Here is a 144179-nt window from a genome sequence, read left to right as displayed (position 1 = left end):
ATGCAAAGCACTCTACACCTAAGGCACATTCACAGCCCTATACTTCAGGTTTGTTGGTATGTTTCTGTCTTTTTGTTTTTTTTGTTGTCAGTTGTAGGATTTGAAGTCTGGCCCTGGGTGCTGTCCCTGAGTTCTTTCGCTCAAGTCTTGTGCCCTAACACTTTAGCCACAGAGCCATTTCAGGTTATCTGAGCCTCAATATTCTTGTCTGCATAATCATCTCAGTTGTGGAGCTCTTACAAGGACCAGATGAAAGAATGCACCCTGTGAAGGACACAGCAAATGGCACTCTGAAGGACTCAGCACACAGCAATACGTGAAATACTCAGTACACAGCACCCAATGGGTAAATCTCCAGCAGTGTGGGGGAAGGGGTAGCTCACTGTGCTGGAAGACAAGAAGGTCAGATCTGTTCCCAGGGCCTGAACTCAAGTCTTAGCACTCATATATTTTAAGTACATGATTTATATTTACATACACATGTTTACTGCATATTGCAGTTAGTGTAGATATTCATTTTGTGTTTTATTTATTATGTATATTAGTGAGTATGATTATGCATATAACGTTTTTTACATCCTATTACATAGGACATAGATATGCCTGTGTATTAGACATCATTCCTGAGACCCCGGATTTTCACCAATTAGGAAAAAAGTGGGACAATTGGCTTCTTCCACCAGAATTAAGTTTTTGGCAGTTCTGTGATTTGAACTCCGGGCCTAGAAGGCCCACTTCATGAATGGGTCAATGTTAGCACACCAGTCTGATGCAAGTGAAGTTGTTGGACAAATTTGAGGACCTGAGATCAAGCCCTAGGATTGGCCAACATATAAACACATAGATGTGTAGATGCAGTGTGTGTGTGTATTTACATATGTATATGCAGCTATAAATGTATACAGAGGCAGATAGACATTTAGGTAGATTCTAGTACATAACTATATAAAGTGATATCTATATCTGATTTTCATATATTCTATTACTACCAATTATTTGATCTAAAATTATGCCTTCATTAATTGATCACAGTAGAAGACTTAATAAAGTACTAAATTAATCAGTGACTTGAATTTATTGCGTACGATCTCATAATAGAATGACTAGCTAATTAGTAATTCAATTAGTACATTTCAAACATTCTATTAGTGTTCCTACACATAGGAACATAGGATCTTCAGAAATGTGTAGGTGCCAGTCCCAGTATCCAACTCAGGGCCTAGGTGTGTGGGTTAGGCTCAGGCTTCACTGACAGCCCACCAGCCTTCAGCCATGTTATGTCACATTCAATTTTCAAGAGGAGTCATTGAGACCCAAGATGGTCAATTGCAAAGGAAACAAAGGTAAAACGGTTGTGTAAAGCTTGCTGTTTTTTTCCCTCCTCCATTTGTGTTGGTTTGATGTGATTTGTTTTGTTTTGTTTTGTTTTTCCGCCAGTGCCAGCAGTTGAATTCTGTCCTAGGATCCCTGGATCATCTGTGGGTGTAAAAGCTGCACCCCAGACTAGGGTAATCATGGTTTAAGACACAATAAAATGCTTCCTTGAGCAAAAAGAGCTCAGGGAAAATGTGTAGGCTAACAGTTTAAGCCTCAGGATCTGCCACACAAAAAAGCCAGTAACTACATGTGTCTGTGTATGTATGCATGTATTTCTACCGATGAACATCCAGAGTTGCTATGTTGAAAGATAGCCAGATAGGAAATTTGCTTTGAATAGAATTATTTCATTGCACAGAGAATTCATTCAAGTCAGTGCTGGTTCTGGGGCTCCCCCTCACTCTTCCCAGTGTAGCCTGAGCATTTCCCCACACCCCAGGCTGCTGGAGGAAGTCTGCCTCATTGTTGGAACAGGCAGACAAAAAGATCACTCCTGTACAACTGTGTAACAAACAATTCATCCGGGGCAATTAGTGAGGATAAGTGTGGGTAGACTCTGAACGCCAGGAGAAAAAGGCCACTTTGTACCCCAAGCTCTTTCCCAGTGCTCTTTTTTGCCAAGAAGCCCTCATTTGTGCTGCCTCTCAGGTCATGCCAAATTCCCTGTACTTATCCTGTCTTTGTTAGACTATATCCCAGTGTTGAAACAAACTGCTGCAATTAATTCAAGAGTTCTTCTGGCAGACAACTGAGAGCTGAACCTAATGAAATGATTCATTATTGGCAATGGTATTTCCCTAGGTTTCCGGAAGCTTGCTAAATCTAAGCTTATGTGTAATATCAGAATGCTTCCTGTCATGTAGGGTTGGTGAAGCTCATCAGGTTTTGAAACCTTTGACCTCTCCTAGTTAGGCCCTGGGTGGCTAGGTTTCGTGATTGAAAACAGGACCCTGAGCTGAGAGCAGAAGCTCTTTGCTTTACCATTTGATATCACAGCTTCAATTCTGGTCTGTGTGTGTGTGTGTGTGTGTGTGTGTGTGTGTGTGTGTGTATGTGTGTATTTGTGTGTGCACATGTGCACACGCATGCATGCGCTCATGCACCAGTCCTGGAGCACTGTTCCTGAGTTTCACCTGTACAAGGATAACACTATACCACTTGAGCCACAGAGCCACTTCAGGCTTTTTTTCTAGTGATGTGATACTAAGGATTCAAACCCAGGGTTTCTTATATGCAAAGCACTCTTCCCCTAAGACCCATTCCCTGCATTCTACTTCAGGTTTCTTGCTTTCTTTTCTTGTAAGTTGGAGGAGTTGAAGTCTGAGCCTGGTTGCTGTCTCTGAGTTCTTGAGCTCAAGCTCTACCACTTGAGCTACAGCGCCCCTTCAGGCTATCTGGTGGTTCACTGGAGATAACCATCTCAAGGAATTTCCTGCCCAGGCTAGCTTTGGACCATTATCCCCAGCTCTCAGGCTCCTGAGTAGCTAGGATGACAGGCCCGAGTCAGTGACCCCCTGCTTCCACTTCAAGTTGCTAAGTGGTGAAAAGGATATAAGACTCTCAGGACCTTTTGTGTCTGGGATAGTTTTGAACCAGGATTGTCTGATCTGAGCTTCCTGAGTAGGCAGGATGACAGACCTCAGCTACAGACACCTAGGGTCCTTGGCTACACCTCATAGGGCACTAGCCATGAGCCTAACAGGGAAGTATCTGTGCCTAGGCCCTGAGTTCAACATTTACGACAGAGAAAAATAAACCAAAACAATTGTCTGCAGGAGACAACTCATTAGAGTTCAGTACATACATAATTTTAGCCTTAACATGGGGACATATCTGAGTCTCAACTTTCTCATCTACACAATCATCTTAGTTGTGGAGCTCTTACAAGGACCAGATGAAAGAATGCACCTTGTGAAGGACGCAGCACACAACACCTCATGAAGGACTCATCACATAGCTGTATCCCACAAGCTATCATTAGAATTAGGATGTTTTCATCAGTATCACCATTCTTTCAGAAACACGTCACAAACTGCATAAAGTTCACATCTAATTGTTTAGAGGAATGGGTTTTTTTGTGGGGGAGAGTTAGCCACGGGGATTGCACTGAAAGTTTGGGGCTACTGTGCTAAGATCTTTAGTTCAAGGCTAGAGCTCTACCACTTTGAGCCACAGCTCAGAGTTTTGCAGACTTCTTGCCAAGGCTGGGTTTTAAACCCACCAGTGTCAGATTCAGCCCCGAGTATCTTGGATGATAGGGGTGAGTGAGCCAGCAACATCTGGTTCCATGGAGCTGGGTTGCAGCGGTTTACCTCTGGCTAAGTCAGGTTAGATAGCAGCTGTCAGCATCAGACTCCCAGCTTGCTCTCTGATGAGGTTTTTGCAGTCTTATCCTTATATGGTTGCGTTCAGAACATTATATATTTATTTTTGGTGCCAGTCTTGGGTCTTGAGTAAGAGTCTAATCGTAAGCTTTTATGCTCAAAGCTAGTGTTCGATTGTATAAGGGACTGCTCAACTTCCAGATTTTCTGTGCATGTGGTAGTGAGGAATCGAACCTAGGGCTTTGTACATACTAGGGGAGCACTCTACCACTGAGCTCCAGTAGTGACAAGCGTATAAACAGATACATGCGTAGTTTGATAGATGGATAGATAAATAAATGTATATGTATAAAATAAGAAAGATGTCTGTATATTATGAAATTGCATATACAATATTATTACCAATTATTAGCAACTAAATTATTCCTTCTTTTTTAAGTATCATGACTGAATAAATAATAAAGTATTAAATGAAATTTGTCCACGAAGTATAATTGTGTATAATTTTATAATATGAAAATCATACACTAACTACTAATTTAATTGTTACTTTTATAGCATTCCATTTGTACAAATGTAATTTCAGGATGCCTTTCTTAGACCATCCCACCATTCATTAGTGGCAGTCCCAGGATTCGACCTCCAGGCCTAAGTTGCCGGTTTCGGCTATAGCTTCCCTAATAGCGTAACAAATATCAGCAATGCAAGGTAATGTGAACTTTCTGGGCCTTGTCATTTAGACTCAGGATGGGCACAATACAAAGGAAAAAAAGTAAAACTACCTTCTTGAACTTCTCAGTTTTATCCTTTTCCTTATTAGTTTTACCAGCTCCAAGATTTGAACTTGGGTCCTAGGAAACCAGGGTTGGTGTGGCAGAGGTGCCAAGACCGAAGCTCAAGCTCCATGCTTAGGAAATAAGTAAATAAATAAATAAATAAGGCCCTGGCTTGGAATTTGCATCACTGTTCTGGCAGGCCTGGGATTTTAACTCAGGGTCTGGGTAACTCTGTAGCATTGTGGGTGAAGGGGAAGCTCACTGACCTTAAAGACAAGAAATTCAGACCAGTTCCCAGGGTCTGAATTAAAGCCTCAGCATAATATTCATATATGAGATCTATTTACATACATGGGTTTAATGCATATAAGGTTTATTACCCTTATTTATTTAGCATTATACATGTAACACTTCATTTATTACATCATATCAACTAGATTATATTTGCATATGGATTATACATTGTACTGAGACCCAGGACTTTCAGAGAAAAGAAAAAAAATCTGTCAAATTGGCTTCTTACTTCATGAATAAATTTTTGGCCTTACTGGGATTTTAACTCACAGCCTAGAATGCCCAATTCATAAATGGGGTCTCAGTCTTAGCACACCAGCCTCCAGCAAACTGAACTGCGAGGAAATTCTGAGGACCTTTGATCAAGCCACAGTAGTGCCCAATATATACATTGATAGATATGTATATGTGTGTGTGTGTGTGTGTGTGTGTGTGTGTGTATATATATATATATATATATATATATATATATATATATATACAGAAAAAGAGGGAATGTGAGGATATTCAATTATGTATATTATTACCAATAATTAGTTATTGCATTATGCCACTATTTAATGAAGTATCATGGTAGAATACTTATAAAAGAATTAATTAAAAATTAGTCAATATCTTTTCATTATGGGAATCATACCATGGTGCTAGAATGGAAGACATAAATCCAATAAAATTTGTGTGGCATTCTAGAATAGAATCATGAATTAACTGAAAATTTAATTATTTATTTTATAACATTCGATTAGCATTCACAAAAATAGGAATGAGTTTGTCAGGATCTCCCTCCATTTGTGGGTAGCAGTCTTAGCATTTGAACTCCAGGACTGGGTAGTTTACTTGAATTCAAACCATTGGAATGACACCTTGAAGATTTCAGATTGTCACGATTAAAAAAAGAACAAGAAGAAAAGAAATCCAGGTGTCAGCGGCTCCTGCCTGTAATCCTACCTCAAGAGGCTGAGATGTAGAGAATGCCAATTTAAATTCAGCCACGGCAGGAAAGTCGGCAACACTCTAATTTCTAAGAGATCACAAGAAAAAAAAAACCCACCATGAATGGCTCTTTAGCTCAAGTTGCAGAGTGCATCCCTTGAGCAAAATGAGCTAAGGCACAAGGCCTAGGCTCATAGTTAAACCCCACACTTACACTCTGTGTTTGGATGGATGATGTATGGATGATGGGCATTCAACAGGTTGACCATGCCCAGCCACCCCAAACTGGGCCAGCTGGGAAAAACCCTCAGAGAGTACTAAGTCTGAGCCGGCAGCTTGAACAAAGCATCCCTCTGCCATTTATTAACTGAAGCCCCGAAGGCTTTGCCTGGGTTGGTATGTGCAATGGATGCATTATGTTCTAGCTGAGGTGTCCCATTGGGACACCTAGCAGCCAGCCACTACCTCCAGGAGTGGTCGAAAATTCTGGATCTATATTCTCTATGCCACTGTAGGATGTGAGCCTAGGCCTCTGGGGCCTGGTGGCTCTCACTCATTCATCATTCCTCATTGCTGAGTCATAGACTGGTCCCAAATCTTGGCAAAGTTATGAAATAGTCAGCGATTTCTATGCCAAATGGTAAGCCAATAAATCCCACCCATATAACTCCTGTTACAAGTCAGCCTTGGGCTGTGAATATGGCTTAGCGGTAGAGTGCTTACATACTATGCACAAAGCCCTGGGTTCAATTCCTCAGTACCACAGAAATAGAAAAAAACAAAAGTGGCCCTGTGACTAGCCTTAAGAAAAAGAAGCTAAGGAACAGGCCCAGAGCCTGAGTTCATGCCCGAACACTGGAAAAAAATAAAAGGGAGCCTGATGAGACATATTCTTCTGGGACACAGGAGGGCCAAGGTTAGAGGAAAGAGGTAGAGGGCAGGTGATTGTGCATCACCCCAGTAATTTCAGCTACTCAGGAGGCTGAGTTCTGAGTTCTGATCACAATGACAAGCGGGAAAGTCTATATGAAACACTTTTGTCTAATTAAACACCCAGAAAGCCAGAAGTAGAGTTGGGATTCAAGGAGTAGAGTGCTAGCCTTGAGCACAAAAGCTCAGAGATAGTGTCCAGGCCCTGAATTCAAACCCCAGGACTGGCACAGACACATAGACACAAACACTGACAGACACAGACAAACACACACACACACACACACACACACACACACACACACACACTAAGATAGAGCATTTGTTAGCCTTCAAAATTTCCATCTCTATAGTGAAGGAAAGACTTGCTCCAGGAGGTGATATAAGCAGTGCCAAAATTCCACAGGAGTTCTAAGGCGTGGAACAGGATAGAGAGCCTCAGGCAGAAGGTACAACATGGGTAAAGGTCCTGAGGTGTGGTGTAGAGCAGGTGGTGTGAGTGGAATGAATGTTCTGTGGCTTCAGACAAATCTGGCAGGACATTCGAGTCTGGGTCAAGGTTTGTATTTGAGTCACAGGTAGGGAAGAGGATGGGGTCCCAGAATGAGGGCCAGGGGGAAGATTAGCTTGACTTTTCACCATGGACCCCAGCCATTTCTTGTGGCTAGAAGCCTATTTTTCACAGCTCCTGACATTCAGGCATCCTTTGCATTGAGGAGTAAGGGCAAACGCAGGGAAGAACTCTTGCTTAAGAAAAGATTCTGGTCCAATGCCAACAGTGGCTCAACCCCTGAAAATCCTGGCTACTCAGGAGACTGGGTTCAGAGATCATGGGTCAAAACCAGCTCAGAGGAAGAAACTTAGTGAGACTTTTCTTTCCAGTGAACTACCCAAAGCCAGAAATTGTGCTATGACTCAAGTGGTAGAGTGCCAACCTTGAGGGAAAAAGTTAGGAGACCATAGCCCAGCCCTGAGTTCAAGGCCAGTACTGGCACAGAAAAAATAAAGAAAAGCTTTCAGGAGCTCCTTGTCCATTGTTGTGAAAGGCCAGATCACCAGGCACTGGTGGCTCATGCTTGTCCTCTTAGCTCCTCAGGAGGCTGAGATGTGAGGATCACCGTTCAAAGCCAGCCCAGGAGGATAGTCCGGGGGACTCTGAAACTCCAGAAAACTGGAAGTGGCCCTCTGGCTCAAGTGGTAAGCTGAAGCTAGGTGACAACGCCCTGGCCCACAGTTCCAGCCCGATGACCAACAGGCCTGCTTGGATCTCACTTTGTGGCTCTAAGCAGAATATTTTCCAGTGGGCCCCTGAGTTCTCCCAATGTCTAGGTATCCTACAAATCTTGAGAGCAGCCCATTTGGAGGCCTTTGCCTACAGATTGAGCCACATTATCAGAGAAGTGTCCAGCCTTGGGGCATGGAGGTCATCGTCTAGTTCATCAGAATGGAATCTGTCATGGGTACAGTGTGGGTCTGAGCAGTAAATCAATATCTCTGGGCCAGGAGGGGCAGAAGATGGCATGGCAGGTAAAGCCTACTCACATAGGTATCACAAGAGTGCAAATCTGTCGGCACACCTCGGATGGGTGTTGAGTTGGGCTCATGAAAGACTTGTGGATTCAGGAATCCACAGCCGGCTGGCTGGTGCTTGTAGCATTCACTATCCCTGGAGTTCTAGGGATCACCAGTGCTTGGGGTCATGGACCGACTACAAAAGAGCATCCATATTGTCCTTCCCCTTGGTCATGTGGCCCTGTGCACAGATGGAGCAGCAGGTTCCATGGAACTTACTGCCATGGACCAGACACAGTCAGGGGCTGCTGGGAGCTGATGTGTACTGTAGTTCAAGTGGTAGATCACAAACCTTGTGCAAACAAGCTAAAGGATACCACACAGGCTCTGAGTTCAAGCCTCGGTAAACAACAAACACACACACGCAAACACAGACGCAAATACACACACACACATGCACACACACATACACACACTCATGCACAAAAAAGCACACACAACATCCTTTGCCATTCCCAATGGCTCATACCAGCAATGTTAGCTACTTAAGATGCTGAGCTCATGGGATGACAGCTTGAAGCCAGCCCAGGAAGGAAAGTATGTAAGACTCTTCTCTCCAGTGAACTACCAAAAAAGATGAAAGGTGAGCTGTGGTTCAAGTGGTAGAGTGTTAGCTTTGAGCAAAGGAAGCTCAGGGACAGTGCCTAAGGCCTGAGTTCCAGCTCTAAGATTTTTTTTAGACACCCTTTGCCTCCACCCCACCCCCAATCAGGCCATAAATCCAAATTTTGGTCACTTCCACTCCTGCCACTTTCATAGCACTGCCACAAATGACCAGTGTGTGGCCACACTAGATTAAGAGAACTTTCAACAAGAGGGGCATAGCCAGGTCAAGGCTAATGCCCCAGAACATTGAGGTATTGGCCATACCAGTCTCTCATGCCCCAGTTCCCTGGACTTAGAATCTAAAGTCTGTGCCTCTGTATTCTGGACATCCAGAATTGTCTAGAAGGACCTGAGAGGCCAAGCTGGGGCAGGAAGATAGACTTTCCTGTGACAAGTTACATTGACATTTCCTAGACACCAATGGATACTCCAAACCACTTTGGACTCATCTCCCATGTAGCCCCGGACCCTCCTTGCTTGGGAAGCCTTCAGTCAGCTATCAAGTTCAAGTTGGCCAGAGCCACCAGAAACCCCTTTTCCTCCACTCCACTGCCAGCTTGAAGGGAGGGACGTGCAGCCAGAGGCCCAACTGAGAAAAAATCAGGATATTGCATGACTAAGGACCCCCAGAGGCAGGGGAGACCCTATGCCAGTCGGCCCTGCTGGCCCAGAATCCCCTGAAGGTGCCCAAAGATTTGGACAGGCCAGACTTTGGTCCCAAAGTAAAGCTGAAATGCAGGCCTCTGCCAATTTAGGACTCATTGTTGACCTTGACAGGGGGCTAAAAGACAAGTTCGGCATGGAGGAGAAGCACTATCCGAGGCAGAAAGAGTCAAACAGGCACCCAGGAAGTGCACAGAGAAAAAAGAGGGAAAACACACACACACACACACACACACACACACACACACACACACATAAGTAGCCCAATGCCTCAGCAGTCCCTGAGCACTCTGAACATCCCACCCCCAAGAAGATGGCACTACTATCCTCAGACCAACCGTAGACAAAACTCATGGCCTCTCACATATCTGGAATGGCTCATAACAGAGGTTGGAATTTCCTAAAAGTACACACCACTATGCAGAAAATTCATCTACCTTATTTTTGGTTGTCTGTCATGGAGTTTGAACTCTGGGCCTGTGCACAATCCCTCAGCTCTTCAGCTGAAGGTGGGCACTCTACCACTGGAGTCACAGTGCCACTTCTGGCTTTCTGGTGGTTCACTGGAGATAAAGTCTCACAGGTTGTCCTTCACAAGCTGGCTTTGAACCATGATCATCAGATCTCAGCCTCCTGAGTATCTAAGATGACACAGTGTGAGCCACCAGTGGTGCCTGGCTTCAGCCACCTTCTTAGACCCAGGGGAAACGCAACTCGTCAGGCCACAAACCACATGCAGCCCTTCACTTCAGACTTTGACACCAGCATCCAAAACCATTCTTCCATGGATGGAGATCATATAATTGACACTAACATCCCAACCCTGCTCCCATTCACCCACTCCCTGCCTGCCACAGGCCACGACCTATGGAGTTCTTGGTAAGACACTACCCACCCTACTGTGGTTTCACACTGGGACAAATCTGGGAAGTTCTTAGAAATGTCTGTACAGTGGGGCCAGCACCTGGTCTCCCAACCACAGCAACCCCACTACTTCAACATCTCTTGCAAGCAAGGAAGGGGTGTCTTTCTTTCTTCCTTCCTTTCTTTGATTTTTGGTTGTGGGGCATGAACTCAGGGCTTGGATACTGTCCTTGAATTCTAATTTTCCTTAAGGCCAGTGGTCTACCACTTGAACCACAGTACCACTGCCAGTTGCAGATTGGAGATGAGGCTCTCCTGGGACTTTCCTGCCTGGTCTGGGAAATGAGGTCCTCTGGATCTCAGCCTTCTGAGTGGCCAGGATGACAGGCGTGGGATGACAGGTGTGAGCCACCTGCACACGGCTTAAGGTGTCTCATTCTTCAGAATTTCCAGCTAGTCCTCCTCTAGATGCTACCACCTAAACACCCCTCTACCTCCCTCAGTGACAACAAAGGGAAGCTCAGAATCTGGGTGGGGCCATGGGCATTAAAGGGCCCCCTCCACATCACTAATACTCTCTAAGCTCCCATTTGCCTCCTATGGATGGCCTGGTCGTCCAGGGCATATCAGACCCACTAGGAGTTCTGGGGCCTTCCCTCTATCCCCCTGCCCAACCCAACCAGTACCTGACAATTTCTGGGGCCAGCTGTTCCATGTCCCAGTGGAAGACGTTGGGAGGGTTGCTGATAATGGGTCCAGGGGTGTCCAGGGCAGAAGGAGTGTCCATCTCCCTTCTGTCAAAGAAGGAAACACAAAGCATGGATGATCTATTAAGAACGACAGGGCATAGCCATCCACCAATCACCAAGGTCCCTTGGAGAGCTGTTTTATATTGACAGCCCTTGGGCATGGCCTTGGGCCTGGGTGGTATCCCCGAGTTTCTTTGGCTCCACGTAAGCACTTCCACCTGAGCCACGGTGCCACTTCTGACATTTTCCGTGTATGCAGGACCTAGGAATCGAACCCGGGATGTCCTGCATGCTAGGCAAGCCGTCTACCTCTAAAACACAATCCAAGCCCTACATAGGTGTTCTTCTGTGACCCATCAGGCTTGTCTCCAGACAGTCTTGCACATCTCTACCGAGTTTCTCACCAACAGTCCTGGCTGGAAATGAACACACTATGCTATGTTGTCCATCATCTGCGGCAACTTTGCTCTCTCTGCTTCCTGACAGCTCCTCCTTGTTAAGCAAGTCCCCCTTTTCAAGTGATGCCTCTAAGAAGCCCGTTCTCATCACCTTGGCAGAGCTGGAACCTCTCTGCTCTGCAGGCTTCCGGCCTTATCACGCCCTGCCTTCCATCCAGTGTGGGTTGAGAATGCACAAAGGGGAAGTCCTGGCTTACACCACCGGATTTCTGAAGGCACTGATACACCACCCAGAGACAGCTGTTGTACCACACTCTGAGATAGGGCCCTCCAAGCACAGGGCAGTCTGTGGGCAACAAGACGGGGCCATTTCTTTGTGTGGGGTTGAGCTCAAAATCCGGGAGCTGTCTCTGACTTTTCGTGCTCAATGCTGGTGCTCTAACACTTGAGCCACAGCTCCACTTCAGGCTTTTTGGTGGTTCCATGGAGAGTAGAGTCTCACAAGCTTTCCAGCTTATGGCTGGCTTTAAACTGTGATCCTCCGATCTCAGCCTCCCGAGTAGCTAGTATGACAGGTGTGAGCCTTAGCTCCAGGTGACGGGCACCAAAGGCTTTTCTTTTGTGCTCCAGTTTCAACTAGCAAGCCCAAGTTAAAATAATCAGTTACAGGGGATCAAGATCCTCTCCTAGGTCAGTTAATCCAAGGAGATAAAGTGTCTTTGGAAAAGGCTAGTCTGAGTAGGCCTAGTCGTGTGTGGGGGGGGGTGTGGGTTTGTGGGAGTGTGTCGGGGATACCTACCCCCATCTCTCTGGTACCTCATCTTTCCAGCAGGGAGTGCATCCAGGATATTCACCCCAAGGAAGGCGAATGGGGGAGGGTACCTAAGGTCACATCCAGGGGGATGATCCCAATTATGTCCTCTAACCGAACCTGGACTGATAAAGGAGAGAAAGAGAAGTTTTGAGAAACATCAAGTTAAGCCCCTTACCTTTGGCTACAAGTACCAGTGAGAAGACTGAATCCATCTTTCTTGGTCGTCAGATAAAATGTGTACACTGTTCATTTATTCTATTATTAGCTTGTGAGTCCTAGGGCTTGGATTCAGGTTATCTCTGAGCTTCTTTTGTTCAAGTCTGAGGCTCTACCACTTGAGCCACAGCACCAAATCTGGCTTTTTTGTGCGTGGGTTTTGAGGGGGAGGTGGTTCATGGGAGATAAGAATCTCATGGACTCTCCTGCCCAGGCTGGCTCTGAGTCACGACCATCAGACCTCAGCTTCCCAATAGCCAGGATGATGGTCAGGAGCCACAAGTTCCTGACCACCACCATCCATTTATAATCCGTTAGGCCCAGGGCTGAGCCACCCACACTGCACCCCATTATTGGGAGTGGGAAGCAGACATGAGTGGGTTTGATACTTTAACAGCCTACCTACCTCTGAGCATTGTTCTGGGTCAGTCTGATGGAGGCTTCCTTCTTGTCCACAGCAATGACTTGGCTCTGTCACAAGAACAAACATCCCCAGGGAGGTTTCAGGTCTAGGGTCTTTCCTCTGCACTCCGTTTCCCTAACCGAAATGACACACCCTAGCAAAGGATACTAGACACTGAATGTTTTCATTGATTTATACCAGGGTCTGGTCAGATAGGTGAGGGTGAGGGTTAGAGGCCCGAGATCATGCTGGGCAGGGGGACAATGCCTTCTAGTCCAATTTCCTTCAATGGTCTATCAGAGGGATTTGGGGAAGGACTCATGGGATGGATAATGAACAACCATCACGGTCTAGCCAGGGAACAGAGGGGCTGACCTCATGAAGCCGGTTCAACAGGCTAACCGACACACCTGCTGACCCACAGCTCACATCCAGAATGAGAAGGCCAGCTTGGGTTCCAGCCAGATAGGGATGCTGGGCCACCTCCTCCAGCACCCTTCAACCTTTTCCTGTGTGAGAGAAAGACAGAGAGAGAAAGAAGGCCAAAATTACACTTATGCCAGGTGCCAGTGGCTCAGGCCTATAATCCTAACTACACAGGAGGTTGAGATATGAAGATCATGGTTCATAGCTGGCCCAGGCAAGAATGTCTGTGAGACTCTTATCCTCAAAGAACCACCAGAAAACCGGAAGTGATGCTTTGGCTCATGTGGTAGAGCGCTATCCTTGATCTGAGGAGCTTAGGTACACTGCCCTGGCCCAGAGTTCAAACCCCATGACTGACAAGCAGTGGACTTCCCACCATAAGAAGTGGACTGCATAGCACCCACTGTCCTAGGGAGCATGGCAGAGTAGTCAGGCTGAGCTTCCAGTGTGCTGGGGGTCACGAGTAGATCACCTAGCTTCTCCATGCCTCATTTTCCCCAGCTGCAAAACTGAATAGAGTGAAGGATCCCCTTCATCATGGAGATAGGGTAATGATGAAAAAGAACCATGTTTTGTTTCATTATTCCACACTTATTGCATGATTAAGAGCAGACTCCATCTGCCACATCACCTCCTGCTGAGTCTGCCTGAGAGATCATGCCAGGCAAAGCATAAGCTTCATGGAAGCATGCCTGCAGGAAGGGGGTGTTGGTTCAAGCCTTCCTATACACTTGGCTGCACCTTTATTGCCTCTGCCTTTATTCTTACTATATTCTTCTTGACTGTACATTTGTTGCCTTTATTCTTGTTTTGGCTATTTTTCTATTGATCCACGAACAGAGCATGTTGTTTCTTTCCAGTCCAATAGAGACGGCTTCTCTAAATAATAAAGACTAGGACCAAAGTTTAGATGTGGAAAATTCCCCAATCAATATATCATCTGATGAGACGTTGCCTCCAGAAACTCCTGCAACTTCAAAAGCAGTTTTGTGGCTCCCTCACAGTAAATATAGAAATTTAAAATTTCCAGATATGTTACAATAGGCAGAATTAATGAATTAAACTAAACCAGAAGGAGTTATCCCAAAAGCACAGAGACTTATAGAAAAAGGTACCTCTGATAATAAAAGGAAAAGAAAGATTCCCACAACAGTTATGACTAAGTTTGGTCCAGCTTACATTATAAGGAATAGATGGTGGTTTCCCACCTCTTTCATTTGGAAATATGATGGCTGACTTATTAACTAGGAGAAACCATCATGCTTTATTTGTAATTAATCACCTTAATACTAATGAACAAATTCTTACACGTATGCAAAAACATTGGAGATAAATTGGATTTAAAGTTCAGCCAAAAGTTAAAAGGAAAGATTTGCTCACAGGCACATGGAAAGGGCCTGATGAATTTAATCACCTCGGGAAGAGGGTACACATGTGTGTTTCCACAGGATGCCGAGTCACCCATTTGGAATCTCAACCGACTCGTGTGCCCCTACAAAAATAAGAGAAACCCAGGGGAAAAAAAAACAGAAGATGCAAATGAAGAAAGCAATGCAAAAGCACAAAAGTCTTCACCTTTCTCCTCAAAAGGCGAAGACAACAAAAGAAGCCCAACGACCAACTTGGGAACAAATTAAGAAGCTCACCCATTCTGCAGAGGAGGTTGTGGTTTCTACAGGAAACACTGTCACTGTTGAAAATATGTTTCTTGCTATGCTTGCCATTATTGCTGTGCAGGCAGTGTCTGTTTCAGGAGAACAATATTGGGAATTGAAGAATTAGAGAAATTAGGGCTGCGTCCATTTTACAATTTACTAACTGCTGACTCAGCTTCTGTAAACTTGCTTGCTTGAGCTAACACCAACCCCCCCCCCCCCGGAAATAAGGAATTGGGTAAAGTCTCAGAGCCCAGGTGTCGTCCCAAGGACAAGGTCAGTGGTCGTAGATAAAGAACAGACAGTACGTGTTCCTCAGTTCCCATTGAGAAATTCCTCAGACAGGACCTTGAGATAATGACCACCTGGCAAGACCACAAGCTAAGCCAAATGTAAACCAATCATAGGCCTGTAACCATGTAAACCCCCTTAAACCAACCATGGGCCAGTCATTTTACAAAGAGTGTTATAAAATTTCCCGTGTGGCAAAGTGATTGTTGGTGTATATGATGACCTTTAAATGGACCAATCATGGGATGCTTTGTGTTATGCATTAATCTTGTGGTTTTTGCCTTTAAAAGAAGGCTTGTAACTGCTGCTCAGGGCTCCCTGTCTGCTCGGGACAGAGAGTCCGTTTGCGCAAACGTCAAATAAACTCCTCTTGCTTATTGCATCTCCTGGCCTGGAGTCTGAGTTTTCTGGGGCGCCCTCCCATTGACGAAAGTATCCTAGGGGACTAGGGTCTTTCATTTGGTGCATTGGCCGGGAACCAGGCGCCCCAAACCCCAGATTCCAGGACCGGCAGGAGGTAAGATAGAGCTTTTGTCTTTTGTGTTTGTTGTGTTCGTTTTATGTTTTGGAGATCCAAAACATAAAGGACATGTGTGGTGGACCAGAGGGAAAAGCAGACGTGCCCACTACCCTGGTCCCGCCCAGGGGTCCCACCCCAGGGTCGTGTGAATTCATGGTGGACTAGAGGGAAAAGCAGACGTGACCACTACCCTAGTCCCGCCCTGGAGTCCTAATCCAGGGTCGTGTGGCGGGGGGACGAGATCCAAGTGTCTCTGTGTTCGGGGGAGTTAAGGCACGGCCGGCCTCTCCCTTCTGAAGTTTCCCTCCTCATTTGTGCTCACTCGGGGACCGCGCGGCATTTGTCTACTCTTGTCTGTGTCTGTCTGACGTTAATTGTCTTTGGTGTTTGTTTTGTGACTTTCAAGAAAATGGGTCAACAAGTGAGTCCACTCCTAGGACACCTGAGACCTTGTCCTAGTCAGTTTAAAAACAAAAACCGCTGGTTCTGCGTTTATAACTTGCTTGTTTTTCAATTATGAAGCTGCCACTGACCATCTGCAAGTGGCCCCAGTTAGATCTCAGCATTGGGCCGTGGCTCAGGTGGTCTGAGCGTGGGGGAGAACCTGTCAGTCTGAGGGGACGGCAGCTAGGGACTTCTTTCCCTTGCCCCAAGATGACTGGAAATTCTCCTCTGCCTTGGAAGGCCCCTGGGTCAACGTCTGCAGGAATCTAAGAGAAAAATCCTCCGGAGGTGAGTAGGGGTGTTGAGTCCCCTGGTAAGTGAATGGTGGTGAGATGTCGCCCCATTCACTGAGACTTGATTTTGTCTTTGTGGCCACTTGTTTGCCTTGTTTACTTTAGTGTGTGTGTTTGTTTTATGTTTTCTGGGGTAGGGAAGTTCTGGGTGAGTGTGGCAGGCTCACTCAGCAGACTCTGGATTCAGCTTGCTGAGTGAGAACAGCACAGAGTTCCGGTAGGGATAAACAGGGGCCCATTAGTCCCCAACTCAGCCTTCAGTTCTTGTCTAGTTCTGTTTTAGAATTGGTACCAGTTTTAAATGTGGATCCTTGGTTTTTGTGTTTATCTGTGTTTTTGTTATTTATTTGAACATCTCTGGGGGAATAAAAGTTCCAGCTGGGCTCGGTCACAGACCTGCTATTCCCCCCCTCCCCGTGAGGCATGGAAGGTTACTGGGCTAGTTTGGTTCCCTTCAAGCCTCAGGTTGCATTTTCTTCCTGTGGAGGCTGCCGGCAGGGAGGGTGTAGAAGGTTGTGTGCCTAGTTTGGACTTTTTCAGCTAGTCCTGACAATGTAACAATTTGTAAAGTGCTCTTGTCTAAAATTGGATTAAAAAAATCTGGCTAGTTTAGTTTTAGGTGACCCCATCCCCCAGCCCTCCTCCAACAGAAGGGATTCAAAGAGACTAATTAGTGAATTGCCTTGCTAGATAAGCAAGGTCTGGAAAAATAAAGCCCAACAAAGGTACCTAGTTTAAAAGAAATACTGTCTTAAATTTTTGTTTAAAAACTTTAAAACATGTACGTATGACTGATTTTGATTTTTGGGTGCTTTAAGACCTGTGTGAGTGTTTTGTGTGTGTGTGTGTGTAAACGAGTTCAAAGATAAAAATTGTCAGCATGCTGTAACAATTGGGTGAGTTTAAATTTAAAATTCAAAATGTTATGAGGTTTGCACATTACCAAAAATTCTAAAAAAATCTTCACATTGTTTTAAATGGCTTTTTAAAGATTATTTTTTAACTTGCAAATTAGAAAATCTGGTATTTTAAAAAAAACTAATATTTTAAATGCATAAGACTGTTTATACTGTAATCAAGTTATCTGGCTTAACAAAATGCATTGGCTGTTTGGGAACTGGTTCCCTTGGCTAAAATTTGGGATAAATATTAAAAATTTAAATGTAAAGGTTAGTTTAACACTGTCAAAGATGTTACCTGTTCTGTCTGTCTAAAAACTGTGTATTTCATTCAAGAACCAAGAAAAGAGACAGGGGAAAACTTAGAAGCCAACAGAAGAACTATCTTTAGGGATAAGGGGTAAGCAAGCAGAAGTGCAGTTCAGCTGGTCATGCATGGTGGGACAGGCCTTAGGAGGAGTCCACACAGGGTAAAAGAGGGCAAGCTGGCACAAACGCAGTTCATCTAACCCTAAAGAGTCGGATTGGGTGTGTACCCATTCCATAGAAGTTGCTGAGTGGCCCATCTTTGTTCTTTCTTTTCCCTGCAGATAGACACTAAAAACATGATGGTTAAAATGAGTGATGTAATGATCTGATTAGTATTGCTAAAACTTCCCCTTGGATGTGTTAACATTAAAATTAAAAAGGCCTTAAAAAGAGGGTTAAAAGTTAATTATATAATGTGACTTGCTTTTAATGTTTTACAATTAGGATGTTTTTAAAAGTCATAAAGACACTAAGTCTAGCTTTTTGGTTCAGTTATGATGATTGTTATTTTCGCATTAAGAAAAAATTTTCATTTGAGTTTAAAAATCTTAATGTGTGTCTGTTTTAAAACAAGCAACTAAGAGGCAATGAGTGACACTTGGCCTCAAGATTTCAAGGGATCTTTTCAAAATGCAAATAAGAGGTTTTAAAAAAAATTAAAAATGGATTTTTGGATATAAAGTTTAAATGTAAAATTGTTCTTGACATTGGCCTCAATGTGCACAAAAGAAAAAAATTAGGATTATCAAAATGATTGCTATTCTAGTTTGCTCTTATAGGTTTTTTTAAGTTTCCAGCAAGCCCAGAGCAAAGCACAGAGGATTCTTAAAAGTTTGTCAGATGTAACTTTGGCTCTTAGCAAGTTTCAGGTAAGAGCATGCTTAAAAGCTACTTCTATGTTGACCGCCTTGTTGCTTTTAATTGATCTACAAACTGGTTCAAAGCCAGCCCGGGCACAAAAAGGTTCCTCTGAGACTGTCACCTCTCTTCAGCCAGCAGAGTACTAGCCCTGGACTAAAGAGTCAGGGGACAGTACTCAAGCCCCACGCTCGAGACTCACAGTGGCAGAGTACTAGCCCTGGACTGAAGAGTTAGGGGACAGCATTCAAGCCCCGAGTCTGGGACTCAAAGTGGCAGAGTGCTAGCCTTGAGCTGTAGAGCTGAGGGACAGTGCTCAGGCCCCGAGTTCAAGTCCAGTGACCAGCTAAAGGGAAATGACAATGAGGCATTTATCCAAATGTGGAGAAGACACTCCTGGGACAAAAGCAATGGAGGAGCATCCAGAGGCAGTAAGCCACTGCTTGGATGGCAGAAATGTCAGATCCTAGAGTCATTTGTGCGTGGCCTTTCAAAACTGGTCAGAGCCGGGAGGTCATAGGAAGATATTTGAAAGCATGCCTAATGTTCATGACTACCTTGTAAGGGACAGGAACTTGCCAGTCCTCTTTGATAATAAAAAGCTAATGTTATAAAATGTGGGGGATAGTTTAAATCTCAACCCCTTTATGTGTCAAAAGCTCTAATTGGCAGCTCTAATTGAGCTGACACCAGTTACATGAAATTCATCTGCTCAGGAAAAAGTTTGTAAACCTGAGAGAGTGTTTCTATTGATATCTGTCTAAAGGCCTGCAAAGGTAACTTAGGCATTATTTGGGATCACTAGAGATCACATTCCTAAGCCATCTAGAAAGATGCTTTTGCAAACCAGAGTGCTAAACAAGCTACACTGTTGTAGCCGGAAAAAAGGTCTGTGCAGTTGTCAAAAGTTAAATATTGTTCTTAATGACATCTAACCCTGATAGCCTCTTTGTAAAATAGGCTAAGGTTATAGGTTCCTGGCTAGGTAAGATCAATGCCCCTGAAGTCAGCTTGAAGAAATTACAGAAGATGGACCTTCGCCCTTCTACCTCTTTTTTTAAGATCAAGGGTCCAGAGTCAGAAATTTTGGAAAAATGAGGCAAAAAAGGCATAAAAAACAGTGTTAACAGTTGTCGGTGTGCAAGGTGTGGAGACTGCATCTGTACTAAGCCTTCTGAGCCTTCTGTGTCTATTTACAAAAATATCTGGTTAGTAAAAAAAAGTTGTGATTTTGGTAAATTGTCCCGGACTATTGTTTGAAGATCTTAAAATCCAGCAGGATCAAAGCCTGCCAAGCCTATGCAATGTATCTTTAACCAGTCTTTGTAGGAATTTACAGCCCAGCATGAGGTGTGACAGTCCCTTGGAGCCACTGAGAGATCCTGCTGCTGCTGCTGCTGCTGCTTCATACCCTAATGGGTAAAGTTCAAAGACGGCCTGACAGCCACCTGGAGAAACTCTTGTCTGATTCCATCACCTGAGTCTGATTCCTGGTTGACTGCTGCTAAATCTAAGATCTTGTGGGACATTCTTTTGGGTAATATCCAGAAACCCTCTCTTCCCACAGTGGATATTGAAGACAAGGATCTCACTGGCTTAGGCACCTCAGTGCATAGTGACTGAAAATCCACTCTATGGTCACAGCCTAATTTGGCTCTGGTATTTTAATAACCTGAGTATGTTATCAATAAAAATTGTAAAGGAGAGGGGGGTAGTAAAGAAAGCCTTAGGAAAGGAATTGTACAGGAGAGGGGGATAATAAAGAAAGCCTTGGGAAGGGAACTGGGGAAAAATTGGTATCCCCTTTAGATAAGAAAGGATTTAAAAAGTAAGGATTGTCTTTAATTGTTTAAAAAAAAAAGAAAAAGAAGACACACCTCAGAAAGTTTAAGTATGTTGCAAATGGTATGAGTATGTCGCAAATGGTACGAGTATGTTGCAAATGGTGTAACTATGTCTTAAAATTGGAGTTTACAAGTACAGTTAACTGTGATACACGGAGGCAGGACTGGTAAAAAAAATGTAAGGGGCTCTGGTACTGTTACTTTTGTTACAATCGGACCTTGTATACTCAACAGACTGATGTCTTTTGTAAAAGAACAAAAATCAGCGCAGTCCATCTATTAGTTCTGAGGTCTCAATACCAAGCACTGAGAACAACTGACACCCCACAAAATAATACAGAGACACCCTAAATTTTAAGATTAAAATTACTCCAGAGAAGAAGTGGGGAATGAAGAATTACAAAAATTAGGGCTGCGTCCATTTTACAATTTACTAACTGCTGACTCAGCTTCTGTAAACTTGCTTGCTTGAGCTAACACCAACCCCCCCCCCCCCGGAAATAAGGAATTGGGTAAAGTCTCAGAGCCCAGGTGTCGTCCCAAGGACAAGGTCAGTGGTCGTAGATAAAGAACAGACAATACGTGTTCCTCAGTTCCCATTGAGAAATTCCTCAGACAGGACCTTGAGATAACGACCACCTGGCAAGACCACAAGCTAAGCCAAATGTAAACCAATCATAGGCCTGTAACCATGTAAACCCCCCTTAAACCAACCATGGGCCAGTCATTTTACAAAGAGTGTTACAAAATTTCCTGCGTGGCAAAGTGATTGTTGGTGTATATGGTCCTTTAAATGGACCAATCATGGGATGCTTTGTGTTATGCATTAATCTTGTGGTTTTTGCCTTTAAAAGAAGGCTTGTAACTGCTGCTCAGGGCTCCCTGTCTGCTCAGGACAGAGAGTCCGTTTGCACAAACGTCAAATAAACTCCTCTTGCTTATTGCATCTCCTGGCCTGGAGTCTGAGTTTTCTGGGGCGCCCTCCCGTTGACGAAAGTATCCTAGGAGACTAGGGTCTTTCAGGAATATGTTCCTAATACTCCTCTTCTACATCCCGTGGGATGGGTGGGATGAAGATATTATACAACTAATGTCAAACAATAGTGACCCGCTAGGGGATTTGGAGGACTATTCTAATTCTCATATGACTTCTCAAACAATTAATTATGAAGGAATGACAGATACCACTCTAATTTGCATAACGCTATCAGGAGAAAATCTCCCTGGGTGTTTGCCTATAAACTATAGAACTTTTTTGACTGATGCCCTTGATCAATCCAATGATAAAAAGTTCTAAAAAAAAGATTGATGTGGGAAATTGGCATGATGACATTAGGCTTTCATACTTATAATGAATCCGTTTTTCATTCCCAAGAGGAATATACATTTAGATAACTGTCTACAAAAATATCATGAAAAGAATCAGTTTGGGGATTCATTAATTACCTCACCAAAATGGTGGGAACGTGGATTTCCAAAGGCCTCTTTTTTACAACCCTATGGGGCACCAGATGGTATTTTTGATGTTTTCCATTGCTAACCCTGATTATGATTATGCCTCCTACTTAAAACATAATTCATGAAAGTTTAATGGCTATGCTCCTGATACGCATGGGGAACCCCTGAAAAGATGGCTCACTCCAGGGTGGGTGGCTTCCATTTTGGTGAGTCACTCTCCCTCTCACAATAAAACTGGCATTCAGCTGGATTTGTTCAGACTTTTTGCAGCAACAAACATGATTTTACTGAAAAAGCCCAAAGAAACTAAGAGTACTGCAATTGGAGTAAGAGCATGTGTGGGTTATCCTATGGGAATTTTAGCTGGAAAACTAGATAATTTAATCTTTATTAATCAAGGAAAATCTTATTATATTAGCGGTAAGGATTGTATTTTTACTAATTGTCTTACTTCTTCTCTGGATAAAACATATTCTGTAATTTTAATTTTAAAAAGACCTTCGTATGTAATGTTATGTGTAGATCTATAAAATGACCCTTGGTTTAAAAATTCTGCTTTACAAATGCTGAAAACATCGGATATTATGTTGCAGCCAAAACGCTTTGTTGCGGCCTTGATTTTAGGAATAAGTGCTTTAATAACAATAATTAGCTATTTAGCGATCTCTACAGCAGCCTTAGTAAATGAAGTAAACACTGCTCATTCTGTTACTGATTTAAGCAAAAATGTTTCATTAGCCCTAGCAAAAAAATAAATAATAGATCAAAAGTTAGAAATGAAAATAAATGTCCTGGAGGAAGTGGTTCTGGCTATAATAGGTCAGGAAGTTCAAAATTTCAAAACACAATTCTCAGTTAAATGTCATGCTAATTTTAAATATACCTGTGTTACTGCTCTAAAATATAACTTTTCTTTTAATTGGAATACCACCAGAAATCATTTGTTAGGAGTGTGGAGAGATAAAGATATCTCTCATGTTATGGAGGTTTTACAAGAAAGAATTACAGCAGTTAGTAAAGCTCATTTAGATGTAAAAAACAATTACAATCTTTTTTTTTAATTGTATTTTATTTTATTTGAGAACATACTGTATAGAGGGGCTACAATTACATGGGCAGGATAATGCATACATTTCTTACCAAGCATTGCAGCCTCCTCCTTTGTTTACCCTTCACTTCCCTACCCCGCCTCCCCCCTCCCCCCACCCAATTTTACCCCCCTCCCCCCCACACCGACATTGTAAAGCTGGTTTTGACATGACATTTTGTACTTCTCATTGTTGCCACAGGTCCACCTGAATCCTTAAACGACTTGTTTGTCCCTATCTGCTCCACATGTTATACTGACATCAAATATAGTGAAAGCGGGGGTTACACTGTGGGGGAGGGACATACAAAGCAACAAAGAAATAATCTTATAAATGCGTTAGAAACACATGCATGAAAGAAACGAAAACATTAAAATACATATTTAAGGGTTCATTTTCCTAACATCACATTATCTGACCTTTTCCGCTTGACTCATACCTATACTAGATATTGCAAATAAGGGAAACCATGGGACCTATGCTTCTTTGGGCCTGGCTTACTTCACTTAATATAATTTTTTCCAAACCTTTCCATTTCCTAACAAGTGGGGAAATGTCATTCTTTCTGATGGAGGCATAGAATTCCATTGTGTATATATACCACATTTTCTTGAACCATTCATCTACTGAGGGGCAGCTGGGTTGGTTCCATATCTTAGCTATGGTAAATAATGCTGCAATAAACATAGTTGTGCTGATAGCTTTAGTGTGGTCTTGTTTGTAAACATTTGGGTAAATGCCCAAAAGTGGGATTGCTGGATCATAGGGGAGATCTATGTGAAGTCTTTTGAGGAACCTCCATACTGCTTTCCAAAGTGGTTGAACAAGTTTACATTCCCACCAACAATGAAGTAAGGTTCTTTCTGTCCACATCCCCTCCAGCATCTGTTGTTGTTAGAGTTCTTGATTTTTGCTGTTCTAACTGGAGTGAGGTGATATCTCAATGTTGTTTTGATTTGCATTTCTTTTATGGCTAGGGATGTTGAACATTTCTTCATGTGTCTATTGGCCATCCTTCTGTCTTCTTCAGAGAAGCTTCTCTTTAAGTCTTTCGCCCACTTATTTATTGGGCAGTTGTTTCTTTGAGGATTTGTTGTTGGGTGGTTTAATTTTTTGAGTTCCAACTATATTTTAGATATGAGACCCTTGTCCGTTGTATGGCTAGTAAAGATCTTCTCCCAATCGGTGGGCTTTCTATTGATCTTGCCAGCTATGTCATTTGCCCTGCAGAAGCTCTGCAACTTCATGTAATCCCATTTGTCCAACCTTTCTTTGATTTGTTGGGTTTCCGGGTCTCTATTCAGAAAATTTCGGCCTGAGCCAAGGAGACGTAGGGTTTCTCCTATTCCATCCTGTAATGTTTTCAGAGTGTCTGCTTTGAGTTCAAGGTCTTTGATCCATTTGGAGTTGATTCTGGTGCAGGGTGATATATAAGGATCTAGCTTTAGTTTTCTACATGTAGTTAACCAATTTTGCCAGCACCATTTACTGAAGAGGCTGTCTTTCTTCCATTCTATTGTTTTAGCTTCCTTATCGAAGATTAGATGGCTATAGGTCTGTAGGTTCATTTCTGGGTTTTCAATTCTATTCCATTGGTCCTGAGGTCTGTTCTTATGCCAATACCAAGCTGTTTTGATTACTAGGGCTTTATAGTAGAGTTTGAAATTTGGTATTGATATTCCTCCAGCAGTGTTCTTTCTGTTGAGGAGGGTTTTTGCTATTCGAGGTCTTTTATTGTTCCATATGAATTTTTGGATTGCCTCCTCTATTTCCTTGAAGAATGAGGGTGGAATTTTGATAGGTATCGCGTTGAGTTTGTAGATAGCCTTGGGAAGTATTGCCATTTTCACGATGTTAATCTTGCCAATCCAGGAGCATGGGAGGTTTTGCCATTTTTTAAGTTCTGTGTTGATTTCCTTTTTCAAGATTTTAAAGTTTTCATCATAGAGGTCCTTCACTTCTTTGGTTAAGTTAATTCCTAGGTATTTTATTTTTTGTGGGGCTATTACAAATGGAGTTGCTTTCCTAATTTCAGCCACACTTTTCTCATTGTTGGCATATAGAAAAGCCATTGATTTTTGGGGGTTAATTTTATAACCTGCTACTTTCCCAAAGTTTTGAATCAGCTTGAGTAATTTGGGAGTGGAGTCTATGGGATTCTTTAAATACAAGATCATGTCATCTGCAAAGAGGGAGAGTTTTATTTCTTCTTTCCCTATTTGGATCCCCTTTATGTCTGCATCTTGTCTTATTGCTGTAGCTAGCCATTCTAATACTAGATTGAAGAGAATTGGAGAGAGTGGGCATCCTTGTCTTGTTCCTGAGTTAAGAGGAAATGGCTTTAGTTTTTCATCATTGAGTATAATGCTGACTGTAGGTTTGTCATATACAGCCTTTATTGTATTGAGGAATGTTCCATGGATTCCTAATTTTTCCAGAACCTTCATCATAAAGGGGTGTTGGATCTTGTCAAATGCTTTTTCTGCATCTATTGAGATAAACATGTGGTTCTTATTCTTGCTCCTGTTGATGTGATGAATAATATTAATTGATTTGCGTATATTGAACCAGCTTTGCATCCCTGAAATGAATCCTGTTTGATCATGGTGTATGATTTTTTGAATGAATTGTTGAAGTCGATTGGCCAAAATTTTGTTGAGAAGTTTTGCATCAATGTTCATCAAAGAAATGGGTCTATAGTTGTCTTTCTTTGATGAGTCCTTGCCTGGTTTTGGGATGAGGGTTATGATGGCTTCATAGAATGTGTTCGGTAGTGAGCTTTCTCTTTCAATTTCATTGAAGAGTTGGAGGAGTATTGGTGTGAGCTCTGCTTTGAAGGCCTTGTAAAATTCCGCTGTAAAACCATCTGGTCCTGGACTTTTCTTAGCTGGGAGGTCTCTTATTGCTGTTTCTATTTCAATGCTTGATATGGGCCTGTTAAGCTGGTTTAACTCATCTTGGTTTAGTTTTGGCATGTCAATATTTGCTAGGAAAAGGTCCATTTCTGTCAAGTTCTCAAACTTATTAGCGTAAAGTTTTGAGAAGTATTCCCTTATAATGTTCTGAATCTTGGTTGTTTCCGTGGTGATGTTTTCATTCTCATCTCTGAGTTTATTAATTTGGGTGTATTCTCTCCTTTTTCTGATAAGGTTTGCTAAGGGTCTGTCAATTTTGTTAAGTTTTTCGAAGAACCAACTCTTTGTTTTGTTGATTCTTTCTATAGTTTTTTTGGATTCTAATTAATTTAATTCTGATTTAATTTTGATTATTTCTTTCTGTCTACTTCATTGGGGTTTATCTTGCTGCTCCTTTTCAAGGAGGTTTAGATGTGTCATTAAATTGTTAGTTTCCGATCTCTCCAATTTGTTGATGTAGGAGCTCAGAGCTATAAACTTGCCTCTGAGTACTGCCTTTGCTGTGTCCCAGAGGAGCTGGTAATTTTTGTGTTCATTTTTGTTGAATAGCATGAACATTTGAATTTCCTTTCTAATCTCTTCCATGACCCACTCATGATTCAGCAGTGTGTTTTTCAGCCTCCATGTGATACCGGACTTTCTTTGGTGGCTTTTGGTGTTGAGTTCTAATTTTATTCCCTTGTGGTCAGAGAGAATGCCAGGTATAACTTCAATGTTTCTGAATTTAGACAAGTTTGCTCTGTGGCCTAAAATGTGGTCTATTTTAGAAAAAGTTCTATGTGCTGCTGAGAAGAACGTGTATTCTGATGCTGCTGGGTGAAATGTTCGGTAAATGTCGGTTAAGTCTAGTTGATCTATGCAGCTGTTTAGATCTGCGGTTTCTCTGTTGAGTTTTTGCCCAGTTGATCTATCTAGTGTGGAGAGTGGTGTGTTAAAATCCCCAACAATTAATGTCTTCGGCTCTATATGGGATTTGAGGGAAAGTAGTGTTTCTTTGATAAATTTGGGTGCTCCATTGTTTGGCGAATAGATATTTAGAATTGTAATATCCTCCTGAAGGAGAGATCCTTTAATCAGTATGTAGCGACCTTCTTTATCTCTTCTCACAAATTTTAGTTTCAATTCTATTTTATCTGATATTAGGATTGCAACTCCCGCCTGTTTATGAGGGCAGTTTGCTTGGTAGATTTTGTTCCAGCCTTTAACCTTGAAAATATGTTTGTTTTTACGGGCAAGATGTGACTCCTGCAGGCAGCAGATAGAAGGGTCTTGTTTTTTAATCCAACTTGACAGTCTATGTCGCTTAATTGGAGAGTTCAGTCCGTTAACGTTAAGAGATAGGACTGAGAGGTATTTGGGAGTTCCTGCCATGTTATCCACCTTCTTGGGGGCTGTGAAAACTGGGTTCTTCCTATGGTTCTTGGATTCTCAGTTTGGGTGCAGTTTCTTGGCCTTTGTTGCGTTCTTGTTGGTTTTCTATGTGTAGGACATCTTTAAGAATCTTTTGCAGGGCTGGTTTGGTGGAGATGTATTGTTTCAATTTTTCTTTGCTATGGAAGGTTTTTATTTGGCCCTCAGTTATGAAGGAGAGTTTATCTGGGTACAGTATTCTTGGTTGATAGTTGTTTGTTTTTAGGGCATGGCATACGTCATTCCAGGCTCTTCTTACTTTGATTGTCTCTGCTGAGAAATCTGAGGTGATTCTAATTGATTTCCCTTTATAGGTGATTAACCTTTTCTCCTTGACAGCTTTAAGGATCTTTCCCTTGGTCTGGGTTGATCCTGTGTGGATTATAATGTGACGGTGGGATGTCCTATTCTGGTCTGGTCTATTTGGGGTTCTAAAAGCTTCTTGTATCTATATAGGCCTATCTTTTTGTATGTTTGGGAAGTTCTCTGCTAGGATCCTGTTAAACAAATTTCCTAGACCATTAACTTCTGTTTCTAGGTGCTCCTCTACACCCATTATCCTTAGATTGGGCCTTCTGATGGTGTCTTCCAGGTGTTGGATAGACCTATCATATTTCTTGGACTTGTCTTGGATGGTTGTATGTTCTTTCTCTATAATATCTAGGCTGTCTTCAATCCCTGAGATTCGATCTTCTGCATGGTCTACCCTGCTGTCAAGACTCTCTACTTTGTTTTTTATCTCTTTTCCTTCTAATTGGTCAGCTTTGATGGCTTCAAGTTCTTTGTTGAAGCTCTGTTTTAGGTCTTGTATGAATTTCTTTACTTCCTTAATTTGGTGTTCAGTGTTTGTTCTCAAATCACTTAGTTGATTGGTTATGGTTTCTTTGGACTCCCATTCCTTCTGTTGGGTTCCATTCAGCATTCCCTTTGTGGTCTCCCTGACTTCCTTCAGCTCTTTGTTAATGGCTTCCATGAATGCCTTTAGTGATCTTTGTGTATTCTCTACCTGGTCTCTTAATTCGTGAATTACTCTTTGATTAGTTTCCTCCCTTCTGTGGGATTCCTGCAGTTCTCTTTGAGTTTTCTCTGCCTGCTCACGCCATTCCTCCCATTCTCTTTGAGTATTCTAAAATTGTTCACGCAAATCCTGTATCAGTTTTTGAGAAGCTTCCTCACGCTTATGATATTCTTGTATAAACTTCTGGGATGCCTCCTCTCTCTCCCTATCACGCTCATACAGAGTCCTTTGTACATTGTCAAACTTCTCATTTATCATGTTTGCTATTAGCGTTTGTAGAGCTATTTGGGAACTCTCCTCTGGATTATTCTTTATCTGTTCTAATCCCTGATTATCAAGGTTGGAAATTGAGATACCCGAATTTGACATTTGTCTTGTGTTTTTCCGGCTTACTCGGACCATTTGAGATAAAGATTGCACCAGTTTTGTGCTAGAACACTATCTTAAGGCAACCATCAACCAAAGTTTGCCTTTGTACAGTCAATAGTCTACAGATACAATCTAGTTCAACAGATACATCTATTCAACATCAAACGACTATATGTTAAAGGACTTCGAACCGCAGAAAAGAATTTGGAAAACCAGAAATTATTAGGATTAGGGAGAGATGTGGGTAAAAAATAGGAATAGATTGGTGTGGGGAGGCACAGGGAGAGTTATCTATGTCCTAATCACAGTGCAGTAAATGGGTTGGGTAGGATGCAAGTAGAGAGAGAGAGAAAAAGAAGAGACGGAAAGGGGAATAAAGAGAGACCAGAAAAAGAATAGAAACGTAAAAATTAATGTTATTATAGAGGTTAAAAGACCGTCTATTTAGAGAGGAATGTGAATATGTTCAGAGAAGGGGAGGGACATAGAGGAGATGTGAAAAACTTTAAGGATGGGAAAGGGAGAAGAAAAGATCAGAAGTTCAGTAGAGCTAGATAAAAAACAAAAAGATAATTAAGAAAGAAAGAAAAAGAGAAAGAAGACAAGAAAAGAAAGGAAAACTCTCATTCACGTATTCCTAAAATAAAAATTATAAGATGAGAAAAAAAAAAGTTACTGGAAAACAATTATTTTTTCAGAAGAGGCAAAAATTAAAGATTAATAAAAGTTTTAGAAGGGAAAAAATTTATATATATATATATATATATATGGTAACAAAAAACAAAAAACAAGCAAAAAAAAAAGAAAAGAAGAAGAAGGAAAAAAAAAAGTCTTTTGATTTTTTTTTTTGGGGGGGGGAGGAGTGGGAAGAATCCTGTATCTCCCTTTTGTCTGCAACCAGTCTCTTGTTGGAGTCTCTGGTCAGCTTGTGGTCCTGTGGCTTGATTGGTTTCTTAAGTCGGTTGGTTGGAAGAGGCAGAAAAATGCTCTGCTTTACCCAAGATTTTGAGATCCCCCTCCCAGGTTAGTTTTCTGGGAGGGTGGTCTGCTTTGAGAGTCACAAAAGAGGGGGATGTGGTGATGAGGCTAGGTTCTGGGTAGAGTTGAGGCCTTTCAACAAACAGTAGCTTTTCCCTGGGGCTATTTTGTGATAAAGCTCACAGCGCCCAGCCTGGAGCCATTCTCAGGGTTTCTGTTTTTCAATTGATTGTGGTGGCTGCTAGAGGGAGGGGCAGCCTCTGGCTCTGGTTACCCAGTTAGGCAAGGCATTCTGATGGCTGGCGCCTGAGCTGGGTGACTTTTCCCTGGATGGAGCTGAGTCTGGCAGGTCACTTCACCGTTAAGTTCTTGTGACCTGCTAAATGACTCATTTTATTCCAAGGCCTGAGCTGGAGCTAGCAGCTCCTCCGAGCTTTGTCGGTATCCAAGATGGAGATCACCGGTGCTGGGGGGGGAGGGGTGGCCTTCCCTCCTCTGCTCCCTGAGGAGTGAGGACGTCGGGCTTGTACTCACGCCGAGTCTTGGATCCTGGGTCGTCTCTGGTCTGCAAACAGCAGGATGAAGATGTTCGCTCCTTGTCTGTTCTTGTTGGTGTTGAGTAGAATCCGCTCGTCCGCTGCGTCTGGCTCCTTCGTCCCGGACTCTCTGTGTCTCAGGTATAACAATTACAATCTTTGGCAGCATTATTTAAGCATAAATTGGAGGCCCTCAATCCTCTGGATTGGATTTATGCAATAATTATAATTGCCATTGTCAGATCAATTCTCCCAATTCTTATTATTATATTTCCAGTCATTTTCCAGATGATCTTTAGATTTTTCTCTTCTGTGCACCAAGACATTCATGAGCTTCAATTAAAAAATAAAAAAGGAAGAAATTCCATGACATCTCCTGCTGAATCTGCGTAAGAGATCGCGCCAGACAAAGCATAAGCTTCATGGAAGTATGCCTGCAGGAAGGGGGTGTTGGTTTAAGGCTTCCTATATACTTTGGTGCACCTTTATTTCCTCTACCTTTATTCTAACTATATTCTTCTTGGCTGTACATTTGTTGCCTTTATTCTCATTTTGTCTGTTTTTCTATTGATCCATGAACAGAGCATGTGAAGCCACTTCCCCTAGTGCCTGTCCTCGCTCCTCTCTGCTCTCTCTCTCAACCTCCACTTCTCTCGCGGGCCGCCTCACACCCCCTGTGCATGCACACATGCCCCTCTGAGACCCTGGCCACTGCTGCCTCCACAGTGAGGCCCCTGGGCCCTGCCTCCTCCAGCCCTCGGCCCAGTCCCCTCTTCCCCTTGGCTCGACCCCTACCCTTGCCCACAAGAACAACTCTGACTGGGCCCTAAGGCTTCCAGGCCATGGGAATTACAGCTTCACCTCAGCTCAACACTCCCCGCCAACCCTAGCCCTTGCTCAGGGGATCAAATCTCCCCTCAGCCTCACCACTAGAGGAGACTCTCCTCCAAGCCTCTCCACTCCACATATCAAGCACGTGCACAGTGACCCAGTGAGAGAAAGAGAGAGAGAGAGAGAGAAAGAGAGAAAGAGAGAGAGAGAGACTGAGAGACTGAGATACTGAGAGACTGACAGACTGACAGACTGACAGACTGAGAGAAATTGTTGGGGAAAACTACCTCTCAAGGACTCAGAATGTAGCACCCTTTGGGATGACTCAGCACAAAGCATACTTCAAAAAACAGCAAAAAGCACCCTGAGTAAAAGACTCAGCACTGCCCTTTGAAGGACTTAGCATATAATAGCCTTTGGGATGACTCAGCACACAACACCCTTTGAAAGAGGGAGTCCACAGCATGCAGTATATAGGACTCAGTGCATGGCACGCTTTGAAAAACTCAGCATGTAGTACTCTTTTCCAGGACTCAGCACATAGCACCCTGTGTTAAGACTCCATACACACCACCCTTTGAAGGGCTGAGTATGTAGCACCCTGTGTAAAACACTCAGAACACAGCACCCTTTGAAAAACTCAGCACATAGCAGATTTGAAGGACTCAGCACATACCACCTTGAGGAAGAACTCAGCACACACCACTATATGAAAGACAGTTCAGAGCACATTGTCTACAGGACTCTGTACACAGAACTCACTTCATCCCTCTCTTCTCAAGGATGCAGCACATTGCACCCATTGGAATAACTCAGCACACAGCCCTCTTGAAGCACTCAGCACAAGTTCCCTGTGTAAGGGACTGGGCCCACAGCACCCATTGAAAAACTCACCTGTCCCTCCCTTCTCAAGGAGTCAGCACATAGCACCATTTGGGATGAATTAGCATACCACACTTTTGAAGGACTCAGCATAAAGTACATTGTGTGATGGACTCAGCACACAGCACCCTTTGAAAAACCCAGCACAGCCTACTCTTCTCAAGGACTCTTAACATTTCACCCTTTGGCATGACTCAGCCCACAGCATGGTTCGTGAAGACTCAGAAAAAACACCCTATGTGGGAAGGACCCAGAAAACAGCACCCTGTGAAGGACTCAGCACATTCCTGTATGTCACAAGTTCAGGCGTCATTAGAATTAGGGTGCTTTGTTCAGTATCATCATTCTTCAGAAACACTTCACAAATCCTACTAGTTCACATTTAGCTAATGTGTGTTTTATGGGGGAAGGTCAGCTGGGGGTCTTGAACTCAAAGCTTGTGGCCCCTGTCCCTGAGCTCTTTGGTTCAATGCTAGAACGCTACCACTTTGATTCACAGCTCCAATTTTGGTTTGTTTTTTTGGCGTTGTTCTTTGACAGGCCTTATGGTGATCAGGAAGGCCAAGTTGGGGTGTCCATGGGCAAAGGCTCTTAGCTGGGCCTGGAGCTGACTTCTCACTTCCTTGTGCCCCTGGGATCAGGGCCTCCTGGAGCTCTCTTGGCCTAGGGTGGAACAGATCTACTCTGGAATCATCACTCAGGGTGAGCAAAAGTCAGGTTGGCCCCGGTCACTTCCCCAAATTGAACTCTAGAGGACTATAGTCCCCATGATGGCACAGGGACGCATGTTCCACCTCTGGCCACCAGGAGGCAGGAGTTGTCCACCATAAGGATTGTATTGAGTTGTGTTTACTCTTGTTTTCCTGGGGCTCCCATCATGCTTTGAAGCCACCATGGACAGGAAAGTCCTTGAGACTTCCCTACAAATAACCATCGAAAAGCAAGTGGGGCTGTGGTTCAAGTGGCAGAACACTAGCCTTGAGCAAGAAAACTCAGGGATAGAGCCTTGGCCCTGAGTTCTCTCTCTCTCTCTCTCTCTCTCTCTCTCTCTCTCTCTCTCTCTCTCTCTCTCTCTCTCTCTCTCTCTCTCTCTCTCTCTCTCTCTCTCTCACACACACACACACACACACACACACACCCCACATGCATGCAAAATCAAAGAATTCTACACTGCAATCTTTGGGTATTCTTTACCTTTTCCCCACTGAGTCTGGTGGCTGTTGGCCTAGATGTTTGATGCATCCAACACCACCTGGCATCTTTAATTTTGGGGAACAGAATGGCTAGAAAGTCAGCCTTTCCCCATACCAGCTCCTTGATTGGTTCAAGGTCTATCCAGGCCCTTTAGGTCTCATTTTAAAGACTCGCCAAGATGCCTTCAAAAGGTATCAAATGCTGGGCACTGGTGGCTCATGCCTGTCATCCTAGCTACTCTGGAAGCTGAGATCTGGAGGGTCATGGTTCAAAGCCAGCCTGGGAAGGAAAGTGTGTGAGACTCTTATCATTGATGAACCATCAGCAAACAAGAAGTGGCCCTGTGGTAGAGTGCTAGCCATGAAAGAAAGAGCCCCAGGACTGGAAGAACAAATCTTTATTGGGCTTATTTTCCCTTTGAAAACAATTTATTCTTTGTGATAAGCATAACATGGGTCTCTTCCCTGGCCACCAATAGGCCATTAGATGTCCCTTGAATATGGGCCACCTTTGCCCTAACCGACCCGCAGTTTACCCTTCCCATGACCAGCAGATGGAGGCCTGAGAGAAGGCCACCTGGCCACCTACTTATGGTGGCTGCTGAGGCTTTGGAGAGTCATTATGTCACAAAGCCATCATCTGCATCAGTCTAGAGAAGAAAAGGAGCGCTCCTCACCTGAGCCCGTGAGTTGTGGGTGGCTCTGGATGTAGGGCAGCTGTGGCAGGATGTGCTTTGTGGGGGAGGCCTCTATGGGGTTGGGAATCTCGATCTCTCCTCTGGCAGTTTCCACACTGCGTTGAAGTGGCAATTCTTCAAAACCTTTCTGCTCCTCCCTCATTGCTCCCTCCCTGGAGCCTGGAGGCATCCAAAGCGGCAGCAGTGACAGGAGGCTCAGCCTGTGCTGGCATCTGGAGCCCGTTGTCCATTTCTTCCCCTGTGAGGAGTGACAGCGGCTCCCGCAGCTCTCTCCTCTTCTCCCTCTTCTCCTAGGACAGCTGGTACACACGCTCAGGTTTCTTCTGACACAGCTCAGCCAGAATGAACATCTGCTCTTTACATGCCATGAGGGAATCCTCAACAGTGCGATGTGTGCCGACAGCTGGGTGCATCTATGTTGAAGATCACCCGCTGTACTATGGAAGTCCATCTCATCAGGCAGTTCATGGACATAGTATATTTTCTTCTCGGACGCCCACATGTCCTGATTCCCATCCCCACACAGGCTGTGGTGCCAGCTCATGGGATGGAGGGCCTTTGACTCAAGCTTTCTCTGGCACTGAGCTGCCAGGTGAACTGGGTGCCCGCATCAGGCCTGCCACTCCTGTTGCAGGAGTTTCCTTCTGTGGATTTCATCCACTAAGAGTGCTCACAAATCCACGTCCTTCTCAGTTTGGGGAATGTCTCCATCCTCTGAAATGGTCATGTGTAGGGGGGAGAGTCAACTCCTCACCTTTTGCTTCTCCGGGGTTTTCGACTTCCCCTTCCCCAGGGAAAGTCAGGAAGGTCAGCTGGGCCTGCAGCCGCTCTTCCTGTGGTCTGATTGCTTTCAGGCACTTGAGAGTGTCCTGCCACTTTGGGAGCACCACCTGGTCTCCCCAGTTGGTTGGGCCATGCACTTGCTTCAGCTACTCCAGGAGTTGGGTCTGCCTCTCCAGGTGCTGCTGCAGGGCCTCCTTCTTGGAGCTCAGCCACTAATTGGAGGTGATGTGCTGCTCACAGGTGGCTCTGAGCTCCTGTGGCTGGGCCAGGGACTGCTCCTGCTGGTCTTGAGATGCTTGGCTTTCTTTCTATGTCAGCCACTTCTTTCCATTCCTCTATCTTCGCCTCTGTGTGGACCAGCTGTTCCCACAGGTGTTTCTTCACCTGCTGCTCTGTGTCTAGGATGCTGGAGAGCTCCTCCTTCTCACCGCTCACCATGTGGAGCGCGTCCCAAAGCAGGGCCAGATGCTCCTCCAGCTGTCCTTCACACACATATGCGCATCATGGGGTCTCAGGGATCTCCTGCCAATCTTGGCCTTCTACTCCAGTCTCCAACATTGCTCCTGCTTCTCCGGGTTCTGGAGATGTAGCCTCTTTTTTTCCTGGACCTGGATGTGAAGTTATTCCTTCCGGTTTTTCAACACTATCTGTGTGCAGTACGTCTGGGCCTGGAACTGCCACTTGGCCTGAGATGGGCCATGGTTCCTCCAGCCTGTTCTCTAGGCTGTTCTCTTGCCCCTTGGTCCTTCTCCTCTGTCAGTTGGTTCACCCAACTGACAGCTGCCGGGCCTCCTCCTTTCCTGTGGACCTCTCAATGCTCAGGTCTTCTGTGAAGGTATCTCTCTCTAGATTCGCTGTGTTCACTAGTCAGCTCACATTGTCCAGTAGTCTCTTCAGTAATTCATGCCCCACCAGTGCTTGTTGGAACTTGCAGATTCCTCTCTTCCTGTTGTCCAGAGCACTTCAAGCTTCTCCTATAACTTTGAGTTCACTTGCTCCAGGTCATCGAAGCTTCTGGCCATTTCCTTGAGCAGAAGGGTCACATCATGCAGCTGTTCAAAGAACATTTCAGTCGCATTCAGTGATCAGTGACCACAGAAGCTGACATCTCCAGCTCGGCCATGCACTGCTCTGTGGCCTGCCGGCAACTGGTGAGAGCTTCGTGCTCCCTTTCTGTATCATCGGCCGCCTGCTGCATGCAGGCGGGATTGTAAATTGCTTTCTGCCAAAACCAACCTCTGTATAGGTGCCTTGTGGCTCTCTAGCTCTATTTTAAGTGCTGCATGCACCTGTGCTATCTTCTCCCTCTCTTTCTCCCGTTGATCCTGAAGGTCTGTCTTTTCCTGCTTCAGTGATTGGATCTTGGCATAGAGTGCCTGGTTTCTTCTTTTCTGGGGTCCAGGGTGGGCACCACGTGTCGGTAGCACCTCTGCAGATCCTTGGTGGTATCAGGACCATTGACACTCTAGAACCTCATGGCTGTGACTGTGTCCAAAGGCATTCGAAGCCCATGGAGGGCATCACTTTTGGCCGGACCCTCCATTGAATCACGCTCCCCTGTGGTGTGTCTTGGGGATCCTTCCCTTTTTCATGTTCTTTGTTTTCTTGAATGATACAGGTCTGTCAGGAGGATTCTTCTACCGGTGTTCTGGCGGCAGTTTCATGCCCGTAGCTTTCTCATGGAGTCTTGTTGTTTCAGACATCTGAGCGCTGAGATGGGAAAGATGGGCTGGCCATGTTCCCAGGCTCTGGGAAATCCTCTCTTCTCCGACTCACTGATTAGAACGTCAATTTCGTACTCTATTCCAAAGTCGCATGGAGTCTCTTGATCACCACTTAGCCACCACTACCTTCCTCAACTGCTGGTAGTGGTGTCAACCAACAGAGGGAATCCTGGTGCTTCCGGGCAGCATGGAATGTGGGTGTGGCCGCCATTCTTGTATCCCATTGGTCAGAAAGAACCGTGAAAGAATGGAGGTGTGACCAGAATACTGTGATGCAGGCAGAATGGGCGGAGTCAAGATGAGAACAGCCACTTTCCCAGGAAACTGTCCAATCCAGTTGGGGACAAGAAGGTGACCTGCTTTAGCTGGATGGCTGCACAGATTGTTCTGTATGTCTGTTTGTTGCCAGTCCCAGACCTTTAACTCAGGATCTGGGCACAGTCCGTGAGTTGCTTTTGCTCAAGGCTAGCCCTCAACCTCTGGAGCCACACGGCTCTACTTCTGGCTTTGTTGGCACTGAAGTTGGACAGAGGTCTCAAGGATTTTCCTGCCTAAGGTGACTTTGACCATGATCCTCCTATCACAGACTTGTAAGTATTAAGGAGGACTGCTGAGAGCCACTGGTGCCTGCCTAATCATTGGTCTTGCTGATGTTTTTGGACAGACCTGTGAGTTCCCTATCCTGGGGATTAAAAGGTGGAAGCTGGAGCCCAGAGTTTGAATCCTGTTCCTGCCACCTCCAAATGGCAGGAGATTCTAAGAAACTCATTCTTATCCATATGAATACCAATGGAATGTGATATATGTCATGATTGAATGGGCACTTCTTGAATGATTCTAGGATAAAATTATACACAATTATATCCTAGGACTCTGATCAATTTTAACTAACATTTCATGAAACTACTGCTTGAGTCACAGTGCTACTTCCGGGTTTCTAGTGGTTTATTGGAGATAAGATTCTCACGGACTTTCCTGCCTGGGCTGGTTTTCAACTGAGATCTTCAGATCTCAGCCTCCTGTGTAGCTTGGATTACAGTTGTGAGCCACAGGTGCCTGGCTTTGCCACTTTTTTTATGTGCATATTTTTCCCACTTGCAAGGCTTGGGGATCTAGGATCCCAGGATTGGCTGTGGCTCCAGTGGCTGCACCCCAGCCTAAGACAATGGAAGCTGAGGCAGAGTTGTCATGACCTGAGTTCAAGAAATTGCTTCGCAAAAAAAAAAAAAAATAAAAAAAATTGCTCCCTGGCTTGCAATTCACGCTGTTTTTTTTTTTTCTACCAGGCTTTGGATTTGAACTCAGGGTCTGGGTAACTCTGTAGCACTGTGGACGAAGGGGAAGCTCACCATGCTTGAAGACAAGAAAGTCCCGCCTGGTCACTAGGCCTGAATTCAAAAGCCCCAGCCCTGGAAACCATACTATTTATATTCATTGTAAAGATAGAATTTGTATTTACCTATAGATGTTCAGTCCATATCCTGTTTGTTGTGGTTATTGATTGTATTTTTGTTTTATTCAATTATTTACCATTTATTGACTGTGATGATATGCATTCCATTTATTATACTGATGACATCCCATCACATAGTATCTAAATTTGTAGACATGATGTCCATCATGTCTGACACCCAGGACTCTCAGAGAAAAGGAAAACAGGTGTCACACTTGGCTTCTTATTCCACAATCCAATTGTTTGCAGTGAACTCAGGGCCTAGCAGACCCAATTCATGAATGAATGTGTCAACACGGCAACCTCTAGCCAAGGAAGCTGCCAGGCAGTTCCCAGACCCTGACATTGAGCCACAGGGGTGGACAAAATAACCATACATGGATAGGCAGGTGGTAGTATACCAATAAATATATATTTGTATAGAATTCCACAGACATCTACTTAGGATTCAATGACATCAACTACATTCCTACCAACTCTTAGGTATTTATTATGCTGCTATTGAAGGAATAGTATTGTTTTCATGCTTAATAAACCATTCATTAAGATCAATCAGCGTCCTAGGATCATTGCATCCCATTTTAGATTAGACCGATGCCCGCAGAAACTTATTCAGTCATGAGTTTCCAAACATTCCATCATTATTCCCGTGCATAGGAACAAGTCTCTTGGGAAGTCTCCCCACTGATAGGTGTCAGGACCAGGATTCAGTATCAGGGCCTTCGATGACATATGGGCCTGTGGCTTCTGCGATAGCCCTCTAGCCTTGGCCAATGCAAAGTGAAGTAAACTTGTATCCATGTCATTCAGATCCAGGTTGGTCACCATGCAAAGGAATAAAATGTAAAAAATCCATAAGGTGGCTATTTCTCAGTGAGGGTTTTTTTTTTTTCTCCTGCAAGGCTTCAGGGTCTAGGATCACAGGATCGGCTATGTGCCCATGGCAACTCTGCCTCAGCTTCTGCCTCAAATCTCTTGGTTGGAAAAAAATATAATAAAATAAAAAATAATAAACCACCCTAGCTCAGAATTTGCACCATTTTTTCTGCCATAGCTGGGATTCCAACTCAGATCTGGATAACACTATAGCACTGTGGGTGAAGGGGAAGATCACCGTCCTTGAAAACTACAAGGTCAGGTCTGCTCCCAGGGCCTGAATGGAAGCCCCCACACTGGCAAAAATCATATGCCCACCTATTTCAAACACAGGATCTCTATTTAAATACATGTGTGGAATGCATCATGTGTTTAATGTAGTTATTCTTTTTATTGTGTCTTAGTAAGGGATACATTTTGTATTTTATTGATTATGATGACAGATATAACTGTGCTGGCAGGGATGAGAACTAAATCCCATGTCTATAGCATTGCTTGAGCCTTCTCCATCCTAGCTGAGACTCAATTTTCACAGGGCAGTAAAACAAGTGGACATCTTAGATTCTCACATCTGCATTCCTCTTTTGGCAGTGTTGGGGTTGGAACTTAGATCTTAGCAAACCCAACAGGAGAAAGGGTCAAGGTGAGGATACCATGCTGAGAGCTAATAAGGAACTAAGCTGTTCCCAGGACCTGAGATTGAGCCCCGGAAGTGAAAGGGGGAGAGCACAATACTCATCTATTCATAAGCTGAAGGTAGTCTGCATATTTGTATACAGTAGGAGAGATGGCGACCTGTGATGGAATCCAATTTACCCCATGACTACCGATTCTTGGAGCTTTCCCGATGCCTCCATTTCATGACTGTGATGATTATGGTCAAGCTTCATCAACTCGTCATTGAAAATAATCGATACACAATGAGTCTTGCCTATCATTTCCTACGTGCATCTTGCAGGATGTACTCAAAGATGAGATTGATCGAATTCCACGACCCTTCCAAGTGCCGGAAAAGAGTATCTCAGGATTGCCCGCCATTCCCTCATTGGATGGTGTCTGACCTGGATTCGACCTTGAGGTCTCTGATATCCCGAGGCCCTTGGGCTTCCGCGAGAGCCAGCAGACCTTAAGTCAGTCCAGGTCACCTTCACTCTGTAGGCCGCCAAGTTCGGACCCAGCATGGTCACCAGGCAAAGGAAAATGAACATAAAAGCGCTAGGTGGAACTTCCTGCAACTTTTTTTCCCCTTCACGGCTATTTCTTTTTTCCTGCAAGCCCTGGGGTCCTAGGATCCGATGATGGATTGTAGGTCCAGAGGCTACAGCCTAAGATTATCGGAACTAAAGCAGAGTTACCAAGACTTGAGTTCAACCTCTGACTCTGTTGAAAAAAAAATATGAAGGAATTTGCCTAGCTCCGAATACGCCCCATATTACTGCCAGAGCTGGGATTTGAACTCAGGTCTGGGTAACTCTGTTGCACTGTGGGAGAAGGGGAAGATCACCATACTTGAAGACTACATGTTCAGGCCTGCTCCCAGTGCTTGAATTGAAGCCCAACACTGGCAAAAATCATATGCCCACCTATTTTACACATAGGATCTCTATTTACATACATATGTGGAATTCATCACGCTTTCAGTTTAGTTATTAATTTTATTGTGTCTTAGTCAGAGATGCATTTTGTATTTTATTGAATATGATGATAGATATAAATGTGCTGACATGCATGACAACCTATTCCTATGTCTATAGAGTTCCCTATGCCTTGTCCATCTTAGATGAGACCCAGGACTTTCACGGGACTGGAAAGCAGGTGAACTGATGTACTGCTCACATGAGGATTCATGTTTCGACAGTGTTGTGATTTGAATTCAGAACCTAGCAGGGCCAATTGGTTAAAGGGTCAAGGTGAGTACACTGGCCTGTGAGCAACTGAGGAGCTAGACCATTTCCAGGACCTGACATTGAGCACCAGGGAGGGCCAGGATGGGCATAAATTCATAATTTAAACATAGGATCTCTATTGATATACATGTGTGGACAGCATCTTTCATTCAGTACACTTCTCCTTAATTTGTGTCTAATTCATGGAAATATTGTGTATTTTACTGAATATGGTGACAGGTATAACTGTGCTGACATGGATGTCAACCTGTTCCCATGGCTATAGAGTTGCCTATATAGCATGTACCATTCCTAGCTGAGAAGCAGGACTTTCACAGTACAGGAAAAGAGGAGCATCACTTGGCTTCTCACATCAGTATTCATCTTTTAACAGTGCTGGGATTTGAACTCAAGGCCTAGCAAACCCAAGTGATGAATAGTTCGTGGTGAGTACACCAGCCTGTGAGCCAAAAGAGGGTTAGGTCCATCCCGGGACCTAAGATCGAGCCCTGCCCGGGCTGGCTTTGAACCGTGATCCTCAGATCTCAGCCTCCCGAGTAGATAGGATTACAGGTATGAGCCACTGGCCCCCAGCACTAATATGATTTCTGTGTACTCCTTTTTATGCGCCTGACACAAGTCTGTTTCATGTACTCATCACTGGTCACCTAGTCTTAAATACCTTTTTACAAAGTATGTTTTTTCCCCATAGTGTTTTCATATTGGTCCTCTCCATCAACAAATTACTGTTCCTTGTAAGTGTGCAGAGGGAAGAGCTCAGACACAAATTCTAGTATCATTATTTACTCACTACATTTACTTTTGGCTTTACATTTCTCATCTATAAATGGATGTAATCTACCAGAAATATTGAAGAATACTTTGCTTACTCCTAGAGCAATTAAAAATAAAAGTGCAGAGTCCTTACATTTCCACCTTAGCTTACAAATAAGGATAGAGTCAAATTCAGATTGTTGGTATAAAGTCACAAATTGCTTCATGCAAAAATAAAAATAAAGTTTACCTCCTGGCTCTAAGGGTTGTGTCCTTTTAAGGCAACTACAGATATGTAAGTGGTATTATGTAAATTGGGTCATGTGTCCACATTTGTATTTAAGAACATACTCAACATATCATTGGAAAACATTGGTTATTGAATAGTATCTATATGAGAATGTTACTTGAACTAATGACACTAAGTTGAAAACTAATCTTTTTCCATCAAAATTTTCTTATTGCTTTATGTGCTGCCAAGTGTTCTTCATAAATTTATACATAGATTTTCTTCAGTGAACTGGATAGAAACTAAAACTGACTAAGGATTTCTGCCTACTGAGTGAAGCAGGCTTGAGGCTTGTGTTGTTACCTTCTAGGTATATATAACTAAGCTACTGGCTATGTCGGTGGTGAAAGGCTTTCTCCTAAGTTCCCAAGACTAGAACAAACAAGATCATTTGATAACAAAGCACAAATCTTATTATATTTTATCTATGTGGGATAATAAACATGTGAAAATAAACGATTTTATTTATAAGAAAACAATACCACCAAGAAAAGTGAGGATACATTAGAGAGACTGCAAGAACATTAGGGATTTACTGTCTCACCTGATTATGTGATTGTTATTTCTTGATATTGAAACTCTCCTTTTGTTATTCTTATTGTATGTAATCCAACACTGTTTATTATTATGTATTCAATGTGGGAAATCTAAATTCAAAGATGTCTAAAAATTTTTCTTTTTCAATCCTAACATTGCCATTATCAAGGTCACTCTGGTCATCATCATCTTCAAAAAATTACTATTAGCATCATAAATGCTAATTATTGAAAGTCTGGTATGTGTCTATGATTTTGTATTATTTGTATTTTGATTAATAATTTTAATATTATGACTGTGCATGCATCCGTGTTAAATTTTTGAATAAATAAACAAAAAAACTAAACCATAACAGGTAGCTTGATTATGTGATTATAACAAACTATTGAACAGATTTTTGAAGCATTGCCCATTTCTAACCAGTATGAATTAACTTCCCCTCTCTCTGTCATTACACACAAATATTAAAGGGTTTGAACAGAATTTTTTCAAGTAATATACTATAAATATTACTACTACATCATGTGTATATCTAAAATTAGTTTGAAAATAATATATTCTACTTTCAATTGAAATATTAGTCATTTTACTCTAGGAAACTTTTGGAAAAATAGACTATATCTTTGAAATGAAAAGCATAAAAGTTTTAGAGGGAATGTATATATTCAGAAATATATATATGTGCGTGTATAAATTTTATATGTAGAAGTCATACATTTTTAGAGGGAATTTGTCGTCATATATATATATATATGCATAGAATTATGTGCATTATAGTGAAACAAACATCTTAAAACGTAATTAAAATAAAAAAAAATCATCAAACCAAGTGCCGGTAACTCACACCTATAATTCTAGATCCTCTGGTGGCTGAGATCTAACAATTGTTTTCACATCTAGCCCAAACAGAAAAGTACATGTTAGAATCTTATTCTCCAATTAACCATTCAAAAACAGAAACTAGCCTTGTGCTTCAAGTTGTGCAGTGCTGGCCTTGAACACAAAAAAAGCTTAGGGACAATGCCCAGGACTTGTAAACAACAACAACAACAACAACAACAACAACAACAACAACAACCTGTCTCACATTAATTTCACAAAAGCATTTTTTAACTGCTGTGATCATTTCTTAGAAACATGAATATACGCCCTTGGAAATTTTTAAGTAAAAAGTATAGAATATTTATGTCTATGTTAAAAACATGACTATTTAGATTGTGTAAGATATTTAGGTAATGATTAGGAATTAAGTATAATGATAGGTAGGTAATAATTGGGACTGGTCTTTTATTCTATTTTATGATAGTGATAAAATGATACCTGTAATGATTATATAAAATTACTCTTGCTTGGTATTTGAATTATAATAAGTGATAAACATTTTCTGAAGTTTTTTATTGTGAAAATATTGTACCAAGGGGTTACGATTACATGGGCAAGGTAATGAGTATATTTCTTTTCAAGCATTGTTGTCTCCTCCTTTGTTTCCTCTTCCCATCCTTTTCACTCCCCCCCCCCACTGATCCCCACGCCCTCCCTCCCCCATTCCCAGGCCAAAGTTGTAACATTCGTTTTTTAGACATAACAAAAAATAACTCCAGTTTTCACTGTGTTTTATGTTGGTATAATTTGTCGAGGGTTAGGGAAAAAACAAATCATTTAAATACGAATACAGGTGGAACCACTGCAACAATGAAATGTACAAGTCGTTATGTTGAAAAATGAACTTTACAACTTTGGTGGGGGGGGAGAGGATTGGGTAAAGGGAGTCTGGGAAGTGATGGGATGCGGAAACAAAGGAGGAGTCAACAATGCTTGATAAGAAATGTACTCATTATCTTGTCTATGTAATTGTAAACCAACTGTACTGCATTTTCACAATAAAAAAATACCTCTCAGTCCTATCTCTCAACATCACAGGATTTAATTCTCCAATTAAGAGACATAGACTGTCTAGTTGGATTAAAAAGCAAAATCCTTCTATCTGCTGCCTTCATGAGTCACATCTTGCCCATAAAAACAAACACATTTTGAAAGTGAAATACTGGAACAAAATCTACCAAGTAAATGACCCCCATAAACAGGTGGGAGTTGCAATCCTAATATCAGATAAAATAGACTTCAAATTAAAATTCGTGAGAAGAGAAAAAGAATGTCGCTACATACTAATTAAGGGATCATGCCCTCAGGAAAATATTACAATTCTAAATATCTATTTGTCAAACAATGGAGCACGCAAATTTATCCTAGAAACACTACTTTCCCTCAAAGCTCACATAGATCCAAAGACATTAATTGTTGGGGACTCTAACACACCACTATCCCCACTAGATAGATCAACTCGGCAAAAACTCAATAAACTGCAGATCTAAACAACTGCAATCATAAACTAGATTTAACAGACATCTAACGAATATTTCACCCAGCAGTATCAGAATACACCTTTGTCTCAGCAGACTATAGAACATTTTCAAAAACTGACCACATTTTAGGTTACAAAACAAAAGTCCAAATTCAGAAACATTGAAGTTATACCTTGCATTCTCTCAGACCACAGGAAATAAAATTAGAATTCAGCGCCAAAAGCCACCAAAGAAATCCTGTAATGCATGGATGCTGAACAACACACTGTTGAATCAGGAGTAAGTCATGTAAGAGATTAGAAAGGAAATTAAAGTGTTCATGATATTCAACAAAAATGAGCACACAAATTACCAGTTCATCTGGGACACAGAAAAGTCAGTACTCGTGGCAAGTTGGAGATATATGAAACCAACAATTTAATAAGATATCTGCACCTCCTTGAAAAAGAGCAGGAAGATAAACACCAACCCAGTAGATGGAAAGAAATAATTAAAATTAAATAAGAATTAAATGAATTAGATTCCAAAAAAAACATAGAAAGAATCAACAAAACAAGGAGTTGGTTCTTTGAAAACATTAAAAAAAATTGACAGATCCTTAACAAATCTTATCAGAAAAAGAAATAAATAAACTCAGAGATGAGAATGGAAACATCACCAGAGAAACAACCAAGATTCAGAACTTTATAAGGGAATATTTCTCAAAACTATGCTAATAAGTTTGAGAACTTGGCAAAAATGGACCTTTTCATAGCAAATATCGACATGCAGCTGAAACTAAACCAAGATGAGTTAAACGATTTTAACAGGCCCATATCAAGCATTAAGATAGAAAAGCAATAAGAGAAGTCCTATATAAAAAAGCCCAAAACCAGATAGATTTACATCAAAATTCTACAAGGCCTTCAACACAGAGCTCACACCAATACTACTCCAACTCTTCAATGAAATTGAAAGAGAAAGTTCACTACAGAACTTACTCAATGAGGCCATCAAAACCCTCATCCATAAACCAGGCAGCGACTCATCAAAAAAGAGAAGTTTAAACACATTTCTTTGATGAACATTGATGCAAAACTTCTCAAAAAAAATTTGGTCAATTGACTTCAACAATTCATCCAAAAAATAATACACCATGATCAAACAAGATTCATTTCAGGGATGCAAAGTTGGGTCAATATATGCAAATTAATTAATATAATACATTGCAACAAGAGCAAGGATAAGAACCACATGGTTATCTCCATTGCTTGAGAAAAAGCATTTGACAACATACAACAATCCCTTTATGATGAAGGCTCTCGAAAAATTAGGAATCCAGGGAACATTCCCCAATAGAATAAAGGCTGTAAATGACAAACCTACAGCCAGAGTTATACTTAATGGAGAAAAACTAAAGTCATTTCCTCTTAAATCAAGAAGGGGACAACGGATTGCTGGGTCATAGGGAAGCTCTATGTGGAGTCTTTTGAGGAACCTGCATACTACTTTCCAAAGTGGTTGAAAAAATTTACACTCCCACCAACAATGCAGTAAGGTTCCCTTCTTTCCACATCCCCATCCAACATCTGTTGTTATTAGAGTTCTTGATTTTAGCCATTCTAACTGGAGTGAGGTGGTATCTCAATGTCGTTTTGATTTGCATTTTTTTTATGGCTAGGGAGGTTGAGCATTTATTAATGTAACTATTGGCCATCCTTCGTTCCTCTTCAGAGAAGTTTCTCTTTAAGGCTTTAGCCCAATTATTTATTGGGCGGTTATTTCTTTGAAGATTTGTTGTTGGGGGATATAATTTTTTGATTTCCAGGTATATTTTAAATATGAGACCATTGTCCATTGTATGGCTAGTGAAGATCTTCTCCCAATCCGTGGGCTTTCTATGGATCTTGCTATGACCTTTGCCATGCACAAGCTCTGCAATTTCATGCAATCCCATTTGTCCAACCTTTCTTTGATTTGTCGTGTTTCTGGGTCTCCATTAAGAAAATTTTGGCCTGTGCGTCATTTACCCAAATGTTCACAAACAAGAACACACTGAAGCTACCAACAAGACTATGTTTATTGTAGCATTATTTACTATAGCTAAGATAAGGAAACAACCCAGATGCCCCTCAGTAGATGAATTGATCAAGAAAATGTTGTATATATACACAATGGAATTCTATGCCTCCATCGGAAAGAATGACATTGTCCCATTTGTTAGGAAATGGAAAGGCTTGGAAAAAATTATATTAAGTGAAGTAAGCCAGGCCAAAAGAAACATATGTCCCAGTATCTGGTATATGACTGTGTCAAGCGGAAAAGGTCAGATAATTTGATGTTAGGGAAATGAACCCTAAATATTTATTCAAATGTTATTTTTTCCTTCATGCGATTGTTTCTAACACAATTGTAAAATTATTTCTTTGTTGCTTTGTATGTCCCTCCCTCACAGTATAACCCCTGCTTTCACTGTATTTGATGTCGGTATAATTTGTAGAGGGGAAGGGAAAAACACATCGTTTAAATACGGATACAGGTGGACCCATTGCAACAATGAGATGTACAAGTCGTTATGTCGAAAACGAACTTTACAACTTTGGTGAGGGGGGGATTGGGTGGGGGCCTGGGGAGGATGTGAAGGGATGGGAAGGGGAAACAAAGGAGGAGATTACAAAACTTGATAAGGAATGTATTCATTATCGTGCCCACGTAATTGTAACCCCTCTGTAAATATTTTTACAATAAAAAACAAAAGAAAGGGACAAGGATGTCCACTCTCTCCAGTTTTTTTCAATTTAGTATTAGAATGCCAAGCTACAACAATAAGACATGGTGCAAACATAAAATGTATCCAAATAGGGAAAGATTAAGTAAAACTAGCCCTCTTTGTAGATGGCATGATCGTGTATTTAAAGAATCCCATGGAATCCACTCCCAAATTAGTCATAGTGATTCAAAACATTGGCAAAGTTGCCGGTTATAAAATTAAACCTCAAAGACAATGGCTTTTCTCTAATCCAACAATGACAAAAGTGTGGCTGAAACCAGGAAAAAATTCCATTTATAATAGCCCCCCCAAAAAATAAAACACCTAGGAATTAATCAAAAATGAAGGACCCTTATGATGGAAACATTTTTGTTTTTGTCAGTCATGGGTCTTGAACTCTGGGCCCTGGTGCTGTCCCACAGGTCTTCAGCTCAAGGAGAGCTCTCTATCACTTGAGGCACAGCACCACTTCCGGTTTTCTAGTTGTTTATTGGAGATTAGAGTCTCACAGACTTAACTTCCCTGGCTAGCTTTGAACCATGATCGTCAGATCTCAGCCTCCTGAGTAGCTAGGATTACAGGCATAAGCCACCAGTGCCCGGCTGATGAAAACTTTAAAAACATAAAAAAGAAAATCAAAACAGTACTTAGAAAGTGGAAAAACCTCCCATGCTCCTGGATTGGAAGGATCCACATTGTGAAAATGGCAATACTTGCCAAGGCTATCTGTAGTGACCGTCCACTCGACCAGCGAGGAAAAACGACCACCACACCAGGAGTCTTCTCAGATCACACTTTATTGGAGAGCCTTTTAGTTGTAGGAGAGCTTGGGCGCGAGAGAGCGTGCACCCGAAACACAGCCGCTTATATAGGAGAATCGGAACGCGGGTCTTTCTATTGTTGGTCGCCTGCCTTTCACCATCACCAGGTGTCATGGGATTGGCTGGGGGCTCTACCTGGCTCGTGCACGCGCACAGCCCAGGCCTCCCACCAAGCACCGTCTGGGGTGGAAACCTCAAAGCTGCAAGGGAGTGGGCGGAGTCTCGCCTCGGCTCCCTACAGCTATCTACAAATTCAATGCGATACCTATCAATATTCCAACCTTATTCTTCAAGGAAGTAGAAGAGGCAATCCAAAAATTCATACAGAACAATAAAAGACCCCGAATAGGAAAAATGATCAAAAACAGAAAGAAAAGTGCTGGAGGAATATCCATACCAAATTTCAAACTCTATTACACCATTGTAATCAAAACACCTTGATACTGACACAAGAACAGATTGAAAATCCAAAAATGAACCTACAGACCTATAGCCATCTAATCTTCGATAATGGAGCTAAAAATTAGAATGGAAGAAAGTCAGCCTCTTCAGTAAATGGTGCTGGCAAAATTGGTTAATCACTTGTAGAAAACTAAAGCTAGATTCTTATATATCACCCTGCACCAGAATCAACTCCAAATGGATGAAAGCCTCCGGAGTCAAAGCAGACACTCTGAAAACATTACAGGATGGAATAGGAGAAACCCTAGGTCTCCTTGGCGCAGGCCGAAATTTTCTTAATAGAGACCCAGAAATAAAAGAAATCAAAGAAAGGTTGGACAAATGGGAATGCATGAAGTTGCAGAGCTTCTGCATGGCAAAGGACATAGCTAGCAAGAACAATAGAAAGCCCACGGATTGGGAGAAGATCTTCACTAGCCATACAATGGACAAGGGTCTCATATCTAAATTATACCTGGAAATCAAAAAATTAAATCCTCCAACAACAAATCTTCACACAAACAACTGCCCAATAAATAAGTGGGCTAAAGCCTTAAAGAGAAACTTTTCTGAAGAGGAAATAAAGATGGCCAGTAGATACATGAAGGAATGCTCAACCTCCCTAACTATAAAATAAATGCAAATCAAAACAACATTTAGATTCCACCTCACTCCTCTTAATATGGCTATAATCAAGAACCCTAACCACAGATTCTGGATGGTATGTGGACAGAAGGGAACCCTACTTCATTGTTGTATGGCTTGTAAACTTGTTCAACCATTTTGGAATGTAGTATGGAGATTCCTCAAAAGATTATACATAGAGCTGCCCTATTTCCCCGCAATCCCACTTTTGAGCATTTATCCAAATGATACAAACATGATTATTTTAAAGCTGCCAACACGACTGTGTTTATTGCAGCATTATTTACCATAGATATAGATATAGAACCAACCCAGATGCCCTTCAGTAGATGAATGGATTAAGGAACTGTGGTATATATGCACAATGGAATTCTATGCCTCTATCAGAAAGAATGACATTGCCCCATTTCTTAGGAAATAGAAAGACTTGGAAAAAAATTAATTAAGTGAAGTAAGCCAGGCCCAATGAAACACAGGCCCCATGGTTTCCCTTATTTGCAATTATGTATATATGTGAGAGAAGCAGAAACGGTCAGATAAGTTGATATGAGGTGAAATGAACCCAAACATAAGTATTCAAATTTTTTTCTTTCTTGTGATTGTTTCTAACGTTTATAAGATGATTTCTTTGTTGCTTTGTATGTCCCTCCCACACAGTATAACCCCTGTTTTCAGTGTATTTGATGTTGGTATAATTTGTGGAGGGGAAGGGAAAAAAACAAATAGTTTAAATAGGGATACAGATGGACCCATTGCAACAATGAGCTATACAAGTCGTTATGTTGAAAAATGAACTTTACAACTTTGGCCTTGGTGGGGGAGTTAGGGAGCACATGGTGGGGGGATGAGAATGATGTGAAAGGGAAACAGAGGAGGAGGCAACAATGCTTGATAAGAAATGTACTCATTATTTTGCTGATGTAATTGAAACCCCTCTGTACAGTATTTTCACAATTGAAAAAGAAATATACTATTCAGGAAAAAATATATAGAATTAGGGGCTGGGAAGGTGGCTCAGTTGTAGAGCACTTGTGTTGCATATGCTTGAGGCCCTGGGTCCAATTCCTCGGCACCACATAAGCAAAAAGAAAAAATCAGCAAGTGGCGCTGTGGCTCAAATGGTAGAGCACTAGCCTTGAGCTGAAGAGCTGAAGGACAGCGCCCAGGCCCAGAGTTCAAGCCCCATGAGAGGACCCCGAAAAATATATATCAGAGAGAATTATAAGATATAAAAATACTTAAGACTCAGGATCATTGTAGCATTAATATTGTAGCATTAACAAATATATGTCCTTTATCTGTTGCATGTATTTTCACTTCTGTTATAGTGTCCTTTGAATTATGAAAATTTATCATTTGATATTATCCGATTGATTCTTGCTTTTCTTTAGCCACGAATGAGCGTCCTGAGCATGTTGGATTACAGGCATAACATATTGGTGCATGTTTGTCTTTCAATATTTTAAGGGTTGTCTTCTTTCCTTTGAATTCAAACATTGTCCTGTCAGTAAATCTGCAAATTCTCCAACTGCTGTTCTCAAAATGATAAGCATCTGTTCGATGGGTAATTGTCCTGTTCATTGTGTTTGACATAGTTCTCATTTTTTCTATTGATTTGCCCTTCCTAATTATTTCATATGATGATTAGAATATTTAATATATAGACTTCGGTTTTGCCTCTATGGAGATTGTCAAAAGAATGTGTTAAAAGATTCTTATAGAGACAGAATTGTGAACTTTATACATAAAAACGAAAAAAACTTTTAGTTGGTCATTGTTCCTATGAAGAAATTTTAAAAATAGGATTTAAATTATATAGTAATTATTTTTAAATGCCATATGAACCAAAAATATGATAATCAGCACAATTTTCCCTAGGTGACTGTCCCATTTATTCCCCCACCCCACTTTTCCCTGTTCTGGAGCCTAGAAAGGAAAAGGAAAATTTGTGTTGATTATTAAACATTGTGAAATTCTCAAACTAGCTTTTTAGAAGCTGTAGAGGGTTGGGATGTAGAACTGTGTTAGAGACCAAGCCTTTTATATTCAACCCCCTGCGCTGGATCTTCAGCACTGAGAAAAGAGGAGGAGGAAGAAGAAGAGCAGAAGGAGGAGGAGGAAGAGGAGGAGGAGGAGGAGGAGGAGGAGGAGGAGGAGGAGGAGGAGGAGGAGGAGGAGGAGGAGGAGGAGGAGGAGGAGGAGGAGGAAGAGGAGAAGGAGGAGGAGGAGAAGAAGAAGAAGAAGAAGGAGGAGGAGGAGGAGGAGGAGGAGGAGGAGGAGGAGGAGGAGGAGGAGGAGGAGGAGGAGGAGAAGAAGAAGAAGGATGTCTGGGAAGATGGCTCAGTGGTAAAGTGCTTGCCTTGCATGCTCAAGGCCCTGGGTTCGATTCCTCAGCACCACATAAGCAAAAATAAAAAAGCCGGAAGTGGTGCTGTGGCTCAAGTGGTAGAGCACTAGCCTTTAGCTGAAGAGCTGAGGAACAGCACCCAGGCCCAGAGTTCAGGACCATGACCGGACCAAAAAAAAGAAAAAAGAAAAAGAAGAAGAGGAGGAGGAGGAGGAGGAGGAGGAGGAGGAGAAGGAGGAGGAAGAGGTACAGAATCAAATTTATCCACATTTTATTTAATGAATATTTATGGCAAAATAACAGGTTCAAGTTTCATTTTGATCTTTACAGTAGTTCCTATTTAGCCTTTGGATATACATTTCAAGTGGATACCTGAAATCCATGAAGTACTTTATATAGTTAACCCTCAGTATCCAGAATTTCCACATCTAGGTGTTCAATCAACCAGAAATTTAAAATATTCAGGAAAAAAATGATCCCCAAAGATTCAATATAGCAACTATTTACATACTGTTACATAACCTTGATGTAATTTAATGTGTAACTTACTTTGTATGATATACTATGCTATTTTTTATATGGGACTGGAACCTATCCTGATTTTAGTGTACTCAATCAGTTCTGGAAGCAACACTGTAAATACCGAGATGACCATTTTATGCTTTTACCCAACAAATATAATTACAATAAAGCTCCAGGTATAAATTAGGTACAGTAAGACAATTATAACAGTAACTAATAAAAATAGAAAAATTATAACAATATACTGTAAAAAAAAAAAGTAATGTGAAATGTATGTGGAAGTGCGTACCTGTAATTCCAGGAAACAGAAGCCTAGGGAGGAAAATAATCAAAGATATATACAGTGAAACTTTAGCTCCAAAAGAACCCAAAAAAACAAAATAAAGGTATTATGTGAATGTTGTCTCTTTCAAATTATGAGATGATTTTCCATTAATCTTTTCAGAGCACAGTTGAGCACAGGTAACTTTTTGGGTCTTTGTCCATCCCAGGAAACAAGAAAGACAGAGGGGTCTGAGGAAAGGTAAGTGCGGTGCTGGCCCATTCTCCAGCCTCCCTCAGCCCGGGAGACAATCAGATACAGCGAGGAGCCAAGTCAAGTAGGAAGAAAACACATTTATTAACAGAGAGCAGCCCTTTTTAAAGCCAAAAAATCGGGTGGCATGGCAGGCAGGGAAGAGGAACCAATCACTGTCAAGGTCACACCCTATCATGCACCTAAGCTTTCACGGGCTGGTTAAGCACTGAACATAAGGTAAATTCGGCTCTGCCAACTCAACTCCCTCTCAGCGCCATCTTTGCTGCCCATGTGCTCTGCAGTAACTAACTACAGAAGGGGAAATTACAGTGAAGGGGACTACTGTATAATTGTTTTGTGAAGAGGAAAACTTATCTTATTAAAAGGTTATTTTCTGAGAAGAAAAAATATGCACAATTCTTTTGCCTTTTTCTGAAACTCTAAGACATTTCACCTCTCCCAACTAACCATCTTCCCACCTGGGTGCTGGAAAGGACAAGCACTCCCAAACTAGCTTAGCTCTGCCATCAAGTTTTTCCATAGCAACAATGTTTGATAAGAAATGTATTCATTACCTTTCTCAGGTAATTGTAACCTCTCTGTACGGTATTTTCACAATGAAAAAGAAAAAGCAGAAGTACAAACATGATTTATTCCTGAGCAATCAAGCTTCCTGTAGACTGTTTCACTCTTCCTATTTTGCTCCCAGATGCCCGGGAGACCTTGGTTTGAAGACATATTCCGTATAGTCAGGTGTGTGAGATAAATGACTTCCTTAGAAGAAAATGTGAGTTTGAGGATTGAAATTGAGAAGGGAAATCAAACTCTTCCATCATTTTTACTAATGACCAGAAAACAATGATAATGTGCTTACTTGGTGAGAGTAAGCAACTTTTGCCACCTGTGGTAATGAATTTAATTTTGATGCTGTTGTGAAATGTATCGGACATGTGTCTTGAAACCTAATTCCTTATTTTCTGAAAGCACCACCTATTCAGAAATTCTGATTTGTGCTGTGAATATTTACTTCCTGTAAAATGCAGTTGTTTGGATATTTTGATTTTGTGAAATCTTGGTTAGTTTGATATTGTTGTCTCATTTAAATTATAAGCAAGTAAAAATCAATTGAACCTGATTAAATGAAGTTCTTTCTACCCATTTACTCTGGTACAGATTTCTCTGATTTAGGAAATCTACATTTTAAGTCATTCTGGATGCCTAACTAGGTCTGTGTATGTGGATGAGTCAATAAGAATTGCAGACTTTGCCACATTGATTTTGGAGCAAAACCTTATAGCTGGTAACTGCGCAATGATTCAAAAGACAGCTGAGTCTGAAGCCACGAGCTCTCCTGCCTGTGTTCAGCTCCAAATCTCTTCTAAAACACCACTCACTTCCCATGCAGTGGTTTCTTTTGCTATCCAAAAAGGTTTATGGAGCTTAATCTTATGCTGGCCTCCTAGTATGCCAACATGAGGGGAGTCAGGAAAGCAAGGCTGATGTGGCAGAGGCATTTTTTTGGTCAGTTGTGGGGCCTGAACTCTGGGACTGGGCATTGTCCCTCAGCTCTTCAGCTCAAGTCTAAAACCGCTGATCTAAACAGCTGCATATATCAACTAGATTTAACAGACATCTATTGAATATTTCACCCAGCAGCATTAGAACACACGTTTTTCTCGGCAGCACATAGAACATTTTCCAAAATAGACCACATTTTAGGTCACAAAGCAATCTTGTCCAAATTCAGAAACATTGAAGTTATACCTTACATTTGCTCACACCACAGGGAATAAAATTAGAACTCAACACCAAAAACCACCAAAGAAAGTCCTATAACACATGGAGGCTGAACAACACACTGTTGAATCACCAGTGGGTCAGGGAAGAGATTAGAAAGGAAATTCAAATGCTCATGATATTCAACAAAAATGAGCACACAAATTACCAGCTCTTCTGGGACAGAGCAAAGGCAGTACTTAGAGGCGAGTTTATAGCTTTGAGTTCCTAATTGGAGAGATCTAAAACAAACAATATAATGAGACATCTGAACCTCCCTGAAAAAGAGCAGCAAGATAAGCCCTAATCCAGGATATGGAAATAAATAATTAAAATTAAATCAGAATTAAACTAATTAGGATAGAAGAAAACAAAATTGACAGACTCTTAGCAAATCTTGAAAAGAAGAAAATTCACCCAAATAAATAAACTCAGAGATGAGAATGGAAACATCACCAGAGAACCAACCAAGATTCAGAACATTAAAAGGGAATACTTATCAAAACTGTGCTAATAAGATTGAGAACTTGGCAGAAATGGACCTTTTCATAGCAAATATTGACATACCAAAACTAAACCAAGATGAGTTAAAACATTTTAACAGGACCATATCAAACATTGAGATAGAAACAGCAATAAGAGAAGTCCCATCTAAGAAAAGCCCAGGACCAGAAAGATATGCAGCAGAATTCTACAAGGCCTTTAAAGCAGAGCTCACACCAGTAGCTCTTCAATGAAATTGAAAGAGAAAGTTCACTACTGAACTTATTCTATGAAGACATCATAACCCTTATCCCAAAAACAGTCAGGGACTCATCAAAAAAAGAGAACTATAGACCCTTTTCTTTGATGAACATCGATACTAAATTTTGGCCAATCAACTTGAACAATTCATGCAAAAAAATCAAACACCACGATCAAACAGGATTCATTTCAGATATGCAAAGCTGGGTCAATATATGCAAATCAATTAATATAATTCATCACATCAACAAGAGCAAGGATAAGAACCACATGGTTATCTCAATAGATGCAGAAAAGGCATTTGGCAAGATTCAACACCCATTGATAATGAAAACTCTGGAAAAAAATAGGAATTCCGGGAACATTCCTCAATACAATAAAGGCTGTATATGACAAACCTACAGCCAGCATTATACTTAATGGTCAAAAACTAAAGCCATCTCCTCTTAAATCAGGAACGAGACAAGGATGTCCATTCTCGCCACTCCTCTTTAATCTAGTATTAGAATGCCTATCTACAGCAATAAGACATGATGCAAACATAAAATTGATCCAAATAAGGAAAGATGATGCAAAACTCTCCCTCTTTGCAGATGACATGATCTTGTAGTTAAAGAATCCCAGAGACTCCACTCCCAAATTATTCAAGCTTATTCAAACTTGGACAAAGTAACTGGGTATAAAGTTAACCCTCAAAAATCAATGGCTTTTCTGTATGCCAACAATGAGAAAAGTGTGGCTGAAATCAGGAAAGCAACTCCATTCATAATAGCTCCACATAAAATAAAATACCTAGGAATTAACTTAACCAAAGAAGTCAAGGACCTCTATGATGAAAACTTTAAAAACCTGAAAAAGGAAATGAAAACAGAACACAGAAAGTGGCAAAAACTCCCATGCTCCTGCATTGGAAAGATCAACATCATGAAAATGGCAATACTTCCCAAGGCTATCTACAAATTCAGTGCATTACCTATCAATATCCCAAATTCATTCTTCAAGGAATAGAAGAGACAATCCAAAAATTCATATGGAACAATAATAGACCCAGGATAGCATAAAAGATCATTAACAGAAAGAAAAGTGCTGGAGGAATATCAATACCAAATTTCAAACTCTACTACAACACCATAGTAATCAAAACAACTTGGTAATGGCAGAAGAACAGACCTCAGGACCAATGGAATAGAATTGAACCTACAGATATATAGCCATCTAATCTTCGATAAGGAAGCTAAATAATTAGAATGGAAGAAAGATAGCCTCTTCAGTAAATGGTGCTGACAAAATTGGTTAATCACTTGTAGAAAATTCAAGCTAGATTCTTATAAATCACCCTGCACAAGAATCAACTCCAAATGGATGAAAGCCTCCGGAGTCAAAGCAGACACTCCGAAAACAATAGAGGTCTCTTAGCACAGGCCAAAATTTTCTTTGTAGAGGCCCAGAAACACAACAAATCAAAGAAAATTTGGACAAATGGGATTGCATGAAATTGCACAACTTCTGCAAGGTAAGGAACATAGCTAGCAAGATGGATAGAAAGCCCACGGATTGGGAGACGATATTCAGTAGCCATACAATGGACAAGGGTCTCATATCTAAAATATACCTGGAATTCAAAAAATTAAATCCCCCAACAACAAATCCTCAGAAAAACAACTGCCCAATAAATAAGTTGTAAAGACTTAAAGGGAAACTTCTCTGAAGAGGAACAAAGGCTGGCCGGTAGACATATGAAGAAATGCTCAACCTCTCTAGCTATAAAATAAATGCAAATCAACCTAACATTGAGATACCACCTCAGCCCAGTTAGAATAGCTATAATCAAGAATTCTAATAACAACAGATACTGGAGGAGATGGGGACAGAAGGGAATCTTACTGCATAGTTGTTGGGAGGTTCCTCAAAAAGACTCCAGACAGAGCTCCCCTATCACCCACTTTTGGGCATTTACCCAAATGATCACAAACAAGATCATACGAAATCTACCAGCACAACTATTTTTATTGCAACATTATTTACCATAGATAAGTTATGGAACCAATCCAAATGCCCCTCATTAGATGAATGGATCTAGAAAATGTGGTATATTTACACAATGGAATTCTATGCCTCTATCAGAAAGAATGTAATTGCCCCATTTGTTAGGAAATGGAAAGACTTGGAAAAAATTAAGTGAAGTAAGCCAGGCCCAAAAATATAGGTCTCATGGTTTCCCTTATTTGCAATAACTAGTATATTTTTGACACAAGCAGAAAAGGTAAGATAAGTTCATGTTAGGTGAAATGAACCCCAAGATAAGTATTGAAATGTATTTTTTTCTTTCTTGAAATTGTTTCTAACATATTTATAAGATTATTTCTTTGTTGCTTTGGATGTCCCTCCCCCATGGTATAACCCCTGCTTCCATTTTATTTGATATTGGTATAATTTGTGGAGGGAATGGGCAAAGCCAACCTTTAAATAGGGATACATCGGACCCATTGCAACAATGAGCTATACAATTCATTATGTCCAATAACGAACTTTACAACTTTTGCCAGGGGCGGGGTGTTAGGGGGTTGTAGAGAGGAGATCAGAAAAGATGAGAAGTGGAAACAGGAGGAGGCAACAATGCTTGATAAAAAATGCACTCATTACCTTACCCATGTAATTGTAACCCCTCTGTACGGCATTTTGCGGAAAAAAAATTTTTAAAAACGTTTGGCAGAATAATGTCAAAAAGTTTTTGACAGAATAATCATTAGTGTATCACCTAGAATCTGGATATGGTTAGGAACTCTAGAGGATTTTCTCATACTTTCAGAATTTTCCTAAACATACATAATAAGTCAAATGAGGTGTTTTATACATATAATCCTAGCTACTCTGAAAATGGAAATGTCGATAGTTGCAGTTCAAGGTCAAGCTACAAGAGACCTCCAGCTCAATCAATAAAAGCTGGGTGTGCCAATGTGTGGCTGTCTTCCTACCTATGTTGGACATAAAACTATGAAGTTCACTATCCAGATAGCCTAGGAATAAACAAATACAAGATTCTATCTCAAACACAAACAAAGCAAACATTGCTGGATGTGGTATGGTGCAAGTGGTCAGATGCTTGCCTGGCAAATGCAAGGTTCTGAATTTGAATCCAAATACTTACCTCAAAAAATTAAAAATAAACAATATGAATTAATTCTCTAAATCACTTCTCAGTGCAATTATCTTATGTATTCTTCAAATAATCTTGTAGTGAAGGCAGAGAATTGATTAAACCAGATCAATATGATAGGTGAAATGAACCCAAGAATAAGTATTGAAATGTATTTTTTTCTTGCTTGCAATTGTTTCTAACATATTTATAAGATTATTTCTTTGTACTGGGAATGCCTAGCTTCTTCATAGTTCACAGGCTGGTGTGCTCATGTGGACCCATTCACCAATTATGCCTGCTATGCCCCGAGTTCAGATTCCAGCCCTGCCAAAAGATTCATCTTGATGTCAGAAGCAAATCGTTGCCCTGTTTTCCTTTCCTGTGCAACTCCTGGGTTTCAGCTATGATGGAAAATGCATGGGCCATCCTGTGGTCATGGGAATAAGTTGCTATACATGTCAGCCGAGTTATACCTGTCTTCATATACTCAAGAAAATACACAATACATCCATGAATAGCATATAAAATAAAGACAATAACTACACTTAACATACCATGCAGTCCACACACGGATGTGAATATATATCTCATGTTTCAATGATGCATTGAGGACTATTTTGGCCTCCCTGGGGCTCAATCTCAGTTCCTGGGAACAGCCCAGCTCCTTACTGGTTCACAGTCTGGTGTGATCACTTGGACCCAATGGGCAGTTGGGCTTCCTAGGCCTCGATTTCGAATCCCAGCACAGCCTAAAATTCCCCCTGATGTGAGAAGCCAGTCATTGCACCTGTTTTCATGTGCTGTGCAAATTCTGGGTCTCAGCTAGGATAGAGACGGTATAGGCAACTCTATATTCATGGGAATAGGTTGTCATCCAGTTCACCACAGTTATATCTGTCAACCTATACTTAAGAAAATACACAATACATCAATGACTAAGACACAAAATAAAGAGAATGACTACACCAAAGGCAAGGTGTCGCCCACTCATGTTTGGAAATATAGATCCTTTGTTTAATTATGAATTTATGACTATATTGGCCCCCACCAGGACTCCATCACAGGTACCAGGAATGGCCTACCTCCTTAGTGGTTCACAAGCTGGTGTGCTCACCATGACCCATTCACCAGTTGGGCCTGCTAGGCCTTGAGTTCAAATTCCAGCACTGCCAAAAGATTCATTCTAATGTGAAATGCCCAGGGTTGCTAATGTTTTCCTGTTCTGTGAATGTCCTGAGTCTCATTGAGGATAGAAAATGCTATATAAGCAACTCAATAGCCATGGGAATAGGTGGTCATCAATGTAAGCACAGTTCTATCTGTGACCATATTCAATAAAATGCACAATACATCCATGAATAAGATAAATAAAAATGAATAAAAAGTGTAACTACACTGAATGCAAGATGCATACCACACCTGTAGGTAAAGAGAGATCTTATGTTTAAAAAAGGTGGGCTTGCTATTTTGTCCAGTGCTGGGGCTTCAAATCAGGCCCTAAACCAGGCCTGACATTCTAGTCTTCAAGGATGGTGAACTTCCCCATCCCTCTCAGTGCAACAGAGCTATCCAAACCTGAATTCAAATCCCAGCGCTCACAAAAGATTCTTCCTGATGTCAGAAGCCAGTTGTTGCACACGTTTTCTCCTCTCCTGTGAAAGTCCTGAGTCTCAACCAAGAAGAGGAATTCATAAGCAACCCTATAACCATAGAAACAGGTTGTCATCCATGTCAGCAAAGTTATACCTGTCACCATATTTAGTAAAATACAGAATACCTCCATGAAATAGAGACAAAATAAGAAGAAGTTCACACAAGATGCTGTACAAACATGTATGTCAATATAGATCGTATGTTTAAATTATGAATTCATGACTATAGTGGACCAACCTGGCAATCAATTTCAGATCCTGGGAATGGCCTAGCTCGTTAGTTGCTCACAGGTTAGTGTGTTCACCTTGACTTATTCGTCAATTGGTCCTACTAGGACCTGAGTTAAGATCCCAGCACTACCAACAAGTGGATCTTGTAGTAAGAAGCCAAGTGTGAAACTTATTTTCCTTTTCTCTGAATATCCTGGGTGATCCTGAGAATCCTGGCATGATGGAGAACATTTCTATAAATCTAGATGCTCTGTGATAGGATGTCATCAATGTAATAAAATTAAGGTGTTTCATCTTAGTACAGTCAATGGTAAATAAATGAATTAAACAAAAAATACAAGAACAACCACACCAAACATGTATGGACTGAACATCTATAGGTAAGTATAAATCCTATCTTTACAATGTATATAAATAGTATGTTTCCAGGGCTAGGGCTTGAATACAGGACTAGTGAACAGGCCTAACTTTCTTTTCTTCAAATACGGTGATCTTTCCCTTCATCCACATTGCTGCAGATTTACCCAGATCCTGAGTTCAAAGCCAAAGCCTGGAAGAATAAACAGCGTGAATTGCAAGCCAGGGAGCTAAATTTTTCTTAAATTTTACTTTCCTCAATATGGCGCTTGAACTCAGGTCGAGGCAACTCTGCCTCAGCTTTGATCACCCTAGGCTGGGTTGCAGCCACTAGATCTACAGCTCCTCCTGGGATCATAGACCCTCAGGCCTTGCAAAGAAAGCAATGCACAGAAAAAATATGGCCATTTTATGTTTTCTTCCTTTGCATGGTGACCCTCATAGGTCTGAATGACACTGTTGCAAAGGGTACTTCATCTTGCATTGCTGAAGGCTGCCAGACTATCAGGGATGCCATAGGCCCACGTGGTAACATAGGCCCTGATTTCGAATCCCTGTCCTGAGACCAACCAATGGCAGGAGCTACTAAGAAAATGGTTCCCATCCATAGGATTAACAATGGAATATTGTCAATGTCACGGTTGAATGAATTGATCATGAATGATGCTCCTATAAAATTAGACAGCATCATTTCAGGAGGTTGATGCATTTTATTTAATATTTATGAAGTATTGAAAGAATATTATTACTTAAAGGAATGCAATAATTAAAGGACACTGATTTCATTAACAGTTTAAGGATGAAAACAATTAATTACATTACCTTAATTACATTAATTACATGGAGGTATAATTAATACCCAGGAATTGGAAGGAATGTAGTCTATATAACTGAATACTGTATAGACTTCTCTGACACTCTATAAAGATTTATATTTATTAGCATACTGCCATCTGCATGTCAATCTTTTCTTATTTTGGTCACCCCTGGGCCTTGATCTGAGGACCTGGAAACAGCCTGTCAGCTCAATTTGCCCCAGGATGGCATGCTAACATTCACCCATTCATGAATTGGGCCTTGAAGGCTTGTAGGTCTTGAGTTCAGATGCCAGCACTCCCCAAAATTAATCATGGAGTAAGAAGATGATGGTGATACATGTTTTCCTTTTCTGTGAAAGTCATGGGTGTCAGGTATGAAGTGGAATACATATGCAGACCTATATCCTGTGTAATCAATGTAATCAATGTTTTATGTTCCATAATAGTCAATAAAATAAATGGTCAATACATGAATAAAACAACAAAATAAAATAACTACACTGAATGCAATATGGAGTCAACATATGTTTATAAATAAAAATCATACATGTAAATTGTACATGAATAGGATGTTTTCTAGTGATGGAGATCTATTTTAGGCATAAGGAACAGACCTGAATTTCTTGACTTTAAGTTGGCCAGCTTCCCATTCCCACACAGTGCAACAGAGTTACCAAGACATTGAGTTTCAATCCCAGTGCTGGCAGAAAAATGGTACCTTTGCAGTATGTGAGGCCCAATTCTTAAGCATTTCATAATGTCTCCATTTTATGAATGTGATTGTTTAACTGCTTAATAATTAACTAAAATCAATCAGTGTCCTATAATATAATTGTTTATAATTATATCCTAGAATCATTCAAGAACTGCCCAACCATGACATACATCACATTCCATTGGTATTAATATGGATAGGAATGAGTTCCTTAGGATCTCCAGCCATTTGGAGGTGGCAGAACCAGGATTCCAACTGTGAGCTCCAGCTCCCACCACTTCAACCTGGAGATAGGGTACTCACTGGGCTGTCCAAGAATATCAGCAAGACCAATGATTAGACAGGCACCAGTGGCTCTCAGCAGTCCTCCTTGATACTTACAAGGCTGTGATGGGAGGATCATGGTCAAAGTCATCCTAGTCAGGAAAGTCCTTGACACCTCTGTCCAACTTCAGTGCCAACAAAGCCAGAAGCCCAGGGCTCCAGTGTGGAGGGCGAGCCTTGAACAAAAGCAGTGCTCAGACTGTGCCCAGATCCTGAGTTCAAGGTCCGGGTCTGGCAACAAACAGACATACAGAACAATCTGTGTAGTCATCCAGCTAAAGCAGGTCACCATCTCATCTCCAACTGAATTGGACATTGTTCAGTGGGAAAAGGGCTGGGGGAGCTGCTATCTTCTTGACTCCGCAAATGCTGCTTGCATCACAGAATTCTGGCCACACCCCCATTCTTTCATGATTATTTCTGACCAATGGGATATAAGAATGGTGACCACGCCCACATTCCATGCTGCCTAGTAGTACCCGGGATTCCCTCTGTTAGTTTACAACACTACCAGCAGTTGAGGAAGGTAGAGGTGGCTGAGTGGTGAGGAAGAGACTCAAGCAACTTTGGAATATAGTAGAAAATTGAGATACCTGCCCACACCCTCGCTCCCTCCTCACCTTTCCAAGTTGCAGGATTTCAAACCTCAGGCAATGGTACACTGCCAGCCCGCCTAAAGACCTGACCTGGTCCCTGGCCCTGGTTCTCTGCTCTTGGCCCATGTGTTTGCAATGCCGCTGCCATTGCTGCTTGCCCCACCTGGAGCAGCCTCCAGCAGCTTTTCCCAGCAGCACAGGTGAGTGGCTGCTCCCAAATGACCACTACCTGGGATCAGACACGCCTCTGGGGGCACCATGACCCCTTTCTTGGATCTGAGGAGCCACCTTTCTGTCTTGGGCATTTCTGAAACAGAAACTCAATATATGCTCTAGTTGGATTGGATTGAGGTTCTCCTATCTGGGACAGGTATGCCCCACCAGGCCTGGTCCTCTGTAGTTGTAAACATGTAGCGCCATGCTCAGTCAGCGATTTAGATGGATTATCCCAAACTTTTAGTTCACAGCACCCGATTCTTGACCACAGGTGAAGCTCTGGGTAGGGCCACAACCATCAGACCTCATTCTCCTAACAGGACGGTTTTGAGGAAACAAGGGATTTATAGAGAGGGAATCTCTGGAGCATGGCTTGGCATGGAGTGAGTGGCATACAGAGAAGGTTCTCTGCAATTCTGTGAGCAAATGACAGGAAGATACCCACAAAGGACTCAGGTGGAGCAGTTATTAATCATGCAACAGCTGGGGATTTTGAAACAAACCATGGCTCTCTTTCATCATTACCCTATCCCCATGAGGAAGGGGATCCTTTACTGTGTTGAATTTTGCATCTGGGGAAACCGAGGCACAGAGAAGTCAGGTGACGTCCTTATGACTTCAACTTCACAGGAAGCTCGGCCTGACTTCACTACCATGCTCCCTAAGACAATGGGTGCAATTCAATTCACTTCTTGTGGTAGGAAGTCCACTTCTTGTCACTTGTGGGGTTTGAACCCTAGGCATGGGCACTGTTCCTGAGCTCCTCAGCAAAAGGCTAGTGCTCTATCACTTGAGCCCACAGCACCACTTGTGGTTTTCTGGTGGTTCTTTGGAAATAAAAGTCTCAAAGACCTTCCTGCGGGGGCTGGCTATGAACCATGATCCTCATATGTCAGCCTCCAGTGTAGTTAGGATTAGAGTTCTGAGCCACCGGCACTCAACTTAATTTTAATTCTGACTTCTCTCTCTCTCTTTTACAAAAACTGGTTGAATAGGTGCTGGAGGAGGGGGTCCAGCATCCCCATGTGGTTGGAATCCAAGGTGACCCTCTCATTCTGGAGGTGGGCTGTGGGACAGGAGCTGTCTTGCTCAGCCTGTTGAAACAGCTCCCTGAGGTAAGCCCCACTGTTCCCTGGCTAGACCATGAAATTCATTGTCCATCCAGCCTTACTGGACTTATTGAATTGTATTGCTTTCTACATCATTTTCTAGCACCTGGCCAAACTTATGATACATAGTTACGGAGTGAAAATGTAATGCCTTCTTAAGAAAGTCATTTAGGGCTCTGGGAATGTGGCTTCATGGTACGGTGATTGCCTAGCATGCATGAAGCCCTGGGTTCAATTCCTCGGTAACACAGAAAAAAGAAAAACACTAGAAGGAATGCTGTGCCTCAAGTGGTAGAGTGCTAGCCTTGAGAAAAAAAAGCTCAGGAATAATTCCCTACCCCTGAGTTTAAGCCCCAAGACTGGCAAAAAAATTAGTAAATGGAAAATAAAGAACCCATATTTGAAATACATAATTGCTACTTCCATACTGACACCTAATAATAGCCCGTAATTCATGTATTTTACTTATGTTAGGATACTGTGTTGAAAAAAGTTTTGTTCATTAAGTCACCGCAATTAATGCCAGGAATGTGCTTAGATGTGAGCTGAAGATTAATTCTGCAAATTCAAGGATTCAAGGATTTTGTGTCATCACTGCTCATCACAAAGTGAAAAGTAGTCTAAGTGTGATTTTGAATTCCTTTTGATCAGTTTTGGCATCAAAAAGGCAGAGGCTAATTAATAGTTGTGACAGAAAATAAGGAGTAACTCCAGATGGAAGAAAAAAAATGATAGTAAATAAGGTATACCAGAAACTGGTCTAGAGAACCATTTTTGGTTATTGAAGAAATAGTTGTAAACTAGGCTTTTGCTCATTGCCTTTATCATTCTAAATCTCTTAGGCTACTTCTTAATCTCTGTGTGATAAAAGTTTCTCTTTTTTTTTTTAACTTGTGCGCATTTTTTCCTTTTTTCTTTTTAAATTTTTTTTAATTTTTTATTTTTTATTTTTATTTTTTGTGAACACACTGTACAGATGCGTTACAATTACATGGACAAGATAATGAGTACATTTATCAATCATTGCAGCCTCCTCCTTTGTTTACCCTTCATATCCCTTCCCAGCCTCTCCCAACGCCCCAACCCCAAAGGCCACACCCCGCACCAAAGTTGTAAAGTTCGTTTTTGACATGACAATTTGTACTTCTCATAGTTGCATCGGGTCCACCTGTATCCTTAAACGACTTGTTTTTCCACATCTCCTCCACAAATTATACCAACATCAAATATAGTGAAAGCAGGGGTTGTACTCTGGGGGTGGGACATACAAAGCAACAAAAATATAATCTTATAAATGAGTTAGAAACAAAGGCATGAAAGAATAAAACATTTAAAAACATATCAAGGGTTCATTTTCCTAACATCACATTATCTGACCTTTCCTGCTTTACTCAAACATATACTAAATATTGCAAATAAGGGAAACCATGGAACCTATGTTTCTTTGGGCTTGGCTTACTTCACTTAATATAATTTTTTCCAAGCCTTTCCATTTCCTAACAAATGGGGAAATGTCATTTTTTCTGATGGAGGCATAGAATTCCATTGTGTATATATACCACATTTTCATGATCCATTCATCTACTGAGGGGCATCTGGGTTGGTTCCAGATTTTAGCTATGGTAAATAAGGCTGCAATAAACATAGTTGTACAGGTAGCTTTAGTGTGGTCATGTTTGTGAAAATTTGGGTAAATGCTCAAATGTGGGATTGCTGGGTCATGGGGGAGCTCTATGTGAAGTCTTGAGGAACCTCCATACTGCTTTCCAAAGTGGTTGAAAAAGTTTACATTCCCACCAACAATGAAGTAAGGTTCCCTTCTGTCCACATCCCCTCCAGCATCTGTTGTTGTTAGAGTTCTTGGTTATAGCCATTCTAACTGGTGTGAGGTGGTATCTCAATGCTGTTTTGATTTGCGTTTCTTTTATGGCTAGGGAGGTTGAACATTTGCTCATGTGTCTATTGGCCATCCTTGTTTCTTCTTCAGAGAAGTTTCTCTTTAAGTCTTTAGGCCACTTATTTATTGGGCAGTTGTTTCTTTGAGGATATGTTGTTGGGGGATTTGATTTTTTTGAGTTCCAAGTATATTTGAGATATGAGACCCTTATCCCTTATATTGCTAGTGAAGATCTTCTCCCAATCCGTGGGCTTTCTACTGATCTTGCTAGCTATGTCCTTTGCCATGCAGAAGCTCTGCAACTTCATGCAATCCCATTTGTCCAACCTTTCTTTAATTTGTTGTGTTTCCGGGTCTCTATTAAGAAAATTTGGACCAGAGCCAAGGAGACCTAGGGTTTCTCCTATTCCATCCTGTAACGTTTTCAGAGTGTCTGCTTTGTCTCCGAGGTCTTTGATCCATTTGGAGTTTATTCCGGTGTAGTGTGTTATATAAGGATCTAGTTATAGTTTTCTATAAGTAGTTAACCAATTTTGCCAGCACCGTTTACTGAAGAGGCTGTCTTTCTTCCATTCTATTATTTTAGCTCCCTTATCAAACATTAATTGGGTATGGGTCTATAGGTTCATTTCTGGGTTTTCAATTCTATTCCATTAGTCCTGAGGCATGTTCTTATGTCAGTACCAAGAAGTTTTGATTACCATAGCTTTATATTAGAGTTCGAAATTTGGTATTGATATTATACCAGCAGTGTTCTTTCCGTTGAGGAGCATTTTTGCTACTTGGGGTCTTTTATTGTTCCATATGAATTTTTGGATTGCCTCTTCTATTTCCTTGAGGAATGAGTTTGGAATTTTGATAGGTATCGCATTGAATTTGTAGATAGCCTTAGGAAGTATTACCATTTTCACAATGTTAATCTTTCCAATCCAGGAGCATGTGAGATTTTGCCATTTTGTAAGTTGTTTTGATTTCCTTTTTCAAGATTTTAAAATTTTCATCATAGAGGTCCTTCACTTCTTTGGTTAAGTTAATTCCTAGGTATTTTATTTTTTGAGGTGGGATTACAAATGGAGTTCCTTTCCTAATTTCATCCACACTTTTCTCATTGTTGGCATACAGAAAAGCCATTGACTTTTGGGGTTAATTTTATACCCTACTACTTAGTCAAAGTTTTGAATCAGCTTGAGTAATTTGGGAGTGGAGTCTATGGGATTCTTTAAATACAAGATCATGTCATCTGCAAAGAGGGAGAGTTTTATTTCTTCTTTCGTTATTTGGATCCCCTTTATGTTTTTTATCTTGTCTTATTGCTGTAGCTAGGCATTTTAATACTAGATTGAAGAGATGTGGAGAGAGTGGACATCCTTGTCTTGTTCCTGAGTTAAGAGGAAATGGCTTTAGTTTTTGACCATTAAGTATAATGCTGGCTGTAGGTTTGTCATATACAGCCTTTATTGTATTGAGGGATGTTCCATGGATTCCTAATTTTTCCAAAACCTTCATCATAAAGGGGTGTTGGATCTTGTCAAATGCTTTTTCTGCATCTACTGAGATAACCATACAGTTCTTATCCTTGCTCCTGTTTATGTTATGAATAATAATACTTGATTTGCGTATATTGAAACAGCTTGCATCCCTGAAATGAATCCTGTTTGATCTTGGTGTATGATTTTTTGGATGAATTGTTATAATCGTTTGGCCAAAATTTTGTTGAGAAATTTTGCATTAATGTTCATCAAAGAAATGGGTCTATAGTTCTCTTTCTTTGATGAGTCCTTGCCTGGTTTTGGTATGAGGGATATGATGGCTTCATTGAACGAGTTCAGTAGTGAACATTCTCTTTCAATTTCATTGAAGAGTTGGAGGAGTATTGGTGTGAGCTCTGCTTTGAAGGCCTTGTAGAATTCTGCTGTAAAACCATCTGGTCCTGGACTTTTCTTAGCTGGGATGTCTCTTATTGTTGTTTCTATTTCAATGCTTCATATGGGCCTGTTAAGCTGATTTAACTCATCTTGGTTTAGTTTTGGCATGCCAATATTTGCTAGGAAAAGGACTATTTCTGTCAAGTTCTCAAACTTATTAGCATAAAGTTTTGAGAAATATTCCCTTATAACGTTCTGAATCTTGGTTGTTTCCGTGGTGATGTTTCCATTCTCATCTCTGAGTTTATTTATTTGGGTGTGTTCTCTTCTTTTTCTGATAAGATTTGCTAAGGGTCTGGCAATTTTGTTGATTGTTTCGAAGATCCAACTCTTTGTTTTGTTGATACTTTGTATAGTTTTTTTTTTTGGATTCTTATTCGTTTAATTCTGATTTAATTTTAATTATTTCTTTCCGTCTACCTGATTGGGGTTTATCTTGCTGCTCTTTTTCAAGGAGGTTCAGACGTCTCATTAATGTGTTGGTTTCAGATCTCTCCAATTAGTTGACTTGGGAACTCAGACCTATAACTTGCCTCTGAGTACTGCCTTTGCTATGTCGCAGAGGAGCTGGTAATTTGTGTGTACATCTTTGTTGAATATCATGAATACTTGAATTTCACATCTAATCACTTCCATGACCCACTGGGTGTCCAACACTGTTGTTCAGCCTCCATGTGTTACCGGAAATTCTTTGGTGGCTGTTAGTGTTGAGTTCTAATTTTATTCCCTTGTGGTCAGAGAGAATGCAAGGTATAAGTTAAATGTTTCTGAATTTGGACAAGTTTGCTTTGTGGCCAAAAATGTAGTCTATTTTAGAAAATGTTCCATGTGCTGCTGAGAAAAACGTGTATTCTGATGCTGCTGGGTGAAATATTAGGTAGATGTCTTTTAAATCTAGTTGACCTATGCAGCTGTTTATTTCTGATGTTTCTCTGTTGAATTTTGCCGAATTGATCTATCTAGTGTGGAGAGTGGTGTGTTAAAATCCCCAACAATTAATGTCTTTGGATCTATATGGGATTTGAGGGAAAGTAGTGTTTCTTGGATATATTTGGGTGCTACAATTTTGGCGAATAGATATTTAGAATTGTAATATCCTCCTGAAAGAGAGATCCCTTAATTAGTATTTAGCTACCTTCTTTAACTCTTCTCACGAATTTTAATTTGAAATCTATTTTATCTGATATTAGGATTGCAACTCCCGCCTGTTTATGGGGGCCGTTTGCTTGGTAGATTTTGCTCCAGCCTTTAACATTGAAAATGTGTTTGTTTTTATGGGCAAGGTGTGACTCCTGAAGGCAGCAGATAGAAGGATCTTGTTTTTTAATCCAACTAGACAGTCTATTTCGCTTAATTTTAAAGTTAAGTCCGTTAATGTTAAGAGTTAGGACTAAGAGGTATTTGGGAGTTCCTGCCATGTTATCCACCTTCTTGAGGTTGCGAAAACTGTGTTCTTCCTATGGTTCTTGGATTCTCACTTTTGGTGTAGTTTTTTGGCCTTTATAGTGGTCTTGTTGGTTTTCTCTGTGAAGGACATCCTTAAGAATCTTTTCTAGGGCTGGTTTGGTGGAGATGTATTGTTTCAATTTTTCTTTGCTATGGAATGTTTTTATTTGGCCTATAGTTATGAAGGAGAGTTTAGCTGGGTACAGTATTCTTGGTGGATACTTGTTTGTTTTTAGGGCTTGGCATACATCATTCCAGGCTCTTCTTGCTTTGATTGTCTCTGCTGAGAAATCTGAGGTGATTCTAAATGATTTCCCTTTATAGGTGATTAACCTTTTCTCCTTGACAGCTTTAAGGATCTTTTCCTTTGTCTGAGTTGATCCTGTGTGGATTATAATGTGACAGTGTGATGTTCTATTCTGATCTGGTCTATTTGGAGTTCTAAAAGGTTCTTGTATCTGAATAAGCCTATCTTTTTGAATGTTTGGGAAGTTCTCTGCTAGGATCCTGTTAAACAAATTTCCTAGACCATTAACTTCTGTTTCTAGGTACTCCTCTACACCCATTATCCTTAGATTAGGTCTTTTGATGGTGTCTTCCAAGTGTTGGATAGATCTATCATATTTTTTGGACTTGTCTTGGATGGTTGTATGTTCTTTCTCTATAATATCTAGGCTATCTTCAATCCCCGAGTTTCGATCTTCTGCATGGTCTAACCTGCTGTTAAGACTTTCTACTTTGTTTTTTATTTCTTTTCCTTCTAATTGGTCAGCTTTGATGTCTTCACATTCTTTGTTGAAGCCTTGTTTTAGATCTTGTATGCACTTCTTTACTTCCTTAATTTGGTGTTCAGTGTTTATTCTCAAATCACTTAGTTAATTGGTTATGGTTTCCTTGGACTCCCATTCCTTCTGTTGGGTTCCATTCAGCATTCCCTTTGTGGTTTCCCTGACTTCCTTCAGCTCTTTGTTAATGGATCCCATGAATGCCTTTAGTGATCTTTGTGTATTCTCATCCTTCTCTCTCAATTTCTGTATTACTTTTTGCTTAGCTTCTTCCTGTTCATGCCATTCCTGCCTGTCTCTTTGAGTATTCTCAAGAAGCTGCACACGCAAATCCTGTATCAGTTTTTGAGTATCTTCCTCACCCTCATGATATTCCTGTATAGAACTTTTTATTGTCTCCTCTCTTTCCCTCTAATGCTCATACAGAATCCTTTGTAAATTTTCAATCTTTTCCTGCATTGACCTTTTGTTTGTGTCCTCTCTCTTTCTATCATGCTCATACAGAGTTCTTTGTATGGTTTCAACCTTTTCATTTATCATGTTTGCCAGCAGTGTTTGTAGACCTATTTGGGAACTCTCCTCTGAATTATTCATTATCTGTTCTGTCCTCTGATTATCATGAATGGGAATGGAGATACCCGGACCTGCCATTTTTCCTGTGGTTTTCCGCCTTACTCTGCCCATTTGGAATGAAAGTAACACCAGTTTTGTCCAAGAACACTAACTTAAGGCAAGCATCAACCAAAGTCTGAGTTTGCATAGTCAATAGTCTGCAGACACAATCTAGTTCAACAGATACCTTTATTCAACCTCAAACAACTATATATTAATGGGCTATGAACCTCAAAGAAGAATTTAGTAAACCAGAAGTTATTAGGGTTAGGGAGAGATGTGGGTAAAAAAATACTAATGGAGTGATGTGGGAAGATACAGGGAGAGTTAACTAAGTCCTCGTCTCAAAGCAGGAAATAGGTTGGATAGGATGGAAGTAGAGAGAGAAAAAACAAGAAGAAATTGAAAGGGAAAAAAGAGACCAGAAAAAAATAGAAAAATAAAAATTAGTAATATGCAGATTTGAGAACAAACTATTCAAAGAATGGGAATATATTCAGAGAAGGGGAGGGATATAATGGAGATGTGAAAATTTTAAAAATAAAAATACTTAAAATGTTATATAGGTATAAAGAGGTAGTACTGCTATTAAGGAATTTAAGTCTCAGAAGTTTTGAATTGAGTAATAAATTTGGATTAAGTGTGTACACAATGGGGGATAGAGCCTAATAGTTAACTACGGGTTTATCTGAGGATGTGCATAACAACAATTAAGTCCCATAAAGAGGAACAAAAGAGAGGAAAAGATGAGAAGGGTAAGGAAGAAAGAAAAAAAAAGATCAGAAATTCAGTCGAGCTAAGCAAAACACAAAAAGAAAAAAATTTTTAAAAGAAGAAAAAAAAAAGAAAGAAAAACGCACACACACATGTGTCCCTAAAATAAAGATTATAAGGGGGAAAAAAGTTACTAGAAAATATTTGTTTTTCAAAAAAGGTAAAAATTAAAGATTAAAAAAAGTTTTAGAAAAGAAAAAAAACTTTTTAAAGGCATAATAAAAAAGAAGAAGAGGAAAAAAAAGTTCTTTGATTTTTTGGGGAGGGTTGGGAAAAATCCTGTATCCTCCTTGTGTCTGTAATCAGCCTCTGGTTGTAGTCTCTGGTCTGCTTGTGGTCTTGTGGCTTGGTTGGTTTCTTAAGTCAGTTTGTTTGGACAGGCAGAAAAATTTTCTGCTTTACCCAGGATTTTTCGATCCTCCCCAAGTTAGTTCAATAGGAGGGGGGTGTGCTTTGAGTATCACAAAAGAGGGAGATGGCTTTTTCCTCAAGTTTGGAGATGCTGTAATGAGGCGATGTTCTGAGTAGAGTTCAGGCCTTTCAGCAAAGAGTAGCTTTTCCCGGGGCCTAGTTTGTGAGAAACTCACAGAGGACAGCCTAGAGCCACTCTCAGGTTTTCTGTTTGCTGATGTCGAGGCTACTAAAGAGAGGGGCAGCCTGTGGCTCTGATTACCCAATGAAGAAAGCCAATCCTAGGGCTGTCGCCCGAACTGGGTGACTTTTCCCTGGGTGGAGCTGAGTCTGGCAGGTCACGCCATTAAGTTCTTGTGACCTGCTAAATGACCCTAGTTTTATTCCAAGGCCTGAGTTGGAGCTAGCAGCTCCGCCAAGCTTTGTCGGTATCCAAGATGCAGATCTCCGGTACTCGGGGGGGGGGAGGGGTGACCTTCCCTCCTCTGCTCCCTGAGAAGGAGTGAGCAAGTCAGGCTTCTACTCATACTGAGTCTTGGTTCCTGGGTCATCTCTGGTCTGCGAAATGCAGATGTCTGCTCCTTGTCGGTTCTTGCTGATGTTGAGTAGGATCTGCTTGCCCTCCGTGTCTGGCTCTTTTGTCCCCAGACTCTCTCTGTTTCAGGTATGTCGGTACCTCCCCCACTGCCACCACTGCCACAACAGCAGCAGCAGTTGCTGGCAAGAGCGCAGATCTGTCACCTTGCCTGGATTTTCCCTCTCTGGCCTCTCTGTCCTGTGATGGCACACTTGGTGTGATTCCTGGCTTAGGACTGTCGACTGGAACTCTATAACTGCTTTCTATGGAAGAGCTTTTTATTTCCCTCCAGCTTCTCCTCTGCCATCTTCCCAGAATTCCCGAAATATACCTCCTTCTATGCTGTTGTTTCATACCTTATTTCCTTTGTTTTCTAAAAATCTCAGTCTTTCTATATTTCTCTATGAACATTTCCTGATAGTAAATACACCTATACAGATGTCACAGGATGCTAATATAAGGGTCCCATAACTCATGAGTCATTAATGTAACAAAATGGAAAAGAGGACATATTTACTGCTACCTCAATTTTTCTGAAAAGCTGCAATGTCATCATTTGGTTAAAATTCCATTCTTTGTCTACACAGTGTCATTCAGTCCACCTAAATGCAAATATGAAATGGGTGCTGTTGGTTTACAACTGTAATCCTAGCTACTCAGGAGGTTAAGATGAGAGGATTGTGGTTCAAAGCTAGCCTTGTCAGGAAAGTCCATGAGACCCTAATCTTCAATTAATCACCAAAAACCCGGAAGTGGTGCTGTAACTAAAGTGGTAGTGCGCTCAACTTGAAATGAAAAGCGGGATCCTGTGCCCAGGATCAGAATTCAAACCCCACAACCAACAAAACAGGTGAAATATGACTTTAAGGTTCCCCAGAAGGAACGGCAAGATCAATAATCTTCCCAAGCAAAAAAAATTAATTCCAAAATTATTCAGTGCACCTACTTTTGGTGAGTTATGTTATGGAATCTGTGCTGGACATATTCTCTAAAAACAAATTGTTTAGGGATTCAGGTGGACCCATTGCAACAATGAGATGTACAAGTCGTTATGTCAAAAAACGAACTTTACAACTATGGAGAGGGGGAGTATGGGAAGGAATGGGAAGGGGAAACAACGAAGAGGCAACAATGCTTGATAAGAAATGTACACGTTATCTTGCCCGTGTAATTGTTACTCCTCTCTATGGTATTCCCACAATAAAAAAAGAAAAAATGTCAAATATTAGCTTCACAATAAACATCTAATATTTCTTCTTTGAAGAGAGACGTCTATACAGTTGATGTCACTTGGCTTTCTTACTATCTTAGTTCGAATCCAACCCTGGGAGGAGAGTCTGTCAAACTCTTATCTGTAATTATACAGCAAACAAGCCACAAGTGGAGTTTTGGTTCAAGCAGTAGAGTACTAGCTTTGGGGGCAGATTAGCAGGAAAAAAAACTGTTCAGGGACAGGATCCAGCCTATGAGTTCAAGCCCCATAACCAACACAAACTAAAAAAAACAAGCAAACACAAAAAACCCAGATATTTCATTGGGACCCTCCTTAAAGGAGTACTGATCATACTCACTGGATGCTTTTTTGGAATCCTTATTGCTCTGGAGAATTTAAGACCAAACTAAAGGAATTGAAAACTGACTCCTGAAACAAGAGAATCATCTCAGGAGTGAAAATACCAGCGGTAAGACACTTTAAAACTTCCATGTCATTGTTTCTTGGCAGTTGAACTGTTTTGGGGGGTCCAGTCGTGGGCCTGAACTCTGGGCCTGAGTGCTGTCCCTCAGCTCTTCAACTCAAGGCTAGCGCTCTACAACTTCAGCCACAGCACCACTTCTGGCTTAAGTTTTGCTTATATAGTGCTGATGAATCGAACCTGGGCCTCATGCATGCAAGACAAGCGCTCTACCACTGAGGCAACTTCCCAGTCCCTGCATTAGAATATGTTTAAAACAATTTTATTTCTTTTTGTTCTATGCTGGCCTTCAAATGGCACATTATATCTTTTTGTAATTCTCTCAATTAGAAGTTTACAGAAAAGTTATATATGAGTAAAAACACACACGAAAAAGTCGGGGACAGAGTTTGCTTCAAGCCTTGGGACTTTCTTGTACAGTAAAAAGGAAAGCACAAGTTAACTTGAACTTTGTCAATCCTCTATATTCCATTCATCTCCTGGGATCAGTTTCCACATCCAGTAGCAGTTATTTCCAGGAACAATCTACGGTGCTGCCTGAGATATAATGAATGTTTTCTTGCTTCACCGAAATAACACAAAGACACCCTGATCTGAGGTTACACGTGTTTCAGAGACAACTTAGTAAAGAGAAAATATGAAATTTATATTGCTCTTAAATACATTTTCCATGAGTATTTTGAGTTCAAACTTTGTAAGTTCTCTATAAATTAAGGCGAATTTTAAACGGGAAGAAGGTTCTCAGATCATTTTTTTGTAAGTGTATGTGCTGCGCATTATTTCCCAACTGTTCATGAGTTAACAGTAAGAAAACAATAGCAATAATAGGAGAAAGAGAAGTTTTGTGTTTAAGTATAAGGGTTCAATACACTATAGAAGATTCTACAAATAAGACCACATTGAAACAATAAAACCAAGTCCAGTATGTAAATTTGAGAGTGATATAGAGAAAGCACTACTCCTACGTGGAACAGGAAGTATGAGGCCACTCCCTTTCTAAATCACGCTTGCTAATCACGCAACTTTGTTGACAGTAGAATGGAAGCATAATTCTCTTTCCAATGCAATTCAGATACAAGAGCATGGACTTAATTGGAAAAAAATTCCATCCTGAGAGAGCAGGGATTATACTAGCCGTGAACTGGTAGAAAAGATCACATTTATTTTCTTTCTTTTACTTATGTATTTTTTGTTGTTGGTGGTCTTGGCACTTGAACACTGGGCCTGGGAGCTTTCCCTCTGTTATTCAGCTCAAGTCTAATGCTCTATACTTGAGCCACAGTGCCACTTTCAGTTTTCTTGTAGTTAATTGGAAAAAGAGTCTCCGGGACTTTCCTGCCCGGCCTGGCTTTGAACCCTATCCGAATATCTCACCACCACCCAGCTTAGGATCACACTTCTAACAGTGTACACACAGCATATATAATGTGCATGTTCATCTATCTTTATATGAATTCGTAAGTTAAAAATCTAGGCTACAGCTTAGCCTTTACACTCACAAAAATGTTTGTAATTTAAAAGTTGATACTACTGGAGAAATAAAACCTAAGAATGTAAAGGTGTATGGGAAGTTCAGTTTGCATCCAGCCAGGGCAGGACAGTCTTTGAGAAGCTATAATTAACCAACAAAAAGCTGGATTGGAAGCATGGCTCAAGTATTGGAATACCACTCATGAGCAAGATTGCTGAATAAGAACTTAACCCTGTTGTATACATGCATACAACCATACACATATATACAGAGACCCTTATATGCACACACAAATACACATATGAAGCAACTCTCAGAATATGTGGAAAAGTTGGAAAACAATAGAAAATATGTCCTGAGTAAGACTAGAACCAAGTGATAATTTTTAATGTTAGAAACTCCTCAAGAGAACCTTCTTCAAAAAAGTTTATGAATATTACATAGATAGGGACCAGAGATAGTAAGAGAGTCAAGTAATTATTATTAATGAGAACGGGTCCATGGAGGAATTAATCAGAGACTCCTGCGGGTGCATCTGAAAATGTTCATATCCTGTGTCAAATGTTAGAACATCTTTGAAAAGAGTACATGAACACTTTGAGCAGTATAGTGGATAATATTACTGGAGAAATTCAGAATTGCTAGTCTGTATCTAGATTAAATAAACCAAGAAACTGTGGAGGGGCAATGTGATACAAGGCTAGAATTCTAGCACTCAGACTAAGACAGGAGATTAGATAGTGGAATTATACAGTGATACCTTCCCTGGACCAGGTAGTATAATTTTGTCTTAATAAAACAAACCAAACAAGAAAGGAATACAAAGTTGGAAGTTTGGGCTAATTTTGCCATTATGTTTTGAGAAGTCAAGTTTCCTATTGAAATGCAACTCATATGTAATCCTCAGTTGTGTTTGAAATGTTCTCTTCATTACAGAACATTCTTAGATCCAAAATGGCTTATGATTCCCATCCAAAATTTGAAAAACTAAGTAATCATCATTTTGATATATTCCAAGGAAAGGATGAAGGATTACAAAAGCTTAAGCCTGGAAAAACTAAGTAATCATCATTTTGATATATTCCAAGGAAAGGATGAAGGATTACAAAAGCTTAAGCCTGGAAAAACAGCAAAGTTAATCTAATGTAGCACTATGTAGATCTTGCTAAATTAGAGTTTATATTTAAAATAAATATTTTGGTTTTGTTTGTAATTTCATATTCTATAGGATACTACAAAATTCTTTTTAAGTAGAGGTTTAATTGAAAAATTTACAAATGTTTCTTGCATTCTATTTGCCTAGAATTTTCTTTCATGAGAGTAATAATTAGAACTCAGTTAATAGATAATACCAACACTTCATGTATAAAATGATAATGTGAATAATGAAGACAGAGTTGGCAACAAATGGATGATATCAATTTATACATTTAGAAAAAGGGCAATTTTTTGAGGCTTTAGTATAACATCGTATGAAGAGAATAATTGTGTGAAATCTTCTTTCTTCTACCTGTATGTAACACAGGAAGCAATTTCCTTAATTACATGCCTCTGTATACAGTGAGAAAAATGCTAAGTTTGGGATTTGTTTTATTTTCGTTTTTGATTTATTGGTTTGTCCTAGTCTTGAACTTCGAGACTGGACACTGTCTCTGAGCCTGTTTATGCTCAAGGCCCGTGTCCTACCATTTCCAACCTCAGCTCACTTGTGTCTGGCTTTTGCTAAGAAGTTTATTAGAGATAAGAATCTAGAGAACCTTCCTGCCTGGGTGGGTTTTTCTCAACGTCTAGTGTGTTGGGGTCCCTGGGTAAGGGTAACGAAATCACAAGGACACTGTGGATGCAGAGTGCAAACAGCAATTGTCACTGCATGCTGTGCTTTATTGTTAGTGGTATTTAATGACAAGCAAGCATGATCTTTGCCAAGATTTGGTCAGAAGACATTGACACAAAAATTTCAAAAGATACATTTTTACTTGACCTGTGAGACAATGTCTTGGTATATTATTATCTAAACTATTTTAGAGCAAACTCAAACCAATCAGGAAAATGCTTGACCAGCTGTTCATCTATGATTAAGCAAGAAGAAGGGCTACTTCCTCAGCCTTCAGGAGTCTGTGACATGTCTTTTGAGATAGGGAGAGAGAACATTTTCCCTCTCTAGCCCGGCATACCAAGAGCTTTCCTAATACTCAAATACAGTCTTCAGATAATCCTGAGGCGAAGCCTGCATCATTCTGCCCCCTAAACATAGACCCTGAGTCTTCACAATTTCCTTCTTTTTTCTTTTGTTTTAAAAGTAAAGCTTTCCACAGAGTTATCATAGATGCTTGCATTGGTTTCATAAAAATCAAATATAACAGTACAAGTGCAAACAAAATAATAACAATCATAATTCCCATACCACTAGCAGTATGTGAAATGCTTTGTAGTATTTCTTTCGGATCCAACCCTTCCAAATGTTTAATGAATGCATTAGCAATATTAGAAGCATCATCATTTGTAAATTGTTTACCAAAAATCTCATGTACATTAAATTGTAACTGAGCAATCAATTGAGCAGCAGTAGAATTTCCAGAAAAATACTGCTGTATTACATTCTAATCATGTATGGATTTCTTATATTTTACATTAGTAATGCAAAAGGTAGTAAAATTCCAATTACATTTTAACAATAACTGTTTTTCTACAACCAATAACTTGTTTCCTAACCATTCCACTGTCTGTTTAAGAATATTAATGTGTTTGTAATAGAGCATCAATTTCTACCTGTGAGACCCACAATTCATGTGAATCCCGGTGCCATTCTTCCACAAAGTGCTAATTTGTAAGGAAGTGTGTAGGGCAATTCCAGACACCGCAGCAACAGTGGTAATAGCAATTAAGCTTAAGATCACAGCTACAATGGCTCCAATCATACGCTTTGCACGTTTTAGTAGTTTGGTAAAAAAATTCAATAACAACACTATCCACAGAATTTTGGGACTATTCTCTTCCTAATTTATCAGGCCAATATGAGTTCTTTCTTGTAATATCATAGTACGATCACTGTCATTCAAATTAAGAGAGGAATTATGCAAGAACACAGGTGACAATTAAAAAAATAAATAGTAGGAGAAAATGTAAAATTTCCCACTAAAAATGCATAAGGCAGAGGTACACAAGCTGTTGCATCATAAGATTTGTACAAAGTAAAATTATAAGTGGATGCAGAGTTCACCGTCCTTGAAAACGATCCATTTGATAGCATCACAGGTTTCAGCGCCGCTGCGACCTTCCAAAGATGAGTCTGAACAGCAGTGGGTGCAGGCATGAAAACCCATAGAGCATTGGCAATGCTTCCATCTCTGCAGGCCATCAATCGAGCTCCAGTAAGCGATCCATTAATGGCTTCCGGCATCCTAGTAACATTTGATAAATCATATATGGTAATATTCCATTCTGAACATGTGTTAATAAACTGTCCAAAAGGTCCTCAATTAATAAAATTATTGAACATTTTTCCAAATGTTCCTCTACACTCTTGCCACACAAAAGGCTGATATTTTAAATCAATATAAGTAAATCATTGCACATAGGTAAGGATAACTCTCCATCAGTGACATTTTCCCAGCTGCTATTAATGGCCAAGTAGTTAATCGCTGCAGCTGTGTTTTAGAATTGGAAGTGCATTTCCCAGGTAAAACCCAATGTTGCCAATTCATTACTAAACATGGAGGAGGCCCCAGACAAACAGGCAAGGAATGAGTATAGTAAGTAAAATTTTAAAAGCTACCATCATCCTTATTGCAAAATGTGAAATTATTCCAAGGAGGAGATAAAACAGCAGGAACAGTATAGATGGTTATATCCATGTCTACCCAAACAACAGGTTCCAATAAAGGAGGGTTAGGAATAAAGGCCCCAAAACTTACATTAGCATTAGCATGGACAGAGTTTACAGTAAGCAGGGCACACATGGCCAGGAACAAATTCTCAGCTGGGACAGGTTTACCATTGCATTGTAACATCTTTTGTCTTTCTCCAGGCAACTTTTTAACCTGTCCCTAGGTGGGCAGGGGGATTTCTTTTTCCTCAATTGGTGGCTGATTCCTTGAAGGATACAGGGCTGTCCTCACTGGGCCTCATCTGTATCCATCAGGCAGGAAGCTAGTATTGTTTGCCATCCTGTGTAGACACAAAATCTTATCCTCTCCCCTTATGTAATAATGTTCCTAGTTGCCATTCTGCATCCAATGCAATCTTAATCCATACCGAAGAATTTAAATAAGGTTTCTCTGATATATGTTCAAAATGGTGCTCAGCTCTAGTTAAAATATCTCCTTGTGGTAAGTTTAAAAAATTAAGAATATAAAGAGCTAGATGTAAAATTATTTTAAGATTTTGCATGGAAAACCACAAAATTTCCATACCCTCATCCAACCTTTTCCTCCTTTTTAATTTTTTAATTTGTTGTTGTAGTGTGCCATGAACTCGTTCAATAATGGCTTGTCCTTGGGGGTTATATTCTATTCCTGTAATATGTACCACATCATAAAGTTTACAAAATCTTTTAAATCTGATATTTTATAGGCTGGTCCATTGCCAGTCATTATTTTAGCAGGCACTCCCATAATGGCAAAAGCTTCCAATAAGTGTTCTATTACATGGTTAACAGTTTCTCCCATAAGGGCAGAAGCCCAAACAAATTTGGAATACATATCTATTGTAACATGTAGAAAGGAAAAACGGCCAAAGGCTTATACATGGATTATATCCTTTTGCCAGAGCTCGTTCTGTTGTAATCCACGAGGATTTTCGCCAGCAGGTACAATTCTCAAATGCATTGGTCTGCATATAGGACACCTTTTTATAATTTGTTTAGTTTGAGAATAAGGTATTTTATAATGCATATGTAAATGGCTAGCATTTGTATGTAAATGAGCATGATCCTGTTTAGCAGAAGCAAAACTAACTAATTTATCAAACTGATTATTGCCATATACAAGGTACCCAAGTAACGAAGAGTGAGTTCTAATGTGAGTAACAAATCTTTGGCATTACGTTGTTGCAGTAATGCTTGTAATTTTTTAAATAGTTGGTTTAGCTGGGGTTTGGATGAATATGTAACTGCAGTGACTATATTAGTCACAACTCCTACAGCATAGGCAGAATCAGTAACAATATTAACATCTCCCACAAAATCTTGTAACATCTTATTAATAGCAAAATGTTCATTTTATTGAACTGATGCTTAAGTAGTTGTTTGTACCCAATATTTATTTGTTGTCCAATAGCACTTTTTGTTTTGGAGCCATCTGTAGAAATGGTAAGAGCAGTGGAAATAGGGGCCGTGGTAATTATATTGATAATGACAAGTTGTTGTTTATGCAAGCAATCCCACAATCTAACTTTGGGAAAATGATAGGAAAATTGCCCAGGAAAATTTACTAATGCTATTTGTAGCGTTTCAGACAGGTATAATAAATATTTTACTTGGACATTTGACAAAGGAAAGATAATTTCAAATAAATCATACACCGATAGGGTAAATACCCGTTGCCTGGCCTGTTGAATAATTATTGACAACTGTTGTTTATAAGGCATAATATATTTTGTAAATCTATGCCTTGTATAAATCCATTCTAATGGTACCTCATTTTGTCGTATAATTCCTGTTGGGTATTTCCATGTATCTAAAATATATAAATTTATGAGTTGATTTAGCGTTACTCGATGTAAAAACATTTTTTTTATTCTCTGTTCTACAAATTGTACTTCTCTTTCAGCTTCCTTAGTTAAAGTTCTTTTGCTATGTAAATCAGGTTCCCTTGTAATAATGAAAAAAATTATATAATTGATAAGTAGGAATTTCTAAGGATGGTCGCATGGAAATAATATCTCCTAGTAACTATTGAAAATCATTTAACTTATGTAATTGATCACGTCGTAAAGATATTTTTGAGGTGTCACTGTTTGTCTACAAACAACATATCCTGATGGAGGCATAGAATTCCATTGTGTATATATACCATATTTTCTTGATCCATTCATCTACTGAGGGGCATCTGGGTTGGTTCCAGATCTTAGCTATGGTAAATAATGCTGCAATAAACATAGTTGTGCTGGTAGCTTTAGTGTGGTCTTGTTTCTAAACATTTGGGTAAATGGCCAAAAGTGGGAGTGCTGGGTCATAGGGGGGCTCTATGTAAAGTCTTTTGAGGAACCTCCATACTGCTTTCCAAAGTGGTTGAACAAGTTTACACTCCCACCAACAATGAAGTAAGGTTCCCTTCTGTCCACATCCCCTCCAGCATCTGTTTTTGTTAGAGTTCTTGATTTTAGCCATTCTAACTGGGGTGAGGTGCTATCTCAATGTTGTATGGATTTGCATTTCTTTTATGGCTAGGGAGGTTGAGCATTTCTTCATGTGTCTATTGGCCATCCTTCTTTCTTCTTCAGAGAAGTTTTTCTTTAAGTAATTAGCCCACTTATTTATTGGGCAGTTATTTCTTTGAGGTTTTGTTGTTGGTGGATTTAATTTTTTGAGTTCCAAGTATATTTGAGATATGGGAACCTTGTCCGTTGTATGGCTAATGAAGATCTTCTCCCAATCCGTGGGCTTTCTATTGATCTTGCGAGCTATGTCCTTTGCCATGCAGAAGCTCTGCAACTTCATGCAATCCCATTTGTCCAACCTTTCTTTGATTTGTTGTGTTTCCGGGTCTCTAATAAGAAAATTTCGGCCTGTGCCAAGGAGGCCTAGGGTTTCTCTTATTCCATCCTGTAATGTTTTCAGAGTGTCTGCTTTGACTCCAAGGTCTTTGTTCCATTTGGAGTTGATTCTGGTTCAGGGTGGTATAAAAGGATCTAGCTTTTGTTTTCTACAAGTAGTTAACCAATTTTGCCAGCACCGTTTACTGAAGAGGCTTTCTTTCTTCCATTCTATTATTTTAGCTACCTTATAAAAGAATAGATGGCTATAGGTCTGCAGGTTCATTTCTGAGTTTTCAATTCTATTCCATTGGGCCTGAGTTCTGTTCTTGTGCCAGTACCAAGCTGTTTCGATTACTATGGCTTTATAGTAGAGTTTGAAATTTGGTATTGATATTCCTCTAGCAGTGTTCTTTCCATTGAGGAGGGTTTTTGCTATTCGGGGTCTTTTATTGTTCCATATGAATTTTTGGATTGCCTGTTCTATTTCCTTGATGAATGAAGTTGGAATTTTGATAGGTATCGCATTGAATTTCCAGATAGCCTTGGGAAGTATTGCCATTTTCACGATGTTAATCTTTCCAATCCTAGAGCATGGAGGATGACATTGCCGCATTTGTTAGGAAATGGAAAGAAGTGGAAAAAATTATATTAATTGAAGTAAGCCAAGCCCAAAGAAACATAGTTCCCATGATTTCCCTTATTTGCAATATCTAGTATATGTATGAGTCAAGCAGAAAACCCTAAGATATGTATTTAAGTGCTTTTTTTTCTTTCATGCATTTGTTTCTAACGCAATTATAAGATTATTTCTTTGTTGCTTTGTATGTCCCTCCCCCACAGTATAACCCCTGCTTTCACTGTATTTGATGTCGGTATAATTTGTGGAGGGGAAGGGGAAAAACAAGTCATTTAAATAAGGATACAGGTGGACCTGTTGCAACAATGAGAATTACAAGTTGTCATGTCGAAAACAAACTTTACAACTTGTGGGGGGGATTGGGTTTGTGGGAGGGCAGATGGGAAGGAATGAGAAGGGTAAATAAAGGAGGAGGCTACAATGCTTGATAAGAAATGTACTCACCATCTTGCCCATGTAATTGTAACACCTCTGTACCATATTTTCCCAATAAAAAAAAACAAGAAACAAAAAAAAACATATCCTAAACATTTTACCACGATATTTTTTTGTATTTTTCCAGGTGCTATTATTAATCCAAAAATCTTTAAATATGGAGGGTAAACACTGTGACACCATTTCTAATTCTGTCATATTTGGTCCTCCAAATAAAATATCATCCATATAATGAGAAATATAAATGTGAGGCCATTTTTGTCTAACAGGTTTTAAGGCCTTATCAACATATACCTGTCACATAGTTGGAGAATTCATCATTCCTTGGGGCAACACCTTCCATTGGAAGTTCTGATGAGGGGTTTGATGATTTATTTGTGGTAAAGAAAAGGCAAATATTTTATAATCTTTTACATGTACAGGAATGGTAAAAAAGCAGTCTTGTAAATCTATTACTATTATTGGCCAATTTTTAGGAAGGATGACAGGCGACAGTATACCAGGTTGTAAAGCCCCATAGGGTACGTGGATGCCTTACCTCCTTGTAAATCAGTCCGCAATCTTCATTTCCCTGACTTCTTTTTAATAACATATATTGTAGAATTCCCTGGTGACATAGATGGCTCAATATGTCCTTTGGTTAACTGTTCTTCAACTAATTGATGAGCTGCTTCTAATTTTTCTTTAGATAAAGGACATTGTTGAATCCAAAGAAGTTCCTCAGATTTCCATAATATCTTTATGGGCCCCAACTAAAAATGTTAAAATTGAATATGAGCTCCCCATTGTTCCAGTATATCTCTATCAATTATGTTAACTGGAACTTCCATAATATAAGGTTTAAGGACAGCTGTCTGTCTGTCTTCTGATGTTATAGTAACATACGACACTGAGAGATAGAAAAGAGCAGCGGGAGAGAGCCTCTGGGCCTGGGCTAGGCCTTATCTAGGGTATGGGCAGAGATAGGTGTTGCCACATCAAATTCAGATGTGACCTCAGCGGATGCAGATGTGACCTCTTCCAGGTGTCCCAGTTGCCTAGGTAATACAGGTACTGGGTGGAGACTTTGCTGTGAGAAGGGTGGAGTCTGCTCGCCATCCTGGAGCAGACCTTATATTCCAGCCTTTTAATAATCATAAAATAGGGTGTGGATTCTCTCTGGCTACTTGCTGCTGACAAGGGGGCTTCGACAATAGGGGTAAAAGGCTGGAATTCGGTCCACTCCCAGAGAAGGCAGTGAGCAGCAGTGGTCTCTTGGTGGCGTGAATCCTTAGATGAAGTCTGGAGAAGTCTCATGAGCATTGAGGGGCTGGAAAAAAAATACTAGTGAGCAAATAAATGGTAAGAGGAAGGACTTGTGGCTTAAAATGTTGTAGAAATGTCCCTAGCTACTTCTGACATCTGCCGACTAGGTAGAGAAGTCAGGTGACAAAGGCAAGAATTATAAATTCCTGTTCAGTTAATAGATAGATAGGTATAGACATTGGATGGGCACGCTTCTTACTTCCCCTGACCTCCAGACTCTGGTTAATTTTGAAAGGGCAGGCACAAAGTAGCTGATGTGTCATCTCCTCTTACTCCTCTCCATGTTCCCTTGTTCCCCAGACTGGCTGTGTCTAGGTGCTCATTTCTGGGATGGCTTGTCCCAGTTGGTATTCAAGGAGGTTTGAACTCAAGGCCTGGGCACTGTCCCTGAGCACTTCTGCTCAAGGCTAGTGCTCTACCACTTTGAGTTACAATAACACTTCCAGTGTTTGGCTGCTTACAGGTAAGAGTCTTGAGCCATGCTTCAGGCCGGGCTCTTTGCAGGTTAGTTGGGAGATGGAGTCTTAGGGATTTTTCAGCCTGGGCTGGCTTTGACCTGCAATCTTTGCCACAAAAGACCTTTATTATTTCAAATTAAAGCAACAGGGAGGAAGTGGCGCTGTAGCTCAAGTGGTAGAGCGCTCGCCTTGAGCTGAAGAGCTGAGGGACAGCTCTTAGGCCCAGAGTTCAAGCCCCATGACCGACAAAAAAAAAAAAAAAGACTAGCACCTTACTAAAGCAACAGGGAGATCAAGTAGAATAAGTAGAGCTTACCTGGTTCTTATCAAGAATTGACTGACAAATATTCTGAAATGACAAAACTCATTAGATGTGATGAGAATTTCAGTACAGATATGCCCAGTATTTTAAAACCATGTAGTCAGTAGAATACACAACACAAAACAAAAAAGGCAAAACTCAAAACCTAAAATTTTGGCAACAGTGTTTAGACATCTTTGCTAACAAAGCACATCACATGGTTGGGCCTCAGTTACCAGGGCCTGTGAAAAAAGCAAATTGTTAGCAAGGCAGCTTAGAATAGCCAGATGGAGTAGTAAGTTTGGTGGAAGGTTAAGGGCCAGATGGGGCCAAACCCTTAAGCCACCATGTGGCCAAGATGGCAAACTCAAGATGGCGAATTTCTGAAAAAAAATGCAAAGACACCCTGAACAAATAGACCAAGACTACAATTGGCTAGCCTTTGAGATAGAACCTAGAGGGGGTCCCTGGGACCCAGCCTGCGTCGCACTCTTCAGGGCACAAGCCAAAATGTAGAAAAAAGAAAGGGAGAGATAGGGAAAGTTGGACATGAATGGCAGAGAGAGAGCAAAGAGAGCCTGGAAATAAACAGAATTCTGACCATTTACCATTGCAGTAGAAAAACTGTCTACATCTGAGAATGGCATAAACATGAGGTGCTCTGGCTTTCCAGGGAGCGCAGGAGACATTTCAAAGGGGTTTCACGGCTCAGGCATGATTTGCAGCACCCCATTAAATGAGTAGGAGAGTCAGTCTGGTGAGTGAAGGAGAGCTGACCATGCAGAAGGGGCTTCCCGACTTCCCCCAGAGCCCTCTAGAGAGAGCAACAGAGAACCTTAGAGTAGCTTCACTCAACGGAGTAGAGAAGTGGTGTGGACATGGATGTGAAGGCCAGCAATGGTATCGATGCGCTGTTTCCACAGCAGACAGATGGGTTCGCAAAAGGTCATTAGAACTGAGGGTATTCCTCAGAACAAAAAGGGGAAAACAAACAGAAAACGAAAAAAGAGGGAAAAAATACCAGAGAGAAGTCCCAGCTATCCTGACTTTAAGCCCTTTATCCGAGTCATGCCACCATTCATGTTAGGTTTTTAAAAAGAGGTAGCCGAGTAAGAAAAGCACCATGCACGTGATATTCAGGTAAGGGGTAGGTTTATTCAGTAGACCTGCTGGGACCAGGCAAGGTTGGAAATCCACGCGGCTGGGAAAGGCCTAGGAAAGAGAGATCTGGGAAAGAGAGAGGAAAGAAAGAGAGAGCAGAGAGAGCTAGAAAAGAACAGCAAGAGAGCAGAGAGCTAGAAAAAAGCTGTGAGAGAACAGAGAACTAGAAATGAGCAGCAAGAGAGCAGAGAGAGCTAGAAAAGTACAGTGAGAGAGCAGAGCTAGAAAAGGACAGTGTGAGAGCAGAGAGCGAGAACAGAGAGCTAGAAAAGAACAGTGAGAACAGGGAGAGAGAGAGCAGAGAGCTAGAAAGGAACTGTGAGAGAGATAGAAAAGAGCAGAGAGCAGAGAGAACTAGAAAAGAGCAGCAAGAGAGTGCCTCTGGGCGTGGGCTATGCCTTATCTAGGGTATGGGCAGAGAAAGGTGTGGCCACATCAAATTCAGATGTGACCTCAGGGGATGCAGATGTGACCTCTTCCAGGTGCCCAGTTGCCTAGGTAACGCAGGTGCTGGGTGGAGACTTTGCTGCAAGGAGGGTGGAGTCTGCTCTCAATGCTGGAGCAGACCTTACAAGGACCATACACCATCACTGCCTTCTTAAGTTTACCAATATCATCAACAGCAGCACATTCATATCTGGCTGGTTGAGATATACCATTCATAGGGGGTGGTCGAATTAAAGGATAAGAAAAAAATAGGCATTTCATCATCAAACTCACTGTCTGAGCCCTCTGTTTTGTGAGGGATTGATGCTATAAAAATTCCATCGGCCAGTGAAGGAGCCTAAGGCTGCTTTACTTTCACTTTCTCAGGTTCTCTTTTCACTCTGCTAATTTCCAACTCCATATGTTGTAATTTTGATAACAAAAATTTCATTTGCTCAGATATTTTATTTACACTTTCAATTTGTTCCTTTTCACGCTTTTTTACCTCTTGTTTTTTTCTCTGTTAATTGCAATGCATCCTTATCTATTGTGTCCTTAACCTCAGAGTCCAATTGTAAATATAGAATGGAAGGGGTGGCCTCTTTCTTTAAGTCTGCTATTAATCCTTCCTCATTCAAAGCTTTAAAAGGGTATGTAAAATAGCCCAAATGGATCAAAATCTAATAGGAATCTTTTTTAATTTAATTTTATTTGTGAATATACTGTACAGAGGAGTTACAATTACGTGGGCAGGATAATGTGTACATTTCTTACCAAGCATTGCAGCCTCCTCCTTTGTTTACCCTTCACATCACTTCCCAGCCTCCCCCCACCCCCCAAATCCCAATCCTTCTCTTCCCCCCTTCCCCCCTCCCCCCCCCGCACCGACGTTGTAAAGGTAGTTTTGGACATGACAACTTGTACTTCTCATTGTTGCAACAGGTCCACCTGTATCCTTAAATAACAGGTTTTTCCCCATCTCCTCCACAAGTTATACTGACATCAAATATAGTGAAAGCAGGGGTTATAATGTGGGGAAGGGATATACAAAGGAACAAAGAGATAATCTTATAAATGCGTGAGAAACACATACATGAAAGAAAAAAACAATAAAATACACATCTAAGGGTTCATGTTCCTGACATCACATTATCTGACCTTTTTCGCTTGACTCATACATATACAAGATATTACAAATAAGGGAAACCATGGGACCTATGTTTCTTTGGGCCTGGCTTACTTCACTTAATATATTTTTTCCAAACCTTTCCATTTCCTAACAAATGGGGCAATGTCATTCTTTCTGATGGAGGCATAGAAATCCATTGTGTATATATACCACATTTTCTTGATCCATTCATCTACTGAGGGGCATCTGGGTTGGTTCCATATCTTAGCTATGGTAAATAATGCTGTAATAAACATAGTTGTGCTGGTAGCTTTAGTGTGGTCTTGTTTATAAACATTTATGTAAATGCCCAAAAGTGGGATGTCTGGGTCATAGGGGAGTTCTATATGAAGTCTTTTGAGGAACCTCCATACTGCTTTCTAAAGTGGTTGAACAAGTTTACACTCCCACCAACAACGAACTAAAGGTTCTCTTCTGTCCACATCCCCTCCAGCATCTGTTTTTGTTAGAGTTCTTGATTTTTGCCATTCTAACTGGACTGAGGTGATACCTCAATGTTGTTTTGATTTGCATTTATTTTATGGATAGGAATGTTGAGCATTTCTTCATGTGTCTATTGGCCATCCTTCTTTCTTCTTCAGAGAAGTTTCTCTTTAAGCCTTTTGCCCACTTATTTATTGGGCAGTTGTTTCTTTGAGGATTTGTTGGTGGGGGGTTTAATTTTTTGAGTTCCAAGTATATTTGAGATATGGGAACCTTGTCCGTTGCATGGCTAGTAAAGATCTTCTCCCCATCCGTGGGCTTTCTATTGATCTTGCTAGCTATGTCATTTGCCCTGCAGAAGCTCTGCAACTTCATGCAATCCCATTTGTCCAACCTTTCTTTGATTTGTTGGGTTTCCGGGTCTCTATTCAGAAAATTTCGGCCTGAGCCAAGGATACGTAGGGTTTCTCCTATTCCATCCTGTAATGTTTTCAGAGTGTCTGCTTTGAGTTCAAGGTCTTTGATCCATTTGGAGTTGATTCTGGTGCAGGGTGATATATAACGATCTAACTTAAGTTTTCTACATGTAGTTAACCAATTTTGCCAGCACCATTTACTGAAGAGGTTGCCTTTCTTCCATTCTATTGTTTTAGCTCCCTTATCGAAGATTAGATGACTATAGGTCTGTAGGTTCATTTCTGAGTTATCAATTCTATTCAATTGGTCCTGAGGTCTGTTCTCATGCCAATACCAAGCTGTTTTGATTACTATGGCTTTATAGTAGAGTTTGAAGTTTGGTATTGATATTCCTCCAGCAGTGTTCTTTCTATTGTGGAGCGTTTTTGCTATTCGGGGTCTTTTATTGTTCCATATGAATTTTTGGATTGCCTCTTCTATTTCCTTGAAGAATGAGGTTGGAATTTTGATAGGTATTGCGTTGAATTTGCAGATAGCCTTGGGAAGTATTGCCATTTTCACAATGTTAATCTTTCCAATCCAGGTGCATGGGACTTTTTGCCATTTTTTAAGTTCTGTGTTGATTTCCTTTTTCAAGATTTTAAAGTTTTCATCATAGAGGTCCATTACTTCTTTAGTTAAGTTAATTCCTAGATATTTTATTTTTTGTGGGACTATTACAAATGGAGTTGCTGGCTGTAATTTTGTCATATACAGCCTTTATTGTATTGAGGAATGTTCCATGGATTTCTAATTTTTCCAAAACCTTCATCATAAAGGGGTGTTGGATCTTGTCAAATGCTATTTCTGCATCTATTGAGATAACCATGTGGTTCTTATTCTTGCTCCTGTTGGTGTGATGAATAATATTAATTGATTTGCGTATATTGAACCAGCTTTGCATCCCTTAAGTGAATCCTGTTTGATCATGGTTTATGATTTTTTGGATGAATTGTTGAAGTCGATTGGCCAAAATTTTGTTGAGAAGTTTTGCATCAATGTTCATCAAAGAAATGGGTCTATAGTTCTCTTTCGTTGATGAGTCCCTGCCTGGTTTTGGGATGAGGGTTATGATGGCTTCATGGAATGTGTTCGGTAGTGAGCTTTCTCTTTCAATTTCATTAAGGAGTTGGAGGAGTATTGGTGTGATCTCTGCTTTGAAGGCCTTGTAAAATTCCGCTGTAAAACCATCTGGTCCTGGACTTTTCTTAGCTGGGAGGTCTCTTATTGCTGTTTCTGTTTCAATGCTTGAGATGGGCCTCTTAAGCTGATTTAACTCATCTTTGTTTAGATTTGGCATGTCAATATTTGCTAGGAAAAGGTCCATTTCTGTCAAGTTCTCGAACTAATTAGCATAAAGTTTTGAGAAGTATTCCCTTATAATGTTCTGAATCTTGGTTGTTTCCGTGGTGATGTTTCCATTGTCATCTCTGAGTTTATTTATTTGGGTGCGTTCTCTTCTTTTTCTGGTAAGATTTGCTAAGGGACTGTCAATTTTGTTAAGTTTTTCGAAGAACCAACTCTTTGTTTTGTTGATTCTTTCTATAGTTTTTTTGGATTCTAATTCATTTAATTCTGATTTCATTTTGATTATTTCTTTCCGTCTACTGGATTGGGGTTTATCTTGCTGCTCTTTTTCAAGGATTTTTAGATGTGTCATTAAATTGCTAGTTTCAGATCTCTCCAATTTGTTGATATAGGAACTCAGAGCTATAAACTTGCCTCTCAGTACTGCCTTTGCTGTGTCCCAGAGGAGCTGGTAATTTGTGTGCTCATTTTTGTTGAATAGCATGAACATTTGAATTTCCTTTCTAATCTCTTCCATGACCCACTCTTGATTCGGCAGTGTGTTTTTCAGCCTCCATGTGATACCAGACTTTCTTTGGTGGCTTTTGGTGTTGAGTTCTAATTTTATTCCCTTGTGGTTAGAGAATTTGCAAGGTATAACTTCAATGTTTCTGAATTTAGACAAGTTTGCTCTGTGGCCTAAAATGTGGTCTATTTTAGAAAACGTTCCATGTGCTGCTGAGAAAAACCTGTATTCTGATGCTGCTGAGTGAAATGTTCGGTAGATGTCTGTTAAGTCTAGTTGATCTATGCAGCTGTTTAGATCTGCGGTTTCTCTGTTGAGTTTTTGCCGAGTTGATCTATCTAGTGGGGAGAGTGGTGTGTTAAAATCCCCAACAATTAATGTTTTTGGATCTATATGGGTTTTGAGGGAAAGTAGTGTTTCTTTGATAAATTTGGGTGCTCCATTGTTTGGTGAATAGATATTTAGAACTGTATTATCCTCCTGAAGGAGAGATACTTTAATTAGTATGTAGCGAAATTCTTTACCTCTTCTCACGAATTTTAATTTGAAGTCTATTTTATCTGATATTAGGATTGCAATTCCCGCCTGTTTATGGGTGCCTTTTGCTTGGTAGATTTTGTTCCAGCCTTTAACATTGAAAATATGTTTGTTTTTATGGGCGAGATGTGACTCCTGCAGCAGAAGATAGAAGGGTCTTGTTTTTTAATCCAACTAGAGAGTCTATGTGGCTTAATTGGAGAGTTCAGTCTGTTAACGTTAAGAGATAGGACTGAGAGATATTTGTGAGTTCCTGCCATGTTATCCACCTTCTTGGGGGCTGTGAAAACTGAGTTCCTCCTATGGTTCTTGGATTCTCAGTTTGGGTGCAGTTTCTTGGCCTTTGTTGGGGTCTTGTTGGTTTTCTATGTGTAGGACATCTTTAAGAATCCTTTGTAGGGCTGGATTGGTGGAGATGTACTGTTTCAATTTTTCTTTGCTATGGAAGGTTTTTATTTGGCCTATAGTTATGAAGGAGAGTTTAGCTGGGTACAGTATTCTTGGTTGATAGTTGTTTGTTTTTATGTCACGGCATACATCATTCCATGCTCTTCTTGCTTTGATTGTCTCTGCTGAGAAATCTGAGGTAATTCTAATTGGTTTCCCTTTATAGGTGATTAACCTTTTCTCCTTGACAGCTTTAAGGATCTTTTCCTTTGTCTGAGTTGATCCCGTGTGGATTAAAATGTGACGGTGGGATGTCCTATTCTGGTCTGTTCTATTTGGGATTCTAAAAGCTTCTTGTATCTGAATAGGCCAATCTTTTTGTATGTTTGGGAAGTTCTCTGCTAGGATCCTGTTAAACAAATTTCCTAGACCATTAACTTCTGTTTCTAGGTGCTCCTCTACAGCCATTATCCTTAGATTAGGCCTTCTGATGGTGTCTTCCAGGTGTTGGGTAGATCTATCATATTTCCTGGACTTGTCTTGGATGGTTGTATCTTCTTTCTCTATAATATCTAGGCTGTCTTTAATCCCTGAGATTCGATCTTCTGCATGGTCTAACCTGCTGTCAAGACTTTCTACTTTGTTTTTTATCTCTTTTCCTTCTAATTGGTCAGCTTTGATGGCTTCAAGTTCTTTGTTGAAGCTCTGTTTTAGGTCTCGGATGAATTTCTTTACTTCCTTAATTTGGTGTTCAGTGTTTATTCTCAAATCACTTAGTTGATTGGTTTTGGTTTCCTTGGACTCCCATTCCTTCTGTTGGGTTCCATTCAGCATTTCCTTTGTGGTCTCCCTGACTTCCTTCAGCCCTTTGTTAATGGGTTCCATCAATGCCTTTATTGATCTTTGTGTTATCTCTACCTGGTCTCTCAATTCCTGAATTACTCTTTGATTAGCTTCCTCTGGTTTGTGGGATTCCTGCAGTTCTCTTTCCTCCCGTTCGTGGGATTCCTGCTGTTCTCTTTGAGTGTTCTCAGCCTGCTCACGCCATTCCTCCCTTTCTCTTTGAGTATTTTCAAGTTGTTCACGCAAATCCTGTATCAGTTTTTGTGTAGCTTCCTCACGCTTATGATATTCCTGTATATACTTTTGGGATGCCTCCTCTCTCTCCCTATCACGCTCATAGTGAGTCCTTTGTAAGTTGTCAAACTTCTCATTTATAATGTTTGCCACCAGTGTTTGTAGAGCTATTTGGGAACTCTCCTCTGGATTGTTTGTTATCTGATCTGACCCCTGATTATCAAGATTGGGAATTGAGATACCCGGATTTGCCATTTTTCTTGTGTTTTTCCGGCTTACTCTGCCCATTTGAGATGAAAATAGCATCAGTTTTGTGTTAGAACACTATCTTAAGGCAAACAACAACCAACGTTTGCATTTATTCAGTCAATAGTCTACAGATACAATCTAGTTCAACAGATACATCTATTCAACATCAAACAACTATATGTTAATGGGCTTCGAACCGCAGAGAAGAATTTGGAAAACCAGAAATTTGTAGGGTTAGTGAGTGTTGTGGGTTAAAAATAGGAATAGATTGGTGTGGGGAGGTACAGGGAGAGTTAACTATGTCCTAATCTCAGTGCAGGAAATAGGTTTGGTAGGATGCAAGTTAAGAGAGAGACAAAGAAGAAAGGGAAATGGAAATGAAAAGAGACCAAAAAAAATAGAAACATAAAAATTAATATAGTTATAGAGATTGAAAGACCATCTATTTAGAGAGGAATGTGAATATATTGAGAAAACAGGAGGGAGATAGAGGAGATGTGAAAAACTTAAAAAAATGCTTAAAATATTATATGGGTATAAAGAGTTAGTACTGCTATTACGGAATTTAAGTCTCAGAGGTTTTGGATTGAGTAATAAATTTGTGGATTAAGTGTGTACTCAATGGGGGATAGGGTCTACTAGTTAACTATGGGTTTATCTGAGGATGTGCAGGACAAGAGTTAAGTCACATACAGAAGAAAAAAAGAGAGGAAAAGTTGAAAAGGATAAGAAAGGCAGAAAATAAAATATCAGAAGTTCAGTAGAGCTAGACAAAAAACAAAAAGATAATTAAGGAAGAAAGAAAAAGAGAAAGAAGACAAGAAAAAAAGGAAAACACACATTCACGTATTCCTAAATTAAAAATTATAAGAGGGAAAAATAGTAACTGGAAAACAATTATTTTTTCAAAAAAGGCAAAAATTAAATATTAATAAAAGTTTTAGAAAAGGAAAAAAAATTTTATATATATATATAAGGTACCAAAAAAAGAAAGAAAAAAAAAGAAAAAAGAAAAGAAGAAGAAAAAAAAGTTCTTCCTCTCCCTTTTGTCTGTAACCAGCCTCTTGTTGGAGTCTCTGGTCAGCTTGAGGTCCTGTGGCTTGATTGGTTTCTTAAGTCAGTTTGTTCCAACAGGCAGAAAAATGCTCTACTTTACCCAGGATTTTGAGATCCCCCTCCCAGGTTAGTTTAATGGGAGGGTGATCTGCTTTGAGAATCACAAAAGGGGGGTGATGAGGCTAGGTTCTGGTAGAGTTGAGGCCTTTCAACAAACAGTAGCTTTTCCCTGGGTCTATTTTGTGAAAAACTCACAGAGCCCAGCCTGGAGCCATTCTCAGGGTTTCTGTTTTTCAATTGATTGTTGAGGATGCTAGAGGGAGGAGCAGCCTCTGGCTCTGATTACCCAGTGAGGAAACCCACTCCAATGGCTGGTGCCTGAGCTGGGTGACTTTTCCCTGGATGGAGCTGAGTCTGGCAGGTCACTTTGCCGTTAAGTTCTTGTGACCTGCTAAATGACTCGTTTTATTCCAAGGCATGAGTTGGAGCTGGCATCTCCTCCGAGCTTTGTCGGTATCCGAGATGGAGATCACCCGTGCTGGGGGGGGTGGGAGGGGTGGCCTTCCCTCCTCTGCTCCCTGAGAAGGAGTTAGGACATCGGGCTTGTACTCACGCCGAGTCTTGCGTCCTGGGTCGTCTCTGGTCTGCAAACTTCAGGATGAAGATGTCCGCTCCTTGTTGGTTCTTGCTCCTGTTGAGTAGAATCCTCTCTCCCTCTGTGTCTGGCTCCTTCGTCCCGGAGACTCTGTGTGAGCGCTCAGGTATGGCCGTGGTGGCGGTTTCCGCTGTGACCCTGCCACCTCCGCGGCAGCTGCTGGCAGGCGCTCAGATGTGTCTCCTTGTCTTGGCTTTCCCTCTCTTGTCTAACTCTCTGTCCTGTGATGGCACACTTGGTGTGATTCTCTGGCTTAGGACTGTTCACTGGAACTCTAAAACTGCTTTCTATGTGAGAGCTTGTTCAGATTCCAGCTTCTCCTCTGCCATCTTCCCGGAACTCTCTAATAGGAATCTTTTCCTCTTCTCGAACATCTCTTTCTACTTTATTCTTTACTCATTTCAAATTATCAACATCTAATGTTCCTTCATCTGGGAACCAAGGATTCCATTCCCTAACTACATTAATACACATTTCTATGTCAGAAGAACAAATATTTAGACCATAAGCAGCAAGTAAATGTTTAAGCATATGTAAGTACGGAGTAGATTTAACTTGTCCCATCACCCTGTAATTAAAAGTACTTACCTGAATATCCCGTCCTGAATTCAACAATGAAGGGTCCCTGTTTGGGTGCCAATTGTATCGTCTAGTGCCTTGGGGTCCCTGGGTAAGGGTAACGAAATCACCAGGACACTGGGGATGCAGAGTGCAAACAGCAATTGCCACTGCATGCTATGCTTTATTCTTAGTGGGTGTTTAAAGACAAGCAAGCATGATCTTTGCCAAGATTTGGTCAGAAGACATTGACACAAAAATTTCAACACATACATTTTTACTTGAGCTATGACACAATGCCTTGGTATATTATTATTTTTTTGGGAGGGTCCGTTTGTGGGGCCTGAACTCTGGGCCAGGGCGCTGTCCCTCAGCTCTTCAGCACAAGGCTAGATCTCTACCACTTGAGCGACATCACCACTTCCGGCTTTTTTCTTTTGGCTTATGTGGTGCTGAGGAATTGAACTCAGGGCCTCATGCATGCAAGGCAAGTGCTCTACCACTGAGCCACCTTCCCAGCCCTGTCTTGATATATTATTATCTAAACTATTTTAGAGCAAACTTAAACCACTTCTCTAATTTCAGGAAAATGCTTGACCAGCTGTTCAACTATGCTTAAGCAACAGAAGAGCTACTTCCTCAGCTCCTAGGAGTCTGTGACATTTATTTTGAGATAGAGGGAGAGAACGTTTTCCCTCTCTAGCCTGACATACCAAGAGCTTTCCTAATACTCAAACACAATTTTCAGATAATCCTGAGCCCGGAGTCTGCATCATTCTGCCCCTTCAACATAGACCTTGAGTCTTCACAGGCTTTGAACTGTAACCTTAAAATCTTAGCATCCTGATTATCTATGATAGTTAAAAAAGTATAAATATAAATAATTTTTCCAAGAATACCAGTAGGGGAAAAATGATGCAACCCAGTATATAGTGATCTTCTTTCCAGAACACGGAGGGCATCACATTAGCAGAGGTGCAGTGTATTTTCACAATGGAGATAAGCTATTCTTGATGTGAATTAAGGGAATTTTGAGGTGCACCGTACAAGTTGGAAACTGGTAGGCTAGGATGACTTTATGGCATAAATCTTGTGATTGATGGTAATTAAATAATAGCTTAATCTGACAAACAACTGCTTACTCCCGAAGAATTAATTAAAACATGCTTCATAGTTATATCCTATATCAGAATGTAGCACTTTTTCTGTTCACTTCTCGGTCTGTAACACACCATTGGAAAATTCATCTATTGCCGAATTACATAACATGCAAACAGGTATATTTTGAATCTGTCAGGTATGGAATGTTCAGAATTTGAAAATGAGTAGTTATTAGTCATAGGAATTTTGAAGAACACATACATTCTGTCCTCTTAACAACTTATTTACTTTTAAAAGTTATGGGTTTCCATTGAATTAAACTGTTTTCTGTTTTAGTATAAGAAAGTACTAAATTTATTCTATTTTCGAAATATTGGCAAGTATATTGTGAAAAAATTGTCTAGTTGGATATCATTCAAGTTGATGACCGTCTAATAAAGAAGAGGTAATTAATTCAAATTAGATGCCAAATAATACTGATTTTTGAAAAGGTACTACATAAAGAATAATATTTACTATACCAAAACAGTGAAATTTTATTTCACCAGCTTATTTTTTAAATGTAATTTCAATGTGAAAGTGATGTGCACTGGGGTTACAGCCATTGTAAGGTACTGAATACATAACTTTTCAAACTTGTTATTCCCTCTCTCATTTTTCTCACAGTTTTTCCTTCACCCCAATATGCTTCAAAAGTTGTAATGTACATTTCCAACTTCTTGTCTTGTGAGAATTGCTATTGCATTGGTTTGGTCTTTGTCCTTTGCCTCACCATTATTTTTGTTCGTGTTCCCTTCCCTAATTAAGGTAAATGTATACACAATACACAGGATACCAAAATCAAACACAGCAGGGGATAAACCATACGGGAAAATCTCAAAGAAAATAGAAATCACATAGTACATCAAAAACAACAACCACAAATAAATATTTCTCTTTCCATATCTTGGAGTACATTTTGCTCAGCATCAGCTTATATGGTCATATATACGCATAACAAAGGCACTGGAAAATAGTAGTTTCATGGATACTATATCATGAAACAACATGTTAACTGTTTTTGATGGTAAAGGCGGGATTATGACTGGTGATTTCACGATTCTGATAAAGGAATTTCAAAAGACCTTTAAAATTTATGACAGGTAAATTTTAATTGTTCAAACTTTTTAACAACTTAGCCTATTAAGAAAATTTAATATTGTCTGGGAAAATAGGCTTTCATGCAAAGAAATCCTTGGAGACTTAGCTGAGAGGTAGCAATGTGGGTGAATATGGTTCATTTTCACAGTAAACTAACAAGCCTCACAAACCTTGCTGTAAATCCTGTAGGTTCCCTTGAGAATTGTCCTTATCCAGGAAATATACTCTCACTGTGTGAAACAAGGTAGCAGTGGAATTAAAATTCAAAGTTCTTTAAAAAAAGACATCAAAATTTGTGAATTGACATTTAATTACCAAACAGTAATTCTCTGAAAAAGAAGGAAAGATGTAACTCAAAATCACTTGACTTTATTAAAAGTATGAGAAAAGAGTAGTGAAGAAAGAAACCTTAGAGAACTGTTTTCTCCCCAGTGGTGTAATGGGTTCTTGACCTTGTTTCTTCCCTTCTATCTTCACAAGTTATAAAGTGTATCTCAAGACTGGAGTAACCAGTTCAGACAAAGAATACTCAAAGAATGGGGGCTTGGAAAGTGGCTCAGTGGTAGAGCGCTTGCCTTGCATGCCTGAGGCCCTGGGTTCGATTCCTCAGCACCACATAAGCAAAAAAAAGCTGGAAGTGGAGCTGTGGCTCAAGTGGTAGAGCGCTAGCCTTGAGCTGAAGAGCTGAGGGACAGTGCCAGGCCCAGAGTTCAGGCCCCACGACTGGCCCCCACCCCCCCCAAGAAAAAGAATACTCACAGAAGAAAATATTTGCAGTAGATGTAGGTAATTTATAACCTTTGACAATCTATTTAAATCTGTTCAAAATTCTCCCCTACCCCAAACTGCACTCTTTGAATAGTTTGTTTGCTTTTCCCATGACTGTCCTTCATTAACTGCTTAAAATTTTGTGAGCTCATATACATACTCTCTAAAGATTGCTGTTTGGTTGTGATTTTTGTGTGTTTTTGTTATATTTGAACTCTAAGTCAAGTTTTCCTAGCCTTGGTAGAACAATTATGGATCTAATATTCCAGAAATTATTTTTGGCCTACTTATGCTGTACTGAAATCTTCCACTCATCATTAGGAGAGGGGTATTAAAAATAATCTTGTGACATTTGTGATTTTGTTTACTCATATGGGCTGGTCATCTATAAATTAAAAGTTTGAACTACAGTACTTTCTCTCATATTTTGTGATCTCATCTTTCATTTTAATTTGCCTTACATTTCACAATTGCTTACGGCTAATTCCTGCAAGGAATTGAGGTGGGTCTTCAATTACTTTCTCTTAGCATGTTGCATGGGCCAAGGTGAGAAGTCTTGCCCATGTTATCTGATGATGCAGGTAACTGGGATCTGATATCCTCAGACCCATGGGTACTTCAGAAGAATAATAGATTTTAGGAATCATATCAGCAAAATTTGTGTATAATCAGTAAGAATGCTTCAGAAATATGGAAAAACAAACACTGGGACTAGCGAGTTAACACAATAAACGCATCAGCAGTGTAAAATCTCTTCTAGATTAGAGGAAAACAATATTTTTTTTACAATGTGAATTCAGAAGACCAAGAACACTTAGAAGGTATCACAAGTTTATACCGAAGACATTGCAATGATACTTCTTATATTCTAATATATATTCTAAGCCTAATTATTTATGTTCCAATCTATTTATGGGAATAATTTTCAATTTATTTGCCAAATTATCAATTAATTCTAGTAAGATTCACTGTGTGAAATTTAAGATAAGCATATATAAAATATATAAGTATATATAATATAAGAAATTGTTATGCATTATTCTGTTGAGGTTAGGTTATCAAATGCAACTCTGTTTTAAAGTATTATTCCATTATCTCTACCTCAGTTTTTGGTAGAGTTAGACCTAAAACTTTACCATTTGTAAATTTACAACCTGGAGGCAAGAGGAAACACTGATTAAAACATTACCAATTTAAGGCCTAATATCGAGGAGAAATATATGGACTTCTCCAGGAGCTATGGAAATATTTGGTGATAGAAAGTCAGTAGTGTAAGTTCCTGCCTGTTTGGATGGTAGACAGGTCAGGATATTAGGTAACATGAATATGAACACTTTTTTCACCTTCTTGGCTTTAGCTACTTTTGAAATGATAGGTATAATAAATAATTATATTTTGATAAAATACCTTCTATTCTGAACAATTCTGTCTGAAGTTTTCCTCTCTCTATGAACCCTTGTAACTAAGATTAGTTTTGTTCCAGTAAGACAATCTATGCTGTCAGGGTAAGATATTCTGGTTGGTCTGTTCCTACATGGAAGAAGGGTAAAGGGTCAGGAAGACATTTTTCCCTTGAGCTACCAACTCATGGACAATGTCTAAATGTCCATTCTAGGCTTCCTGATGAAGAGGGGTATACTTACCTCATTTCTAGTATACATGAGGGGCCTTTTTGGAAAGTAGTCTCGGCAGTGTAGTAAGCCAATTAATTTTGGCATCCCAAAGAAGAAATTTGTATGGTATTCTTCTCCATTATTTTCTTGCAATTGATACCTTCCTCATGTTTTCATCTTGTTCCGTGTCTTCATCAGAATTGCCTAACCAGAGACTTTGAGTACCAGTGGGAATGAGGTGTCCATGTATTTCCCCAATAGTTCACGTTGGTTGAAATGGTCAGAAAAATCCGGTGAATTTTCTGCATATGTTTTTTCACCATGATTTATTTTCTCTTTTTCCATTTTTACTATTTTAAATTATTCAGACTGGACAGTAGTGAATTGATAGAGAGCAGAGGAAAGATTTTCCTCCGTATAAAAAAGCACAGACTGAAAATGAGAACCAGTGGTGTATTCATGATTCATGTGCAGCTTATTCTAGGAAGGAGAAAATAGGAAACAATGCCTTCTACGTAAATAATTTGGGAAATACCAAGATATAGTGTAAGAGAACTTACTATTCAATATATTAGCTTTAAGAGCTTTCTAATAGATCCATTATTTATTGGTAACCAACATTAGAAAAAAATGTATAATGTAGTAGTAAAATAGAAGTCCTATGTATGACTACCTAAATTCTTGTTTTTTTAAAAAAAAACTTGTTTTCATCTAAAAAAGTAGGCCTGGGCTGGGAAGGTGGCTCAGTGGTAGAGCGCTTGCCTTGCATGCCTGAGGCCCTGGGTTTGATTCCTCAGCACGATATAAGCAAAAAGAAAAAAGCCGGAAGTGGCGCTGTGGCTCAAGTGGTAGAGCGCTAGCCTTGAGCTGAAGAGCTGAGGGACAGTGCCTAGGCCAGAATTCAGGCCCCACAACAGGACCAAAAAAATAAAAAAAGTAGGCCTATCAATTGTCTTCAGGTGATTTTGAATTTTGATGATTGAAGATGCTTAATGAGAATTCAAAATGTATTAGTCGTCCTTTGATATCAATTAAATTTCATTTTTTCTTCTTGGAGAATATAATGATCAAAGCAATAGTTCAGAATCAGCAAGCAATATTTCACCATCATGCTTCCAGTGCAAATGGATCTCCAGTAAGTAATCCTCTATACCATTTTCCACAAAGTTTTGTTACAGATACAATCTGCCTGCCTTCTCTAGCTGCTTTCCTAGCCTGGACCTTTTCTTTCATTGTGCAGGAAAAGTGTGAGTCAACTGATTTCAGTCAGATCGGTTCCTAGAATCATCAAGGATTTTGATTCTTTTTTAAAAAAAATTAGTTGTGGGGCCTCAACTCTGGGCTTGGGCACCGTCCTTGAGCTCTTCAAATCAAGGCAAGCACTCTACCACTTGAGCCACAGAACCACTTCTGTGGTTCTGTTTATGTGGTGCTGATTTGGGAAATGGCAGAGCAGAAAGTGAAATGATGCAACCAAAAATATAAAAGCAAAATAAATTAGGATAATTATGGAACAACCATATTGTCTATGAGACTCATGAAAGAGAGAGAGGAAGAGAGATACAGATGTGCAATGACCTAGCTAGCCAAAAAATCCATGCTTCTGATCCATTTACAAAGCAAACAATTTTATTTTTTATTTGTTAAAAGAGATGGAAATAGAATTTATATATTTACTTGAAATTAGTAAATACATTTTTAGTAGCCTGCATAAAGAGACATAGCTTTGAACAAATTACAAACAAGAATCTTAATCCTTGGGCTGGGAAAGTGGCTCAGTGGTAGAATGCTTTTCTTGCCGCTTACTACAGTGAGGAGACTTCTTTCCAAAAAAGGCCACTCCTATGAATACTAGGGATGAGGATGAGTATACCCCTCTTCATCGGGAAGCCTAGAGTGGACACTTAGACAATGTCCATGAGTTGGTAGCTCAAGGCAGATATTCACGCAATTACTGTGAATGTCTGGACACCCTTGCACAGTGCTTATATGTGAAACATATTGCAACAGTACACACACCACACACACACACACACACACACACACACACACACACACAAACACACACACAAACACACACACACACACATCATCATCATCATCACCATCAGATTTCTTCTTAAGTATTTTGTGTATGGTCTTAAGAAGAAATTTACATTACTAACTTGAATTTCTGACAGAACAATATAATCACTATACATCTTGCTTCTATACTCTCAATATTAAATTGCTAAGTATGTGCAATAGATAAGTATAGGAAAAAGCTGGAGCCACACTGGTGGCTCATGTTTTTATTCCTAGATAATCAGAAAGACCAAATCTGATGATTGTGGTTTGAAACCAGACGAAGAAAAAAATCTATTAGATTCTGGTTTGAAAGTAACCAGCAAAAGCTAGAAATGGAGCTGTGTTACAAGCAATAAAATGCTAACCTTGAGAAAACTAAAACAAAACAGTAACAAATTTTGGGACAGATCTAGGCCCTGAGTTCAAGCTCTAGTATTAGTATTTAACTAATGAAGGAATGAATTAGTTAAAGAATTACCTAAAATAAATGTAGTGGTCACATGTGGAGGGGCAGATAAAATGTAACTACCATGGTGACTGAATTATGTATTATTTTGTAATAAGGAAATTATCATTTGTCCTAATCACTAATATTTTATTTGAGCTTTTTTGTACAATAAACCCTGAATTTGGCATGCGTGTGCATGCTTGTGTACGTGTGCACACATGTGTGTTTATGTGTGTGTGTGTGTGTGTATGTGTGTGTGCTGTTGCAATGTTGCTTGCCAATATGAACAGGGTGAGGCTGAAAAGAACTGTGTTGCAATGTTTTTCTTTTTATCAGTGTTATGTCCTGTCATTTCAGTGAAACCACCCTTCTGTACATTTTATTTGTTAATAACATCATCATAATCAAAGCATTTACAACATAAGTTATATAAAAGAGATCATTTTCAGTTCTTAATTTATGTTAGGTAAAAAGATACACATATAATTAGGTAGTAAGTTATTGCTGTAAGATGACTGTCACTACAAAATATGTATTTGACTTCTTAAATTGTTTATATATATATATATATATATATATATATATATATATATATATAATTTTTTTTTCTTTTTGTCAGTCGTGGGGCTTGAACTCTGGGCCTGGTCTCTGTCCTTCAGCTCTTCAGCTCAAGGCGAGTGCTCTACCACTTGAGCTACAGCGCGACTTCCAGTTTTCTGGTGGTTTATTGGAAATAGGTGTCTCACGGTCTCTCCTGCCCAGGCTGGCTTTGAACCGCGATACTCAGATCTCAGCCTCCTGAGTAGCTAAGATTACAGGCGTGAGCCACCAGCACCCGGTTTAAATTGGTTATATTTTTTAAGAAATATTCATGAAGGGGCTGGGAAGATGGCTCAGTGGCAGAGCGCTTGCCTTGCAATACCTGAGGCCCTGGGTTCGATTCCCCAGCACCACATAAGCAAAAAGAAAAAAGCCGGAAGTGGCGCTGTGGCTCAAGTGATAGAGCGCTAGCCTTGAGCTGAAGAGCTGAGGGACAGCGCCCAAGCCCAGAGTTCAGGCCCCACAACTGGACCCCAAAAAAAAAAAAAAAAAAAAAAAAAAAGAAATGTTCATGGAGTGATTTTGACCGACTTGACCAAATAGGTATTACTCTCTGGTTATTTCTGTGAAACTCAAGGTGGATAAACTCTTTCCAGATTTCTTTTGAAAATAACTTTCTTTGTAAGATCGTATCTATTCACACTAAGATAATAAACCCCGTATTGTTAAGGTTTGAATATCGCATCATATTGACTGAAAATCAGTATTGTGGCTATGCTTGTTAGATATATATTTAAAAAAAAAAAAACATGCGTCATCTCCAGATTGTGGATGCATTTGAAGTTGTTTTGTACATACAAAGGTTTCTTCAATAATAGTTCTTTTGTGGGAGTAACTATCACAACTTTAACAAATAAGGCTTTTCGAATATGTTTTCCAATATAAATAACATCTCAGACCGAGTCTTGCAATCTCTGAAAACCATCTAAATATTTTAGTAATATTTTAGTTCATTGATTATACAGCTAAAGACATTTCTGAAATAAATATTGTTAAGATCTGAAAATGTAAGTGGGTATATAGGCTTTTTTATGGATCATTTTATGAAAAGCCAGTTTTTATGAAACTAAAAGAAATAGAATAAAAGAATGTAAGTGAATTGTGTAACTTAATTAGTATAATTTTGTTTTCTATTAGCACAGTCCTTTGAATGTAGATGATGCAGTTAAATTATTTTTGTGTCACTGTGCTTCAGTTATTTTTAGAATCTTTGTAGTTATAAGAGTGAATTTGCAGTAAAAATAAATGTCTTTTAATATGATTAGGATTAATCTTGTGTTTTGTGTTCTAGTCCCATGAAAATGAGTTATTTTCAATGTGTTAATAGTTTATTATTGAATCTTCAGTATCATAGTAAATTTTGAAAAAAATTGGTAGTATTGATGTCTTTATTTTCAGGGGGAAGGGTCCGGTAGTGGGGGCTGAACTCTGGGCGCTGTCACTCAGCTCTTCAGCTCAAGGCTAGCGCTCTACCACTTGAGCCACAGCGTCACTTCCAGCTTTTTTCTTTATGCTTGTGTGTTGCTAAGGAATCGAACCCAGGGCTTCATGCATGCAAGGCAAGCACTCTACCACTAAGCCACCTTCCCAGCCCTTCATGTCTTTTTAAACCAATAGTATTCACAAGTTGGAGAGTCTTTAATTCATACTTAGGTCTTGGTGTCTATGATTTTTTATCCTCTCATTCCTAATATTAGTGATAGGTCAGAGTGCATTTTTGAGTATAGGAAAGGTAAAATATTTATCTGGGGTCAAAGGTGATTTTTATATCAGTCTTGATTTAATAGCATTTTAAAGTAGTACCTTTCTCTCAAAATGTTAGGTGTAAAAAGCAATCAAAATACTTCGAATGGTAAACAACTTAGTTGAGCTTCAATGTGGAAATGAGACCTGCAGTCTGTTTCCATCAGGAATTGGGGAGGTCATTATTTCAGTAAGACAGTGTTAAACAGAGATAGGGTCCCCAGGGTGTTCAGTGTTGAGTGAAGGGATAAAATATGATTTCTACTATTTTGAGCTAGAAATCAAGAATATTATACTTTAGCAGTTGTTTTCACCAGGGAGCTATGCATTGATTATGAACTTTGAGTTTTTATATTATAGTTCCCTATTTTCTAACAAAGATAAAGTGAAATATTGTGAAAGTGAAAACAATAATTCTGGGAAATTTTCCTAGAATTTGTAAACTAAGTGCAAGTATTTTAGTCATAAAATAGAATGAGGTTAATTGATAGAGTGAGAGATGATCCTCAGGGTAACACTTACCATGAGTGCAATGTTGTACTAATAATTCCAACTCTGAAGACTTCAATATCATCATCTGAGAATTAAAAATGTAAGGAGTTCCACTTTATGCAATTATTGTGAGGATTAAATTATATACCATAGGTAAAGTACTTGGAAAAACAATCAATTAGTATTTGGCACATTCTACCTGTTTTTTATCATGTGATGAATTCTAACATTTTTACCGTGATTTTTTTTTTTTTGATGTATAAGTAATATATTTGCTTGTTTAGTTTTTTTTTAATATTATTTTATTTTATTTGAGAACATACTGTACAGAGGGGCTACAATTACATGGGCAGGATAATGCATACATTTCTTACCAAGCATTGCAGCCTCCTCCTTTGTTTACCCTTCACCTACCTTCCCAGCCTCCCCCCTCCCCCCACCCAATTATACCCCCCTCCCCCCCACCGACATTGTAAAGCTGGTTTTGACATGACATTTTGTACTTCTCATTGTATGTGCAATGTGATGTATTGATATGCATTGCATTGATCACTTTTCTGTCACTATGAGGAAAATACCTGCAAAGAAAATGTCTGAGGAGGAAACTATTATATTGACTCATGGTTTAAGAGAACACAGTTAAAGATCAAATGTCTCCATTTTTTAAATCATATTTTTATTATCTTAACTAGGTGTACATGGGAATTTCCTTTCAATAAATGAGTTTTTTAAGTATAATGGATCTTTATATAACTTTTCCCTACCCTTCCAAACCTCACCCCACTTTAATTTTTTCTAGTTTCATATTATTTGCATTGAATATAATGTCTTCACTCTTACTCCATAACTCTCTTTATTTCTTCCCTTTGACTTCCCCTCACATCTTCCAAGTGATAGTTTCCTGGTATTCATTTTGTTGGATTAAAAGTTCAATTTTATAAGAAATGACACCTTTTAAATACTGCTCTGAAAAATGAAAACTTTGGTTAATACTGTTGTTTAACTTGCATAAAATTCTGGCTTCCAAATATGCGACAGAACATGGGTCCTTTGTGTGTATGGCTCTGACTTCATTTACTTAACATATTTTTATATCTATCCCTTTCTTTGCAAATAATGTAACAGTCCTCATAATGGATAGATGTAATCCAATTTTGTATATATGACATACTTTCTACAACCATCCCTCTGTCAAAAGGCTTCTTGGCTGTTTCCATAACTTGGCTGTGGTGAATAGTGCAATAATGAACAAGGTTGTGAAAGTGATTTTACTGTAACCTTTTGGAAGAATTCATCACTCTCTTTCTGGGAGCAATCCTCTAGCCAGTTTTCTAGAATAAGCACATTCTTCCTTTCATCTCCATCACAAGATATTGCAAGTCCTCAAATACACACTCTACCATACATGTCTCAATAAGCTAAAACCACACTATGCCCATATTCTTAAAATATATTTTTAATACTTACATAAATTTAGTGAGAACCTTCTATGTGCTTTCCTAATGTGGGAATGAGAGACATGACAACAGAGTAAAAGTATGAAATATACATTTTAATTAGCTATTATTATATTTAAAACTTTTTCAGCTCTAACTCACAGACTCACTCACTATTATTTTAATCTTTATTTGATTACTTCATCTATCCCCTAAATTATAACAGGTGAGTTAAATACAGACAAAAAATTGTGGTTTGATTTTGACACTCATGTGTGAGGATGCACAATATGGGCAAATAGATGGATTGGAATTAATAGCAATTACCCATTTTGTTAAAGTAGAGATGGTTTTTTTCCAAACTGATACATATTTCATTCAACAAAAAGAAACTTGTAAAAATTCCCTTTGTTTTGCTCTTCATTAACTTTTGTTTCCATTTTATTTTATAATGAAGGATGATTTCATATATGTACTGTAGATACAAAAATATGTTAAACTATTTCTACCCCTATGTATTGATATATACATACATACATATATTACACAGGTTACAATGATAATTTATAACTTCTGTAACTATACAATTTACTAAATTATTAAAAACATCGATGGTTCATGCCTTGAATCCTGGTTACTCAGGAGGCCGAGATCTGATGAACATGGTTTAAAGCCATCCTCGGCAGGAAAGTCCATGAGCCTCTTATCTCCAAACAACCAACAGAAAATAAGAATAGGAACTGTGGCTCAAAGTAATAGAGTGGTAGCCTTGAGAGAAAAAGCTCAGGGACATCACCCAGGCTCTTAGTTCAATAACTACAATCTACCCCAAAAAATCTATCTAATTTACATCTGTGTAAGTAGAGTATTTCCATCACCCAAATGCACATCCATGCTCATTTGCAAGGTAAATCTGTTTTGTCTGAAGTACCACTAAACATTATCACTAAAGTAGCATTGGAACGTGGGTTCATTCTATATCTCTAATGGATTTTTCTCCACTAAAATACTCAAGTGTTACAATTATTCCAATTATTTAAAATCATACCTTTTTTCTTTAATACCCCTAATATTACAGTTTGAATTCAGTGTCTTGTGCCCCCTAAATGGGTGTTCTTTCCACTTTGTCATGTGTCCAGCCCTAAATTATCCTGACAATTTTGCAGATAGACACTGGCTTCCTACATGTGTAAGATCTTAGCCTCAGTCCACTTTATGTTATTCTTCCTGGAATTTAGATTAACAAGTGCATGGTATTAGGTAAAGTTTTTTTCTGTCTAGTCTGGGCGTTAGCCACTGTTCTCACATCAGTGCACTCCCATGTAGTCAGGATTTTCATAAGCTTGTCATAGCTGATTTTTAAAAAAATCTTTGCATTTCCTGCAGGTTCTTGAGTACTGAATTAATTGTGTTTTCTTGTCTTGTTTTGTTTCATTTGAATGTATGTGTTGAGTTGTTCCTCACTTTTCCTTGTTTCTTTCCCTGATGTTCTTACCTAAAGTGCTGAGAAACCAATTTTTCTTTCTCAAGATTGTCAGGGTGAACATTATTTATTTTAAAGCAATTTCAGTAACAATTAAACACCTTCATATCTATGAATGGTATACAAATGCTAAGCGCTGAGAAGGGTGTTTGTACTTTCACGGTAGACTTTGTCATACACAGATCATGAAATATATGAAGATAATATAACTACAGATGCATGCCAGGAGGAGAAAAACCTATTATTAATGGTGTGACAGAGGCTTCCCTTCTAGTGAAAGAAATATATTGCTTTATGTAGGATTTCACAAAATCATATTGCTAGGAAGATCCTAAGCAATCCTCTAATACTATAGACTTGAGAGTGATGAATTGACTTCCTTAATAATTTACTTTTGGGTCAAATAAATGCAGGCATCCAAAAAGAGTGTAGATTTTAGAGAAACATGATGAATTTTATGTAAATAGGTCCTTAGCTGATTTTGTTAATTTGTGAGCTAATACAGGGAAATAAAGTACAGCAAGGTAAAAAAATAAAGAACTTCACATTGAAATACTCATTTGTGTGTGTGTGTGCGGTGCATGTGCTCATGCATGCACTCATCATTCTTGAGGCTTGATAGTGCCTGGGAACTATTCCTCAGCTTCTGTGCCCAAGGATAGTGGTCTACAACTTCAGCCACTTCTGTGGGGTTTTTTTGTTTTTGTTTTTGTTTTGTTTTTGTTTTTGTTTTGTTTTTTTTTAGATAATCGCTTGTATTTTCATGATTGGACTGGCTTTGAAATGGTCATGAGATTTCAGACTCCCTATTAGCTAGTTAAGCTTATTCAGCCTCTGAGTACCTAGTTAAAATTCTGGCTGTCCTCTTTGCTTCACTGCTCTTTTATTCATTTCCTGAGGTAATCACAAGCCTAAGTCATATATATGTCTAATTGCTTTAAAAATACTGTTACTGCTTGGCACCAGGGGCTCCTATCTGTACTCTTAACTACTTAGGAGGCTTGAGAACAGAACCCAGGCCAAAAGTTTAGTGGAATTCCTTCTCAATCTATAGCTGGCTGCATTGGATCATTTCCACCATCCTTCACTATCTAGTTACTACGATTGGAAGGACTGTGGATCCAGGCCAGTCAAGGTAGCAGGCTGGACAAGTTGGTGTTCATCTCGGATGCCACTGATGATGAGAAAGCTAAAAGGACAGATCAGGTGCATGTTCTTGTGGAAAGGAAACACCTATCCTAAAATTAACCACTGATACGACGCCGGCCTAGCAGGAAAAATATACCCCAAGTTGAAATACCCACAATTTCCCACAACCAAAATAAGTATATACATGAACATTCAAAAACTTAGTACAATCTGTTCTTTGCTCTAATATCAGCTTCATCTGATTATCGTATGATGTGACAGAACAGTTTCTTCATTAATCTTATGATAATTTAAAAAGACCTAAAAAAATTCTTTCTCACTTATTAAGTGCAAATTAATGGCAAATTTCATCATTTCTTACATATTTGACTACCACTATAAATTCATCTTATGATTATCATTAATAGTAATATATTCTGATTTATTACTTTACTTTGTAACAGTTTTTAAACTTTTTGCTTTTTTGCTGAAGTTGAAATATTTAAATAGTATCATCAAAGTATATTCCTTGGGTATTTAGGGCAGTTTTTTACGAAGTTTTTAACCAATGGATTCTAAGAATTCTTAATTGGTATATCATTTGGTTTATTTTAAATTTCAATTTAATTTTATTTTAATGGTAGTGTACACAGGGGTTACAGTTACATAAATAAGGTAAAGTAATGAGTACATTTCATAGGGAAGGAACATTGTTATCTCTTCCATCGATTTTTTTTGTACACTCAAAAGAAGAACTACTGATGCTTTTGTAGTTGCTATTGATACATGGGTAATTTTGCTTTCTTTGTTAATGCATTTTTATTATAAAATCAATATACAGAGGGTTTATACTTAATTAAGTCAACTAAAGAGTACACTTCATTTTATTTTCTAAATTTCAAATTTTGGGCTTAAATTATTTCTTTTGTTTCTTTAGGGCAATTCATTTTTTTCAGAGTAGTACGATTAGTTAACTTAATATTTAACATGTGACTATTTAAAAATTATTTTCTTAATTTTTATATGGCTATTGATTTTAAATAAATTTATTTTCTTATAGTTATAAACATATTTGTCCAGGTAACAAATACTTACTGTATTTTCAAGAAGCACATACTTTATTAAGAAAGTCTTGGTCACTCTTTGGAAATATTTTTACTTGAATTAAAAAAAAAAGTTTGATCTCCGCATTGTGATTTGTGGCATCCATTTTCTAGCTATGGTGGGAAGTGCAAATAGGGTTTGTAATTCGAGAGATACTGAGAAACTCTGTGACCTTATTATAAAACTATTCAGAATGAAATGATTAGAGATATAGCCATCGCTAGTGTTATATAGGGCACCTCGCTATCATATTCTAAATCTTGAGTTAAAATACCAGTAACATCAATCTTTTGTCAAAATAAAAGGACACATGTTTAAAAATGTTTATTATTTAAACTTATTTGCCAAGATTCTCATGTCTTCTAATAATTTTCAATTTACTTAATCTATTAAAATCCAAGTATATTGTGATTGTTTTATTTCTACTAAACTTTTAAATTGTACGAGCAATATTAAGATTTCATATATTATCATACTTTTACTATTTGTGATAATTTCCTCCATTTAGTATGATAATATCAATATTCCAAATGTGTTTATGTGGTGTGTATGTGTGTGTTTAAGTGGTTTGTGTGTTTGTGTGCTTTGTGTGTACTTTGTAAAGTTTGGGAGATCACACCATTGCTTCACACATGCTAGGCCAATGTTTTACCACTGGGCAATACTGCCTTGTTATAATCCAAATAGTGTTTTAAATCATGACTTTGAAACTTTCATTCCTAGTATGTTTTTTCAAAATTATATATGATAAAATGTGATACATATTCTATCCACGCTAGCAATTTTTATTGTTATTTAGAATATTCCCACTGCCTTTCCACTTCCAAACTCTTGTGTTTGTTATTGATAAAGGTTTTACTTTGCTTCTCTCTTCATTCTTTCTCCCTTTATAGTTTAGCTATTCTTTCTTCTATTTCTTTGGGAATTAATTATCATATTCCTATTAAATTTCCTTACATTGTAACAGGTATATACAATGCTTTATTTCCTATTTTATTTTTTCCCATTTTTACTGACTTTTGGTCCAAACTATTAGATGGATTAAAAAGAAACTTGACTCAGGACACTTTACTTTTCTCCTCTTCTCTGAAGTCTTTCTGTTTTTTGAAACACAATAGCAATGACATATAGCTCCTATGTGGTCCATCATTCTTTCCCCTTTCACTCTCCTCTGTTGTAAAGCTCAAGTTGTTATCATTCAGATTTAGTATGCTACAGCATTATCTAAATCTTAACTCATTCCTAAATTAATTTTATTTGTTTCCAGTATTCTCTAAAGGCATTTCTCTATGTATACTATCTGGGGTCTTGTGTTTTTCCAAGGTACAAAATATGAGTGACTATCAAACATCTAGATATCTCTGTAGAATATTGGTCCACCTGCTCAATAAATTCGTATGTAAATTCAAGGAATACAGGTCAGTCAGAACAATCTTGTAAAATGGTGTAGCTTCAGCCTTCATACTAGCTTTGAATCTTATTACCATGTTTAGTAGTGAAGATAAAATAGTTCTACTATAAGAGCAGATACATAGAAGAATGTAACAGATTTGTCAAAAATCAATTCTTAGTTTTATGAACAATAGATTTTGAAAACTATCCTATGACTTTATGAAATAAAAATAAAATCTTAAATGGGTGTATTGACACTATTGTCTCTTGAGATTTAAAGAATGATCTTAGAATACTACCTCAATCCTTTTTTGTTTTGTTTTGTATTTTTGTCATTCATGGGGCTTGAACTCTGGGCTTAGGCGCTGTCTGTGTGCTCTTCCGCTCAATGTGAGTGCCCTACCGCTTGAGTCACAGCACCAGATCTGGTTTTCTAGAGGTTTATTGGATATAAGGTTCTCATGGACGTTTCTGCCTGGGATGGCTTTAAACCGTGATCCTCAATTCTCAGACTCCTCAGTAACTAGGGTTACAGATATGAGCCTCAGACACCCGTCCTACCTCCATCCTTATACAAAAATTTAAAATAAAAATGATTATCAAACTAAATGTGACATGTGAAAACCTATAAAACATAAATGTAAAATTTCATGACATTGCATCACTAAGGGTTTCTAAAAAGTTGACATGGAAAGCATTAGTGGCTAAAGAAAAGCAAGAATAAACTGGATTATATTAAGTGATAGCTTTTCATAATTCAAAGGATACTATAACCGAAGTGAAAACATATCCAACAGATAGAGGGAACATATTTGTTAATGCTACAATGTTAATGTTACAATATTTCTGAATCTTAAGTATTTTTATATCTTCTAATTCTATATAAATTTTTACCTGAATAGGATATTTCTTTGAAGAACATATATAAATTAATAGTCAATAGGAGGAGCATATGAAATAAGTTCTTCTTTAGTTTCTAAGAAAAAAGACAAAGAAAACTCACTAGTTTGACCCTAATATAAAAAGATGACAGAAAATATAGTAATGCATTTGTGGAGAAAATGATAAACTCTACATAGGAGAATGATTTGTATAATACTGCGATCATTTTAGCAAGCAAGATTGCAAGTCTTCAAAAGGTCAGAGAGAATTTTATATGATCCAGCCATTAAACTTCTATGTATGTATTAAAGAGAAGTAAAAAACTTGTTTGGACAGGGAATGTAGTTCATTGACAGTGCACTTGAATAATATGTGTGAGACCCTGGAAATAATCCCCAAAACAAATGTGAAAAGACACACTATAGAGGATGTATGCTGGACAAACTCCTATAAGTGAATTTTATATCTTTTTTAATGTCTGTTCTAAAATTTGCAGCATTTCTATTTGAGGAAATGCAAGTTTGTGAAAATTAGGCTTGGAAAACCTATTATTGTACAATTTAATTCCAAAGCACTAAAATGTATACAATAAAAGGAGATTATATATTGATGTGAATTTCATGTCAGCAAAAAAGTAAACTATTGTTAAAAACACTTCACACAAATTGCAGAATACCTAAAAAGATGTGTTCAGTGTTGGCTAAAAATTCCTTGTAAACTACAGCGTTTAAAACAAAGATGTGATTTCTGTGTACTTTGAGTTTTTTTGGTCCGTTGTTTTTTTGAGTTTATACAGAGATAACTCAATCAAAAAGTGTATGTGATAACTGTAATATCTAAGAATTATGCATCACTTATAACTAATTGATAACCTTTTCTGGAAGAAACTTTTAGCAAATCACAGATGACCCAAATCTATGCATCTGCATTCTGTGAAAGTCATATGTTACTTCCTCAATCCAATTGTATTCTCTACTTCGCTAGGAAAATAAAATATTCTTAAGGTAAGAGCCAATAGCAGCGAAAAGAAACAAAATACATAATCATCTTAATATATTTGTGAAAATAACAAATGAAATAAAACAATTCCAATATTAGTACCTATGAAGATGCTCCAGAATACCAATATCCATTGAATTTTTGGAATTTTAATTTCTACCAACATATAAAAACTAGAACAAGAAAACAAATATAGTCTTAGAGCAAACCAGCCTTGGACTAATTTTTTAAATTGTTTTGACATTACAAAATAATTGATCCCCTGGGAAGGTATGTGAAGGGTAAAAAAAGGAGGAAGCTGCAATGCTTGATAAGAAATGTACTCATTTTCTTGTCCATGTAATTGTAACTCCTCTGTGCAGTATGTTCACAATAAAAAATAAAATTTATAAAAAAGTGAGGAAAAGGAAAAAAAGGAAAAAAAGAAAAGAAAAGAAAAAAATCAAAAGAATTGATACAATTAAGATAATGATTTTTCCTATGGAAATCAATTTAAAATGTTTATTACGTATTATAGCTCAAATACCAAACAAGATTATTTTTATACAATCATTACAAATATCATTTTATTGCTATAGTAAAATAGAATAAAAGACCAGTCCTAATATACTATCATTATTCTTAATTCCTAATCATTACCTAAATATCTTAAACTAAATAGTCATGTCTTTAACATAAATGTAAATATTCTATAGTTTTTACTTAACATTTTCCAGAGACTTGTATTCTTGTTTCTAAGAAATGTTCACAGCAGTTAAAAGGTGCTTTTTTGAAATTAATGTGATATATATTGTTGTTGTTTGCAAGCCCTGGGCATTATCCCTAAGATTTTTTATGCTAAAAGCCAGCATTCTAAAACTTGAGGCACAGAGGTAACTCCTGTTTTTAGTGGTTAAATGGAGATAAGAATCTAACAAATACTTTTTTGCTGGGGGGGGAGGGTCCAGTCATGGGGCCTGAACTCTGGCCTGGGCGCTGTCCCTCAGCTCTTCAGCTCAAGGCTAGAGCTCTACCACTTGATCCACAGCGCCACTTCCAGCTTTTTTCTTTTTGCTTATGTGGTGCTGAGGAATCGAACCCAGGGCCTCATGCATGCAAGGCAAGCGCTCTACCACTAAGCCACCTTCCCAGCCCCCTAAAAAGTATTTTCCTCTCTGAGCTAGTTTCGAACACAATTCTAAGATCTCATTAACCAGAATAGCTCAAATTATAGGCATGAGTCACTGGCACTTGGTTTGATGTATTTTTTTAATTTTAATTATGTTTTAAGATTTTTGTTTCACTATAATGTACATCATTCTACACATAAATTCAGATATATGTATATATTTCTGATGACAAATAATCTCTAAAATGTATGTCTTTCTTCATATAATATATATATATATATATATATATTTCTGAAGACAGACTTCCTCTAAAATTTTTATGCTACTATTTTTTGATCTTTTTCATTTCAAAGATATACAGTCTATTGTTCCAAATGTTTCCTAGAATAAAATAACTAATATTTCAATAGAATGTAGAATCTATTACTTTCAAGGGAATTTTAGATATACACATGATAGTGCAGTAACATTTACAGTATGTTACTTGAAATAATTCTGTTCACACTCTTAAATATTTGTGTGTAGTGGTGTGGAGAGAGGAAGTTCATTCATAGTGGTAAGAAATTTGCAATACTTCCAAAATCTATTCCATAATTTGTTATAAGCACATAGTCAATCTACCTGTTATGGTTTAGTTTTTTTGTTTCTTTATTTGTGCAAATCTTTAATATGGATGCATGCACAGTGGTAACATTAAAAATATTAATCCAGATTTTGTGCATATTTATATTTCTCTTGGGAAAACTAATGAGCTCCCAGAAAATGTCCATAAGGAGCCTTTCAATTCTAATATCACGGTTTGTCTTAAAATGCTTTAAATTCTACACACTCTAATGTGGACATAGGGTCATATTATGGAACTTTTCTCTTCAGAGTGTGAGCACTACCCTATTGCTTAACATGGACAATATACCTTCATACATATACTGGGCATGTCAAAGAAGAAGTGGTAGTTGAACAATTTTCTTAGCAGTTTTTACAGATGAAATGGAAATAGAGCACCTATGAACTCAAAAGGATTGTGCAAAGAAGACAAGGGCACAATGTAGAATGTGCCATGACATGCTGAAGTATATTTTCAAATAATGTGCTCAGGTGTGAGGGTGTGTTCAAAGTACAGATTCAGACAATGTACTTGGATATCTTGGGGTGGGGGAACTACTTTAACCTCTTCTGGGATAAATGTACAAGAACAAGCCTATAACTCTGACTCTAATCAGCCACATCATCAACTAGGGATATTTTCCAACTGCAAAGTGAGAAAAAAAAAGGCTCATCACAGTTAGTATTCGGGTTGAAGCAATGGCAATCACATAACTTTTCTTATAAGTTTTCAATTGTTTTGGAGCATTAAAGTAGGAAAAAGCCAAATAATTATTTTGCATGTACCTAAATTAAATGGGATGTATTCTACTGGTCTCTCTTTAACTTGAAAGTTATAGATTATGTCTTATTTACTCTATCTTGGGACAGTGATCTGCTGCCAGTTATTTTCTTCTCGTCCCCTTCTTTTGCCCTTCCACTTACATAATTATTAGTTAAAGAGACAAACTTAAGCTTGCATTTATAAATTCTTCAAAATTATCTGAACTACTTTATACTTCTGGCAGCCTCCTATATCTTTCTCAAGGGAAATATTTTTGACACTACCATTTTTATCCTCCATGATATTGGATAGCTTCCTGCCTAATTCAGTGCAAGATATACATGAAACTCATCCAGATTTCTCAAAACTCGTACCACCATAAAATCCTATCTTACATAGAAATCATGCTTTTAGAATGTCTGGGGAAGTGGCATCTCTCATTTTTGAATGACCCTAAGTGATACTTACATGGAGTCATATTTTAAACCAATATGCCACTCAGTAGATGAACGAATTGACAAAATGGGTTTATGTATGCACGGTGGAATTCTATACTTCAAATTCATACGGGGCTGGAAAGTCTAGGAAAAATCCCACGAAAACCTGTTGCAACAATGAGAAGTACAGAATGTCATGTCAAAACCAGCTTTACAATGTCGGTGTGTGGGGGGAGGGGGTATGATTGGGTGGGGGGGGAGGGGGGAGGCTGGGAAGGGAGGTGAAGGGTAAACAAAGGAGGAGGCTGCAATCCTTGGTAAGAAATGTATGCATTATCCTGCCCATGAAATTGTACCCCCTCTGTACAGTATGTTCTCAAATAAAATTAAAAAAAAAAGACATAAAGAAAGAGATTCCGTGGTTTCCTCATTTGTAATAAGTAGGAAATGTCTAGGATATTCCTAGCAGTTGAGCAGAATTGCTCAATAACTATGAATGTATGACCATATAAGATGATGATGAGCAAAATGGACTCCTGGATATGGGAACAGAGTTTTCTGTTGGTGGTTGTTGTTTTTAATGTACTATGTGATTTCTTTTTTCTTTTGTGTTTTCCCTTTGGTTTATCCTTGTTATATTTGATTTCAATATCCCGTGTATTGTATATACATTTATCTTAATTTGGCAAGGGAAGAGGAACAACGAAATGGCAAGACAAAGAACAAACGGCAAACCAATGCAATAGCAATACTCACAAAACAACATGTTGGAAATTTACATTACAATTTATGAGGGGTCAATTGGGCTGAAGGAAAACTGTGAGAAAAATGGGGGAGGGGGTAAAAAGTTACACATGTTATGTATTCAGTACCTTATAATTACTACAACCCCTTCTATATATCACCTTGATGATATAATTAAAATAAAAATGAGCTGTATAAAATATAATATTACTGTATTGGTATAGTAAATATTATTCTATGTGTATTAACTTTTTAAGAAATGAAGATTTTTGGCTGCTAATTTGAATTAATTACCCCTTCATCAGAGGGTCATCAACTTGAATATCATCAAACTATTCAATATTTTCAGAATATAATTGTCATTATTTTGAAAAAAACATTGTTTTAGTATTGTCTCATACTAAAACAAAAATAGTTCAATTCTGTTGGAACTCCTAACTTTTAAAACGGAATAATTGTTAAGAGGACAGAGTATATATGTTCTTCAACATTCCTATGACAACTAATTACTCATTTTCAAATTCTGAACATGCAACACTAGAGACATTCAAAACAGTACCTGTTTGCATTTTATTTAATTCTGCAATAAGTACTGTTTTCAATGGGGCGTTACATATTTAAATTCAACAGAAAAAATAGCCACAGTCGGGTAGAAGGTAAAACTATGAAGTGTCTATATTAATTCCTCAAGAGTAAACATTTGTTCATCAAAGTAAGCCATCATTTCTATAATCATCAATCCCAAGTTTTTATGCCATAAAGTCATCCTAGCCCCAAAATTTCCAACTTGTAATGTGCACCTTAAGATTCCTTAAATTCACAACATGACAAGCATATAACTATTGTGAAAAAATACTACACTTCTGCTAATGTGATGCCCTTCGTATTGTGGAAAGAACACTACACTAAACTTTGCTGCATCATTTTCCACCCAGTGTTATCCTTGAGATCAGAACACTTGCAAATATTATTTATAGTTATATATTTTATCTACCATAGATATTCAGGAGATCTGAATGTCTGAATATTAAGATCTGAAGACTCTGGTTCAAATCCCACCCAGGAAGGACGGTTCCTTAGGTTCTTACCTCCAATAAACTGCTCACGTAAAACCTGACACAAGTGGCACTGAGGTTCAAGTGGTAGAGCAGTAGCCTAGAGCAAAAACAGGCTCAGGGACAGTGCCCAGACCTAGAAGTTAAGATGTCACACAATTACTCTCTTCATACCATGTTACACCAAAGTCTCAAAAAGTTGCTCTTTTGGTAAATTTATAAATTAATAGCATCAATTTGTTGTCAACTTTATCTAGATTATTCACATTATCATGTTACTTATGAACTGTTGAAATTAACTGTTAACTAAGTTCTAATTATACCTTACATGAAAGAATATTTTAGGCAAATAGAATGCCAGAATCATTTGTGAATTTGTAAATTAAATCTTCTACTTAAAAAGAATTTGATAGTAAAGTATAGAATATTAAATTACAAACAAAAATATTTACTTTAAATCTAAATTCTTATTTAGCCAGGTCTACAAAGTCCTACTTTAAATGAACTTTCCTATTTCTCTAGGCTTAAGCTTTTGAAATTCTTCATCATTTCTTTAGAATCTAACAGAATGATGGTTGCTTTTTCAAATTCTTGGTTGGGAATCATGAGCTCTTTTGCATCTAGTAATGTTCTGTAATGAAGACGACATTTAAACACAACTGAGGATTATATATGAGTTGCATTTCAATAGGAAACTTGACTTCTCAAAACATATTGAAAAAATTAGCCCAAACTTCCAAATGTGTATTCCTTTCTGGCTTATTTTTTATTCCTTTCTGGGTTTGTTTTATTGACACAAAATTATACTACCTATTGCACTGAAAGTATCACTATGTCATTCCACTCTCTAATCAGCTGAGTTAGTCTGAGTGCTAGAATTCCTGGCTTGTATCACATTGTCCTACCATAGTTTTTTGATTTATTTAATCTAGATACAGACTAGCAATTCTGAACTTCTCCAATAATATTTTTCACTAGAGTGATGGCTCAGGCTGTTTATGTACTATTTTCAAAGATGTTCTAACATTTGACACAGGATATGAACATTTTCAGGTGCACTGAACGGGTCTCTGATTCATTCCTCTCTGGATCCGATCCCTTTATTAATGATGACTTGAATTTCTTACTATCTCTGTTCCCACCTATGTAATATTCTCAAGCTTTTTGGGGAAATTTCACTTGAGGACTTTCTACTATTAAAAATTATCACTTGATTTTATTTTTACTCAAGACATATTTTCTAACTTTTCTACAGAATCTGAGAGTTGTTCCATATGTGTGTTTGAACATATAAGTGCATCTGTGTGTATGTGTGTATTTGTATGTATATATGTATGCAAAAACCTCAAGCCCTCCTTCAGCAATCTTGCCCATAACTAGTATTCCATCACTTGAGACATTATTCTAATGCATCTTTTGCCTGGTTAATTATAGTATTTTGCCCAAGCTCGATACAATCTGAACTTCCCAGACTGCTTTACATTCTTAAGTTTTATTTCTCCAGGGGTATCAACTTTTGAACTGCAACCATTTTAGTGAGTGTAAAATCTGTTTTCCAGAGTTTTAACTCGAGTTCATATAAAGATAGATGAACATACACATTACATATGCTGAGTATACACTGTTAGAAATGTGATCATAAGCAGGGTTCAAGTGTTTCACACCTGTAATCCTAGCTAATTAGGAGGCTGAGATCTGAGGATTGCAGTTCAAATCCAGCATGAGTAGGAAAGTTTCTGAGGCATTTATCTCTAATTAACCACCAGAAAACTGGAAATGGTGTGGGGTTCAAAGGTAGAGAAAAAGTTTTGAGCTGAAGAATAGAGGGACAGTGCCCAGGCCCGGAGTTCAGGCCCCACTACCATCAAAAAAAAGAAAGAAAAGAAAAAGTAAAAGAAATGTAATCTTAGCCACTAGTTCATTGCTAGTATAATTCCTACTCTCGACATGGCCTTTTTTCCAGTTAAGTCCATGGTCTTATATCTGAATTGCTTGGAACCAGAATTATTCTTCCATTCTACTTTTTACAAATTTGAATGATTAGCTATCATGATTTAGAGGTAGTAGAAGAAAGAGACTGTTCTCATCCTTCATGTTCCACTTAGTAGTAATGCTTTCTCTATGTCACTCCCATAGATCTACATACTGGCCTTGGCTTTATTATTTGAAAGTTGTCTTTTTTGCAGAGTCTTGTATAGAGTATTGAACCATTATACTTAAATACAGAACTTCTCTTTCTCCTATTCCTATTGTTTCTCCTTCTGTTAACTTATGTACACTTGGATAATAATGCACAACACAAACACTGACAAAAAATGTTTCTGAGTACCTTCTTCCCACTTAAAATAGGTCTGAATTTACAGAGCACTTAGGAAATTTGAACTTAATGTACTCCAGGATATTGTTTTACTTTTTCATGTTTTTTATTGTGAAAATGGTGGACAGAAGGGTTAGAGTTACATAAGTAAGTTAATGACTACATTATCTAACGAGCATTGTTACCTCCTATTTTGTCTTTCCCCTGCCATGCCTTTTCTCCCCACAACCCCAACTCTCCCCTCCTATCCCCAAGTTGTAAAGTTCGTTTTGAACATAGTGTTTTGTTCGTCTCATTGTTACAACAGGTCATACTGTATCCTTGTTTCACCATTTTATTTCCCTTCCCCTCCCCACATTAGAAAAATGTATGTGCAAGGTCACTGATATCAAACAGTGGAAATGGCTTATACCATGGAGGAATAAAATGGAAGAGAAAAAAAAACCACATAATATATATTAGATACATTAAAAACAATAGTAAGAAAGAAAAAAAACAAGTTATGCCCCTATTTTGGGGCTCATTTCACTTAACATAATCTTATATGGCCATTTGTACATGGATAATGTTTTATAAGCCATGTAAATTCCATATTTTCTCGTTACTAAGTTGTCTCTGAAACACGTGTTACCTCATGCCCAAAGATGTCTTTGTGCTATTTCAATGAAGCCAGAAAATATTCACTTTGCCTGGAGCAGCACCGTAGATTGTTACTGAAGTAATTGGAAGGAACTTTTACAGGAAGTAGAAACTGAATCCAGGAGAGAAATTGAACATAGAGAAATGACAAAGTTCAAGTTAATTTGTGCTGTCCTTTTACTGTACAAGAAAATAATCCAAGGCTTGAAGGAAACTCTGTCCCTGACTTTTTCGAGTTTGCTCTTTATTCATAAAACTTTCTGTAGACTTCTAGTTGAGAGTATTACAAAAGGAAACAATATGCCATTTGAAGGCCAGCATAGAAAAAAATGGAAATAACATTGTTGTACAATGTTCTACTGCAAAGAAACAAGGATACTGAGGTTTTAAAATGTCTTATGCATGGATATTTAACTCCTGAGACGATTCTCTTTGTTGTAAAAGTCAGATATCCATTCCTTTCTTCTGGTCCTGAGTTTGCCATATCAAAAAGCAGGATCCAGTGAGTATGATCAGCAAAAGGAGCCTCTTTTCAAACCAGTGCTTTAAGGATGGTTCCAAAGAAATATGTGGGGTTTTTTTGTTTGCTTGTTTGTTTCTGTAGTTTGTGCTGCTTCTGGGGCTTGAACTCAGAGCCTGGACCCTGTCCCCGAACAATTGTCTTTCCTGCCCAACTGCCCCCACAGCTAGTACACTACTGCTTGAGCCAAAAGCCCATTTCCGGATGTTTTGGTGTTTAATTAGAGATAAGAATTTGACAGATTCTCCTGCCTGGATTGGCTTTGAACTGAGATAGTAAGAAAGCTAAGTGACATCAACTATATGGACTTCTCTTTGGAACCAAGAAATATTAGATGAAGATTATTATAAAGGTAATATTTGACCATTTTTAAAAGAAGAGAATACATCCAGCAAAGAAGCCATAACTTAAATAATTCAGCAAAAGTAGGTTCACTGAATCATATTGGAAATTTTTTTCTGCTTGGGAAGATTACTATTCACTTCATAGTTCCTTTTGGGGAAGCTTAAAGTATATTTGACATTTTTTGTTTGTTGTGGGGCTTGAACTCTGATCCTGGCACTCTTCCTCAGCTCTTGAGCTCAAATTGAGTGCTCTACCAGTTCAGATACTGCACCACTTCCTGATTTCTGATGGTTAATTGAAAATAAGTGTCTCATGTACCTTCTTGACCATGCTAACTTTGAACCACAATCCTCTGGTCTCAACCTCTTGAGTAGCTAGGATGACAGGTGTGAGCCACCAGCACCCGGCTCATATTTGTAGTTATGTGCACTTAATGACACTGTAGACAAATAATGGAAATTTGAATCAAATGATGACATTTCAGCTTTTCAGAAAATTTGAGGTAGCAATAAATATGTCCTCCTTTTCATTGTTGTTACATTAATGAGTCAAGCTATTGGACTCTTACTTTAGCATCCTCTGATGTCTGTGGCGGTGGACTTAGTATAAATAATTATTAGTAGAGAAATATAGAAAGACAGATTTTTAGAAAGCAATGGAAATCAGATAGGAAAGAATAACATAGAATGGCATTCAATTTATCACACAGAGATTAAGAACTAGCCTAAGTGATATAGAATGCTAAAGATAATGAAGAATAAGCTTGGTTTATAACTAGTTCTTCAATAATCAAATATGGTTCCCTAGAAGAATTTCTGGTATAATTTAGTTATTATTATTGTGAGGTCTGCTCCTGGATGGTTCCTCTCAGCAAAGTCTCCACCCAGTACCTGTGTTACCTAGGCAACTAGGACACCTGGAAGAGGTCACATCTGCATCCGCTGAGGTCAATCTGAATTTGATGTGGCCACACTTTTCTGCACCCATACCCTAGATAAGGCCTAGCCCAGGCCCAGACGCCCTCTCTCTGCTCTTTTCTAGCTCTTTCTCAGGTCTTTCCTTCTCTTCTCTTTCCCAGCTCTCTTCTCTTTCCTAGCTCTCCCTTTCCCACCTCTTTCCCAGATGCTCTCTTTTCTAGCTCTTTTCTCTCTTTGCTAGCTCTTTTCTCTTTACCAGCTCTCTCTTTCCCAGCTGTTTCTCCTTCCCAGATCTCCCAGCAATCTTTCCCAGGCCTTTCCCCACCACGTGGAGGACCAAGATGGCCTGGTGCCAGCTGGAACTAAGAATAACCTACTCCTTACCTGAATACCACGTGCATGGTGCTGTTTTTACTCGGGTATCTCTTTTTTAAAAAAAACTAACAATTCTCATTTATTTCTTCCATCTGGATTTATTCCTTCACTTCTATCACAACTATTAATTAGCTGGTGCCTTTTTAGTGCCATACTGAGCAAAAAGATTTCCAATTCTCACTGAGACGACCCTTCTCATTGTGATTAGCAGTGACCACTCAAAAACCTGGAATCTTTGAATTTCCAGGATTAATCTTTAGTTGATATCTAAGCACATTCCTGACATTAATTGCAGTGACTTACTAACAAAATGTTTTTTTTCTCAACACTGCCTTCTAATATAGGTAAAGTACATGAATTAAGAAATATTCTTAAGTTATTATTGGAAGGAGCAATTTTATATTAAAACATAGGTTCTTTATTTGGCATTTATTAGCTAAAGAATTTTTTGCCAGTCCTGGGGATTGAACTCAGGGCCAGGGAACTCTTCCTGAGATTTTTCTTTTCTTTTCTTTTCTTTTTTGCTTAAGGCTTGCACTCTACCACTTGAGGCACAGCACCACTTCCTTTACTGTTTATGTGGTACTGAGGAATTGAACCCAGGATTCTTGCATTCTAAGCAATCACTGTACCATGAAGCCACATTCCCAGAGCCCTAAATGACTTTCTTAATATGGCATTACTTTTTCATTAGATTACTATGTAGTATAATTTAGGCTAGGTGGTAGAAAAGGAAGTGTAAAACAATACTAAGTCCAGTAAGGCTAACATTCCTATCACATCCCTAAAGAAGTACAGTGTTAAGACCTGCAGGACTCATAGGGATGTTGCATGTTACATTATTATATAAAAAAACATAAAAATTCATCCCTGACATCCACAACATTATACTTACACATTCAAATTCAAGAGCCAAAAATCTAAACCTTTTTATTGATTGATTTTATTTATTGTATTTCCTAGGAAGGAAGAAGGAGAATGTAGAAGGTGATGTTGGAAAAATATGTATATTGGCTCCTAGTCCACATTTTTGCACTTTTAAAAAGTGCTACTGATGAACTCCACATCTACTTTAATATGCTGTCTGCACAAAATGCAGAAAATGAAGACATTTATTCTGGTGGATAGTCACATATATTAACAAAATACAGTTCTGGATAAAAAAGTTACCATTATAAAGTCTTGTCTATAAAATTGTTTCATGTCCTACTAGAACAAAATGTAGTCTTGAAATTAGTCCAGCTTTCTTTGAGATTTTATGCTGTCTCAGTATTAAGATGTTCTCTAATTCCAGTAACATGGAAGCATAAAAGACATGATTTGAAGATCTCAGTAGTTTGAGAAACAAAAGTACATAATAGTTTCCTTCCTGCAGAGACATGTGATGGCAAGTATGACTGATTGTATTATAGTTCTCTTCTTTTTCTTCTTTATCTCAAGTACTGCATATCTTGGCATATTAGTCTGTCCTGCATCAGCTTACTGTAGGTGAGATTTACCTCTACTCTGCAATGTCAAGATGGGTCATGTCACTTACTTCGGCTTACAAAAATGAACCAGAAGTGGTCAAAGGCTATTTCTAGGGGAAAATTTCTATCCTATGGTCTGTTTCTAAGAGCTAACTTCTTTACTCTTACCGATAAAAATAGCATATTTCCAGAGGGAATCTTTTTTCAACTTATATACTGGAAGAATATAGCATGTAAAATTGAAGCAAAACTCAAACACAGCAAGAATTAAGCGAATATTAGTATGTGATATTAGTATGTTAGTTCCTTACCATTCTTGTATGACTATAGCACATCAGAATTTAAGAAATACTAAACAAGTACTAAACAAATAGATAACACTTCCTGTTTGATGCTATTACATTTTTTAAATAAATAAGCATTCTCTATGTGATCACTTGAGGGGTTAACTCTTTCTATAAATGTTTTCAATCACTCTAGAGTACTGTATCTAACATCCACAATCATTATCAAGAACTTGTGATTGAGATGAGAAAGAAATACCTAGATTTCTCGCTTCTCTTTTCCTCTTCTCCTTTTTCTAGTGAGAATTCTCAGCCTTTCTCCAAATTCTCCTATTAATAAAGAAAGAATGACACATTGTGGATATCAAGCAAAAGGCTTCAAAGCCAGAATTTTATTCTTTCAGAAATAGATGAAATAAATCAGAGTGGCTCAAGGAAGAAGAAAAGTATGATTTTTCTCTTTCTGGCTTCAACAATAGAGAGTGAACACGACTCTAAACAGTTTTCCTTGGCTATTTTTTAAAAAAATATTGTTTTTTAATAAATAATACTTTTAACAATTAAAAAATTTAAAATATGTAGTAATTTGCTGTTTGCTTTTAGTAGGCATGAAATATGGAGTGATATTCCCATTCATTTATATGTTGTTTAATGATCAAGCCACATCATATCCATTAATTTCTGCTTGTAACATTTCTTTATGGGGAGAATGCTCAAAAACTTATCTTCTGACTGTGATGAAATATCTATTCTTAAGTATAATCACTTTGCTTCTTGTAGTATAAAATTAATATATTTACTTTTAGTCATGGAAGTTTGCTAATTAAAGTTATATAAAACTTGAATTGTAAAGTGAAAGAAATGCCTAGTTCCTTTACTTGTTTAAAGAAAATAATTATGCATTTTTTCAATTATATTTCTTTGGGAATGTGTAGCATTCATTGATTTAACTGTTAAAATTGATAACAGTTACATTATATCAAGTAGATTCAAACTTGTATTTGAAAATTGCACACTTAACACAAATATACTTTACTTTCTTCTGAAACATAATTAAAAGAATAGTATAGCAAAGCTTGGTGTTAGTTGTTCATGTGTAGAATCATAGAAACTCAGGAAGCTAATACCTGAATATTTTAGCTCAATATCAGTACAAACAGACAAAAATATGAAAATTTATCTCCAATTATCCAGCAGGAGGCAGAAGGTGAGGAGTGGTTCAAGGAATAGCGTGTCATTTGCCATGAGCAAAAAATACAAGGGAGACCATTAAACATTGTGTTCAAGCACTAAAAATGGCATATACACAAAAGACAACAAAAAAGTTGTATGAGCATCAATAATGAAGACAAAATAGTAGAAAAGATCATGAGAAATGTTGGGAAAACATCTGGAAGACAGAAATTATTAGACAGAATTTTGATTCATGAGAGGGAAAAGTCACAGTATAATTTGGACAATCTCATTGTAGTCATATGTGTTGAAACATGGCTATTGGGTAACATGTAAAAGAGCAGACTGGATTACCTGACATATCAGACTTCGTCTGTAACTATGCATCATCTCACTCTGCAAAAATCTAAAATCGTGCTTGTTAATTTAAGAAGAACCTCATGTTAGAGACTGTTTGGTCCACACAGAATGGGGTCCTTATTTTGAGGCTTCAGACCAGTGCTTTTTTTTTATAACCACTCCTGTTTTACCCCTCTTCCCTGGTTCAGCTATACCTTACTAAGCTGGCACCAAGCCAAGGCTTTGAACTAGACCCCCCCTGCCTTTTTACATTTAGAAGCATTATTTTTTGCTGGGTTATAAGCTGCAAACCCTTGAGTATTAATAAAGTCATTTCCTAAGAGATGACAGTAGCTGTGTAAACAAACCTAAAATGTCAAAGACATATCACAATCTGTAGGTGTAGATTTATTTTTCCCATTGTTCCATGGGACCCATTTTTGTTAACAGATCACATTCTGCTGTCTTTTCATAAGAAATCATAGAGGTGATTTTTTGCCTCTTATTCAATTATATCTAATATTTTAAAATAGATTTGTTGGTCTGATTTTTTTTCCAGTAAATCTTATCGCTTACAATAAATGAGAACATGTTGTTTCAGTATCCTATTAATATAACAAAATACATTATAAAATTAACTTAAAAGGAGGAAAGATAAATCTTGACTTCTGATTTTATACATTTCATTGTATGTTTCTTATCCTCATTGCTTTGGATTGCTGGTGGCACTGTACCCCATGTCAGGAATATGTGATGGATTATTTGTATTCATGAAAGCGAGGAAGTAAAGAAGAGGTGGAATAGGAGTGGGGGAAGGGAGAAATAGGAGGAGGGGAAGAGGGAGAAGGAGAAGGAAAAGGAGAAGGAGAAAGAGAATTAAAAGAAGGAAGAGGAAGAAAGGACTTTTATGTTAACATCCTCTTTGATCACAAGTTCTCAGTGACCAAATCTTTATGACTATGCCCACTTGAAAGGGTTCACCTCTTTATGGCAACATAGTGAAAGCTCATTATTAATCCCAATCCTTTTTGATTTCAGATTTCATTTATTGCGTGGTGGATAGATACATCTATACAATTGTGATAACTTCTATTCCTAAATATTTACATGACTTAATCAGAGAAGCTATTTGGCATAAAGGTGGTTTGGTTATACCATTGTTGGAGAAATGAATGAAATATTTAGAGTACAAATGCTTTTAATTTGGCAGATAAGGAAGCTTCAAGAGATTTCATCTTTGACCTTCAAAAATGACTATTTCATCGAACTCATAATAACTTGAATTTTTCATAATTATATGGCATTTTCATTCAAGTATGTGTCATCTATAGTGAGGTTCTTTCTTTCTAGTTGAAGTAACAATAAATACTATCATGATCATTTATTTTTTAGTTATTCTATAGAGAGTAGCTATTCAAAAATAAGTTCTATTAAAGGCTGTTGGAATAATTGGATAACTGATGGAATATCGTGCTTTAGTTATCTCATATTGAGATTGATTTACTTCTAAAATCACTACTGACATATAATACATGAAATTCAGTGTTTCACTGAAATGACTTGTTATTCAAACCTTAGAAATACATGACAAATAACTGAGATTTTTATATACCCCAAAATTTATGAATCTACTTTTTTCTGTCAAATATAGCTTATGTTTAAAGGAAGAGAAAATTATGTGACCAAAGTATATAATATTTAATGAAAAGTAAAATTGCTTAATTCAGCCTGACAGAGCCTGTTGCTTTTAGTTTACATGAGAAATTTGATTAATGATTCTTTTTCGCTTTTGAATAATAGAATATTTCAATTTGTCCAAAGATTCTGTCATCTAAACCTTTGAGTGTATATGTTTTAAATAAAAATGAAAACTAGTTTTCACACTGCATGTTCAAGTTTAATAACTAAATAAATATCTAAACGTTAATTTGTTAAATGGAGCCTCTAAAATCCAAATAATATGAAATTTAATTTATTCTTACACATATTAAATCTGTGCTAAGTGTAGGTGTCTCAAGTTTGTAATCCTCACTACTCAGAAAGCTGCGGTTCAAAGCCCAAACACATCACAACACACACACATATCACACACAAATCATAACACACACACACACAAACACACACACACACACACACACACACACACACACACACACACACACACACACACACACACACACACAAAGCCAAAAACGGAATTCTGGCTCAAATGATAGAGAAATACCTTTGAGGGAAAAATGAAACTAAGTTTTAGGTCTTGAGTTAAAATCACAAGAACCACACACACATACACAATATTATGTCTAAATTCTTATTTTAGTTTGAAGAAATAATATCATGAAAAGTATGATTTGTTACATATCTTGCAATGGTTGTGAAATTGTTTTTAGTATAATTTGTCAAAATATAACAGGATATTTAAATTCATATTAATGTAGTTATATTTATAATTACTCATAATACCTTGTAGTACAACAGTTGGTATATTTTCTATTGCCATAAGAAAGATTCTCAGTAAAAGAAAGAAAGGAAGATAGAAAGATAGAAAGAAAGAAAGGAAGGAAGGAAGGAAGAAAGATAGAAAGGAAGAAAGGAAGGAAGGAAGGAAAGAAAGAAAAAGAGAGAGTAGGGATGGAAGGAAGGAGGAAGAAAGGAAAGAAGTAAAGAAGGAAGGAAGAAAAAAAGGAAGGAAGGAAGAAATGAAGGAACAAAGGAAGGAAAGGAGGGTGAAAGGAAGAGACAAATCTAATTTCTAAAATCTATTAGTCCAACAGAAACTCGATGTAATTAACCCTTTAGTAAATTCAAGTTTGCAATTTTCACTTCTTTGCATGTTCTCCAAGCATGAATGAAAGTAACGAATAGAGGATCATGAATAACCAGGTATATGTGTTTGCATGTGTAGTAATATGCATGCAAATCTTTCTCTCATTGTCTATACATTGCAAACAATTTACACTTATAAATATTCTAAAAAATATAAACAATCTAAAAATTGATGTAACCAACGAATGTCAATGTATTATATAAAGTGAATATTACTATTTTAGTGCTATTAACGTTACATTCTTCATGTTATATTAATTACAAAAATTTATTATGTATTTTATCAGAGAAATTAATATCCTCTGATTTTGGTGTCTGTGAAAGTCCTAATAGCAGAAAGTAATTAAAATCAAATGATATCTGTATTTGCTGGCTCAAACGAATATTTATGAAAGTAATTAAGTCATCAGAGATTCTTCAAATATATCAGAAAGGCCTTAGAAAGACTGTACAATGTTTACATGGTTACCTATGATGTGATTCAAGAGCCATTAACCTATCATACTTCACTTTGCCATCACTATAATTATTCCTATTTTAAGAAGAATCATCCACATAAGTCAAATGATATAAGCTTGTCCTTAAGTTATTATCTTCTATGAAATAATATCCAAATGATATACTACCCTAAGTTAAAGCAAAAGTTGCAAAGTGTATTGGACAATGTAACTCCTTTCAGATACACATGTTGAAAATATATTCCCCTGTCAGGTGACATTAGAATCAACCTTTTAGAGATGACGCTGCAATAATGATCCTGATTAAGTAAGCCCAATATAAATTACTCTGCCTTATGAATGTCCAGCAAATAATTATAATGAACCAGAAAATGGACCCCCATGAGAAAAATAATTGCTTGGAACAACCATTTTTATAATCAATGTTCAAGCTTCTAGAGTATGGCTAATATACTGCTTTTGATTTTATGCCACTTACTTTGAAGTATTCTCTCATAAAAGCCCAATGGCTAACAAAGAGCAAAGTAGTATGGAGTTAAATATCACAAATTTTGATAAAAATATTTATAGTATTTTATTATTTGAATTGTATTCTCCAAGTCTCCAGGTTAGAAATATTTTTAAATTGGAATTGAATTGAGGTTCAACTCTATTCAACTATCATAATTAATTTTCAAAAAGTTTTTATCTTTAAGTAGTTGTACAAAGGAATTGACATTCACTGAAACAGTATATAGGATACAGTGTATCTTGATCAATATCACCCCTTTCAACATTCTCATCCACCCCTCCCAATCAAGCCCAATCCTTAAGTGTCTCAATATTTTGTTATGGAATTACTTGCCATTTAACAAAGCAGTTTATGTGTACAATGCACCTGGAATTGTGTTACCACTTCAACACCTCCACCCCCATTTCACACTACCCCTTCCTTTGTATATTTCAATTCTGGGAATTATACAATGGATTGTTGTCTGTATTCTATCGTTTTCCCCTTCAATTTCCTACCCCTCTCACATTGCCCCCCACTGTCCTCTCTTGCAGTACACATTTACTGTTATTTATTTTGCTGGGCTTTGACAGTCTTTTAAGAGAATTATAGTATGTTCACTCTCCACGGACTATGACATTTCAGAAAATTCATTTGTATCGCCTTGCATCCCGTAAGTGGATTGCTGGATAATAGGTAGCTCTCTATTCAGTTTTGTGAGCAACTTCCATAGTTTTTTCCAAAGTGATTGAACAAGATTACAGTCTCACCAACAATGAAATAGAGTTTCCTTTGGGCCACAGCCATATCAGTATCTGTGATGGTTCGTTTTTTCATAATGAAATTGTAACAGGGTTGAGATGAGTCTCAGTGTTGTTTGGATTTGCATTTCTTTTATGGAGAGAGATGTGTCTATTTGTTATTCTTACTTCTTCTTAGAAGTTATCTTTAAGTATTTAACCATATTTTAATTGGGTTCTTTTTTATTTGAGGGTTTATTGTTGTTGGGTTTAACTTTTTCATTTCTAAATATGGGTTAGTTATGAAAACCCTTGTCTGATGATTAGCTAGTAAAATTCTTCTTCCATTCTGTTCTCTTTCTATATATCCTGCTAACTTTTCCTTTGCCATGAAATAACTCTTCAGTTTGATGCAATTCTATTGATCCAGATAGAATACTATTACGCCATTTATAAGGAAATGGAAAGACTTAGAACAAACATATTAAGTGAAGAAAGACACACTCAAAGAAATATAGGTTGCCTGATTTCCCTCATTTGTTTTATTATAATGTGCCTCTAATTCTACAAGTAAACACTCTTGGATGGTAAAAGAGAAAACATTACAATTGGACACGATAAATTATTTGGGATTTTAAACATGTATACAGTGAGATCAAAGCAGGATGCCCTTTGAGAGGATCACAAAAGCTCAATAGTTATATGAATATCATCATATAAAATAAAGTTCATCAAAATGATCTCCAATAAATGATAATGAAAGATTTTTTATTTGTTTGCTTTTTCCTTCTTTCTTCTGATGCTGGGTTTTTTTTTCTGCACCTTTGGTCTTATATGTAAGTTTTCAAAGGGCAAGGGGGAGCAGAAATGGTGGGACAAAGGGTGAACAAATGCAGCAGTCCTACTCAATAGACACTGCATTAAAAATGAACTATACAACTTATAGGGGAAGGAGGTTGAAAGGGAAAAACTGGGAGAACATTAAGGAAGAGGTGACACTTCAAAAAGAAATGTGCTCATTATCTGACTTAAGTAATTGTAACCCTTCGGTACATCATCTTTAAAAATTAAAAATGGACCTCATAAACAGGCCAGAGTAGCTATACTAATATTAGATAAAATAGGCTTTAAATTAAAAGTGGTATGAAGGTATAAAATAGGCTTTAAATTAAAAGTGGTATGAAGGTAAAAAGAGACAAAGAAAGACATTACATATTGGTAAAGAAAACTATCCATTAGGAGGATATAACAATTCTAACTATCAATGCCCTGAATCCTAGAGCTCCCAAATTTATCAGACAAATACTACTTACCCTAAAAACATGTATACATCCAAACACATTGTTGGTTGCTTGAACACATCATTCTTACCTCTGGACAGGCCAGCCAGGTAAAAACTTAGCAAAAAACCTTCAGTGCTAAATAACTGTATTGACAAACCATACCTAACAGATATCTACAGAATTTTTCATCTAGCAGTGTCACAATATATATTTCTCTCAGCAGCCCACAGAACGTTCTCCAAAATAGATCATATCTCAGATCACAAGGAAAATCTGTGAAAATTAAAAAAAAATGAAATTACTCCTTGTAATCTGTCAGCCCATGATTGGACCAAATGAGATCTCGACATCAAAAGGCATCACAGAAAATTCTGAAACACAGAGACTGAATAACACATTGCTAAGTCATCAGTGAGTTACTGATGAGATATGGAGGGAAGTTCCAACGTTTATAGAATTCAATGGAAGTGAAATAGACAAAATGCTACCTCCTCTGGGATACAACAGCACAGGCAATACTCAAGGAAAATTTATATCTTTGAGTGTGTATATCAACAAATTAGAACAATCTTGAATCAGCATTAGGTACTTGAAAAACAGGAACAAGCCAAACCAAATCCAGTAGACAGAAATAATACAAATTAGAATAAAGAAATAAATGAATCAGAGTCTCAAAAACCATACAGACAATCATAATTGACTTATCTTCTAGTAGCTGACAACTTCTCCCAATGAGCTCACAACTTCTCCCAATGAATGTCATTGTATCTATTTTCAAAGATAGACTCAACCAGCCCAAACCAGTGAACAAAGCAAACTATTAGGATTCTATGAAACAACATTTTGTTTGCCTTTAAATAAATTTAGTCTGTTATTATTAAGGTGATTTATAGAGGGATTACAATTACATGCGTCAGGTACATTTCCTTTCATAAAATGTCTTCAGTTCCCTCACTTGTTCCCAGTCCTACCCTCCTGTCCCTACCCGTTTGTTAAATAGTTCACTTTTATCAATGTTCAATGAACTCCACTGCTACAATTTTTCACTAAAGCTCTGTGCCCACCCCATACCTTCCTGAAGACATACAATGAATATACCAGGCATGGGATAAAGACTATAGAATCATCACAAATTATAAACAACAACAACGAACACAAAACAAAAAAGGAGTTTTTTTGTTTCCATATCACAAACTTTGTTTCAGTATATATATTATATAAATATAATTATTTTTATCATAAAATCAATTCAGGGATTGAAGAGTGATAACGTAATTTTGCTTTCTATTTAATAATACTTTTTATTCTAACATTAAAGATGTAAGTAACACAATTGAAGTCCTATGAAATTTGAAGGTTTTGATTTAAAGTTATATTTTCAAAAATTCTAATAGTTCCATTTCGGCAACCAAAATGAATAACAGGAATGTTTTATACTCAAGAATGTCATTATTTCATGTGCAAAAACTAAAATAAGTGTAATATTAATGTAGTGGAAATAAGAAATCAAATACTTATGCAATGCATCAATTCCATAGATTATGAGATTTATTGATAAAATTAATAAAACTTGTTTTAAGTAGATTACTTAAGACATGAAGCAAGTGATAATTTTCTTTTCTAGGTGAAGTTGATATAGAAATCAAAGCCCAAAGATTCCAGAGTCCTGTGTGCTTGATGCGTGGCAATTTACACATATGCTTGTCTCATCTCAAAGTTATTTTAAAATAACTGTTAACAGGAGTAGAATGAAAAGAATCACTCAAATGTTTACTTTTATTTTGTGACTAAATATGCCTTTTTATATGTATTTTATTTCAAAAATCTGGTAAATTTATTTAAGTCATACCAACAATAATGAGAAATAAACAGCCCCACTCTCCTTAAAAGACAATCAATAAAAAAATGAAACAACAAAGAAAAAAAATGAACCTCATTTTGCACGTGGTCTTTTATATTGTGGTGCTTTGTAATTGTGGATTATATGACTATCTCATGAGTCTGGGCTTGAATCACTAGGGAGGGCTACTGGAAGAAAATTTCATATCTAGAGCAGCTAACACAGCTCTGCAGTTGTTTGTGGGTTTCACTACAGTAGCAGCAGGACATATGATGTACAAAGGAAATGATTCCAGTGTTTTATAGGCCAGAATGTGATGAAAAGCATACTTTTATCTTCTTAGATGAAATCAGAAGACCACACTTTTAAAGATTACTAAATGATCAGCCCTTTAAAAAGCATTGCCATCTTTTAGGGACTCCAGGTAATTCAAGTCCTTCATCTCCCCACAAACATTGCTGCCATTCACAATCATTGCTAAGGTGAATAACCAGTTCTTTTTGACATTTCCAATGGTTTAGGAGCAATATAAACAATAATACAAGTTGTTGAGAAAAGTTAATTTAGAATCAGTAAACAAATCAGATTAAACTCTATAGCATAACCTTTAGGAAAAATGAATTAAGGAATATGGCATGTCCTTTGTAATTTAATATTAGACATTAGGGCAAAATGCCAGAAACAGACTCTGCAAGGAGGAAAAAGAAGTCTTTGATATGATATATTAAAGATTAACTAGGGAGAAGTAATTTTACCTACAATTTCTCTTATATGATAACATACTTTTGTCTACTAATCAGAGAGACTCAAAAAGATTTTTAATTATGATATGAAAAATGCATCGTCATGAATGAATAAAATCACGGAGTAGATGGCTCATTATTCTCATTATTTTGAATGATCTGGTGTTTTTGTTTGTGTGGAAGTATGAATGAATTTTATGTCTGGGGAGGAAAGTTTGATTATTAGATCATTGTGTGATATCCAATGTCAGGAACCTAACATGAGTCAAAGTGGTAAATATGTATGTGAATGTGTGTGTGTGTGTGTGTGTGTGTGTGTCGGTCGTGGGGCTTGAACTCTGGGCCTGGGCACTGTCCCTCAGCTCCACAGCTCAAGGCTAGTGCTCTACCACTTGAGCCAAGGTACCACTTCCAGAAGCTATTATTCTTATCAAGAAAGGACTTCACATTGACAGGTATAATTACAAGAAGTAAAACGATAAATATTCACAGTGGCACAAAAATCCCTTAGGTGCCTAGCAAGACAGCACATTTTTCCAGACACGGCATGTTTGTGATGTGAGCGATTTGCAAACAAAGCGACCGTAGAAGATGTTGGACCCTAAACAAAACTGACAATTGCATAAACCCAGTCCTCTATGACAGATGTAGCAAGGCCTATCTTGGAGATTCTTGTTAGAAACTTGATGAAAAATTTATAGTTTAGTTGTTATTACAGAACTCTTTTACACCTGTCCCTCAGCCATTAACTATATTTAACATAGTTTCTTTTGCTCTAACATATTTTTTTCGCTCAGGAAACTCTTTTTTGTTTGTGAAAACTTGGTTGTTCACAACATAGACATGAGTCTTTTAAACCTTTTGAAATTGCTGCTCGCATAGAATTCAATGAGATGAGCTACTCTTTGTCATTTCATAGGAATAAACTTACTTTGATTCAAACCTGGACAGCAGCTAGCTTGTTCTCCCTCCTAGAAATCCATCTGTGTAGACTTCTTTACATGTAAACAGACCCTCATTTACTTGCAAAAGTCTGTCAGTGAGTCAAAACTAATTCACCCAATGAGGTGAATTCCTTTCCCATGCTTCCTTTACATTAAAAATACAAACAATTTTTACATTTTGTTGAACATTAAAAATGTTCAACAATGTGCATACTTTTTAATGTGAAGTGTGATTCCTATTTTCCATAATGTGAATCAAACAGAGAAATCATTTTAAGATGTGAAAGAGCCTTTCAAACAGTCTTTGACCTTGAAAATTTTCCTGGGTATGAATTTTTTGAGAAAAATCTCTTTTCAAAAATAAAGTACTGCGGGGCGCTGGTGGCTCACGCCTGTAATCCTAGCTACTCAGGAGGCTGAGATCTGAGGATCGCGGTTCAAAGCCAGCCCGGGCAAGAGAGACCATGAGACTCCTATCTCCAATAAACCACCAGAAAACCGGAAGTGTCGCTGTAGCTCAAGTGGTAGAGCACTCGCCTTGAGCTGAAGAGCTGAGGGACAGCGCCCAGGCCCAGAGTTCAAGCCCCATGACCGACAAAAAAAAAAAAAGTACTCATTTTTTTATATTGTGCTGGTACTCGGGTTTGAACTCCCGGCCTTGCACTCTACCTGTGGAAGGTCTGCTCCTGGATGGAGAGCAGACTATATCCTCCTTGCAGTGAAGTCTCCACGCAATAACTGTGTTACCTAGGCAACTGGCACACCTGGAAGATGTCACATCTGCATCTGCTGAGGTCACATCTGAATTTGATGTGGCTACACCTATCTTCACCCATCCCCTAAACAAGGCCTAGCCCATGCCCAGACGTGCTCTTTCCCAGGTCTTTCCCAAGTTTTTCCCAGGCCTTTCCCAGCAGCGTGGTGGACCAACATGGCCTTGTGCCAGCGGGATTGATGAATAAACCTACTCCTTACCTTAATACCATATGTGTGGTGTGGTTCTTACTCAGCAACATCTTTTTAAAAACCTAACATAAATGGTGCCATTTGAACAACGGAAAGGTTTAAAGTCAGGATAGGAGGTGGGATTCCTCTCCTTTTTTTTTCTTTCTTTTGTTTGTTTTTCCCTTTTTTGCTCTGAGGAATACTACAGTTCTGAAGGCCTTTTGGGAACCGGTCTGTCTGCTGTGGACAAAGTGAATCAATTGCTTGCTGGCCTCTGCATCTACCTCCATGCTTGTACATTTTGGTGAGTGAACTACTCTCTAAGGGTTCTCTGTCCCTCAGTCTCTCTCCAAATGTGATTCCACGTCAAAGAACCTGCTAGGCCTTTAATTGAAAGCCCAGTCACGTCTGGAGCTGAGGGCACTTGACTCTGGTTGCTTGGCCACTCCCTCCTAGAGGGCTCAGTGGTAAGTTGTGGGCCCACTTCCATCCAATAAGCCCACCTTCACTCACTGATTATTTTTCTCTCCTACACCCTTAATGGGGAGCTGTGTGTAACTCCAGTGCCTTGAAACCCCTCTGAAATGCCTCCTGTACTCCCTGGATAGCCAGAGCACCTAATTTTTTAGTCTCTTCTCAGATTTAGACAATTTTTGCCTCTGCAATGGTAAACGGTCAGAAGTCTGTTCATTTTCAGGATCTCTTTGCTCTCTGCTAATCATGTCCAACTTCGTGTATCTCTCCCTTTCTTTTCTACAACGTTTTGGATTGTGCCCTGAAAAGTGTAATGAGAGTTGGGTCCCGGGGACCTCCTCTAGCTTCCCTATCAAAGACTAGCCAATCTAGGCTTCATCTATTTGTTCAGGCTTTCTTAGCATTTTTTCAGAAATTCACCATCGTGAGTTTGTCATCTTGGCCATATGGTGGTTTCAGGTTTTGGTCCTATCTGACCCATAACTTTCCACCAAGTTTACTACTCCTCCATCCATCTATTCTATTGTATCTTGTTAACAAGTTGCTCTTTTCTCAGACCCTGGTAACTGAGGCCCAACTATCTGATGTGATTTGTTAGCAAAGATGTCTAAATACTAATGTAAAAAAATTTAGATTTTGAGTTTTGCCTTTTTGGTTTTGTGTTATGTATTCTAGTACCGACTACGTGACTCTAAAATATTGCGCATATCTGTGCTAAGATTCTCACATCTAACGAGTTTTGTCATTGCAGGATATTACTTGGTCAATTCTTGGTAAGGACCAGATAAACTCTACTTATTCTTTTTGATCTCCATGTTATTTAATTGGAAATAATAAAGAATTTTCGTGAAAAAATTGCAATTCAAAGCCAACAGGGGCTAAAAAAATCCCTAAGACTCCATCTCCCAGTTGCAAAGAGCCAGACTGGAAGTATGGCTGAAAATTCTTAACTCTAACCAGCCAAACACTGGAAGCGGTACTATAACTCAAAATGGTAGAGCACTAGCCTTGAGTAGAAGTGTTCAGGCACAGTGCCCAGGCCTTGAGTTCAAATCTCCATGAATTCTCACTGAGACAAGTCATCCCAGAAACGAGTACCTAGACTCAGCCAGACTGGGGAACAAGGGACCATGGAGAGGAGTAAGAGGAGATGATGTCATATCAGCCATTTAGTGCCTGCCCTTTCAAAATTAACCAGAGCCAGGAGGAATATAAGTAAGAAGCCTACCATCTAATGTTCATACCTGTCTACCTTTTAACTGGATGGGAATTCACATTCTTGCCTTTGTTACCTGAATTCTCCTCTACCTAATCACCAGACAGGGACATTTCTACCAACATTTTTCACCCCCAAGTCCTTCCACTTGCCATTTATTTTCTCTCTAATAATTTTTTCCAGGCCCTCAATGCCTCATGAGACTTTCTCTAGACTTCATCCAAGAGACTTGCCTCCACCAGACTTTATCAAAGGACTCACACTCACCAAGGGACAGCTGCAGCTCACTGCCTTCTCTAGGATAGGACCAAATTCAAGCCTTTTACCCCTAATTTCGACACACCTTGTCAGCAGGAATTAGCCAGAGAGGATCCACACCTTATTTCATGATTATTAAAAGGCTGGAATATAATGTCTGCTTCTGGATAGCGAGCAGATTCCACCCTCCTCCAAGCAAAGTTTCCTCCCAGTACCTGCGTTACCTAGGCAACTGGCACTCCTGGAAAATATCACTTCTGTATCTGAAAGTGATGTGGCCACACCTTTCTCCACACATACCCTAGATAAGGCCTAGCCCAGCCCTAGATGCTCTCTTTCTCAGGTCTTTTCCAGGTTTTTCCCAGGACTTTCCCAGCCGCATGGAGGGCCAACATGGCCTGGTGCCAGAGAGAATGATGAATAAACTTACCCCTTTCCTGAATACCTCGTGTTTGTGTGGTTCTTACTCGACCACTCTTTAAAAACCTAACAATCTGGGCTTTAATTCTCAATGTTACTCTATACTTCCTGAAACACACTTTCACTTCTTCCTTTTACCACAAGTGGATAAAAGAATCTCTTAGGTTTATCTACTTGGAATAGCTTTGAATTACAATTGTCAAATTTGAACCCACCTTGTATGGAGCTGTAAGCCACTGGTGCTCTGCTAGAACTCACTTCTTAATAATAAATATTCACAAAAAGAGGAGAAAACATATTTGTTCAATAACGTATGTATTGCCAGATAAACCAAATCACTTGCTACTGGAAGAGAAAAAGAGAGAAGTTAGAAATGAATATGGAGGAGAGAGACATAAAGAAAGAAGAAGGGAAGCGAGGGTAAGTGATAGGAGGGGAGGGGAAGGAAGGATGGAAGAGGAGGGGGAGCTGAGTATAGTTGTCTATTCCTCACCAAGGTATTGTTGAACAATCAGTGCCTTTGCATTTATGTAACCAAAGCTTTCTATTTTTGGTAGTAGTAAGCTGAGATATAAAATACAAATTTACGTGTAAAACCTGTTAGTGTGCTTATTCTTGCAGGAAGGAAGCCACAGTTAGGTTACTGTTAGAGACAAGGCAAGAGTAAGCAGTTTAAGTGATTCTGAGAAACAATAATTGATATGCCAGGAATGCTCCCTTGCCCAAGTATTACTCTTGTTCCCTGCTCCAGTATTCCTTTCTAAAAGGATAGCAGAAACAGGGAGGCTGGGAAGGGATGGGAAGGGGAAACAAAGAAGGAGGCTACAATGCTTGATAAGAAATGTACTCATTATCTTGCCCATGTAACTGTAACCCCTCTGTAGAGTATTTTCACAATAAAAATAAATAAAAATTAGCAGAAACAGAAGAGGAAGGAGATATCTGAGCAATGATCATCTTTCTGTTTACCCTCATCTGTTTACTCTCATCCCCTCAAACAATAAAGCCAAAGGAGACTTAACCTGAACTAGTAGGGGAAAATGGGGGGGGGGGATTTCATTCTAACTTAATGTGAAAGTTCTAAAATAATTGGGACAGCATTTCAAATATTGAAATAAAGCTTTTTTAATTATTAATAAAAAGTAATTCAAAATTTATTGAAAATTTAGAAGACTACAGCACTCACTACATAGTGGATTGTGCTTAATTAAAACTGACTCCTGTTTCTATCATCAGAAATTGAAAATCGTCCTTAAACTTCCAATACTAGGTAAATTGTCCTGAATATTCACTTAAAATGTGCGAATATAATGCAGAAAACATAACTTTAAATTTATACTGTTGAAGTGATGAGTGATGGACATTCATGATGGAAAGCATAATATTGAGAGCATGGAAATTATTTTCCTTCCATCTTCAGTGTGTAGAAAGTGAGAAAGCTCTGTTTGATGGCCCTGAAAGTCCAATTCTAAATTTAGGACAGAAGGTGAATAATAAAGGAGACCTATCTCAGGCATTCACAGATTGAAAATGTGGAGAAATAGCCTCATTTATGTAGGTCAAAAATGGAAGTGAGGATGTGGCAATCCCAAAGCCAAATGCCAAAGGAAGAGATATTTTACAAAATACCATGAAGATGAAATAAGCCTTAAATAAGGAGCTGGGCTTAAAGGGAGTAGGACAGAAGAATGGAGGGGGAAATGTTGGACTAATACAGTCAGATCACTCAACTCGGAGAATATAATTAGGAAACTTGAAGGGATAGGTGGGGTTGGGGAAAGGGAAGGAAGAAAAGTGGAAAGATTTACAATGATCCAGATGTGTTGTACAATGAAATGTACATACACTCTATTCCACACTGACATGATGGAGTGAAACCCCTTTGCACAACTAGCTAAAGATTAAAAAAAAATTGGTTTTAATATTAAGAGACCAGAAGCATAAACCTTTAGAGATAAATAACAGGATATCATTGACATATTGTTGAGGCTTATGCTCTTTTCAATATACAAAATTTAATAAGTGTCAAGTCTGCTGTAAATGTAAATTTTACTTTGCCAATTCTTTTTGCAAATTGCTTAAACTAGAGAACCAAATTCCAATATCGCTTCTCTTCAAATAAAAAAATCTTATAGACCTTTAGTTGTTTCTAAATATCTTAAGGTAATGCATTTTAACTAATTTCATTCCAAATTTAAATTTAAATTTTAAAGCACTAAAGTCATTTAAAATCCTCTCACGTGGGCACATGTATAGATAGATAACTAATATGGGCAGAATCAGAATTATTCAGATGGATGTAAATGGATGCTTACCTAGTTTTCTCCCTGCGGGATCATAGAATACTGATTATCCTAATTGGAAAAATTTAGCTTTCCCAGGTTTTCTGCATATAAACACTCCATCAAAATTTTCTCTTTTTCTAATTTTAATTTTATTTTTTGTGAACCTACTGTACAGAGGGGTTACAATCACATGGGCAAGACAAAGAATACATTTCTTATCAATCATTGAAGGCTCCTCCTTTGTTTACCCTTCACATCGCTTCCCAGCATCCCCCCGCCCCCCCACCACCACCCCCCCGCACCAAAGTTGTAAAGTTCGTTTTTGACATGACAACTTGTACTTCTCATAGTTGCATCCGGTCCACCTGTATCCTTAAACGAATTTTTTTTTAATTTAAATTTTTATTTTTTGTGAACATACTGTACAGAGGGGTTACAATTACATGGGCAAGATAATGAGTACATTTCTTATCAAGAATTGCAGCCTCCTCCTTTGTTTATACTTCACATCCCTTCCCAGCCTCATTTCGCCCCACACACAAACCCAACCCCTCCAAAGTTGTAAAGTTCGTTTTTGACATGACGACTTGTACTTCTCATAGTTGCATCAGGTCCACCTGTATCCTTAAACGACTTGTTTATCCCCATCTCCTCCACAAATTATACAGACATCAAATATAGTGAAAGCAGGGGTTGTACTCTTGGGGAAGGACATGCAAAGCAACAAAGAAATAACCATATATATATATATATATATATATATATATATATATATATATATATGTTAGAAACAGTCACACGAAAGAAAAAAATCATTTGAATACATATTTTAGGGTTCATTTCCCTAACATCACCTGATCTGACCTTTTCTGCTTGACTCAGACATATACTAGATATTGCAAATAAGGAAAACCGTGGGACCTATGTTTCTTTGGGCCTGGCTTACTTCACTTAATATAATTTTTTCCAAGTCTTTCCATTTCCTTACAAATGGGGCAATGCCATTCTTTCTGATGGAGGCATAGAATTTCATTGTGTATATATACCACATTTTCTTGATCCATTCATCTACTGAGGAGCATCAGGATTGGTTCCATATCTAAGCTATGGTAAATAATGCTGCAAAAAACATAGTTGTGCTATTAGCTTTAGTGTGGTCTTGTTTGTAAATATTTGGGTAAATGCCCAAATGTGGGATTGCTGGGTCATAGGGGAGCTCTATGTGAAGTCTTTTAAGGAACCTCCATACCGCTTTCCAAAGTGTTTGAACAAGTTTACACTCCCACCAACAATGAAGAAAGATTCCCTTCTGTCCACATCCCCTCCAGCATCTGTTGTTGTTACAGTTCTTGATTATAGACATTCTAGCTGGGGTGAGGTGGTATCTCAGTATTGTTTTGATTTGAATTTATTTTATGGCTATGAATGTTGAGCATTCTTCATGTGTCTGTTGGCCATTCTTCTTTCTTCTTCAGAGAATTTTCTCTTCAAGTCTTTAGCCCACTTATTTATTGGGCAGTTGTTTCTTTGAGGATTTGTTGTTGGGGGATTTTATTTTTTGAGCTCTAAGTATATTTTAGATATGAGACCCCTGTCCATTGTATGGCTACTGAAGATCTTTTCCCAATCTGTGGGCTTTCTATTGATCTTGCTAGCTATGTCCTTTGCCATGCAGAAGCTCTGCAACTTCATGCAATCCCATTTGTCCAACCTTTCTTTGATTTGTTGTGTTTCCGGGTCTCTACTCAGAAAATTTCGGCTTGAACCAAGGAGGCATAGGGTTTCTCCTATTCCATCCTGTAATGTTTTCAGAGTGTCAGCTTTGACTTCGAGGTTATTGATCCATTTGGAGTTGATTCTGTTGCAGGGTGATATATAAGGATCTAGTTTTAGTTTTCTGCAAGTAATTAACCAATTTTGCCAGCACTATTTACTGAAGAGGCTGTCTTTCTTCCATTCTATTATTTCACCTCCCTTATCGAATATTAGTTAGGTATAGGTCTGTAGGTTCATTTCTGGGTTTTCAATAATATTGCATTGGTCCTGAGGTTTGTTCTTATGCCAGTACGAAGCCGTTTAATGACTCTGGCTTTATAGTAGATTTTGAAATTTGGCATTGATAT

General features: G+C 38.7%; 1 long non-coding RNA gene across 1 annotated transcript; it reads left to right on the top strand.

Annotated features, from left to right (window-relative positions):
- Positions 1 to 62835: 62835 nt before the first annotated feature.
- LOC138811645 (uncharacterized) lies at positions 62836 to 125020 on the top strand. The gene is made up of 3 exons (XR_011367468.1): positions 62836 to 63113; positions 64125 to 64244; positions 124833 to 125020. It is a non-coding gene; the product is annotated as an uncharacterized lncRNA (long non-coding RNA).
- The last annotated feature ends 19159 nt before the right edge of the window (positions 125021 to 144179 follow it).

This window comes from Dipodomys merriami, unplaced genomic scaffold (assembly GCF_024711535.1).
Source record: "Dipodomys merriami isolate MVZ:Mamm:240054 unplaced genomic scaffold, mDipMer1.0.p SCAF_544, whole genome shotgun sequence".
NCBI classification, from domain to species: Eukaryota; Metazoa; Chordata; class Mammalia; order Rodentia; family Heteromyidae; genus Dipodomys; species Dipodomys merriami.
This window is presented reverse-complemented; position numbering and strand designations above follow the sequence as displayed.